The following is a 142317-nucleotide window of genomic DNA, read 5'->3' as shown; positions in this document are numbered from 1 at the left end:
TGGCCAGGCGGCCCGGTCCGGGTATTTTCTACGTTCATTTGCGCGTCTGGGATGCGGTGCCACCTCATCATGTCGTTTCTGTTCTCATTGTCATCCCCCATTATTGATCAGGATGAGCAGCATTTCATTTTCCTCCTCGACTGCCTTTTTGTGTTATACATTTCATTGTTTCATCTATGCTTCCTCTTCTGACCTGTCTGTGTATTGTATGTACGGTCAGAAAGGTCCCATTTCACTGCAGGCAACTGCAAGTGACAAACTGCAAGTGACAAATAAAAGCTTCAATCAATCAGGAGGGCTGGCCGGGCTTTCAGAGCCTGGGAGAGGTCCACCCAAATAAAGGGTGGACAGGTGGCCCTGTGTGTGTTTTTTCTGTTTTCGTTCATACGCCTGGGGGGCGGTGCCAACCCATCACGAGGGCTGGCCAGGCTTTCGGAGCCTGGGGGAGGTCCACCCAAATAAAGGGTGGCCAGGCGGCCCGGTGCCGGGTGTTTTTTTTCTTTTATAATTTATCCGCCTGGGGGGCGGTGCCAACCCATCACGAGGGCTGGCCAGGCTTTCGGAGCCTGGGGGAGGTCCACCCAAATAAAGGGCTGGCCAGGCTTTCGAAGCCTGGGGGAGGTCCACCCAAATAAAGGGTGGCCAGGCGGCCCGGTGCCGGGTGTTTTTTTTCTTTTATCATTTATCTGCCTGGGGGGCGGTGCCAACCCATCACAAGGGCTGGCCAGGCTTTCGGAGCCTTGGGGAGGTCCACCCAAATAAAGGGTGGCCAGGCGGCCCGGTCCGGGTATTTTCTACGTTCATTTGCGCGTCTGGGATGCGGTGCCACCTCATCATGTCGTTTCTGTTCTCATCCCCCATTATTGATCAGGATGAGCAGCATTTCATTTTCCTCCTCGACTGCCTTTTTGCGTTATACATTTCATTGTTTCATCTATGCTTCCTCTTCTGACCTGTCTGTGTATTGTATGTACGGTCAGAAAGGTCCCATTTCACTGCAGGCAACTGCAAGTGACAAACTGCAAGTGACAAATAAAAGCTTCAATCAATCAGGAGGGCTGGCCAGGCTTTCGGAGCCTGGGGGAGGTCCACCCAAATAAAGGGTGGCCAGGCGGCCCGGTCCGGGTATTTTCTACGTTCATTTGCGCGTCTGGGATGCGGTGCCACCTCATCATGTCGTTTCTGTTCTCATTGTCATCCCCCATTATTGATCAGGATGAGCAGCATTTCATTTTCCTCCTCGACTGCCTTTTTGCGTTATACATTTCATTGTTTCATCTATGCTTCCTCTTCTGACCTGTCTGTGTATTGTATGTACGGTCAGAAAGGTCCCATTTCACTGCAGGCAACTGCAAGTGACAAACTGCAAGTGACAAATAAAAGCTTCAATCAATCAGGAGGGCTGGCCGGGCTTTCAAAGCCTGGGAGAGGTCCACCCAAATAAAGGGTGGACAGGTGGCCCTGTGTGTGTTTTTTCTGTTTTCGTTCATACGCCTGGGGGGCGGTGCCAACCCATCACGAGGGCTGGCCAGGCTTTCGGAGCCTGGGGGAGGTCCACCCAAATAAAGGGTGGCCAGGCGGCCCGGTCCGGGTATTTTCTACGTTCATTTGCGCGTCTGGGATGCGGGGCCACCTCATCATGTCGTTTCTGTTCTCATCCCCCATTATTGATCAGGATGAGCAGCATTTCATTTTCCTCCTCGACTGCCTTTTTGTGTTATACATTTCATTGTTTCATCTATGCTTCCTCTTCTGACCTGTCTGTGTATTGTATGTACGGTCAGAAAGGTCCCATTTCACTGCAGGCAACTGCAAGTGACAAACTGCAAGTGACAAATAAAAGCTTCAATCAATCAGGAGGGCTGGCCGGGCTTTCAGAGCCTGGGGGAGGTCCACCCAAATAAAGGGTGGCCAGGCGGCCCGGTCCGGGTGTTTTTTTTCTTTTATAATTTATCCGCCTGGGGGGCGGTGCCAACCCATCACGAGGGCTGGCCAGGCTTTCAGAGCCTGGGGGAGGTCCACCCAAATAAAGGGTGGACAGGTGGCCCTGTGTGTGTTTTTTCTGTTTTCGTTCATACGCCTGGGGGGCGGTGCCAACCCATCACGAGGGCTGGCCAGGCTTTCGGAGCCTGGGGAAGGTCCACCCAAATAAAGGGTGGCCAGGCGGCCCGGTCCGGGTATTTTCTACGTTCATTTGCGCGTCTGGGATGCGGTGCCACCTCATCATGTCGTTTCTGTTCTCATTGTCATCCCCCATTATTGATCAGGATGAGCTGCATTTCATTTTCCTCCTCGACTGCCTTTTTGCGTTATACATTTCATTGTTTCATCTATGCTTCCTCTTCTGACCTGTCTGTGTATTGTATGTACGGTCAGAAAGGTCCCATTTCACTGCAGGCAACTGCAAGTGACAAACTGCAAGTGACAAATAAAAGCTTCAATCAATCAGGAGGGCTGGCCGGGCTTTCAGAGCCTGGGAGAGGTCCACCCAAATAAAGGGTGGACAGGTGGCCCTGTGTGTGTTTTTTCTGTTTTCGTTCATACGCCTGGGGGGCGGTGCCAACCCATCACGAGGGCTGGCCAGGCTTTCGGAGCCTGGGGGAGGTCCACCCAAATAAAGGGTGGCCAGGCGGCCCGGTCCGGGTGTTTTTTTTCTTTTATAATTTATCTGCCTGGGGGGCGGTGCCAACCCATCACGTGGGCTGGCCAGGCTTTCGGAGCCTGGGGGAGGTCCACCCAAATAAAGGGTGGCCAGGCGGCCCGGTCCGGGTATTTTCTACGTTCATTTGCGCGTCTGGGATGCGGTGCCACCTCATCATGTCGTTTCTGTTCTCATTGTCATCCCCCATTATTGATCAGGATGAGCAGCATTTCATTTTCCTCCTCGACTGCCTTTTTGCGTTATATATTTCATTGTTTCATCTATGCTTCCTCTTCTGACCTGTCTGTGTATTGTATGTACGGTCAGAAAGGTCCCATTTCACTGCAGGCAACTGCAAGTGACAAACTGCAAGTGACAAATAAAAGCTTTAATCAATCAGGAGGGCTGGCCGGGCTTTCAGAGCCTGGGGGAGGTCCACCCAAATAAAGGGCTGGCCAGGCTTTCGAAGCCTGGGGGAGGTCCACCCAAATAAAGGGTGGCCAGGTGGCCCGGTGCCGGGTGTTTTTTTTCTTTTATCATTTATCTGCCTGGGGGGCGGTGCCAACCCATCACAAGGGCTGGCCAGGCTTTCGGAGCCTTGGGGAGGTCCACCCAAATAAAGGGTGGCCAGGCGGCCCGGTCCGGGTATTTTCTACGTTCATTTGCGCGTCTGGGATGCGGGGCCACCTCATCATGTCGTTTCTGTTCTCATCCCCCATTATTGATCAGGATGAGCAGCATTTCATTTTCCTCCTCGACTGCCTTTTGTGTTATACATTTCATTGTTTCATCTATGCTTCCTCTTCTGACCTGTCTGTGTATTGTATGTACGGTCAGAAAGGTCCCATTTCACTGCAGGCAACTGCAAGTGACAAACTGCAAGTGACAAATAAAAGCTTCAATCAATCAGGAGGGCTGGCCAGGCTTTCAGAGCCTGGGAGAGGTCCACCCAAATAAAGGGTGGCCAGGTGGCCCTGTGTGTTTTTTCTGTTTTCGTTCATACGCCTGGGGGGCGGTGCCAACCCATCACGAGGGCTGGCCAGGCTTTCGAAGCCTGGGGGAGGTCCACCCAAATAAAGGGTGGCCAGGCGGCCCGGTGCCGGGTGTTTTTTTTCTTTTATCATTTATCTGCCTGGGGGGCGGTGCCAACCCATCACAAGGGCTGGCCAGGCTTTCGGAGCCTTGGGGAGGTCCACCCAAATAAAGGGTGGCCAGGCGGCCCGGTCCGGGTATTTTCTACGTTCATTTGCGCGTCTGGGATGCGGTGCCACCTCATCATGTCGTTTCTGTTCTCATCCCCCATTATTGATCAGGATGAGCAGCATTTCATTTTCCTCCTCGACTGCCTTTTTGTGTTATACATTTCATTGTTTCATCTATGCTTCCTCTTCTGACCTGTCTGTGTATTGTATGTACGGTCAGAAAGGTCCCATTTCACTGCAGGCAACTGCAAGTGACAAACTGCAAGTGACAAATAAAAGCTTCAATCAATCAGGAGGGCTGGCCGGGCTTTCAGAGCCTGGGAGAGGTCCACCCAAATAAAGGGTGGACAGGTGGCCCTGTGTGTGTTTTTTCTGTTTTCGTTCATACGCCTGGGGGGCGGTGCCAACCCATCACGAGGGCTGGCCAGGCTTTCGGAGCCTGGGGGAGGTCCACCCAAATAAAGGGTGGCCAGGCGGCCCGGTCCGGGTGTTTTTTTTCTTTTATAATTTATCTGCCTGGGGGGCGGTGCCAACCCATCACGTGGGCTGGCCAGGCTTTCGGAGCCTGGGGGAGGTCCACCCAAATAAAGGGTGGCCAGGCGGCCCGGTCCGGGTATTTTCTACGTTCATTTGCGCGTCTGGGATGCGGTGCCACCTCATCATGTCGTTTCTGTTCTCATCCCCCATTATTGATCAGGATGAGCAGCATTTCATTTTCCTCCTCGACTGCCTTTTTGCGTTATACATTTCATTGTTTCATCTATGCTTCCTCTTCTGACCTGTCTGTGTATTGTATGTACGGTCAGAAAGGTCCCATTTCACTGCAGGCAACTGCAAGTGACAAACTGCAAGTGACAAATAAAAGCTTTAATCAATCAGGAGGGCTGGCCGGGCTTTCAGAGCCTGGGGGAGGTCCACCCAAATAAAGGGCTGGCCAGGCTTTCGAAGCCTGGGGGAGGTCCACCCAAATAAAGGGTGGCCAGGCGGCCCGGTGCCGGGTGTTTTTTTTCTTTTATAATTTATCCGCCTGGGGGGCGGTGCCAACCCATCACGAGGGCTGGCCAGGCTTTCGGAGCCTGGGGGAGGTCCACCCAAATAAAGGGTGGCCAGGCGGCCCGGTGCCGGGTGTTTTTTTTCTTTTATAATTTATCCGCCTGGGGGGCGGTGCCAACCCATCACGAGGGCTGGCCAGGCTTTCGGAGCCTGGGGGAGGTCCACCCAAATAAAGGGTGGCCAGGTGGCCCTGTGCCGGGTGTTTTTTTTCTTTTATCATTTATCCGCCTGGGGGGCGGTGCCAACCCATCACGAGGGCTGGCCAGGCTTTCGGAGCCTGGGGGAGGTCCACCCAAATAAAGGGTGGCCAGGCGGCCCGGTCCGGGTTTTTTTTTTTCTTTTACAATTTATCCGCCTGGGGGGCGGTGCCAACCCATCACGAGGGCTGGCCAGGCTTTCGGAGCCTGGGGGAGGTCCACCCAAATAAAGGGTGGCCAGGCGGCCCGGTCCGGGTTTTTTTTTTTCTTTTACAATTTATCCGCCTGGGGGGCGGTGCCAACCCATCACGAGGGCTGGCCAGGCTTTCGGAGCCTGGGGGAGGTCCACCCAAATAAAGGGTGGCCAGGCGGCCCGGTCCGGGTGTTTTTTTTCTTTTATAATTTATCTGCCTGGGGGGCGGTGCCAACCCATCACGTGGGCTGGCCAGGCTTTCGGAGCCTGGGGGAGGTCCACCCAAATAAAGGGCTGGCCAGGCTTTCGGAGCCTGGGGGAGGTCCACCCAAATAAAGGGTGGCCAGGCGGCCCGGTGCCGGGTGTTTTTTTTCTTTTATCATTTATCTGCCTGGGGGGCGGTGCCAACCCATCACAAGGGCTGGCCAGGCTTTCGGAGCCTTGGGGAGGTCCACCCAAATAAAGGGTGGCCAGGCGGCCCGGTCCGGGTATTTTCTACGTTCATTTGCGCGTCTGGGATGCGGTGCCACCTCATCATGTCGTTTCTGTTCTCATCCCCCATTATTGATCAGGATGAGCAGCATTTCATTTTCCTCCTCGACTGCCTTTTTGTGTTATACATTTCATTGTTTCATCTATGCTTCCTCTTCTGACCTGTCTGTGTATTGTATGTACGGTCAGAAAGGTCCCATTTCACTGCAGGCAACTGCAAGTGACAAACTGCAAGTGACAAATAAAAGCTTCAATCAATCAGGAGGGCTGGCCAGGCTTTCAGAGCCTGGGAGAGGTCCACCCAAATAAAGGGTGGACAGGTGGCCCTGTGTGTTTTTTCTGTTTTCGTTCATACGCCTGGGGGGCGGTGCCAACCCATCACGAGGGCTGGCCAGGCTTTCGGAGCCTGGGGGAGGTCCACCCAAATAAAGGGTGGCCAGGCGGCCCGGTCCGGGTATTTTCTACGTTCATTTGCGCGTCTGGGATGCGGGGCCACCTCATCATGTCGTTTCTGTTCTCATCCCCCATTATTGATCAGGATGAGCAGCATTTCATTTTCCTCCTCGACTGCCTTTTTGTGTTATACATTTCATTGTTTCATCTATGCTTCCTCTTCTGACCTGTCTGTGTATTGTATGTACGGTCAGAAAGGTCCCATTTCACTGCAGGCAACTGCAAGTGACAAACTGCAAGTGACAAATAAAAGCTTCAATCAATCAGGAGGGCTGGCCGGGCTTTCAGAGCCTGGGGGAGGTCCACCCAAATAAAGGGCTGGCCAGGCTTTCGGAGCCTGGGGGAGGTCCACCCAAATAAAGGGTGGCCAGGTGGCCCGGTGCCGGGTGTTTTTTTTCTTTTATCATTTATCTGCCTGGGGGGCGGTGCCAACCCATCACAAGGGCTGGCCAGGCTTTCGGAGCCTTGGGGAGGTCCACCCAAATAAAGGGTGGCCAGGCGGCCCGGTCCGGGTATTTTCTACGTTCATTTGCGCGTCTGGGATGCGGTGCCACCTCATCATGTCGTTTCTGTTCTCATTGTCATCCCCCATTATTGATCAGGATGAGCAGCATTTCATTTTCCTCCTCGACTGCCTTTTTGCGTTATACATTTCATTGTTTCATCTATGCTTCCTCTTCTGACCTGTCTGTGTATTGTATGTACGGTCAGAAAGGTCCCATTTCACTGCAGGCAACTGCAAGTGACAAACTGCAAGTGACAAATAAAAGCTTCAATCAATCAGGAGGGCTGGCCAGGCTTTCAGAGCCTGGGAGAGGTCCACCCAAATAAAGGGTGGACAGGTGGCCCTGTGTGTTTTTTCTGTTTTCGTTCATACGCCTGGGGGGCGGTGCCAACCCATCACGAGGGCTGGCCAGGCTTTCGGAGCCTGGGGGAGGTCCACCCAAATAAAGGGTGGCCAGGCGGCCCGGTCCGGGTGTTTTTTTTCTTTTATAATTTATCTGCCTGGGGGGCGGTGCCAACCCATCACGTGGGCTGGCCAGGCTTTCAGAGCCTGGGGGAGGTCCACCCAAATAAAGGGCTGGCCAGGCTTTCAAAGCCTGGGAGAGGTCCACCCAAATAAAGGGCTGGCCAGGCTTTCGGAGCCTGGGGGAGGTCCACCCAAATAAAGGGTGGCCAGGCGGCCCGGTCCGGGTATTTTCTACGTTCATTTGCGCGTCTGGGATGCGGTGCCACCTCATCATGTCGTTTCTGTTCTCATCCCCCATTATTGATCAGGATGAGCAGCATTTCATTTTCCTCCTCGACTGCCTTTTTGTGTTATACATTTCATTGTTTCATCTATGCTTCCTCTTCTGACCTGTCTGTGTATTGTATGTACGGTCAGAAAGGTCCCATTTCACTGCAGGCAACTGCAAGTGACAAACTGCAAGTGACAAATAAAAGCTTCAATCAATCAGGAGGGCTGGCCAGGCTTTCAGAGCCTGGGAGAGGTCCACCCAAATAAAGGGTGGACAGGTGGCCCTGTGTGTTTTTTCTGTTTTCGTTCATACGCCTGGGGGGCGGTGCCAACCCATCACGAGGGCTGGCCAGGCTTTCGGAGCCTGGGGGAGGTCCACCCAAATAAAGGGTGGCCAGGCGGCCCGGTCCGGGTATTTTCTACGTTCATTTGCGCGTCTGGGATGCGGTGCCACCTCATCATGTCGTTTCTGTTCTCATCCCCCATTATTGATCAGGATGAGCAGCATTTCATTTTCCTCCTCGACTGCCTTTTTGTGTTATACATTTCATTGTTTCATCTATGCTTCCTCTTCTGACCTGTCTGTGTATTGTATGTACGGTCAGAAAGGTCCCATTTCACTGCAGGCAACTGCAAGTGACAAACTGCAAGTGACAAATAAAAGCTTCAATCAATCAGGAGGGCTGGCCAGGCTTTCGGAGCCTGGGAGAGGTCCACCCAAATAAAGGGCTGGCCAGGCTTTCGGAGCCTGGGGGAGGTCCACCCAAATAAAGGGTGGCCAGGCGGCCCGGTCCGGGTTTTTTTTTTTCTTTTACAATTTATCCGCCTGGGGGGCGGTGCCAACCCATCACGAGGGCTGGCCAGGCTTTCGGAGCCTGGGGGAGGTCCACCCAAATAAAGGGTGGCCAGGCGGCCCGGTCCGGGTGTTTTTTTTCTTTTATAATTTATCTGCCTGGGGGGCGGTGCCAACCCATCACGTGGGCTGGCCAGGCTTTCGGAGCCTGGGGGAGGTCCACCCAAATAAAGGGCTGGCCAGGCTTTCGGAGCCTGGGGGAGGTCCACCCAAATAAAGGGTGGCCAGGCGGCCCGGTGCCGGGTGTTTTTTTTCTTTTATCATTTATCTGCCTGGGGGGCGGTGCCAACCCATCACAAGGGCTGGCCAGGCTTTCGGAGCCTTGGGGAGGTCCACCCAAATAAAGGGTGGCCAGGCGGCCCGGTCCGGGTATTTTCTACGTTCATTTGCGCGTCTGGGATGCGGTGCCACCTCATCATGTCGTTTCTGTTCTCATTGTCATCCCCCATTATTGATCAGGATGAGCAGCATTTCATTTTCCTCCTCAACTGCCTTTTTGTGTTATACATTTCATTGTTTCATCTATGCTTCCTCTTCTGACCTGTCTGTGTATTGTATGTACGGTCAGAAAGGTCCCATTTCACTGCAGGCAACTGCAAGTGACAAACTGCAAGTGACAAATAAAAGCTTCAATCAATCAGGAGGGCTGGCCAGGCTTTCAGAGCCTGGGAGAGGTCCACCCAAATAAAGGGTGGACAGGTGGCCCTGTGTGTGTTTTTTCTGTTTTCGTTCATACGCCTGGGGGGCGGTGCCAACCCATCACGAGGGCTGGCCAGGCTTTCGGAGCCTGGGGGAGGTCCACCCAAATAAAGGGTGGCCAGGCGGCCCGGTGCCGGGTGTTTTTTTTCTTTTATAATTTATCCGCCTGGGGGGCGGTGCCAACCCATCACGAGGGCTGGCCAGGCTTTCGGAGCCTGGGGGAGGTCCACCCAAATAAAGGGCTGGCCAGGCTTTCGAAGCCTGGGGGAGGTCCACCCAAATAAAGGGTGGCCAGGCGGCCCGGTGCCGGGTGTTTTTTTTTATTTTATCATTTATCTGCCTGGGGGGCGGTGCCAACCCATCACAAGGGCTGGCCAGGCTTTCGGAGCCTTGGGGAGGTCCACCCAAATAAAGGGTGGCCAGGCGGCCCGGTCCGGGTATTTTCTACGTTCATTTGCGCGTCTGGGATGCGGTGCCACCTCATCATGTCGTTTCTGTTCTCATCCCCCATTATTGATCAGGATGAGCAGCATTTCATTTTCCTCCTCGACTGCCTTTTTGTGTTATACATTTCATTGTTTCATCTATGCTTCCTCTTCTGACCTGTCTGTGTATTGTATGTACGGTCAGAAAGGTCCCATTTCACTGCAGGCAACTGCAAGTGACAAACTGCAAGTGACAAATAAAAGCTTCAATCAATCAGGAGGGCTGGCCAGGCTTTCGGAGCCTAGGGGAGGTCCACCCAAATAAAGGGCTGGCCAGGCTTTCGAAGCCTGGGGGAGGTCCACCCAAATAAAGGGTGGCCAGGCGGCCCGGTGCCGGGTGTTTTTTTTCTTTTATAATTTATCCGCCTGGGGGGCGGTGCCAACCCATCACGAGGGCTGGCCAGGCTTTCGGAGCCTGGGGGAGGTCCACCCAAATAAAGGGCTGGCCAGGCTTTCGAAGCCTGGGGGAGGTCCACCCAAATAAAGGGTGGCCAGGCGGCCCGGTGCCGGGTGTTTTTTTTCTTTTATAATTTATCTGCCTGGGGGGCGGTGCCAACCCATCACGAGGGCTGGCCAGGCTTTCGGAGCCTGGGGGAGGTCCACCCAAATAAAGGGTGGCCAGGCGGCCCGGTCCGGGTATTTTCTACGTTCATTTGCGCGTCTGGGATGCGGTGCCACCTCATCATGTCGTTTCTGTTCTCATTGTCATCCCCCATTATTGATCAGGATGAGCAGCATTTCATTTTCCTCCTCGACTGCCTTTTTGCGTTATACATTTCATTGTTTCATCTATGCTTCCTCTTCTGACCTGTCTGTGTATTGTATGTACGGTCAGAAAGGTCCCATTTCACTGCAGGCAACTGCAAGTGACAAACTGCAAGTGACAAATAAAAGCTTCAATCAATCAGGAGGGCTGGCCGGGCTTTCAAAGCCTGGGAGAGGTCCACCCAAATAAAGGGTGGACAGGTGGCCCTGTGTGTGTTTTTTCTGTTTTCGTTCATACGCCTGGGGGGCGGTGCCAACCCATCACGAGGGCTGGCCAGGCTTTCGGAGCCTGGGGGAGGTCCACCCAAATAAAGGGTGGCCAGGCGGCCCGGTCCGGGTATTTTCTACGTTCATTTGCGCGTCTGGGATGCGGGGCCACCTCATCATGTCGTTTCTGTTCTCATCCCCCATTATTGATCAGGATGAGCAGCATTTCATTTTCCTCCTCGACTGCCTTTTTGCGTTATACATTTCATTGTTTCATCTATGCTTCCTCTTCTGACCTGTCTGTGTATTGTATGTACGGTCAGAAAGGTCCCATTTCACTGCAGGCAACTGCAAGTGACAAACTGCAAGTGACAAATAAAAGCTTCAATCAATCAGGAGGGCTGGCCGGGCTTTCAGAGCCTGGGGGAGGTCCACCCAAATAAAGGGCTGGCCAGGCTTTCGGAGCCTGGGGGAGGTCCACCCAAATAAAGGGCTGGCCAGGCTTTCGAAGCCTGGGGGAGGTCCACCCAAATAAAGGGTGGCCAGGCGGCCCGGTCCGGGTGTTTTTTTTCTTTTATAATTTATCCGCCTGGGGGGCGGTGCCAACCCATCACGAGGGCTGGCCAGGCTTTCAGAGCCTGGGGGAGGTCCACCCAAATAAAGGGTGGACAGGTGGCCCTGTGTGTGTTTTTTCTGTTTTCGTTCATACGCCTGGGGGGCGGTGCCAACCCATCACGAGGGCTGGCCAGGCTTTCGGAGCCTGGGGAAGGTCCACCCAAATAAAGGGTGGCCAGGCGGCCCGGTCCGGGTATTTTCTACGTTCATTTGCGCGTCTGGGATGCGGTGCCACCTCATCATGTCGTTTCTGTTCTCATTGTCATCCCCCATTATTGATCAGGATGAGCTGCATTTCATTTTCCTCCTCGACTGCCTTTTTGCGTTATACATTTCATTGTTTCATCTATGCTTCCTCTTCTGACCTGTCTGTGTATTGTATGTACGGTCAGAAAGGTCCCATTTCACTGCAGGCAACTGCAAGTGACAAACTGCAAGTGACAAATAAAAGCTTCAATCAATCAGGAGGGCTGGCCGGGCTTTCAGAGCCTGGGGGAGGTCCACCCAAATAAAGGGCTGGCCAGGCTTTCGAAGCCTGGGGGAGGTCCACCCAAATAAAGGGTGGCCAGGTGGCCCGGTGCCGGGTGTTTTTTTTCTTTTATCATTTATCTGCCTGGGGGGCGGTGCCAACCCATCACAAGGGCTGGCCAGGCTTTCGGAGCCTTGGGGAGGTCCACCCAAATAAAGGGTGGCCAGGCGGCCCGGTCCGGGTATTTTCTACGTTCATTTGCGCGTCTGGGATGCGGGGCCACCTCATCATGTCGTTTCTGTTCTCATCCCCCATTATTGATCAGGATGAGCAGCATTTCATTTTCCTCCTCGACTGCCTTTTGTGTTATACATTTCATTGTTTCATCTATGCTTCCTCTTCTGACCTGTCTGTGTATTGTATGTACGGTCAGAAAGGTCCCATTTCACTGCATGCAACTGCAAGTGACAAACTGCAAGTGACAAATAAAAGCTTCAATCAATCAGGAGGGCTGGCCGGGCTTTCAGAGCCTGGGAGAGGTCCACCCAAATAAAGGGTGGCCAGGCGGCCCGGTGCCGGGTGTTTTTTTTCTTTTATCATTTATCTGCCTGGGGGGCGGTGCCAACCCATCACAAGGGCTGGCCAGGCTTTCAAAGCCTGGGAGAGGTCCACCCAAATAAAGGGCTGGCCAGGCTTTCGGAGCCTGGGGGAGGTCCACCCAAATAAAGGGTGGCCAGGCGGCCCGGTCCGGGTATTTTCTACGTTCATTTGCGCGTCTGGGATGCGGTGCCACCTCATCATGTCGTTTCTGTTCTCATCCCCCATTATTGATCAGGATGAGCAGCATTTCATTTTCCTCCTCGACTGCCTTTTTGTGTTATACATTTCATTGTTTCATCTATGCTTCCTCTTCTGACCTGTCTGTGTATTGTATGTACGGTCAGAAAGGTCCCATTTCACTGCAGGCAACTGCAAGTGACAAACTGCAAGTGACAAATAAAAGCTTCAATCAATCAGGAGGGCTGGCCAGGCTTTCAGAGCCTGGGAGAGGTCCACCCAAATAAAGGGTGGACAGGTGGCCCTGTGTGTGTTTTTTCTGTTTTCGTTCATACGCCTGGGGGGCGGTGCCAACCCATCACGAGGGCTGGCCAGGCTTTCGGAGCCTGGGGGAGGTCCACCCAAATAAAGGGTGGCCAGGCGGCCCGGTGCCGGGTGTTTTTTTTCTTTTATAATTTATCTGCCTGGGGGGCGGTGCCAACCCATCACGTGGGCTGGCCAGGCTTTCGGAGCCTGGGGGAGGTCCACCCAAATAAAGGGTGGCCAGGCGGCCCGGTCCGGGTATTTTCTACGTTCATTTGCGCGTCTGGGATGCGGTGCCACCTCATCATGTCGTTTCTGTTCTCATCCCCCATTATTGATCAGGATGAGCAGCATTTCATTTTCCTCCTCGACTGCCTTTTTGCGTTATACATTTCATTGTTTCATCTATGCTTCCTCTTCTGACCTGTCTGTGTATTGTATGTACGGTCAGAAAGGTCCCATTTCACTGCAGGCAACTGCAAGTGACAAACTGCAAGTGACAAATAAAAGCTTTAATCAATCAGGAGGGCTGGCCGGGCTTTCAGAGCCTGGGGGAGGTCCACCCAAATAAAGGGCTGGCCAGGCTTTCGAAGCCTGGGGGAGGTCCACCCAAATAAAGGGTGGACAGGTGGCCCGGTGCCGGGTGTTTTTTTTCTTTTATAATTTATCCGCCTGGGGGGCGGTGCCAACCCATCACGAGGGCTGGCCAGGCTTTCGGAGCCTGGGGGAGGTCCACCCAAATAAAGGGTGGCCAGGCGGCCCGGTGCCGGGTGTTTTTTTTCTTTTATAATTTATCCGCCTGGGGGGCGGTGCCAACCCATCACGAGGGCTGGCCAGGCTTTCGGAGCCTTGGGGAGGTCCACCCAAATAAAGGGTGGCCAGGCGGCCCGGTCCGGGTATTTTCTACGTTCATTTGCGCGTCTGGGATGCGGTGCCACCTCATCATGTCGTTTCTGTTCTCATTGTCATCCCCCATTATTGATCAGGATGAGCAGCATTTCATTTTCCTCCTCGACTGCCTTTTTGCGTTATACATTTCATTGTTTCATCTATGCTTCCTCTTCTGACCTGTCTGTGTATTGTATGTACGGTCAGAAAGGTCCCATTTCACTGCAGGCAACTGCAAGTGACAAACTGCAAGTGACAAATAAAAGCTTCAATCAATCAGGAGGGCTGGCCAGGCTTTCAGAGCCTGGGAGAGGTCCACCCAAATAAAGGGTGGACAGGTGGCCCTGTGTGTTTTTTCTGTTTTCGTTCATACGCCTGGGGGGCGGTGCCAACCCATCACGAGGGCTGGCCAGGCTTTCGGAGCCTGGGGGAGGTCCACCCAAATAAAGGGTGGCCAGGCGGCCCGGTCCGGGTGTTTTTTTTCTTTTATAATTTATCTGCCTGGGGGGCGGTGCCAACCCATCACGTGGGCTGGCCAGGCTTTCAGAGCCTGGGGGAGGTCCACCCAAATAAAGGGCTGGCCAGGCTTTCAAAGCCTGGGAGAGGTCCACCCAAATAAAGGGCTGGCCAGGCTTTCGGAGCCTTGGGGAGGTCCACCCAAATAAAGGGTGGCCAGGCGGCCCGGTCCGGGTATTTTCTACGTTCATTTGCGCGTCTGGGATGCGGTGCCACCTCATCATGTCGTTTCTGTTCTCATCCCCCATTATTGATCAGGATGAGCAGCATTTCATTTTCCTCCTCGACTGCCTTTTTGTGTTATACATTTCATTGTTTCATCTATGCTTCCTCTTCTGACCTGTCTGTGTATTGTATGTACGGTCAGAAAGGTCCCATTTCACTGCAGGCAACTGCAAGTGACAAACTGCAAGTGACAAATAAAAGCTTCAATCAATCAGGAGGGCTGGCCGGGCTTTCAGAGCCTGGGGGAGGTCCACCCAAATAAAGGGCTGGCCAGGCTTTCGGAGCCTGGGGGAGGTCCACCCAAATAAAGGGCTGGCCAGGCTTTCGGAGCCTGGGGGAGGTCCACCCAAATAAAGGGTGGCCAGGCGGCCCGGTGCCGGGTGTTTTTTTTCTTTTATCATTTATCTGCCTGGGGGGCGGTGCCAACCCATCACAAGGGCTGGCCAGGCTTTCGGAGCCTTGGGGAGGTCCACCCAAATAAAGGGTGGCCAGGCGGCCCGGTCCGGGTATTTTCTACGTTCATTTGCGCGTCTGGGATGCGGTGCCACCTCATCATGTCGTTTCTGTTCTCATTGTCATCCCCCATTATTGATCAGGATGAGCAGCATTTCATTTTCCTCCTCGACTGCCTTTTTGTGTTATACATTTCATTGTTTCATCTATGCTTCCTCTTCTGACCTGTCTGTGTATTGTATGTACGGTCAGAAAGGTCCCATTTCACTGCAGGCAACTGCAAGTGACAAACTGCAAGTGACAAATAAAAGCTTCAATCAATCAGGAGGGCTGGCCGGGCTTTCAGAGCCTGGGAGAGGTCCACCCAAATAAAGGGTGGACAGGTGGCCCTGTGTGTGTTTTTTCTGTTTTCGTTCATACGCCTGGGGGGCGGTGCCAACCCATCACGAGGGCTGGCCAGGCTTTCGGAGCCTGGGGGAGGTCCACCCAAATAAAGGGTGGCCAGGCGGCCCGGTGCCGGGTGTTTTTTTTCTTTTATAATTTATCCGCCTGGGGGGCGGTGCCAACCCATCACGAGGGCTGGCCAGGCTTTCGGAGCCTGGGGGAGGTCCACCCAAATAAAGGGCTGGCCAGGCTTTCGAAGCCTGGGGGAGGTCCACCCAAATAAAGGGTGGCCAGGCGGCCCGGTGCCGGGTGTTTTTTTTCTTTTATCATTTATCTGCCTGGGGGGCGGTGCCAACCCATCACAAGGGCTGGCCAGGCTTTCGGAGCCTTGGGGAGGTCCACCCAAATAAAGGGTGGCCAGGCGGCCCGGTCCGGGTATTTTCTACGTTCATTTGCGCGTCTGGGATGCGGTGCCACCTCATCATGTCGTTTCTGTTCTCATCCCCCATTATTGATCAGGATGAGCAGCATTTCATTTTCCTCCTCGACTGCCTTTTTGTGTTATACATTTCATTGTTTCATCTATGCTTCCTCTTCTGACCTGTCTGTGTATTGTATGTACGGTCAGAAAGGTCCCATTTCACTGCAGGCAACTGCAAGTGACAAACTGCAAGTGACAAATAAAAGCTTCAATCAATCAGGAGGGCTGGCCAGGCTTTCGGAGCCTAGGGGAGGTCCACCCAAATAAAGGGTGGCCAGGCGGCCCGGTGCCGGGTGTTTTTTTTCTTTTATAATTTATCTGCCTGGGGGGCGGTGCCAACCCATCACGAGGGCTGGCCAGGCTTTCGGAGCCTGGGGGAGGTCCACCCAAATAAAGGGTGGCCAGGCGGCCCGGTCCGGGTATTTTCTACGTTCATTTGCGCGTCTGGGATGCGGTGCCACCTCATCATGTCGTTTCTGTTCTCATTGTCATCCCCCATTATTGATCAGGATGAGCAGCATTTCATTTTCCTCCTCGACTGCCTTTTTGCGTTATACATTTCATTGTTTCATCTATGCTTCCTCTTCTGACCTGTCTGTGTATTGTATGTACGGTCAGAAAGGTCCCATTTCACTGCAGGCAACTGCAAGTGACAAACTGCAAGTGACAAATAAAAGCTTCAATCAATCAGGAGGGCTGGCCGGGCTTTCAAAGCCTGGGAGAGGTCCACCCAAATAAAGGGTGGACAGGTGGCCCTGTGTGTGTTTTTTCTGTTTTCGTTCATACGCCTGGGGGGCGGTGCCAACCCATCACGAGGGCTGGCCAGGCTTTCGGAGCCTGGGGGAGGTCCACCCAAATAAAGGGTGGCCAGGCGGCCCGGTCCGGGTATTTTCTACGTTCATTTGCGCGTCTGGGATGCGGGGCCACCTCATCATGTCGTTTCTGTTCTCATCCCCCATTATTGATCAGGATGAGCAGCATTTCATTTTCCTCCTCGACTGCCTTTTTGCGTTATACATTTCATTGTTTCATCTATGCTTCCTCTTCTGACCTGTCTGTGTATTGTATGTACGGTCAGAAAGGTCCCATTTCACTGCAGGCAACTGCAAGTGACAAACTGCAAGTGACAAATAAAAGCTTCAATCAATCAGGAGGGCTGGCCAGGCTTTCAGAGCCTGGGAGAGGTCCACCCAAATAAAGGGCTGGCCAGGCTTTCGAAGCCTGGGGGAGGTCCACCCAAATAAAGGGTGGCCAGGCGGCCCGGTCCGGGTGTTTTTTTTCTTTTATAATTTATCCGCCTGGGGGGCGGTGCCAACCCATCACGAGGGCTGGCCAGGCTTTCAGAGCCTGGGGGAGGTCCACCCAAATAAAGGGCTGGCCAGGCTTTCGGAGCCTGGGGGAGGTCCACCCAAATAAAGGGCTGGCCAGGCTTTCGAAGCCTGGGGGAGGTCCACCCAAATAAAGGGTGGCCAGGCGGCCCGGTCCGGGTGTTTTTTTTCTTTTATAATTTATCCGCCTGGGGGGCGGTGCCAACCCATCACGAGGGCTGGCCAGGCTTTCAGAGCCTGGGGGAGGTCCACCCAAATAAAGGGTGGACAGGTGGCCCTGTGTGTGTTTTTTCTGTTTTCGTTCATACGCCTGGGGGGCGGTGCCAACCCATCACGAGGGCTGGCCAGGCTTTCGGAGCCTGGGGAAGGTCCACCCAAATAAAGGGTGGCCAGGCGGCCCGGTCCGGGTATTTTCTACGTTCATTTGCGCGTCTGGGATGCGGTGCCACCTCATCATGTCGTTTCTGTTCTCATTGTCATCCCCCATTATTGATCAGGATGAGCTGCATTTCATTTTCCTCCTCGACTGCCTTTTTGCGTTATACATTTCATTGTTTCATCTATGCTTCCTCTTCTGACCTGTCTGTGTATTGTATGTACGGTCAGAAAGGTCCCATTTCACTGCAGGCAACTGCAAGTGACAAACTGCAAGTGACAAATAAAAGCTTCAATCAATCAGGAGGGCTGGCCGGGCTTTCAGAGCCTGGGGGAGGTCCACCCAAATAAAGGGTGGCCAGGCGGCCCGGTCCGGGTATTTTCTACGTTCATTTGCGCGTCTGGGATGCGGTGCCACCTCATCATGTCGTTTCTGTTCTCATCCCCCATTATTGATCAGGATGAGCAGCATTTCATTTTCCTCCTCGACTGCCTTTTTGCGTTATACATTTCATTGTTTCATCTATGCTTCCTCTTCTGACCTGTCTGTGTATTGTATGTACGGTCAGAAAGGTCCCATTTCACTGCAGGCAACTGCAAGTGACAAACTGCAAGTGACAAATAAAAGCTTTAATCAATCAGGAGGGCTGGCCGGGCTTTCAGAGCCTGGGGGAGGTCCACCCAAATAAAGGGCTGGCCAGGCTTTCGAAGCCTGGGGGAGGTCCACCCAAATAAAGGGTGGCCAGGTGGCCCGGTGCCGGGTGTTTTTTTTCTTTTATCATTTATCTGCCTGGGGGGCGGTGCCAACCCATCACAAGGGCTGGCCAGGCTTTCGGAGCCTTGGGGAGGTCCACCCAAATAAAGGGTGGCCAGGCGGCCCGGTCCGGGTATTTTCTACGTTCATTTGCGCGTCTGGGATGCGGGGCCACCTCATCATGTCGTTTCTGTTCTCATCCCCCATTATTGATCAGGATGAGCAGCATTTCATTTTCCTCCTCGACTGCCTTTTGTGTTATACATTTCATTGTTTCATCTATGCTTCCTCTTCTGACCTGTCTGTGTATTGTATGTACGGTCAGAAAGGTCCCATTTCACTGCAGGCAACTGCAAGTGACAAACTGCAAGTGACAAATAAAAGCTTTAATCAATCAGGAGGGCTGGCCAGGCTTTCAGAGCCTGGGAGAGGTCCACCCAAATAAAGGGTGGCCAGGTGGCCCTGTGTGTTTTTTCTGTTTTCGTTCATACGCCTGGGGGGCGGTGCCAACCCATCACGAGGGCTGGCCAGGCTTTCGAAGCCTGGGGGAGGTCCACCCAAATAAAGGGTGGCCAGGCGGCCCGGTCCGGGTATTTTCTACGTTCATTTGAGCGTCTGGGATGCGGGGCCACCTCATCATGTCGTTTCTGTTCTCATTGTCATCCCCCATTTATTGATCAGGATGAGCAGCATTTCATTTTCCTCCTCGACTGCCTTTTTGTGTTATACATTTCATTGTTTCATCTATGCTTCCTCTTCTGACCTGTCTGTGTATTGTATGTACGGTCAGAAAGGTCCCATTTCACTGCAGGCAACTGCAAGTGACAAACTGCAAGTGACAAATAAAAGCTTCAATCAATCAGGAGGGCTGGCCGGGCTTTCAGAGCCTGGGAGAGGTCCACCCAAATAAAGGGTGGCCAGGCGGCCCGGTGCCGGGTGTTTTTTTTCTTTTATCATTTATCTGCCTGGGGGGCGGTGCCAACCCATCACAAGGGCTGGCCAGGCTTTCGGAGCCTTGGGGAGGTCCACCCAAATAAAGGGTGGCCAGGCGGCCCGGTCCGGGTATTTTCTACGTTCATTTGCGCGTCTGGGATGCGGTGCCACCTCATCATGTCGTTTCTGTTCTCATCCCCCATTATTGATCAGGATGAGCAGCATTTCATTTTCCTCCTCGACTGCCTTTTTGTGTTATACATTTCATTGTTTCATCTATGCTTCCTCTTCTGACCTGTCTGTGTATTGTATGTACGGTCAGAAAGGTCCCATTTCACTGCAGGCAACTGCAAGTGACAAACTGCAAGTGACAAATAAAAGCTTCAATCAATCAGGAGGGCTGGCCGGGCTTTCAGAGCCTGGGAGAGGTCCACCCAAATAAAGGGTGGACAGGTGGCCCTGTGTGTGTTTTTTCTGTTTTCGTTCATACGCCTGGGGGGCGGTGCCAACCCATCACGAGGGCTGGCCAGGCTTTCGGAGCCTGGGGGAGGTCCACCCAAATAAAGGGTGGCCAGGCGGCCCGGTCCGGGTGTTTTTTTTCTTTTATAATTTATCTGCCTGGGGGGCGGTGCCAACCCATCACGTGGGCTGGCCAGGCTTTCGGAGCCTGGGGGAGGTCCACCCAAATAAAGGGCTGGCCAGGCTTTCGGAGCCTGGGGGAGGTCCACCCAAATAAAGGGTGGCCAGGCGGCCCGGTGCCGGGTGTTTTTTTTCTTTTATCATTTATCTGCCTGGGGGGCGGTGCCAACCCATCACAAGGGCTGGCCAGGCTTTCGGAGCCTTGGGGAGGTCCACCCAAATAAAGGGTGGCCAGGCGGCCCGGTCCGGGTATTTTCTACGTTCATTTGCGCGTCTGGGATGCGGTGCCACCTCATCATGTCGTTTCTGTTCTCATTGTCATCCCCCATTATTGATCAGGATGAGCAGCATTTCATTTTCCTCCTCGACTGCCTTTTTGTGTTATACATTTCATTGTTTCATCTATGCTTCCTCTTCTGACCTGTCTGTGTATTGTATGTACGGTCAGAAAGGTCCCATTTCACTGCAGGCAACTGCAAGTGACAAACTGCAAGTGACAAATAAAAGCTTCAATCAATCAGGAGGGCTGGCCGGGCTTTCAGAGCCTGGGAGAGGTCCACCCAAATAAAGGGTGGACAGGTGGCCCTGTGTGTGTTTTTTCTGTTTTCGTTCATACGCCTGGGGGGCGGTGCCAACCCATCACGAGGGCTGGCCAGGCTTTCGGAGCCTGGGGGAGGTCCACCCAAATAAAGGGCTGGCCAGGCTTTCGAAGCCTGGGGGAGGTCCACCCAAATAAAGGGTGGCCAGGCGGCCCGGTGCCGGGTGTTTTTTTTCTTTTATCATTTATCTGCCTGGGGGGCGGTGCCAACCCATCACAAGGGCTGGCCAGGCTTTCGGAGCCTTGGGGAGGTCCACCCAAATAAAGGGTGGCCAGGCGGCCCGGTCCGGGTATTTTCTACGTTCATTTGCGCGTCTGGGATGCGGTGCCACCTCATCATGTCGTTTCTGTTCTCATCCCCCATTATTGATCAGGATGAGCAGCATTTCATTTTCCTCCTCGACTGCCTTTTTGCGTTATACATTTCATTGTTTCATCTATGCTTCCTCTTCTGACCTGTCTGTGTATTGTATGTACGGTCAGAAAGGTCCCATTTCACTGCAGGCAACTGCAAGTGACAAACTGCAAGTGACAAATAAAAGCTTCAATCAATCAGGAGGGCTGGCCAGGCTTTCGGAGCCTGGGGGAGGTCCACCCAAATAAAGGGTGGCCAGGCGGCCCGGTCCGGGTATTTTCTACGTTCATTTGCGCGTCTGGGATGCGGTGCCACCTCATCATGTCGTTTCTGTTCTCATTGTCATCCCCCATTATTGATCAGGATGAGCAGCATTTCATTTTCCTCCTCGACTGCCTTTTTGCGTTATACATTTCATTGTTTCATCTATGCTTCCTCTTCTGACCTGTCTGTGTATTGTATGTACGGTCAGAAAGGTCCCATTTCACTGCAGGCAACTGCAAGTGACAAACTGCAAGTGACAAATAAAAGCTTCAATCAATCAGGAGGGCTGGCCGGGCTTTCAAAGCCTGGGAGAGGTCCACCCAAATAAAGGGTGGACAGGTGGCCCTGTGTGTGTTTTTTCTGTTTTCGTTCATACGCCTGGGGGGCGGTGCCAACCCATCACGAGGGCTGGCCAGGCTTTCGGAGCCTGGGGGAGGTCCACCCAAATAAAGGGTGGCCAGGCGGCCCGGTCCGGGTATTTTCTACGTTCATTTGCGCGTCTGGGATGCGGGGCCACCTCATCATGTCGTTTCTGTTCTCATCCCCCATTATTGATCAGGATGAGCAGCATTTCATTTTCCTCCTCGACTGCCTTTTTGTGTTATACATTTCATTGTTTCATCTATGCTTCCTCTTCTGACCTGTCTGTGTATTGTATGTACGGTCAGAAAGGTCCCATTTCACTGCAGGCAACTGCAAGTGACAAACTGCAAGTGACAAATAAAAGCTTCAATCAATCAGGAGGGCTGGCCGGGCTTTCAGAGCCTGGGGGAGGTCCACCCAAATAAAGGGTGGCCAGGCGGCCCGGTCCGGGTGTTTTTTTTCTTTTATAATTTATCCGCCTGGGGGGCGGTGCCAACCCATCACGAGGGCTGGCCAGGCTTTCAGAGCCTGGGGGAGGTCCACCCAAATAAAGGGTGGACAGGTGGCCCTGTGTGTGTTTTTTCTGTTTTCGTTCATACGCCTGGGGGGCGGTGCCAACCCATCACGAGGGCTGGCCAGGCTTTCGGAGCCTGGGGAAGGTCCACCCAAATAAAGGGTGGCCAGGCGGCCCGGTCCGGGTATTTTCTACGTTCATTTGCGCGTCTGGGATGCGGTGCCACCTCATCATGTCGTTTCTGTTCTCATTGTCATCCCCCATTATTGATCAGGATGAGCTGCATTTCATTTTCCTCCTCGACTGCCTTTTTGCGTTATACATTTCATTGTTTCATCTATGCTTCCTCTTCTGACCTGTCTGTGTATTGTATGTACGGTCAGAAAGGTCCCATTTCACTGCAGGCAACTGCAAGTGACAAACTGCAAGTGACAAATAAAAGCTTCAATCAATCAGGAGGGCTGGCCGGGCTTTCAGAGCCTGGGAGAGGTCCACCCAAATAAAGGGTGGACAGGTGGCCCTGTGTGTGTTTTTTCTGTTTTCGTTCATACGCCTGGGGGGCGGTGCCAACCCATCACGAGGGCTGGCCAGGCTTTCGGAGCCTGGGGGAGGTCCACCCAAATAAAGGGTGGCCAGGCGGCCCGGTCCGGGTGTTTTTTTTCTTTTATAATTTATCTGCCTGGGGGGCGGTGCCAACCCATCACGTGGGCTGGCCAGGCTTTCGGAGCCTGGGGGAGGTCCACCCAAATAAAGGGTGGCCAGGCGGCCCGGTCCGGGTATTTTCTACGTTCATTTGCGCGTCTGGGATGCGGTGCCACCTCATCATGTCGTTTCTGTTCTCATTGTCATCCCCCATTATTGATCAGGATGAGCAGCATTTCATTTTCCTCCTCGACTGCCTTTTTGCGTTATATATTTCATTGTTTCATCTATGCTTCCTCTTCTGACCTGTCTGTGTATTGTATGTACGGTCAGAAAGGTCCCATTTCACTGCAGGCAACTGCAAGTGACAAACTGCAAGTGACAAATAAAAGCTTTAATCAATCAGGAGGGCTGGCCGGGCTTTCAGAGCCTGGGAGAGGTCCACCCAAATAAAGGGTGGCCAGGCGGCCCGGTGCCGGGTGTTTTTTTTCTTTTATCATTTATCTGCCTGGGGGGCGGTGCCAACCCATCACAAGGGCTGGCCAGGCTTTCGGAGCCTTGGGGAGGTCCACCCAAATAAAGGGTGGCCAGGCGGCCCGGTCCGGGTATTTTCTACGTTCATTTGCGCGTCTGGGATGCGGTGCCACCTCATCATGTCGTTTCTGTTCTCATCCCCCATTATTGATCAGGATGAGCAGCATTTCATTTTCCTCCTCGACTGCCTTTTTGTGTTATACATTTCATTGTTTCATCTATGCTTCCTCTTCTGACCTGTCTGTGTATTGTATGTACGGTCAGAAAGGTCCCATTTCACTGCAGGCAACTGCAAGTGACAAACTGCAAGTGACAAATAAAAGCTTCAATCAATCAGGAGGGCTGGCCGGGCTTTCAGAGCCTGGGAGAGGTCCACCCAAATAAAGGGTGGACAGGTGGCCCTGTGTGTGTTTTTTCTGTTTTCGTTCATACGCCTGGGGGGCGGTGCCAACCCATCACGAGGGCTGGCCAGGCTTTCGGAGCCTGGGGGAGGTCCACCCAAATAAAGGGTGGCCAGGCGGCCCGGTCCGGGTATTTTTTTTCTTTTATAATTTATCTGCCTGGGGGGCGGTGCCAACCCATCACGTGGGCTGGCCAGGCTTTCGGAGCCTGGGGGAGGTCCACCCAAATAAAGGGTGGCCAGGCGGCCCGGTCCGGGTATTTTCTACGTTCATTTGCGCGTCTGGGATGCGGTGCCACCTCATCATGTCGTTTCTGTTCTCATCCCCCATTATTGATCAGGATGAGCAGCATTTCATTTTCCTCCTCGACTGCCTTTTTGCGTTATACATTTCATTGTTTCATCTATGCTTCCTCTTCTGACCTGTCTGTGTATTGTATGTACGGTCAGAAAGGTCCCATTTCACTGCAGGCAACTGCAAGTGACAAACTGCAAGTGACAAATAAAAGCTTTAATCAATCAGGAGGGCTGGCCGGGCTTTCAGAGCCTGGGGGAGGTCCACCCAAATAAAGGGCTGGCCAGGCTTTCGAAGCCTGGGGGAGGTCCACCCAAATAAAGGGTGGACAGGTGGCCCGGTGCCGGGTGTTTTTTTTCTTTTATAATTTATCCGCCTGGGGGGCGGTGCCAACCCATCACGAGGGCTGGCCAGGCTTTCGGAGCCTGGGGGAGGTCCACCCAAATAAAGGGTGGCCAGGCGGCCCGGTGCCGGGTGTTTTTTTTCTTTTATAATTTATCCGCCTGGGGGGCGGTGCCAACCCATCACGAGGGCTGGCCAGGCTTTCGGAGCCTGGGGGAGGTCCACCCAAATAAAGGGTGGCCAGGTGGCCCTGTGCCGGGTGTTTTTTTTCTTTTATCATTTATCCGCCTGGGGGGCGGTGCCAACCCATCACGAGGGCTGGCCAGGCTTTCGGAGCCTGGGGGAGGTCCACCCAAATAAAGGGTGGCCAGGCGGCCCGGTCCGGGTTTTTTTTTTTCTTTTACAATTTATCCGCCTGGGGGGCGGTGCCAACCCATCACGAGGGCTGGCCAGGCTTTCGGAGCCTGGGGGAGGTCCACCCAAATAAAGGGTGGCCAGGCGGCCCGGTCCGGGTTTTTTTTTTTCTTTTACAATTTATCCGCCTGGGGGGCGGTGCCAACCCATCACGAGGGCTGGCCAGGCTTTCGGAGCCTGGGGGAGGTCCACCCAAATAAAGGGTGGCCAGGCGGCCCGGTCCGGGTGTTTTTTTTCTTTTATAATTTATCTGCCTGGGGGGCGGTGCCAACCCATCACGTGGGCTGGCCAGGCTTTCGGAGCCTGGGGGAGGTCCACCCAAATAAAGGGCTGGCCAGGCTTTCGGAGCCTGGGGGAGGTCCACCCAAATAAAGGGTGGCCAGGCGGCCCGGTGCCGGGTGTTTTTTTTCTTTTATCATTTATCTGCCTGGGGGGCGGTGCCAACCCATCACAAGGGCTGGCCAGGCTTTCGGAGCCTTGGGGAGGTCCACCCAAATAAAGGGTGGCCAGGCGGCCCGGTCCGGGTATTTTCTACGTTCATTTGCGCGTCTGGGATGCGGTGCCACCTCATCATGTCGTTTCTGTTCTCATCCCCCATTATTGATCAGGATGAGCAGCATTTCATTTTCCTCCTCGACTGCCTTTTTGTGTTATACATTTCATTGTTTCATCTATGCTTCCTCTTCTGACCTGTCTGTGTATTGTATGTACGGTCAGAAAGGTCCCATTTCACTGCAGGCAACTGCAAGTGACAAACTGCAAGTGACAAATAAAAGCTTCAATCAATCAGGAGGGCTGGCCAGGCTTTCAGAGCCTGGGAGAGGTCCACCCAAATAAAGGGTGGACAGGTGGCCCTGTGTGTTTTTTCTGTTTTCGTTCATACGCCTGGGGGGCGGTGCCAACCCATCACGAGGGCTGGCCAGGCTTTCGGAGCCTGGGGGAGGTCCACCCAAATAAAGGGTGGCCAGGCGGCCCGGTCCGGGTATTTTCTACGTTCATTTGCGCGTCTGGGATGCGGGGCCACCTCATCATGTCGTTTCTGTTCTCATCCCCCATTATTGATCAGGATGAGCAGCATTTCATTTTCCTCCTCGACTGCCTTTTTGTGTTATACATTTCATTGTTTCATCTATGCTTCCTCTTCTGACCTGTCTGTGTATTGTATGTACGGTCAGAAAGGTCCCATTTCACTGCAGGCAACTGCAAGTGACAAACTGCAAGTGACAAATAAAAGCTTCAATCAATCAGGAGGGCTGGCCGGGCTTTCAGAGCCTGGGGGAGGTCCACCCAAATAAAGGGCTGGCCAGGCTTTCGGAGCCTGGGGGAGGTCCACCCAAATAAAGGGTGGCCAGGTGGCCCGGTGCCGGGTGTTTTTTTTCTTTTATCATTTATCTGCCTGGGGGGCGGTGCCAACCCATCACAAGGGCTGGCCAGGCTTTCGGAGCCTTGGGGAGGTCCACCCAAATAAAGGGTGGCCAGGCGGCCCGGTCCGGGTATTTTCTACGTTCATTTGCGCGTCTGGGATGCGGTGCCACCTCATCATGTCGTTTCTGTTCTCATTGTCATCCCCCATTATTGATCAGGATGAGCAGCATTTCATTTTCCTCCTCGACTGCCTTTTTGCGTTATACATTTCATTGTTTCATCTATGCTTCCTCTTCTGACCTGTCTGTGTATTGTATGTACGGTCAGAAAGGTCCCATTTCACTGCAGGCAACTGCAAGTGACAAACTGCAAGTGACAAATAAAAGCTTCAATCAATCAGGAGGGCTGGCCAGGCTTTCAGAGCCTGGGAGAGGTCCACCCAAATAAAGGGTGGACAGGTGGCCCTGTGTGTTTTTTCTGTTTTCGTTCATACGCCTGGGGGGCGGTGCCAACCCATCACGAGGGCTGGCCAGGCTTTCGGAGCCTGGGGGAGGTCCACCCAAATAAAGGGTGGCCAGGCGGCCCGGTCCGGGTGTTTTTTTTCTTTTATAATTTATCTGCCTGGGGGGCGGTGCCAACCCATCACGTGGGCTGGCCAGGCTTTCAGAGCCTGGGGGAGGTCCACCCAAATAAAGGGCTGGCCAGGCTTTCAAAGCCTGGGAGAGGTCCACCCAAATAAAGGGCTGGCCAGGCTTTCGGAGCCTGGGGGAGGTCCACCCAAATAAAGGGTGGCCAGGCGGCCCGGTCCGGGTATTTTCTACGTTCATTTGCGCGTCTGGGATGCGGTGCCACCTCATCATGTCGTTTCTGTTCTCATCCCCCATTATTGATCAGGATGAGCAGCATTTCATTTTCCTCCTCGACTGCCTTTTTGTGTTATACATTTCATTGTTTCATCTATGCTTCCTCTTCTGACCTGTCTGTGTATTGTATGTACGGTCAGAAAGGTCCCATTTCACTGCAGGCAACTGCAAGTGACAAACTGCAAGTGACAAATAAAAGCTTCAATCAATCAGGAGGGCTGGCCAGGCTTTCGGAGCCTGGGAGAGGTCCACCCAAATAAAGGGCTGGCCAGGCTTTCGGAGCCTGGGGGAGGTCCACCCAAATAAAGGGTGGCCAGGCGGCCCGGTCCGGGTTTTTTTTTTTCTTTTACAATTTATCCGCCTGGGGGGCGGTGCCAACCCATCACGAGGGCTGGCCAGGCTTTCGGAGCCTGGGGGAGGTCCACCCAAATAAAGGGTGGCCAGGCGGCCCGGTCCGGGTGTTTTTTTTCTTTTATAATTTATCTGCCTGGGGGGCGGTGCCAACCCATCACGTGGGCTGGCCAGGCTTTCGGAGCCTGGGGGAGGTCCACCCAAATAAAGGGCTGGCCAGGCTTTCGGAGCCTGGGGGAGGTCCACCCAAATAAAGGGCTGGCCAGGCTTTCGGAGCCTGGGGGAGGTCCACCCAAATAAAGGGTGGCCAGGCGGCCCGGTGCCGGGTGTTTTTTTTCTTTTATCATTTATCTGCCTGGGGGGCGGTGCCAACCCATCACAAGGGCTGGCCAGGCTTTCGGAGCCTTGGGGAGGTCCACCCAAATAAAGGGTGGCCAGGCGGCCCGGTCCGGGTATTTTCTACGTTCATTTGCGCGTCTGGGATGCGGTGCCACCTCATCATGTCGTTTCTGTTCTCATTGTCATCCCCCATTATTGATCAGGATGAGCAGCATTTCATTTTCCTCCTCAACTGCCTTTTTGTGTTATACATTTCATTGTTTCATCTATGCTTCCTCTTCTGACCTGTCTGTGTATTGTATGTACGGTCAGAAAGGTCCCATTTCACTGCAGGCAACTGCAAGTGACAAACTGCAAGTGACAAATAAAAGCTTCAATCAATCAGGAGGGCTGGCCAGGCTTTCAGAGCCTGGGAGAGGTCCACCCAAATAAAGGGTGGACAGGTGGCCCTGTGTGTGTTTTTTCTGTTTTCGTTCATACGCCTGGGGGGCGGTGCCAACCCATCACGAGGGCTGGCCAGGCTTTCGGAGCCTGGGGGAGGTCCACCCAAATAAAGGGTGGCCAGGCGGCCCGGTCCGGGTATTTTCTACGTTCATTTGCGCGTCTGGGATGCGGGGCCACCTCATCATGTCGTTTCTGTTCTCATCCCCCATTATTGATCAGGATGAGCAGCATTTCATTTTCCTCCTCGACTGCCTTTTTGCGTTATACATTTCATTGTTTCATCTATGCTTCCTCTTCTGACCTGTCTGTGTATTGTATGTACGGTCAGAAAGGTCCCATTTCACTGCAGGCAACTGCAAGTGACAAACTGCAAGTGACAAATAAAAGCTTCAATCAATCAGGAGGGCTGGCCGGGCTTTCAGAGCCTGGGGGAGGTCCACCCAAATAAAGGGCTGGCCAGGCTTTCGGAGCCTGGGGGAGGTCCACCCAAATAAAGGGCTGGCCAGGCTTTCGAAGCCTGGGGGAGGTCCACCCAAATAAAGGGTGGCCAGGCGGCCCGGTCCGGGTGTTTTTTTTCTTTTATAATTTATCCGCCTGGGGGGCGGTGCCAACCCATCACGAGGGCTGGCCAGGCTTTCAGAGCCTGGGGGAGGTCCACCCAAATAAAGGGTGGACAGGTGGCCCTGTGTGTGTTTTTTCTGTTTTCGTTCATACGCCTGGGGGGCGGTGCCAACCCATCACGAGGGCTGGCCAGGCTTTCGGAGCCTGGGGAAGGTCCACCCAAATAAAGGGTGGCCAGGCGGCCCGGTCCGGGTATTTTCTACGTTCATTTGCGCGTCTGGGATGCGGTGCCACCTCATCATGTCGTTTCTGTTCTCATTGTCATCCCCCATTATTGATCAGGATGAGCTGCATTTCATTTTCCTCCTCGACTGCCTTTTTGCGTTATACATTTCATTGTTTCATCTATGCTTCCTCTTCTGACCTGTCTGTGTATTGTATGTACGGTCAGAAAGGTCCCATTTCACTGCAGGCAACTGCAAGTGACAAACTGCAAGTGACAAATAAAAGCTTCAATCAATCAGGAGGGCTGGCCGGGCTTTCAGAGCCTGGGGGAGGTCCACCCAAATAAAGGGCTGGCCAGGCTTTCGAAGCCTGGGGGAGGTCCACCCAAATAAAGGGTGGCCAGGTGGCCCGGTGCCGGGTGTTTTTTTTCTTTTATCATTTATCTGCCTGGGGGGCGGTGCCAACCCATCACAAGGGCTGGCCAGGCTTTCGGAGCCTTGGGGAGGTCCACCCAAATAAAGGGTGGCCAGGCGGCCCGGTCCGGGTATTTTCTACGTTCATTTGCGCGTCTGGGATGCGGGGCCACCTCATCATGTCGTTTCTGTTCTCATCCCCCATTATTGATCAGGATGAGCAGCATTTCATTTTCCTCCTCGACTGCCTTTTGTGTTATACATTTCATTGTTTCATCTATGCTTCCTCTTCTGACCTGTCTGTGTATTGTATGTACGGTCAGAAAGGTCCCATTTCACTGCATGCAACTGCAAGTGACAAACTGCAAGTGACAAATAAAAGCTTCAATCAATCAGGAGGGCTGGCCGGGCTTTCAGAGCCTGGGAGAGGTCCACCCAAATAAAGGGTGGCCAGGCGGCCCGGTGCCGGGTGTTTTTTTTCTTTTATCATTTATCTGCCTGGGGGGCGGTGCCAACCCATCACAAGGGCTGGCCAGGCTTTCAAAGCCTGGGAGAGGTCCACCCAAATAAAGGGCTGGCCAGGCTTTCGGAGCCTGGGGGAGGTCCACCCAAATAAAGGGTGGCCAGGCGGCCCGGTCCGGGTATTTTCTACGTTCATTTGCGCGTCTGGGATGCGGTGCCACCTCATCATGTCGTTTCTGTTCTCATCCCCCATTATTGATCAGGATGAGCAGCATTTCATTTTCCTCCTCGACTGCCTTTTTGTGTTATACATTTCATTGTTTCATCTATGCTTCCTCTTCTGACCTGTCTGTGTATTGTATGTACGGTCAGAAAGGTCCCATTTCACTGCAGGCAACTGCAAGTGACAAACTGCAAGTGACAAATAAAAGCTTCAATCAATCAGGAGGGCTGGCCAGGCTTTCAGAGCCTGGGAGAGGTCCACCCAAATAAAGGGTGGACAGGTGGCCCTGTGTGTGTTTTTTCTGTTTTCGTTCATACGCCTGGGGGGCGGTGCCAACCCATCACGAGGGCTGGCCAGGCTTTCGGAGCCTGGGGGAGGTCCACCCAAATAAAGGGTGGCCAGGCGGCCCGGTGCCGGGTGTTTTTTTTCTTTTATAATTTATCTGCCTGGGGGGCGGTGCCAACCCATCACGTGGGCTGGCCAGGCTTTCGGAGCCTGGGGGAGGTCCACCCAAATAAAGGGTGGCCAGGCGGCCCGGTCCGGGTATTTTCTACGTTCATTTGCGCGTCTGGGATGCGGTGCCACCTCATCATGTCGTTTCTGTTCTCATCCCCCATTATTGATCAGGATGAGCAGCATTTCATTTTCCTCCTCGACTGCCTTTTTGCGTTATACATTTCATTGTTTCATCTATGCTTCCTCTTCTGACCTGTCTGTGTATTGTATGTACGGTCAGAAAGGTCCCATTTCACTGCAGGCAACTGCAAGTGACAAACTGCAAGTGACAAATAAAAGCTTTAATCAATCAGGAGGGCTGGCCGGGCTTTCAGAGCCTGGGGGAGGTCCACCCAAATAAAGGGCTGGCCAGGCTTTCGAAGCCTGGGGGAGGTCCACCCAAATAAAGGGTGGACAGGTGGCCCGGTGCCGGGTGTTTTTTTTCTTTTATAATTTATCCGCCTGGGGGGCGGTGCCAACCCATCACGAGGGCTGGCCAGGCTTTCGGAGCCTGGGGGAGGTCCACCCAAATAAAGGGTGGCCAGGCGGCCCGGTGCCGGGTGTTTTTTTTCTTTTATAATTTATCCGCCTGGGGGGCGGTGCCAACCCATCACGAGGGCTGGCCAGGCTTTCGGAGCCTTGGGGAGGTCCACCCAAATAAAGGGTGGCCAGGCGGCCCGGTCCGGGTATTTTCTACGTTCATTTGCGCGTCTGGGATGCGGTGCCACCTCATCATGTCGTTTCTGTTCTCATTGTCATCCCCCATTATTGATCAGGATGAGCAGCATTTCATTTTCCTCCTCGACTGCCTTTTTGCGTTATACATTTCATTGTTTCATCTATGCTTCCTCTTCTGACCTGTCTGTGTATTGTATGTACGGTCAGAAAGGTCCCATTTCACTGCAGGCAACTGCAAGTGACAAACTGCAAGTGACAAATAAAAGCTTCAATCAATCAGGAGGGCTGGCCAGGCTTTCAGAGCCTGGGAGAGGTCCACCCAAATAAAGGGTGGACAGGTGGCCCTGTGTGTTTTTTCTGTTTTCGTTCATACGCCTGGGGGGCGGTGCCAACCCATCACGAGGGCTGGCCAGGCTTTCGGAGCCTGGGGGAGGTCCACCCAAATAAAGGGTGGCCAGGCGGCCCGGTCCGGGTGTTTTTTTTCTTTTATAATTTATCTGCCTGGGGGGCGGTGCCAACCCATCACGTGGGCTGGCCAGGCTTTCAGAGCCTGGGGGAGGTCCACCCAAATAAAGGGCTGGCCAGGCTTTCAAAGCCTGGGAGAGGTCCACCCAAATAAAGGGCTGGCCAGGCTTTCGGAGCCTTGGGGAGGTCCACCCAAATAAAGGGTGGCCAGGCGGCCCGGTCCGGGTATTTTCTACGTTCATTTGCGCGTCTGGGATGCGGTGCCACCTCATCATGTCGTTTCTGTTCTCATCCCCCATTATTGATCAGGATGAGCAGCATTTCATTTTCCTCCTCGACTGCCTTTTTGTGTTATACATTTCATTGTTTCATCTATGCTTCCTCTTCTGACCTGTCTGTGTATTGTATGTACGGTCAGAAAGGTCCCATTTCACTGCAGGCAACTGCAAGTGACAAACTGCAAGTGACAAATAAAAGCTTCAATCAATCAGGAGGGCTGGCCGGGCTTTCAGAGCCTGGGGGAGGTCCACCCAAATAAAGGGCTGGCCAGGCTTTCGGAGCCTGGGGGAGGTCCACCCAAATAAAGGGCTGGCCAGGCTTTCGGAGCCTGGGGGAGGTCCACCCAAATAAAGGGTGGCCAGGCGGCCCGGTGCCGGGTGTTTTTTTTCTTTTATCATTTATCTGCCTGGGGGGCGGTGCCAACCCATCACAAGGGCTGGCCAGGCTTTCGGAGCCTTGGGGAGGTCCACCCAAATAAAGGGTGGCCAGGCGGCCCGGTCCGGGTATTTTCTACGTTCATTTGCGCGTCTGGGATGCGGTGCCACCTCATCATGTCGTTTCTGTTCTCATTGTCATCCCCCATTATTGATCAGGATGAGCAGCATTTCATTTTCCTCCTCGACTGCCTTTTTGTGTTATACATTTCATTGTTTCATCTATGCTTCCTCTTCTGACCTGTCTGTGTATTGTATGTACGGTCAGAAAGGTCCCATTTCACTGCAGGCAACTGCAAGTGACAAACTGCAAGTGACAAATAAAAGCTTCAATCAATCAGGAGGGCTGGCCGGGCTTTCAGAGCCTGGGAGAGGTCCACCCAAATAAAGGGTGGACAGGTGGCCCTGTGTGTGTTTTTTCTGTTTTCGTTCATACGCCTGGGGGGCGGTGCCAACCCATCACGAGGGCTGGCCAGGCTTTCGGAGCCTGGGGGAGGTCCACCCAAATAAAGGGTGGCCAGGCGGCCCGGTGCCGGGTGTTTTTTTTCTTTTATCATTTATCTGCCTGGGGGGCGGTGCCAACCCATCACGAGGGCTGGCCAGGCTTTCGGAGCCTGGGGGAGGTCCACCCAAATAAAGGGCTGGCCAGGCTTTCGAAGCCTGGGGGAGGTCCACCCAAATAAAGGGTGGCCAGGCGGCCCGGTGCCGGGTGTTTTTTTTCTTTTATCATTTATCTGCCTGGGGGGCGGTGCCAACCCATCACAAGGGCTGGCCAGGCTTTCGGAGCCTTGGGGAGGTCCACCCAAATAAAGGGTGGCCAGGCGGCCCGGTCCGGGTATTTTCTACGTTCATTTGCGCGTCTGGGATGCGGTGCCACCTCATCATGTCGTTTCTGTTCTCATCCCCCATTATTGATCAGGATGAGCAGCATTTCATTTTCCTCCTCGACTGCCTTTTTGTGTTATACATTTCATTGTTTCATCTATGCTTCCTCTTCTGACCTGTCTGTGTATTGTATGTACGGTCAGAAAGGTCCCATTTCACTGCAGGCAACTGCAAGTGACAAACTGCAAGTGACAAATAAAAGCTTCAATCAATCAGGAGGGCTGGCCAGGCTTTCGGAGCCTAGGGGAGGTCCACCCAAATAAAGGGTGGCCAGGCGGCCCGGTGCCGGGTGTTTTTTTTCTTTTATAATTTATCTGCCTGGGGGGCGGTGCCAACCCATCACGTGGGCTGGCCAGGCTTTCGGAGCCTGGGGGAGGTCCACCCAAATAAAGGGTGGCCAGGCGGCCCGGTCCGGGTATTTTCTACGTTCATTTGCGCGTCTGGGATGCGGTGCCACCTCATCATGTCGTTTCTGTTCTCATTGTCATCCCCCATTATTGATCAGGATGAGCAGCATTTCATTTTCCTCCTCGACTGCCTTTTTGCGTTATACATTTCATTGTTTCATCTATGCTTCCTCTTCTGACCTGTCTGTGTATTGTATGTACGGTCAGAAAGGTCCCATTTCACTGCAGGCAACTGCAAGTGACAAACTGCAAGTGACAAATAAAAGCTTCAATCAATCAGGAGGGCTGGCCGGGCTTTCAAAGCCTGGGAGAGGTCCACCCAAATAAAGGGTGGACAGGTGGCCCTGTGTGTGTTTTTTCTGTTTTCGTTCATACGCCTGGGGGGCGGTGCCAACCCATCACGAGGGCTGGCCAGGCTTTCGGAGCCTGGGGGAGGTCCACCCAAATAAAGGGTGGCCAGGCGGCCCGGTCCGGGTATTTTCTACGTTCATTTGCGCGTCTGGGATGCGGGGCCACCTCATCATGTCGTTTCTGTTCTCATCCCCCATTATTGATCAGGATGAGCAGCATTTCATTTTCCTCCTCGACTGCCTTTTTGCGTTATACATTTCATTGTTTCATCTATGCTTCCTCTTCTGACCTGTCTGTGTATTGTATGTACGGTCAGAAAGGTCCCATTTCACTGCAGGCAACTGCAAGTGACAAACTGCAAGTGACAAATAAAAGCTTCAATCAATCAGGAGGGCTGGCCGGGCTTTCAGAGCCTGGGGGAGGTCCACCCAAATAAAGGGCTGGCCAGGCTTTCGGAGCCTGGGGGAGGTCCACCCAAATAAAGGGCTGGCCAGGCTTTCGAAGCCTGGGGGAGGTCCACCCAAATAAAGGGTGGCCAGGCGGCCCGGTCCGGGTGTTTTTTTTCTTTTATAATTTATCCGCCTGGGGGGCGGTGCCAACCCATCACGAGGGCTGGCCAGGCTTTCAGAGCCTGGGGGAGGTCCACCCAAATAAAGGGTGGACAGGTGGCCCTGTGTGTGTTTTTTCTGTTTTCGTTCATACGCCTGGGGGGCGGTGCCAACCCATCACGAGGGCTGGCCAGGCTTTCGGAGCCTGGGGAAGGTCCACCCAAATAAAGGGTGGCCAGGCGGCCCGGTCCGGGTATTTTCTACGTTCATTTGCGCGTCTGGGATGCGGTGCCACCTCATCATGTCGTTTCTGTTCTCATTGTCATCCCCCATTATTGATCAGGATGAGCTGCATTTCATTTTCCTCCTCGACTGCCTTTTTGCGTTATACATTTCATTGTTTCATCTATGCTTCCTCTTCTGACCTGTCTGTGTATTGTATGTACGGTCAGAAAGGTCCCATTTCACTGCAGGCAACTGCAAGTGACAAACTGCAAGTGACAAATAAAAGCTTCAATCAATCAGGAGGGCTGGCCGGGCTTTCAGAGCCTGGGGGAGGTCCACCCAAATAAAGGGTGGCCAGGCGGCCCGGTCCGGGTATTTTCTACGTTCATTTGCGCGTCTGGGATGCGGTGCCACCTCATCATGTCGTTTCTGTTCTCATCCCCCATTATTGATCAGGATGAGCAGCATTTCATTTTCCTCCTCGACTGCCTTTTTGCGTTATACATTTCATTGTTTCATCTATGCTTCCTCTTCTGACCTGTCTGTGTATTGTATGTACGGTCAGAAAGGTCCCATTTCACTGCAGGCAACTGCAAGTGACAAACTGCAAGTGACAAATAAAAGCTTTAATCAATCAGGAGGGCTGGCCGGGCTTTCAGAGCCTGGGGGAGGTCCACCCAAATAAAGGGCTGGCCAGGCTTTCGAAGCCTGGGGGAGGTCCACCCAAATAAAGGGTGGCCAGGTGGCCCGGTGCCGGGTGTTTTTTTTCTTTTATCATTTATCTGCCTGGGGGGCGGTGCCAACCCATCACAAGGGCTGGCCAGGCTTTCGGAGCCTTGGGGAGGTCCACCCAAATAAAGGGTGGCCAGGCGGCCCGGTCCGGGTATTTTCTACGTTCATTTGCGCGTCTGGGATGCGGTGCCACCTCATCATGTCGTTTCTGTTCTCATCCCCCATTATTGATCAGGATGAGCAGCATTTCATTTTCCTCCTCGACTGCCTTTTTGTGTTATACATTTCATTGTTTCATCTATGCTTCCTCTTCTGACCTGTCTGTGTATTGTATGTACGGTCAGAAAGGTCCCATTTCACTGCAGGCAACTGCAAGTGACAAACTGCAAGTGACAAATAAAAGCTTTAATCAATCAGGAGGGCTGGCCAGGCTTTCAGAGCCTGGGAGAGGTCCACCCAAATAAAGGGTGGCCAGGTGGCCCTGTGTGTTTTTTCTGTTTTCGTTCATACGCCTGGGGGGCGGTGCCAACCCATCACGAGGGCTGGCCAGGCTTTCGAAGCCTGGGGGAGGTCCACCCAAATAAAGGGTGGCCAGGCGGCCCGGTCCGGGTATTTTCTACGTTCATTTGAGCGTCTGGGATGCGGTGCCACCTCATCATGTCGTTTCTGTTCTCATTGTCATCCCCCATTTATTGATCAGGATGAGCAGCATTTCATTTTCCTCCTCGACTGCCTTTTTGTGTTATACATTTCATTGTTTCATCTATGCTTCCTCTTCTGACCTGTCTGTGTATTGTATGTACGGTCAGAAAGGTCCCATTTCACTGCAGGCAACTGCAAGTGACAAACTGCAAGTGACAAATAAAAGCTTCAATCAATCAGGAGGGCTGGCCGGGCTTTCAGAGCCTGGGAGAGGTCCACCCAAATAAAGGGTGGCCAGGCGGCCCGGTGCCGGGTGTTTTTTTTCTTTTATCATTTATCTGCCTGGGGGGCGGTGCCAACCCATCACAAGGGCTGGCCAGGCTTTCGGAGCCTTGGGGAGGTCCACCCAAATAAAGGGTGGCCAGGCGGCCCGGTCCGGGTATTTTCTACGTTCATTTGCGCGTCTGGGATGCGGTGCCACCTCATCATGTCGTTTCTGTTCTCATCCCCCATTATTGATCAGGATGAGCAGCATTTCATTTTCCTCCTCGACTGCCTTTTTGTGTTATACATTTCATTGTTTCATCTATGCTTCCTCTTCTGACCTGTCTGTGTATTGTATGTACGGTCAGAAAGGTCCCATTTCACTGCAGGCAACTGCAAGTGACAAACTGCAAGTGACAAATAAAAGCTTCAATCAATCAGGAGGGCTGGCCGGGCTTTCAGAGCCTGGGAGAGGTCCACCCAAATAAAGGGTGGACAGGTGGCCCTGTGTGTGTTTTTTCTGTTTTCGTTCATACGCCTGGGGGGCGGTGCCAACCCATCACGAGGGCTGGCCAGGCTTTCGGAGCCTGGGGGAGGTCCACCCAAATAAAGGGTGGCCAGGCGGCCCGGTCCGGGTGTTTTTTTTCTTTTATAATTTATCTGCCTGGGGGGCGGTGCCAACCCATCACGTGGGCTGGCCAGGCTTTCGGAGCCTGGGGGAGGTCCACCCAAATAAAGGGTGGCCAGGCGGCCCGGTCCGGGTATTTTCTACGTTCATTTGCGCGTCTGGGATGCGGTGCCACCTCATCATGTCGTTTCTGTTCTCATCCCCCATTATTGATCAGGATGAGCAGCATTTCATTTTCCTCCTCGACTGCCTTTTTGCGTTATACATTTCATTGTTTCATCTATGCTTCCTCTTCTGACCTGTCTGTGTATTGTATGTACGGTCAGAAAGGTCCCATTTCACTGCAGGCAACTGCAAGTGACAAACTGCAAGTGACAAATAAAAGCTTTAATCAATCAGGAGGGCTGGCCGGGCTTTCAGAGCCTGGGGGAGGTCCACCCAAATAAAGGGCTGGCCAGGCTTTCGAAGCCTGGGGGAGGTCCACCCAAATAAAGGGTGGACAGGTGGCCCGGTGCCGGGTGTTTTTTTTCTTTTATAATTTATCCGCCTGGGGGGCGGTGCCAACCCATCACGAGGGCTGGCCAGGCTTTCGGAGCCTGGGGGAGGTCCACCCAAATAAAGGGTGGCCAGGCGGCCCGGTGCCGGGTGTTTTTTTTCTTTTATAATTTATCCGCCTGGGGGGCGGTGCCAACCCATCACGAGGGCTGGCCAGGCTTTCGGAGCCTGGGGGAGGTCCACCCAAATAAAGGGTGGCCAGGTGGCCCTGTGCCGGGTGTTTTTTTTCTTTTATCATTTATCCGCCTGGGGGGCGGTGCCAACCCATCACGAGGGCTGGCCAGGCTTTCGGAGCCTGGGGGAGGTCCACCCAAATAAAGGGTGGCCAGGCGGCCCGGTCCGGGTTTTTTTTTTTCTTTTACAATTTATCCGCCTGGGGGGCGGTGCCAACCCATCACGAGGGCTGGCCAGGCTTTCGGAGCCTGGGGGAGGTCCACCCAAATAAAGGGTGGCCAGGCGGCCCGGTCCGGGTTTTTTTTTTTCTTTTACAATTTATCCGCCTGGGGGGCGGTGCCAACCCATCACGAGGGCTGGCCAGGCTTTCGGAGCCTGGGGGAGGTCCACCCAAATAAAGGGCTGGCCAGGCTTTCGGAGCCTGGGGGAGGTCCACCCAAATAAAGGGTGGCCAGGCGGCCCGGTGCCGGGTGTTTTTTTTCTTTTATCATTTATCTGCCTGGGGGGCGGTGCCAACCCATCACAAGGGCTGGCCAGGCTTTCGGAGCCTTGGGGAGGTCCACCCAAATAAAGGGTGGCCAGGCGGCCCGGTCCGGGTATTTTCTACGTTCATTTGCGCGTCTGGGATGCGGTGCCACCTCATCATGTCGTTTCTGTTCTCATCCCCCATTATTGATCAGGATGAGCAGCATTTCATTTTCCTCCTCGACTGCCTTTTTGTGTTATACATTTCATTGTTTCATCTATGCTTCCTCTTCTGACCTGTCTGTGTATTGTATGTACGGTCAGAAAGGTCCCATTTCACTGCAGGCAACTGCAAGTGACAAACTGCAAGTGACAAATAAAAGCTTCAATCAATCAGGAGGGCTGGCCAGGCTTTCAGAGCCTGGGAGAGGTCCACCCAAATAAAGGGTGGACAGGTGGCCCTGTGTGTGTTTTTTCTGTTTTCGTTCATACGCCTGGGGGGCGGTGCCAACCCATCACGAGGGCTGGCCAGGCTTTCGGAGCCTGGGGGAGGTCCACCCAAATAAAGGGTGGCCAGGCGGCCCGGTGCCGGGTGTTTTTTTTCTTTTATAATTTATCCGCCTGGGGGGCGGTGCCAACCCATCACGAGGGCTGGCCAGGCTTTCGGAGCCTGGGGGAGGTCCACCCAAATAAAGGGTGGCCAGGCGGCCCGGTCCGGGTATTTTCTACGTTCATTTGCGCGTCTGGGATGCGGGGCCACCTCATCATGTCGTTTCTGTTCTCATCCCCCATTATTGATCAGGATGAGCAGCATTTCATTTTCCTCCTCGACTGCCTTTTTGTGTTATACATTTCATTGTTTCATCTATGCTTCCTCTTCTGACCTGTCTGTGTATTGTATGTACGGTCAGAAAGGTCCCATTTCACTGCAGGCAACTGCAAGTGACAAACTGCAAGTGACAAATAAAAGCTTCAATCAATCAGGAGGGCTGGCCGGGCTTTCAGAGCCTGGGGGAGGTCCACCCAAATAAAGGGCTGGCCAGGCTTTCGGAGCCTGGGGGAGGTCCACCCAAATAAAGGGTGGCCAGGTGGCCCGGTGCCGGGTGTTTTTTTTCTTTTATCATTTATCTGCCTGGGGGGCGGTGCCAACCCATCACAAGGGCTGGCCAGGCTTTCGGAGCCTTGGGGAGGTCCACCCAAATAAAGGGTGGCCAGGCGGCCCGGTCCGGGTATTTTCTACGTTCATTTGCGCGTCTGGGATGCGGTGCCACCTCATCATGTCGTTTCTGTTCTCATTGTCATCCCCCATTATTGATCAGGATGAGCAGCATTTCATTTTCCTCCTCGACTGCCTTTTTGCGTTATACATTTCATTGTTTCATCTATGCTTCCTCTTCTGACCTGTCTGTGTATTGTATGTACGGTCAGAAAGGTCCCATTTCACTGCAGGCAACTGCAAGTGACAAACTGCAAGTGACAAATAAAAGCTTCAATCAATCAGGAGGGCTGGCCAGGCTTTCAGAGCCTGGGAGAGGTCCACCCAAATAAAGGGTGGACAGGTGGCCCTGTGTGTTTTTTCTGTTTTCGTTCATACGCCTGGGGGGCGGTGCCAACCCATCACGAGGGCTGGCCAGGCTTTCGGAGCCTGGGGGAGGTCCACCCAAATAAAGGGTGGCCAGGCGGCCCGGTCCGGGTGTTTTTTTTCTTTTATAATTTATCTGCCTGGGGGGCGGTGCCAACCCATCACGTGGGCTGGCCAGGCTTTCAGAGCCTGGGGGAGGTCCACCCAAATAAAGGGCTGGCCAGGCTTTCAAAGCCTGGGAGAGGTCCACCCAAATAAAGGGCTGGCCAGGCTTTCGGAGCCTGGGGGAGGTCCACCCAAATAAAGGGTGGCCAGGCGGCCCGGTCCGGGTATTTTCTACGTTCATTTGCGCGTCTGGGATGCGGTGCCACCTCATCATGTCGTTTCTGTTCTCATCCCCCATTATTGATCAGGATGAGCAGCATTTCATTTTCCTCCTCGACTGCCTTTTTGTGTTATACATTTCATTGTTTCATCTATGCTTCCTCTTCTGACCTGTCTGTGTATTGTATGTACGGTCAGAAAGGTCCCATTTCACTGCAGGCAACTGCAAGTGACAAACTGCAAGTGACAAATAAAAGCTTCAATCAATCAGGAGGGCTGGCCAGGCTTTCGGAGCCTAGGGGAGGTCCACCCAAATAAAGGGTGGCCAGGCGGCCCGGTCCGGGTTTTTTTTTTTCTTTTACAATTTATCCGCCTGGGGGGCGGTGCCAACCCATCACGAGGGCTGGCCAGGCTTTCGGAGCCTGGGGGAGGTCCACCCAAATAAAGGGTGGCCAGGCGGCCCGGTCCGGGTGTTTTTTTTCTTTTATAATTTATCTGCCTGGGGGGCGGTGCCAACCCATCACGTGGGCTGGCCAGGCTTTCGGAGCCTGGGGGAGGTCCACCCAAATAAAGGGCTGGCCAGGCTTTCGGAGCCTGGGGGAGGTCCACCCAAATAAAGGGTGGCCAGGCGGCCCGGTGCCGGGTGTTTTTTTTCTTTTATCATTTATCTGCCTGGGGGGCGGTGCCAACCCATCACAAGGGCTGGCCAGGCTTTCGGAGCCTTGGGGAGGTCCACCCAAATAAAGGGTGGCCAGGCGGCCCGGTCCGGGTATTTTCTACGTTCATTTGCGCGTCTGGGATGCGGTGCCACCTCATCATGTCGTTTCTGTTCTCATTGTCATCCCCCATTATTGATCAGGATGAGCAGCATTTCATTTTCCTCCTCAACTGCCTTTTTGTGTTATACATTTCATTGTTTCATCTATGCTTCCTCTTCTGACCTGTCTGTATATTGTATGTACGGTCAGAAAGGTCCCATTTCACTGCAGGCAACTGCAAGTGACAAACTGCAAGTGACAAATAAAAGCTTCAATCAATCAGGAGGGCTGGCCAGGCTTTCAGAGCCTGGGAGAGGTCCACCCAAATAAAGGGTGGACAGGTGGCTCTGTGTGTGTTTTTTCTGTTTTCGTTCATACGCCTGGGGGGCGGTGCCAACCCATCACGAGGGCTGGCCAGGCTTTCGGAGCCTGGGGGAGGTCCACCCAAATAAAGGGTGGCCAGGCGGCCCGGTGCCGGGTGTTTTTTTTCTTTTATAATTTATCCGCCTGGGGGGCGGTGCCAACCCATCACGAGGGCTGGCCAGGCTTTCGGAGCCTGGGGGAGGTCCACCCAAATAAAGGGTGGCCAGGCGGCCCGGTGCCGGGTGTTTTTTTTCTTTTATCATTTATCTGCCTGGGGGGCGGTGCCAACCCATCACAAGGGCTGGCCAGGCTTTCGGAGCCTTGGGGAGGTCCACCCAAATAAAGGGTGGCCAGGCGGCCCGGTCCGGGTATTTTCTACGTTCATTTGCGCGTCTGGGATGCGGTGCCACCTCATCATGTCGTTTCTGTTCTCATCCCCCATTATTGATCAGGATGAGCAGCATTTCATTTTCCTCCTCGACTGCCTTTTTGTGTTATACATTTCATTGTTTCATCTATGCTTCCTCTTCTGACCTGTCTGTGTATTGTATGTACGGTCAGAAAGGTCCCATTTCACTGCAGGCAACTGCAAGTGACAAACTGCAAGTGACAAATAAAAGCTTCAATCAATCAGGAGGGCTGGCCAGGCTTTCGGAGCCTAGGGGAGGTCCACCCAAATAAAGGGCTGGCCAGGCTTTCGAAGCCTGGGGGAGGTCCACCCAAATAAAGGGTGGCCAGGCTTTCGGAGCCTGGGGGAGGTCCACCCAAATAAAGGGTGGCCAGGCGGCCCGGTGCCGGGTGTTTTTTTTCTTTTATAATTTATCTGCCTGGGGGGCGGTGCCAACCCATCACGAGGGCTGGCCAGGCTTTCGGAGCCTGGGGGAGGTCCACCCAAATAAAGGGTGGCCAGGCGGCCCGGTCCGGGTATTTTCTACGTTCATTTGCGCGTCTGGGATGCGGGGCCACCTCATCATGTCGTTTCTGTTCTCATCCCCCATTATTGATCAGGATGAGCAGCATTTCATTTTCCTCCTCGACTGCCTTTTTGCGTTATACATTTCATTGTTTCATCTATGCTTCCTCTTCTGACCTGTCTGTGTATTGTATGTACGGTCAGAAAGGTCCCATTTCACTGCAGGCAACTGCAAGTGACAAACTGCAAGTGACAAATAAAAGCTTCAATCAATCAGGAGGGCTGGCCAGGCTTTCAGAGCCTGGGGGAGGTCCACCCAAATAAAGGGTGGCCAGGCGGCCCGGTCCGGGTGTTTTTTTTCTTTTATAATTTATCCGCCTGGGGGGCGGTGCCAACCCATCACGAGGGCTGGCCAGGCTTTCAGAGCCTGGGGGAGGTCCACCCAAATAAAGGGTGGACAGGTGGCCCTGTGTGTGTTTTTTCTGTTTTCGTTCATACGCCTGGGGGGCGGTGCCAACCCATCACGAGGGCTGGCCAGGCTTTCGGAGCCTGGGGAAGGTCCACCCAAATAAAGGGTGGCCAGGCGGCCCGGTCCGGGTATTTTCTACGTTCATTTGCGCGTCTGGGATGCGGTGCCACCTCATCATGTCGTTTCTGTTCTCATCCCCCATTATTGATCAGGATGAGCAGCATTTCATTTTCCTCCTCGACTGCCTTTTTGCGTTATACATTTCATTGTTTCATCTATGCTTCCTCTTCTGACCTGTCTGTGTATTGTATGTACGGTCAGAAAGGTCCCATTTCACTGCAGGCAACTGCAAGTGACAAACTGCAAGTGACAAATAAAAGCTTTAATCAATCAGGAGGGCTGGCCGGGCTTTCAGAGCCTGGGAGAGGTCCACCCAAATAAAGGGTGGCCAGGCGGCCCGGTGCCGGGTGTTTTTTTTCTTTTATCATTTATCTGCCTGGGGGGCGGTGCCAACCCATCACAAGGGCTGGCCAGGCTTTCGGAGCCTTGGGGAGGTCCACCCAAATAAAGGGTGGCCAGGCGGCCCGGTCCGGGTATTTTCTACGTTCATTTGCGCGTCTGGGATGCGGTGCCACCTCATCATGTCGTTTCTGTTCTCATCCCCCATTATTGATCAGGATGAGCAGCATTTCATTTTCCTCCTCGACTGCCTTTTTGCGTTATACATTTCATTGTTTCATCTATGCTTCCTCTTCTGACCTGTCTGTGTATTGTATGTACGGTCAGAAAGGTCCCATTTCACTGCAGGCAACTGCAAGTGACAAACTGCAAGTGACAAATAAAAGCTTCAATCAATCAGGAGGGCTGGCCAGGCTTTCAGAGCCTGGGAGAGGTCCACCCAAATAAAGGGTGGACAGGTGGCCCTGTGTGTTTTTTCTGTTTTCGTTCATACGCCTGGGGGGCGGTGCCAACCCATCACGAGGGCTGGCCAGGCTTTCGGAGCCTGGGGGAGGTCCACCCAAATAAAGGGTGGCCAGGCGGCCCGGTCCGGGTGTTTTTTTTCTTTTATAATTTATCTGCCTGGGGGGCGGTGCCAACCCATCACGTGGGCTGGCCAGGCTTTCGGAGCCTGGGGGAGGTCCACCCAAATAAAGGGCTGGCCAGGCTTTCGGAGCCTGGGGGAGGTCCACCCAAATAAAGGGTGGCCAGGCGGCCCGGTCCGGGTATTTTCTACGTTCATTTGCGCGTCTGGGATGCGGTGCCACCTCATCATGTCGTTTCTGTTCTCATCCCCCATTATTGATCAGGATGAGCAGCATTTCATTTTCCTCCTCGACTGCCTTTTTGCGTTATACATTTCATTGTTTCATCTATGCTTCCTCTTCTGACCTGTCTGTGTATTGTATGTACGGTCAGAAAGGTCCCATTTCACTGCAGGCAACTGCAAGTGACAAACTGCAAGTGACAAATAAAAGCTTTAATCAATCAGGAGGGCTGGCCGGGCTTTCAGAGCCTGGGGGAGGTCCACCCAAATAAAGGGCTGGCCAGGCTTTCGAAGCCTGGGGGAGGTCCACCCAAATAAAGGGTGGACAGGTGGCCCGGTGCCGGGTGTTTTTTTTCTTTTATAATTTATCCGCCTGGGGGGCGGTGCCAACCCATCACGAGGGCTGGCCAGGCTTTCGGAGCCTGGGGGAGGTCCACCCAAATAAAGGGTGGCCAGGCGGCCCGGTGCCGGGTGTTTTTTTTCTTTTATAATTTATCCGCCTGGGGGGCGGTGCCAACCCATCACGAGGGCTGGCCAGGCTTTCGGAGCCTTGGGGAGGTCCACCCAAATAAAGGGTGGCCAGGCGGCCCGGTCCGGGTATTTTCTACGTTCATTTGCGCGTCTGGGATGCGGTGCCACCTCATCATGTCGTTTCTGTTCTCATTGTCATCCCCCATTATTGATCAGGATGAGCAGCATTTCATTTTCCTCCTCGACTGCCTTTTTGTGTTATACATTTCATTGTTTCATCTATGCTTCCTCTTCTGACCTGTCTGTGTATTGTATGTACGGTCAGAAAGGTCCCATTTCACTGCAGGCAACTGCAAGTGACAAACTGCAAGTGACAAATAAAAGCTTCAATCAATCAGGAGGGCTGGCCAGGCTTTCAGAGCCTGGGAGAGGTCCACCCAAATAAAGGGTGGACAGGTGGCCCTGTGTGTTTTTTCTGTTTTCGTTCATACGCCTGGGGGGCGGTGCCAACCCATCACGAGGGCTGGCCAGGCTTTCGGAGCCTGGGGGAGGTCCACCCAAATAAAGGGTGGCCAGGCGGCCCGGTCCGGGTGTTTTTTTTCTTTTATAATTTATCTGCCTGGGGGGCGGTGCCAACCCATCACGTGGGCTGGCCAGGCTTTCAGAGCCTGGGGGAGGTCCACCCAAATAAAGGGCTGGCCAGGCTTTCAAAGCCTGGGAGAGGTCCACCCAAATAAAGGGCTGGCCAGGCTTTCGGAGCCTGGGGGAGGTCCACCCAAATAAAGGGTGGCCAGGCGGCCCGGTCCGGGTATTTTCTACGTTCATTTGCGCGTCTGGGATGCGGTGCCACCTCATCATGTCGTTTCTGTTCTCATCCCCCATTATTGATCAGGATGAGCAGCATTTCATTTTCCTCCTCGACTGCCTTTTTGTGTTATACATTTCATTGTTTCATCTATGCTTCCTCTTCTGACCTGTCTGTGTATTGTATGTACGGTCAGAAAGGTCCCATTTCACTGCAGGCAACTGCAAGTGACAAACTGCAAGTGACAAATAAAAGCTTCAATCAATCAGGAGGGCTGGCCAGGCTTTCGGAGCCTAGGGGAGGTCCACCCAAATAAAGGGTGGCCAGGCGGCCCGGTCCGGGTTTTTTTTTTTCTTTTACAATTTATCCGCCTGGGGGGCGGTGCCAACCCATCACGAGGGCTGGCCAGGCTTTCGGAGCCTGGGGGAGGTCCACCCAAATAAAGGGTGGCCAGGCGGCCCGGTCCGGGTGTTTTTTTTCTTTTATAATTTATCTGCCTGGGGGGCGGTGCCAACCCATCACGTGGGCTGGCCAGGCTTTCGGAGCCTGGGGGAGGTCCACCCAAATAAAGGGCTGGCCAGGCTTTCGGAGCCTGGGGGAGGTCCACCCAAATAAAGGGTGGCCAGGCGGCCCGGTGCCGGGTGTTTTTTTTCTTTTATCATTTATCTGCCTGGGGGGCGGTGCCAACCCATCACAAGGGCTGGCCAGGCTTTCGGAGCCTTGGGGAGGTCCACCCAAATAAAGGGTGGCCAGGCGGCCCGGTCCGGGTATTTTCTACGTTCATTTGCGCGTCTGGGATGCGGTGCCACCTCATCATGTCGTTTCTGTTCTCATTGTCATCCCCCATTATTGATCAGGATGAGCAGCATTTCATTTTCCTCCTCGACTGCCTTTTTGTGTTATACATTTCATTGTTTCATCTATGCTTCCTCTTCTGACCTGTCTGTGTATTGTATGTACGGTCAGAAAGGTCCCATTTCACTGCAGGCAACTGCAAGTGACAAACTGCAAGTGACAAATAAAAGCTTCAATCAATCAGGAGGGCTGGCCAGGCTTTCAGAGCCTGGGAGAGGTCCACCCAAATAAAGGGTGGACAGGTGGCCCTGTGTGTGTTTTTTCTGTTTTCGTTCATACGCCTGGGGGGCGGTGCCAACCCATCACGAGGGCTGGCCAGGCTTTCGGAGCCTGGGGGAGGTCCACCCAAATAAAGGGTGGCCAGGCGGCCCGGTGCCGGGTGTTTTTTTTCTTTTATAATTTATCCGCCTGGGGGGCGGTGCCAACCCATCACGAGGGCTGGCCAGGCTTTCGGAGCCTGGGGGAGGTCCACCCAAATAAAGGGCTGGCCAGGCTTTCGAAGCCTGGGGGAGGTCCACCCAAATAAAGGGTGGCCAGGCGGCCCGGTGCCGGGTGTTTTTTTTCTTTTATCATTTATCTGCCTGGGGGGCGGTGCCAACCCATCACAAGGGCTGGCCAGGCTTTCGGAGCCTTGGGGAGGTCCACCCAAATAAAGGGTGGCCAGGCGGCCCGGTCCGGGTATTTTCTACGTTCATTTGCGCGTCTGGGATGCGGTGCCACCTCATCATGTCGTTTCTGTTCTCATCCCCCATTATTGATCAGGATGAGCAGCATTTCATTTTCCTCCTCGACTGCCTTTTTGTGTTATACATTTCATTGTTTCATCTATGCTTCCTCTTCTGACCTGTCTGTGTATTGTATGTACGGTCAGAAAGGTCCCATTTCACTGCAGGCAACTGCAAGTGACAAACTGCAAGTGACAAATAAAAGCTTCAATCAATCAGGAGGGCTGGCCAGGCTTTCGGAGCCTAGGGGAGGTCCACCCAAATAAAGGGTGGCCAGGCGGCCCGGTGCCGGGTGTTTTTTTTCTTTTATAATTTATCTGCCTGGGGGGCGGTGCCAACCCATCACGAGGGCTGGCCAGGCTTTCGGAGCCTGGGGGAGGTCCACCCAAATAAAGGGTGGCCAGGCGGCCCGGTCCGGGTATTTTCTACGTTCATTTGCGCGTCTGGGATGCGGTGCCACCTCATCATGTCGTTTCTGTTCTCATTGTCATCCCCCATTATTGATCAGGATGAGCAGCATTTCATTTTCCTCCTCGACTGCCTTTTTGCGTTATACATTTCATTGTTTCATCTATGCTTCCTCTTCTGACCTGTCTGTGTATTGTATGTACGGTCAGAAAGGTCCCATTTCACTGCAGGCAACTGCAAGTGACAAACTGCAAGTGACAAATAAAAGCTTCAATCAATCAGGAGGGCTGGCCAGGCTTTCGGAGCCTGGGAGAGGTCCACCCAAATAAAGGGTGGACAGGTGGCCCTGTGTGTGTTTTTTCTGTTTTCGTTCATACGCCTGGGGGGCGGTGCCAACCCATCACGAGGGCTGGCCAGGCTTTCGGAGCCTGGGGGAGGTCCACCCAAATAAAGGGTGGCCAGGCGGCCCGGTCCGGGTATTTTCTACGTTCATTTGCGCGTCTGGGATGCGGGGCCACCTCATCATGTCGTTTCTGTTCTCATCCCCCATTATTGATCAGGATGAGCAGCATTTCATTTTCCTCCTCGACTGCCTTTTTGCGTTATACATTTCATTGTTTCATCTATGCTTCCTCTTCTGACCTGTCTGTGTATTGTATGTACGGTCAGAAAGGTCCCATTTCACTGCAGGCAACTGCAAGTGACAAACTGCAAGTGACAAATAAAAGCTTCAATCAATCAGGAGGGCTGGCCGGGCTTTCAGAGCCTGGGGGAGGTCCACCCAAATAAAGGGCTGGCCAGGCTTTCGGAGCCTGGGGGAGGTCCACCCAAATAAAGGGCTGGCCAGGCTTTCGAAGCCTGGGGGAGGTCCACCCAAATAAAGGGTGGCCAGGCGGCCCGGTCCGGGTGTTTTTTTTCTTTTATAATTTATCCGCCTGGGGGGCGGTGCCAACCCATCACGAGGGCTGGCCAGGCTTTCAGAGCCTGGGGGAGGTCCACCCAAATAAAGGGTGGCCAGGCGGCCCGGTCCGGGTATTTTCTACGTTCATTTGCGCGTCTGGGATGCGGGGCCACCTCATCATGTCGTTTCTGTTCTCATCCCCCATTATTGATCAGGATGAGCAGCATTTCATTTTCCTCCTCGACTGCCTTTTGTGTTATACATTTCATTGTTTCATCTATGCTTCCTCTTCTGACCTGTCTGTGTATTGTATGTACGGTCAGAAAGGTCCCATTTCACTGCAGGCAACTGCAAGTGACAAACTGCAAGTGACAAATAAAAGCTTCAATCAATCAGGAGGGCTGGCCAGGCTTTCAGAGCCTGGGAGAGGTCCACCCAAATAAAGGGTGGCCAGGTGGCCCTGTGTGTTTTTTCTGTTTTCGTTCATACGCCTGGGGGGCGGTGCCAACCCATCACGAGGGCTGGCCAGGCTTTCGAAGCCTGGGGGAGGTCCACCCAAATAAAGGGTGGCCAGGCGGCCCGGTCCGGGTATTTTCTACGTTCATTTGAGCGTCTGGGATGCGGTGCCACCTCATCATGTCGTTTCTGTTCTCATTGTCATCCCCCATTTATTGATCAGGATGAGCAGCATTTCATTTTCCTCCTCGACTGCCTTTTTGTGTTATACATTTCATTGTTTCATCTATGCTTCCTCTTCTGACCTGTCTGTGTATTGTATGTACGGTCAGAAAGGTCCCATTTCACTGCATGCAACTGCAAGTGACAAACTGCAAGTGACAAATAAAAGCTTCAATCAATCAGGAGGGCTGGCCGGGCTTTCAGAGCCTGGGAGAGGTCCACCCAAATAAAGGGTGGCCAGGCGGCCCGGTGCCGGGTGTTTTTTTTCTTTTATCATTTATCTGCCTGGGGGGCGGTGCCAACCCATCACAAGGGCTGGCCAGGCTTTCGGAGCCTTGGGGAGGTCCACCCAAATAAAGGGTGGCCAGGCGGCCCGGTCCGGGTATTTTCTACGTTCATTTGCGCGTCTGGGATGCGGTGCCACCTCATCATGTCGTTTCTGTTCTCATCCCCCATTATTGATCAGGATGAGCAGCATTTCATTTTCCTCCTCGACTGCCTTTTTGTGTTATACATTTCATTGTTTCATCTATGCTTCCTCTTCTGACCTGTCTGTGTATTGTATGTACGGTCAGAAAGGTCCCATTTCACTGCAGGCAACTGCAAGTGACAAACTGCAAGTGACAAATAAAAGCTTCAATCAATCAGGAGGGCTGGCCAGGCTTTCAGAGCCTGGGAGAGGTCCACCCAAATAAAGGGTGGACAGGTGGCCCTGTGTGTGTTTTTTCTGTTTTCGTTCATACGCCTGGGGGGCGGTGCCAACCCATCACGAGGGCTGGCCAGGCTTTCGGAGCCTTGGGGAGGTCCACCCAAATAAAGGGTGGCCAGGCGGCCCGGTCCGGGTGTTTTTTTTCTTTTATAATTTATCTGCCTGGGGGGCGGTGCCAACCCATCACGTGGGCTGGCCAGGCTTTCGGAGCCTGGGGGAGGTCCACCCAAATAAAGGGTGGCCAGGCGGCCCGGTCCGGGTATTTTCTACGTTCATTTGCGCGTCTGGGATGCGGTGCCACCTCATCATGTCGTTTCTGTTCTCATCCCCCATTATTGATCAGGATGAGCAGCATTTCATTTTCCTCCTCGACTGCCTTTTTGCGTTATACATTTCATTGTTTCATCTATGCTTCCTCTTCTGACCTGTCTGTGTATTGTATGTACGGTCAGAAAGGTCCCATTTCACTGCAGGCAACTGCAAGTGACAAACTGCAAGTGACAAATAAAAGCTTTAATCAATCAGGAGGGCTGGCCGGGCTTTCAGAGCCTGGGGGAGGTCCACCCAAATAAAGGGCTGGCCAGGCTTTCGAAGCCTGGGGGAGGTCCACCCAAATAAAGGGTGGACAGGTGGCCCGGTGCCGGGTGTTTTTTTTCTTTTATAATTTATCCGCCTGGGGGGCGGTGCCAACCCATCACGAGGGCTGGCCAGGCTTTCGGAGCCTGGGGGAGGTCCACCCAAATAAAGGGTGGCCAGGCGGCCCGGTGCCGGGTGTTTTTTTTCTTTTATAATTTATCCGCCTGGGGGGCGGTGCCAACCCATCACGAGGGCTGGCCAGGCTTTCGGAGCCTGGGGGAGGTCCACCCAAATAAAGGGTGGCCAGGTGGCCCTGTGCCGGGTGTTTTTTTTCTTTTATCATTTATCCGCCTGGGGGGCGGTGCCAACCCATCACGAGGGCTGGCCAGGCTTTCGGAGCCTGGGGGAGGTCCACCCAAATAAAGGGTGGCCAGGCGGCCCGGTCCGGGTTTTTTTTTTTCTTTTACAATTTATCCGCCTGGGGGGCGGTGCCAACCCATCACGAGGGCTGGCCAGGCTTTCGGAGCCTGGGGGAGGTCCACCCAAATAAAGGGTGGCCAGGCGGCCCGGTCCGGGTTTTTTTTTTTCTTTTACAATTTATCCGCCTGGGGGGCGGTGCCAACCCATCACGAGGGCTGGCCAGGCTTTCGGAGCCTGGGGGAGGTCCACCCAAATAAAGGGTGGCCAGGCGGCCCGGTCCGGGTATTTTCTACGTTCATTTGCGCGTCTGGGATGCGGGGCCACCTCATCATGTCGTTTCTGTTCTCATCCCCCATTATTGATCAGGATGAGCAGCATTTCATTTTCCTCCTCGACTGCCTTTTTGTGTTATACATTTCATTGTTTCATCTATGCTTCCTCTTCTGACCTGTCTGTGTATTGTATGTACGGTCAGAAAGGTCCCATTTCACTGCAGGCAACTGCAAGTGACAAACTGCAAGTGACAAATAAAAGCTTCAATCAATCAGGAGGGCTGGCCGGGCTTTCAGAGCCTGGGGGAGGTCCACCCAAATAAAGGGCTGGCCAGGCTTTCGGAGCCTGGGGGAGGTCCACCCAAATAAAGGGTGGCCAGGTGGCCCGGTGCCGGGTGTTTTTTTTCTTTTATCATTTATCTGCCTGGGGGGCGGTGCCAACCCATCACAAGGGCTGGCCAGGCTTTCGGAGCCTTGGGGAGGTCCACCCAAATAAAGGGTGGCCAGGCGGCCCGGTCCGGGTATTTTCTACGTTCATTTGCGCGTCTGGGATGCGGTGCCACCTCATCATGTCGTTTCTGTTCTCATTGTCATCCCCCATTATTGATCAGGATGAGCAGCATTTCATTTTCCTCCTCGACTGCCTTTTTGCGTTATACATTTCATTGTTTCATCTATGCTTCCTCTTCTGACCTGTCTGTGTATTGTATGTACGGTCAGAAAGGTCCCATTTCACTGCAGGCAACTGCAAGTGACAAACTGCAAGTGACAAATAAAAGCTTCAATCAATCAGGAGGGCTGGCCAGGCTTTCAGAGCCTGGGAGAGGTCCACCCAAATAAAGGGTGGACAGGTGGCCCTGTGTGTTTTTTCTGTTTTCGTTCATACGCCTGGGGGGCGGTGCCAACCCATCACGAGGGCTGGCCAGGCTTTCGGAGCCTGGGGGAGGTCCACCCAAATAAAGGGTGGCCAGGCGGCCCGGTCCGGGTGTTTTTTTTCTTTTATAATTTATCTGCCTGGGGGGCGGTGCCAACCCATCACGTGGGCTGGCCAGGCTTTCAGAGCCTGGGGGAGGTCCACCCAAATAAAGGGCTGGCCAGGCTTTCAAAGCCTGGGAGAGGTCCACCCAAATAAAGGGCTGGCCAGGCTTTCGGAGCCTGGGGGAGGTCCACCCAAATAAAGGGTGGCCAGGCGGCCCGGTGCCGGGTGTTTTTTTTCTTTTATAATTTATCCGCCTGGGGGGCGGTGCCAACCCATCACGAGGGCTGGCCAGGCTTTCGGAGCCTGGGGGAGGTCCACCCAAATAAAGGGTGGCCAGGCGGCCCGGTCCGGGTATTTTCTACGTTCATTTGCGCGTCTGGGATGCGGTGCCACCTCATCATGTCGTTTCTGTTCTCATTGTCATCCCCCATTATTGATCAGGATGAGCAGCATTTCATTTTCCTCCTCGACTGCCTTTTTGCGTTATACATTTCATTGTTTCATCTATGCTTCCTCTTCTGACCTGTCTGTGTATTGTATGTACGGTCAGAAAGGTCCCATTTCACTGCAGGCAACTGCAAGTGACAAACTGCAAGTGACAAATAAAAGCTTCAATCAATCAGGAGGGCTGGCCGGGCTTTCAAAGCCTGGGAGAGGTCCACCCAAATAAAGGGTGGACAGGTGGCCCTGTGTGTGTTTTTTCTGTTTTCGTTCATACGCCTGGGGGGCGGTGCTAACCCATCACGAGGGCTGGCCAGGCTTTCGGAGCCTGGGGGAGGTCCACCCAAATAAAGGGTGGCCAGGCGGCCCGGTCCGGGTATTTTCTACGTTCATTTGCGCGTCTGGGATGCGGTGCCACCTCATCATGTCGTTTCTGTTCTCATTGTCATCCCCCATTATTGATCAGGATGAGCAGCATTTCACAAATAAAAGCTTCAATCAATCAGGAGGGCTGGCCAGGCTTTCAGAGCCTGGGGGAGGTCCACCCAAATAAAGGGTGGCCAGGCGGCCCGGTCCGGGTATTTTCTACGTTCATTTGAGCGTCTGGGATGCGGTGCCACCTCATCATGTCGTTTCTGTTCTCATTGTCATCCCCCATTTATTGATCAGGATGAGCAGCATTTCATTTTCCTCCTCGACTGCCTTTTTGTGTTATACATTTCATTGTTTCATCTATGCTTCCTCTTCTGACCTGTCTGTGTATTGTATGTACGGTCAGAAAGGTCCCATTTCACTGCAGGCAACTGCAAGTGACAAACTGCAAGTGACAAATAAAAGCTTCAATCAATCAGGAGGGCTGGCCGGGCTTTCAGAGCCTGGGGGAGGTCCACCCAAATAAAGGGTGGCCAGGCGGCCCAGTCCGGGGTTTTTTTTTTCTTTTATTTTTTCTTATTAACGTGTTGGCTGTCCAGCCCCACGCATGAGGCGATCCGCGGTAGCTCGTTAACGGGGATTTGCAGTGTTGTGGCGTTAACGTCATTTCAGATTAACGCTGACAGCACTAGTGGGACAACAATGAATATGACTGCACATTTACTCCGACAGCATCCTAGTGCAAAGACAAGTGGAAGCAGACAAAAACAACAAGCACGCATGCTACAAACTTTACCCGAGTCATTTAGACAGCCGTTAGCACAGGATTCTCCTTATGGGGACCTGATATGTTTAATATGCTGCTGAGAATATAGCCCAGAAGAAGCGTAGAGTATAGCTTTTATTTTGGAAAGAGCCATTTCTCTGTAATAAACTCTCTTTTCCAAGGATAAGTGATTTCTCCATCAAATAGATTTATTTTTTTATTACTTTGTTGTTTCAGCAACATTAAATTTAAAAACTGTACTTTTGAGTTAAAATATATATTTATAATTTTAATAAATGACAAATTAAAAAGGCATGAACATTTTTTTTGTATCGAAAAATATCGAACCGTGACACCAAAGTATCGAACCGAACCGTGAATTTTGTGTATCGTTGCACCCCTAATATATATATAAATACACACACACACACACACACACACACACACACGACTGCGCTCTTCTGGACAGAGATCTCCGCTGTTATTCCCGGGATCTGCTGGAGCCACTCGCCTAGCTTGGGAGTCACCGCACCTAGTGCTCCGATTACCACGGGGACCACCGTTACCTTCACCCTCCACATCCTCTCGAGCTCTTCTCTGAGCCCTTGGTATTTCTCCAGCTTCTCGTGTTTCTTCTTCCTGATATTGCTGTCATTCGGAACCGCTACATCGATCACTACGGCCGTCTTCTTCTGTTTGTCTACCACCACTATGTCCGGTTGGTTAGCCACCACCATTTTGTCCGTCTGTATCTGGAAGTCCCACAGGATCTTAGCTCGGTCATTCTCCACCACCCTTGGGGGCATCTCCCATTTTGACCTCAGGACTTCCAGGTTATACTCGACACAGATGTTCCTGTACACTATGCCGGCCACTTGTTTATGGCGTTCCATGTATGCCTTGCCTGCTAGCATCTTGCACCCTGCTGTTATGTGCTGGATTGTCTCTGGGGCATGTTTACACAGCCTGCACCTGGGGTCTTGCCTGGTGTGATAGACCCCAGCCTCTATGGATCTTGTACTCAGAGCTTGTTCTTGTGCTGCCATGATTAGTGCCTCTGTGCTGTCTTTCAGTCCAGCTTTGTCCAGCCACTGGTAGGATTTCTGGATATCAGCCACCTCCTCTATCTGCCGGTGGTACATACCGTGCAGGGCTCTGTCCTTCCATGATGGTTCCTCGTCTCCCTCCTCTTTCTTGGGTTTCTGCTGCCTGAGGTATTCACTGAGCACTCGGTCAGTTGGGGCCATCTTCCTAATGTATTCTTGGATGTTTGTTGTCTCATCCTGGACTGTGGTGCTGACACTCACCAGTCCCCGGCCCCCTTCCTTCCGCTTAGCGTACAGCCTCAGGGTGCTGGACTTGGGGTGAAACCCTCCATGCATGGTAAGGAGCTTTCTTGTCTTGATGTAAGTGGCTTCTATCTCCTCCTTTGGCCAGCCTATTACCCCAGCAGGGTACCTGATCACGGGCAGGGCGTACGTGTTGATGGCCCGGATCTTGTTCTTACCATTCTGCTGACTCCTCAGGACTTGCCTGACCCTCTGCAGGTACTTGGTGGTTGCAGCTTTTCTAGCGGCCTCTTCATGGCACAAGGAAGCACAAGGTCAGAAATATGAAGACCCTTAGCTATAATAGTGGGATGCCTTGCCTTTACAGGCATAGCTGCTCTACTAAGCCTACCTCCCAGCAGTGTTGCCAATTTAGCGACTTTTTTTCTAAAAAGCGACTAGCGACAAATCTGGCGACTTTTTCTGGTATTACTGGAGACTTATTTATGACGACTGTTTGACGTGAAAACGCATATCGCTCTTACTCTCAACAAGCAGCGGTGCTGCCTTGGGCACCTCACCCGTGCCAAAGCGCTCACTGGCAGAGGATAGTCCTCCCCCAGCTGCTATCAGGACTGTAACACAGTCAGTTCTTCTTTTACTGTTATGCTGTTTTGTGGATCACAAGGTTTAAAACTACTTATAAACACACACACAAAGTAACTCCACCAGAGCGCCAATTTCGGGTCACTCGGATCAAGGAGCAGGGTTGGAATTGTGACATTAAAAAACAGTAATTGCTAAAAGAAATTTAATTTGTAGTTCTAAATAACACAACACTGACTCATACTGAGAGGAGACTGTCAAAGTAAAACAGGAGGTACACAGGGGCCCAGACAGGAGGGGAGGAGAGAACAGGGGGAGAGCACAGACATAACAGACTGGGGGAAACATGAGATAAAACACAAGGAGGAGAAACGAGGCATGGGGACTCACAGATGTGTGGAAACACATGGGGTAAGGTCACGAGGGGAAATCTCATAAACATTACTGAACAACCTATGAATCATAGAATAAATAAAGAACAAAATACGAAAACACAAGATAACTAAGAACGGTGGGTCAAAATGACCCCAGAGATCTGTCTTGGGGCCCCTTCTTTTCATTATCTACCTTCTGCTTGGACACATTTTCCGTAAATACAATATCCTGTTTCAGTGTTATGCCAATGACACCCAGCTTTATCTGTCCACTAAAACTGATTCTGCTCTTCCCCCATCCTCCCTCACCCTCTGCTTAGCCGAACTAAATTCATGGTTCTCTTCTAATTTTCTCAAACTGAATAGTAATAAATCCGAGCTCCTCTTGGTAGGCACTAAATCAACATTATCCAGAACCAACAGTTTCTCTGTTACTATCAATAACTCGCCGGTCTTCGTTTCTTCCTCTGTGAAAAGCTTGGCTGTCATCCTCGACAGTACTCTATCTTTCGATTCACACTTTAATAATGTCACTTGGTCTGCAAATTTTCAATTGTGCAACATTAATCGTCTCCGTCCTTTTCTCACCCCACATGCCACAGCCATTATTGTCCATAGCCTTGTTACTTTCCCGGATTTCACTTCTTACTCAAAAATCGATCCACAAGCTCCAACGCATCCAGAACTCTGCTGCCTGTATCATCACCAGGACCCCTTCTATCCACCACATCACTCCTGTCCTGCAGCAGCTTCATTGGCTTGACAGTCTGCAACTCTCTTTTAAGCTTTTCCTCAATATTTTCTTTGGTCACACTAGACTTAAAGCTCTCTTTCAGCTGTTTCTCCTTATTACTAAGTTCTAGCAGCAAACTCTTGAATCTAAGAATCCATGCAACCATCCTTTTCAGACGATGCCAAGAAGAAAAATAAGTGATGAACTTCATTGCACCATCTTTGTATTCATTTGCATCAACAGCATTAACTAAAGTGGCCATTTTAATCTCTGGATCATTTGAAGAGATCTTTCCAAAATCAAGGTTCACTGGACAATTAATTTCTAGTTCAGCAAGAAACTTTGGCCCTGTTAACCAGGAATCATCCTTCAAAAAGGATTGCACCTTGACTCCCCTAGAAGCCAGATCAGCTGGATTTCATGATGTATTAACATATCTCCACTGAGAAGGTTTGGACACTTTAAGTATCTCGGTCACCCGGTTTGGGACAAATACTTTAAACCTTGAGGTTTCATTTCTAATATACTGCTACATCGAGGTACTATCAGTCCAAAATACTGACTCCTGCAAATGCATTTGCAGCTCTTTTCTCCACATCTTATCCATTCTACTCGCAACCAATGCAGCTGTCAACTCCATGCGAGGAATGGAAGTTTGTTTCAGTGGAGCCACTCTTGCTTTACGCATTATAAACGCACAATGGACTTGATTCTGGGTGCTGGGCAACAACAGGTAAGTGACTGTGCTAGGGCTGTGCGATATTACCAAAATCTCATATCCCGATATAAGAATTCTATCGTCCCGATAACGATATAAATCACAACAATGTAACATTTTCTGTAAATTCTGTGAATCTCGACTTGTGTGAAGTGTTTCCAGCTGCGTGTCATGTAGCTGGAGTCGAGTGTTTTAACCGATGCATGAAACGATACATTTTTAGACATAAGTTGTAACGGCGCCGTTTTCTTTGTGAGTATTTATTACACGGCGTGCTGCGGGGAAAAGCCTGTTCTAACGTTTGAGTCTAAGGTTTATTTATTAGCACCTGGCGGCTCTTTTCTACTTCTCACCCGTAAATAATCTGCTCTTTCACGTGATTCAGTTTATTTTGAAAAGTCTCAACAGGATCTTGAGCTTTATTGTGAAAGGTTTATGTGGAACATAAACAAGCGGACACGCAATGGTTTTACCGTCATTATTGCTAACCACAACTCATAAAAACAGGCGCTTGTCTGTCCGTAGTGTGGCTATATAAAATATAAGAGAAAGAGAGAACTTTAAGAAATTAATATAGCTGCTACAGTAACCATCAAAACGATGAAAAAATATTGCTGTAAACAGTTTATTTTGCGACACCACGAAACAAACAATAGCGTAAAATGAAACGATAGATGTTTTTATATCGTCATCCGATATATATCGTTATATCGAACAGCCCTAGACTGTGCCATAACCCTCCTCTCTTGCATCTGCGAAGTGATGTAACCGAGCAGAAGCAACATCTCCAAAGTTAGGTTTAAAGCACCGGTTAACCTTAAAATCTGCAAGAAGGCAAAGATCATTCCGCCAAACTGTCCATTCTTTTCCGACAGTAACTGGCAACACATCATCCCAACCTGTTACGTGTCTGCAGGCTGCATGTTTTCTTTCCCTCCCCTTTTGTTTGCCATTCCCTTAGGTCGCAGACTGCAGGCTGATGTCAATCTGTGTGACGTCCAACTAATTAGAGGAGGGAGGCCCTGATTGGACAACCCAGGAGTGAAACCCTTGATAAGGAGACTCACCTGTGGCTGGGTGTGGCTCTCTTCCCTCCTTGAATTGTTTGACACATGTGTGACGGTTTCCTGCTGTCTTGCTTTTGTTTGATGCTTGTGGTGGGAGTAAAGTGGACTAGGTAAGTTTGGGGACCCCATACACTTACTCATGTAGAGTCTTTGTGTTAGAAACACTAGGTAAGTAGGTTGGTGCCACCCATGTAATTTTGAGCTTGTTTTAAGTTGAGGTTTAGGGTTTTTCTCTCCTGTTTGTTGCTTTTCTAGGATAATAGCTCAGCTCAGCTAAGTTTTGGTTTTGTCTTTTTGGTGTTTTTTTTTTTTGGCACAACCTAACTGTCCCTTTTTCCCCCACATTTGTTGTTTGAGTCTGGGTTGTTTATTTTGTGAGAGCGCTGCCATTAAACCTTCTTTTCATAACACCTGTACTGAGTTTCCGGAGTTGTTGTGTTATCCCCTCTTGCCCTCGGGGAGACGTAACACAAGTGGGGGCTCGTCCGGGATATTTGGACATTTTAGTGGAGACTGAATGTCAGTTTGTTTTACTTTTAAGTGGGTGAGTGATGGTGGTCACTGTAATTGAGAAAACTCCCTTTAGTAAGTGTGTTTCAGCTGGGTGGCTGTGCTGCCCTTCCATCGAAGCACTTGTTTGTTGTTTTGCTTTATTGTTTTAGTTTATTGTGTTTGGTGGCTATCCTGGGTGGGGGTACGCTTCAGAGTTTGGTAGGAGACTATATCTCTGGTCTGCTGCCTGCTCTCGAGTTCGCGTTTAAAGTTGCCTCGAGCCTGGTACACCACTGAAGACAAGGGTAGGAAAAGTAAGGGTTTTGTTGTTTTTAGTGTTTTAGGCTGGGAGTTGCACATAGTAAATCAGTGGCACCAAACTTGGTAGGAGGTTTGAGACCATTCATGATTATGGTCTGTAGCTGAGGCAGGTAGGCTGTCTTTAAGTTGGCATTGTGTGTACGCCATGTGTGTGCATATGTCAGTGTTGATGGATGCTAATGAGATCCTTGTGAGGTGAGTGTTTTGTGATGTGACCTTTTAGTGTTGTGGGGAATATGGCTATTTTGTTGGATCACTTGTGAGTGTTGTTGGCCAGGTGATGGCAATAACACTGTGGGGTGCTGAGCCACCCTTGATGTGATCATTGTGTGGCCATAGCTCTCCATTTTGTGGTTGGTCACTAGTACGCTTGATTTACTGAACTTTTTGTATTAAAGTAACTTGTTGTGGTATAGGGCCACTTGTATGTGACTGTTTGTGTGGTGGAGACAACAGATCACTTAGTTGTGATTATTTGTTGCTACTTTTGGTTTTGTGTTGTAGCAGATCAGGTAATCATTTTGGGTTTGTGACTGTTGTGCTCCTTTGTGTTGGTCACATGTTACTTTTTGTCTGTTCAGTGTGGCAACTTCAAATCTTCATGCCCATCCATGCTTAGAGATGCCAACTATAACGTGAACACTGTGCTTCTGTTAGCTTTAACTTTTATTCCAGGTTTGTGGGTCAAGGAACTGAAGGCTTCAGAGGGGCTTTTAATAAATTTAAGGGTCCTAGAGGAACCCTTTTAAGGGAGGAGGTGTTACGTCCCTCTGCAGCTTCTAATCGTCTCAGTGTTTTCAGCTAGTGCTAATTGGCCACACCTAGTCAGGTGTGGATAAAAGCATACCTGAGGCAAGCTTTCGGGCAGTGCACTAGTCTTTGCCTTGGTGGCACCAGCCATTTTAGCCAACCTGGTTTTCCATTTTAAGATAAAACTTCTTTTCACCCACACGCTGGTATTCGTCTCCTTTGTTATGTTGCGGCTTTTGAGCCGGGTTGTAACACAACCCCAATGATTTCTGCACAGTTTCTGAATGATTAACTTAGCAGACAACACAACAGGTGCCAAAAACCCCAATGGGTCATTGATCGAGCTCACAAGAGACAATATCCCTCTCCTTGAGAGAGGTTTTTTTTTTTTTTTAAGTGTGATCTCAAACTTGAATGTATCCGATTGGATACTCCACTGTACACCTAGTGCTCTCTCTACTGGCAAAACGTCACTATCCAAACCCAAGGCCTTAACGTCCTTGAATTGTTCCTGCTGAGGTATGGCAGCAAGTACTGCTCGTCTGTTTCTAATCAATTTGGTGAGCTTAAAGCCTCCCTTAGCACAAAGAGCAATAAGTTCTTAATGGAGCAACGCTGCCTCCTCTTCAGACCCAATAGAGGTAAGGCAATCATCCACATAAACATTATGTAGAACATTGTTGACAACTTCTAGTCTGAACTGATCTGTTATCCTCTGCACATTTCCTCGAGGCACAACTTGTACAACTAGGGGATCAGGTGGCTCCGAACAGGTGTATTTTCGTTCTGTATTCCACCAGATCCTGACTATGATCTCCGACTGGCCACCACAGAAACCTTAACAGATCTGAGTCTTCTCTTTGTACTCTTACCTGATAAAACATGGATTCATTATCTGCCATGAGCACAACAGGCTCTTTACGGAACCTAGGTATGACCCCAACTAGCAAGCTAGTAAGAACTGGGCCTTGCAAAAGCTGTCCATTCAGAGACACTCCCTGCAATGAAGCACCACAATCAAAGACAACTTGCAACTTCTTCTTCTGTGGGTGATGCACCCCATGATGTGGAATGTACCACAACCCTCCATCACAGCGATCCAATTCTTCAGCAGGCACATTCTCTGCATACCCTTTGGAAATATTATCCAAAGGATATGACATGAAATGAACCATAGTTCGCTGTTCGATAGCCTTCCTATTATTTGGCATTTTTACCTGATTGCACCTAAAAGGTAAATCAATGGTATAATGACCATCAACCAACTTAACAGAGTCTACCACTGACTTCATAAACTGCTGATCTTCTCTAGACAAAGCAAACTGCTCATCCTGAATACATTCTGGAAAATCAGCCTTCATTTGACGTTCCCACAGTTCATCCAGTCTTGCCACAGAAGTCCTATTGACACTCTCATCAAAAATGTCAGTCTTACAATCTTCTCTGACAGGACCATTCACCGTCCAACCCAGCATAGTTTTTACTGCATAGGGACCCCCATCCTGACTTCTAACAACATCCCATGGCTCTAAAGCCTTTGGCACATTGGTCCCAATCAACAGCTCTACCCTTGAATTTATCTCCAGTATCTTAATATGGCGCAAATGTGGCCATCTGTCAAGATCTTTCTGTCGGGGAATACTGCATTGATGAACAGGCATGTTTTTCTGTGTAAATAAGTCAGGCAAGTCACAGTAGTGATCCAAATCCAAACCAGTTACTTCCAAATCTGAAACAACGTAACTGACCATTTTCTCCTGACTCATTGTCTGCAACAGAATGCCAGTTTTCCTTCCTGAAAGTTTCAGCCTATTCATGAGCCCTTCAGTACAAAATGAAACTCAACTCCCAGGATCTAGAAAAGCACAGGATATCAGTGACTGATTGCCTTTCTTGGACTTCACTCTAACTGGTATTATGGAGAGAGCACCGTTTTGTTCACTGGCCCCAGTAACACCACTGCTTTGCACAGCACACGAAGGTCCTTCATCTGGTGGTTCTCCCTCTCCTTTAGTTTGCACTGAAACACTTTCCCTCTGCTTGGAGTGGATATGTAAGAGTGTGGGGTGTTTCTGATTACAGACTTCACACAAGAGACGTTTCCTGCAGTCCCTGCTTCTGTGCCCAATGCGCAGACAACTAAAACACACACCATTCTCTTTCAAAAAATATAATCTTTCAGTGTAACTTTCTTTCAAATGAAGGACACAAATCCAACATATGCCCTGCTCCACAAAACAAGCAAACTTTGGTCACAACTGAACCACTCTCTCACCTCAACACTGGCTCAATCTTCCCTTCCACCTTGGCCACCGTAGTAGCAAAATTACTCCTCTTAGCCTTAGGGTAAAACTAAGACTTAACATTCCTCGCCTCTTTTCTGATGGCTGTTGGAGGATCCTGTATGTCTCCAAACAATGGGTCACTTACGATCTTCACTTGCCTTTTGACAAACTCAACAATATCGCTAAAAACCACTTTGTGTTGAAACCTCTCCTGCAGATCGCACACCGCATTCCTTCATTTATCCCTGAGCTTATAAGGCAACTTTTTTATAACTGCTTGCATGTTAGCAGAGACATCCAACTCATGCAAGGACTCAACGTCTCCCATTGCATTACAACATTGCCTTAATAAAAACCCATATTCCTGCAAAGCCTTCACATCATCAGATTTTATAGGTGGCCATTTATTGACCCTTTCAATGTAGGCAGCAGCAATTTTCAACGAATTGCCAAAGTTTTCATGGAGCAAAGATTTAGCTTTAGCATATCCATACTCAGCAGGCATATACTGACAGCTTCTGACCACTTCTCTGGATGGCCTCTGGTGTATTGCTCGAGAAAATATAAACAATCCTTAGCACTCCAAGCTTGACTCTCTACCATGTGCTCAAAAATTCTCATAAAGGGTTGATATTGCAAAAGATCACCATCAAAGAACTGAATGTCACGCCTTGGTAGCAAAAACAGAGACTGCTGCTCAGCCAATAAAGTTGTAATTTCATTTTGTTTCTTCAAACCAGTAACTAGATGATCATGACCCTCACTACCTTGTGCTGTAGGTGTAAGATGTTTTGATGGTGCCTTCAACTGCGACATTATCTGAGTAGTCGAAACTGCACCTGGAAATACTTGATGTAACTTCGTCTCTGACTGTTCCAACAAAACGACCTTGGGCTGAGAAATATTTTTAACCTGCGCTTGATGATCACTTTCATCAACACCCTGACAGGGTCGCTCTGGTAACACAGGTTTGAATGTCTGAGCATTAGGATTTAAAACACCTAAACTCCCCTGTTCTTGTTCTAAATATGAGTTCATTCCATCGGATTTACTGTTAACAGAACTTGAGACTCGGGACATTTCAGAAGCTTTTAAAACCGAGGTTCTTAACCTGGGTTCGACCGAACCCTAGGGGCCGCCCCATTTGGCCATCACTGGCTGCAGATGATCATGCTACACTGCTTGGCCAATCAGTGCTGTGGGGAATTTAGCGCGCTCAGTAGTCAACATGTGACTGTCATGGTAGTACTTCGTGTGATTTTTTTTTTTTTTTTTTTTTTTTTTTTGTTAATGTTTTAATCCATACTAACCATGTCGGGCAAAAGAAGAAAGTGGTTGAACAAATATGTACAATATAGATTCACATCCATCACGGAACGTGATGGGAGTGAGCGTCCTATCTGCACGTTTTGCAACGCCAAGTTAGATTAGATTAGATGAAACTTTATTAATCCCTCGGGTGGGTTCCTCCGGGAAATTCAGTTTCCAGTTGCAAAGCACCGTAAGAAGTTGCATGTTACAGATATATTAAGGGGAATGAGAGTAAGGATATAAGCATAAATACACCATATATACAAATATACACATATATAGATATACAATATGGATAAATAGGATTGCTCATTTGAGTGAGTATATTGCACAGTGATTATTGCACAGTCAAATATAAGAAAAAAGACAAAACAAAAAACAAATATTGCAAATATTGCACAGTGTAGAAAAGCTCCTACAACTCAGTTGTTCCCCCCTCCTATGTCCTCCTGTTTCTCCTCCCTCTCCCCTCCAGTGAGGAGTTAAACAGTCTGATGGCGTGTGGGACAAAGGAGTTTTTAAGTCTGGTGGTTTTTGACTTTGGGAGAAGCAGCCTGTCGCTGAATAGGGTCCTCTGATTGTTTACGATCGTGTGCAGAGGATGCCCAGCATTGTCCATAATGTCCATCAGTTTCTTTAATGTCCTTTTCTCTGCCACTGTCACCAGAGTGTCCAGCTTCATGCCGACCACAGAGCCCACCTTCATGATTAGTTTCTCCAGTCTGGATGAGTCCCTCTTTGCTGTGCTGCTCCCCCAGCACACCACGCCATAGAAAAGGACTCCTGCGACCACTGACTGGTAAAACATCCTCAGGAGCTTCCTGCAGATGTTGAAAGACCTCAGCCTCCTGAGGAAGTAGTCGGCTTTGGCCTTTTTTATACAGGTGCTGCGTTTTGCATGACCAGTCCAGTTTGTTGTCCACCTACAGCCCGAGGTACTTGTATGTGTTGACCACCTCCACCTCCTCTCCCTCTATCTGAACTGGCAGTGGACCTGGTCTGGACCTCCTGAAATTCAGAGTTGGAGTAGCCACTGCTTGTCCCACTGTTTACAGTGTGCTCTTCCACCTTCGCCTGTCTGCTCGTCTAAGCTGGCGCCCGAGGAGGTGGATCTTTCGTCTGTACCTGAACAATATCATGATCTGGGAGTGGTTTTCAGTAAACGCTGTGCGCTCTCGCTTCCCCCCCATCGTCCTTATGATTGTGGCATTGAACTGTTACCGGGAGCTCCTTTGCCCACCAGCCGGCTGTATAACCTCTCTGGTCCGGAGAAGGCGGCCATGGAGAGGTATATCATGGAGTCACTGGAGGCGGGCTTGATTCGTCCGTCGTCTTCGCCGTTGGCGGCGGGTTTTTTCTTTGTGGATAAGAAAGATGGATCTCTCCGACCCTGCATTGATTTTCGGGGTCTTAATGACATTACTGTGAAGAACAAATACCCTCTTCCCCTGATCTCTTCTGCTTTTGAACCTTTACAGGACGCGGTCATTTTTACGAAGCTGGACCTTCACAATGCGCACCTCATCTGGTGCGCATGCGCCAGGGAGATGAGTGGAAAACGGCCTTTAACACTCATCGTGGACATTACGAATATCTGGTAATGCCTTTTGAGCTGACGAATGCGCCGGCGGTGTTTCAAGCATTGATTAATGATGTGCTTCGGGACTTTTTGAATCGGTGTGTGTTCGTTTATTTGGATGACATCCTTGTTTTTTCACGGTCTTTTGAGGACCATGTTCAGCAGGTTTTGCAGCGGCTTCTGGAAAACAAACTTTTTGTGAAAGCGGAGAAGTGTGAGTTTCATGCTCGTTCTGTGTCGTTCCTGGGCTATGTCCTTGCTAAGGGGCAGGTGGGGCCTGATCCTGGTAAAATCAGAGCGATCGCGGATTGGCCGACTCCTTCCTCGCGCAAACACCTGCAGAGGTTTTTGGGGTTTGCTAATTTTTATCGCCGATTTATTAAGAACTTCAGTCAGATCACCCTTCCGCTCACCCGGCTTACGTCCCCGGCTCGAGTTTTCAGTTGGTCTCCTGAGGCCGAGCAGGCGTTTGCTCGGTTGAAGGAGTTGTTTTGTTCCGCGCCCATTCTCGCCCACCCAGATGGTGCCAGACAGTTTGTTGTGGAGGTGGATGCTTCTGATGTGGGTGCGGGGGCGGTGTTGTCGCAGCGCTCGCCCGATGATGGCCGTCTCCATCCGTGTGCGGTTTTTTTCGCGGCGGTTTTCTCCGGCTGAGCGGAACTATGACGTGGGTAATCGTGAGCTGCTGGCGGTTAAGCTGGCTTTGGAAGAGTGGCGTCACTGGTTGGAGGGGGCGGAACAGCAGTTTGTGGTTTGGACGGACCATAAGAATCTCTCTTACATTCGGAGTGCGAAGCGGCTTAACTCCAGGCAGGCCAGGTGGCAGCTGTTTTTTAGCCGGTTTCATTTTACTATATCGTTTCGCCCGGGTTCTTGCAATGTTAAGCCGGACGCCTTGTCCCGTCAATTTTCCCCCGCGTCTGAGTCTACGGGGGTGGTTCCGATCATCCCCTCGTCTTGCGTGGTGGGGGCCGTGACATGGGAGATCGAGAGCCTGGTGCGCCAGGCGCAGCGGCAGGATCCGGACCCGGGTTCGGGCCCGCCGGGTAAACTGTTTGTTCCGGCGGCCGTGCGTGCGCGTGTCTTGCACTGGGTGCACGCGTCTCGTTTTGCTTGTCATCCTGGCGTGCGTTGTACGGTTTCCCTGTTACGGCGCTTCTTTTGGTGGCCTGCTTTGGAGAGTGATGCCCGCGAGTATGTGCTGGCCTGTGACACCTGTGCGCGCAATAAGAGCCGTCATCTGGCCCCTCCCAGGCTGCTGCATCCCCTGCCTGTCCCTGGTCGACCTTGGTCGCATATTGCAGTTGACTTTGTTACCGGGTTGCCGCGTTCCGCTGGTCACTCGGTGATCCTCACCATTGTGGACAGGTTCTCCAAGGCGGCGCATTTTGTCCCTTTGTCTAAGCTCCCTTTTGCCCTGGAAACTGCTCACTTGCTCGTGGATCACGTTTTTCGGTTACATGGGATTCCTTTGGACATTGTGTCTGACAGGGGGCCTCAGTTTGTTTCTCGGGTGTGGAAGGCTTTTTGTACTGCGTTGGGGGTGGGGGTGAGCCTTTCCTCGGGCTATCACCCACAGTCTAATGGACAGACTGAAAGGGCCAATCAGCAGCTGGAGTCCGCCTTGCGCTGTGTGGCCTCCTCTGACCCCGCTTCCTGGAGTGGTCATCTTGCTTGGATTGAGTATGCTTATAACTCTCTCACCTCGGCAGCTACTGGTTTTTCTCCGTTTGAGGTCTGTCTGGGATATCAGCCGCCGTTGTTTCCTTCTCAGGAGGCGGAGATTGCGGTTCCGGCCGTGCAGGATCATTTACGTCGCAGTCAGAGGATTTGGCTAAGGCAGCGCTGCTCCGGACTGTGTCTCAGACTCGCCGGGCTGCTGATCGGAGGAGAACGCCTGCGCCTCAATACACCGTGGGCAAATGTTCCTTTGAAGTGCGTGTCCAGGAAGCTTGCCCCTCGCTTCCTGGGTCCTTTCACCATCCAACGCATCATCAATCCTGTTTCCGTGAGGCTGCAACTACCGGCCTCCATGAGGGTTCATCCTACGTTCCACGTTTCTCAACTGCAGCCAGTCTCTCGCAGCCCGCTGTGCCCACCCGTGGAACCTCCTCCGCGTGGCCCGGGTGGTGGACGGCGGTCCTGTCTATTCGGTCCGGCAGCTGCTGGATGTGCGCCGTCGTGGCCGTGGTTTCCAGTTTCTGGTGGACTGGGAGGGGTATGGCCCGGAGGAGCGCTCCTGGGTCTCTAGGACCTTTATTGTGGACCCGGCGCTTATTGTGGATTTTTACAGGAGGCATCCTGACAAGCCTGGAGGACCGCCGGGTGGCGTTCCTTGAGGGGGGGATACTGTTAGGAGGTGGTGGGTAGGTGTATTGTTGTTGTTTGGGTTTTGTTTTCCTTTTCGTTATAGGTAGGCGAGGCGGGGCTTGATGGCATTCCGACACACCTGCGACGCATCGGACGTCATCAGTGAGCGCTTTTAGGGAGCAGAGTCACGGACGTCTGGTGTCGGAGTATTGTCGCTGTCACAAGTGGTAACGAGTTAGCACAGGCTGAATCTGTTGATTCTACGCTGTGGAGCTGTATGTTTTAAGGACCCATATTTTGACTGCTTCTCTTTTGTCTTAGCCTGTTCCATTGCCTGCCTGCCTACCTAGGATTTTGTGTTGGCTATTGTGGATCCGCGACGGAGTGCTACGTTCCATCAGGCTGCGGTCACTGCAGCAGCTGTGGTTTGTGTGTCAAGTAAGCTCTCCAACTCTCTCCGTCCACTTGTGTTTAACGTTCGGCTATCAACGGTACGCCGTAAACTCTGTTTTGTTCCTTGTTGTCAGGTAGCTCCGGTGCGTCACCTGCCTACCTGCATACCTCGGCTCCGTCTGATCTCCTCGGTGTTAATCTTCTGGCACATTTTTATCTATCACTGTATATAGCCCCTTCCCTTGTAAATATTCCCTACTCGTGTATATAAACTTGCATCACAAACTATTTGGTGTCCGTGTGTGTTTCTGCCACGTAATCCATCCGTGTCAGTTTACCTAACAGAAATCCACAACCAGTTCCTTGGTCTTTGAAGTGTTGAGTTGCAGGTGGTTTGTGTGACTCCATGTGACAAAGTTCCTCACCGGACTCCTGGACTCCTCTTCCTGGTCATCCCAGATACACCCCATGATGGCCGTGTCATCTGCAAACTTCTGAATGTGGCATAATTCAGAGTTATAGCAGAAGTCAGAGGTGTACAGGGTGAAGAGAAGTGGGGACAGCACAGTTCCCTGTAGTGCTGACCACAGTGTCCGACGTGATGTCCTTCAGCCTGACTTACTGTGGCCTGTCGGTGAGGTAGTCGGAGATCCAAGCGACCAGGCAGGGGTCCACCTGCATCCTGTTTAGTTTCTCCTGAAGCAGACAGGGCCGGATGGTATTAAAGGCACTGGAAAAGTCAAGAAACAGGATCCTGACCGTGCCTTTTCCCTTGTCCAGGTGTGAGTGGGCTCTATGCAGGAGGTACAGGATGGCATCCTCACTCTGACATCCGCCTTGTATGCAAACTGTAGTGGGTCCTGGGCATGTTGTACCTGTGGTCGGAGGAGGATGAGGAAGAGCCGCTCTAGAGTCTTCATAAGATGTGACGTCAGTGCCACCGGTCGGAAGTCATTCAGCTCATTGGGCCGGTTCTTTTTGGGGACCGGGACGATGCAGGATGTCTTCCATAGGGCGGGCACTCTCCCCAGTCGCAGACTGAGGTTGAAGACTCGTTGTAGCGGCTCCCCAAGTTCAGCAGCACATGCCTTTAGCATCCTAGGACACACCTTGTCTGGGCCTGCTGCCTTTCTGGGGCGAAGCTTCCTCAGTTGTCTCCTGACCTGATCCACTATGACACTGGGAGATGATTGGAAGGGGGGGAGAGAGGCTGTCGTGCTGTTTAGAGAGGGGTTGGAGAAGGAGGAGGGGGGGGGGGGTGTCATAGTGTCAGGGAGGGGGGGAAGCGAGGGAGGTAGGAGAGTAGGGAGAGGGCTCTGTAGTAAAGGTGGGGGTGAGGGTGGGGGGGTTGTGGGCTGGTCAAACCTGTTGAAGAAGTTGTTGAGTTCGTTTGCCTTCTCCACAGTCCCCCCCACTGTGCTTTTCTTGGTGTTGTGGCCTGTGATGGTTTTCACACCATTCCAGACCTCCCTCATATTGTTCCTCTCCAACTTCTGCTCCACCTTCCTCCTGTAGGTGTCCTTTGCTTCCCTCAGGCAGCGTTTCACCTCCCGCTGTGCTGCCTTCATCTCCTCCTTCACTTTGCTCCTGAAAGCCTTCTTCTTCATGTTGAGGACAGCTTTGACTTCCTGTGTTACCCACGGTTTGTTATTAGGATAACACCGTACCGTCTTAGCAGGGGCGACCGTGTCCACACAAAAGTTGAGGTAGTCCGTCAGACAGTGTGTCGCCCCCTCTATGTCCTCACCATGTGGGCTCAGGAGCACATCCCAGTCTGTGGTGTCATAGCAGTCTCTCAGAGCATCCTCCTTTTCTGGGGTCCATCTCCTGATGGAGCGTGTTGTGACCGGCTGCCTTTGGACGAGGGGTGTGTATTGTGGCTGTAGGTAAACCAGGTTGTGGTCTGACTTCCCTAGTGGGGGGAGGGAGGTGGCTCTGGATGCATCTTTCACATTAGCCTACAGTAGGTCAATTGTCCTGTTGCTCCGTGTGGGACAATTCACAAACTGGTGAAAAGCAGCCAGAGTAGAGTCCAGTGTGGCATGATTAAAGTCTCCAGATATAATAATGAAAGCCTCAGGGTGTTGTGTCTGTAGTCTTGCTGTAACTGTGTGTATTTTCTCACAGGCAGCTGTTGCGTCGGCCCTCGGAGGGATGTAAACACACACACAGATCACATGACTAAACTCCTAGGTAGATAATATGGCCGCAAGCTAACAGCTAGCAGCTCCAGGTCCGAACGACATACAGATACTTTAACGGAGACGTGTCCAGGGTTACAATATCTGTTGTTAACGTAGACAATGAGTCCCCCACCTCTGCTTTTTCCGCTGGCCTGCGTGTCCCTATCGGCTCTCATGGATGTGAATCCACATAGGTCTACGTTAGCCTGCGGCATTAGCTCGGTTAGCCACGTCTCTGTGAAGATAAACAAACTGCACTCACGGTAGAGTCGGTGGTTGTTCAGAGCGCACAGTTCATCAATCTTATTCTGTAACGAGTTCACGTTGCCCATGATCACTGTCGGATTGATGGTTTGAATCACCTCCGGTGATCCGCTTCCTCGCTCCAGCCTTGCAGCCTCTGTAGCTCCTCTTTAGCTCGACCGGGATATTGTATCTCATGCCGGTCTGTGCCTTTGTGTTAAGTGCCAGCAGCTCCGCTCTTGAGTAGATGAAGGAGCTGGTTCCAGAAGTTTTAAAAAGTGTGTTATCCATAGTATATCTAAGAGGTAGAAAGTAAAGTGACTAAAGGAAGTTTAAAAAAAAAAAGGTTGAAAGACTAGTCTAAAACAGTTGAAAGTTAAGAAACAAGTTTGGTGTTGCAGAGCTACTTGGAAAGGCTGCCGTCACTCCAGCGCCATCTTGCCATAAGTTGAGCAACTCTAGTCTCGCACTGGCAAAACTAAAGGAACACTTCTTGAAGCTGCATGGAGACGGGGGATACAAGAGCACAACACTTGCTGAATTCAAGGTGAAGAGAGACAGATTCGATGAAAGGCCCACTCTGCCTGCTCTTGGATTTGTACCCGTTAACAACCGATCCTCACAGCATCGTACGAAGTTGCTTACCTGAACGCAAAGTAGGGCAAGCCATACACCATTGGTGAAACACTCGTGAAACCAGCTGCGTTAAAGATGGCGAATCTGATACTCGGAACAGCGGCCGAAGGTAAATTATCCCAAATTCCTCTTTCAAATGACACCATCAGCGAAAGAATAGAAGACATGAGTAAAGACATCTTGGCTCAAGTAGTCGCCGATCTGATTTCAAGCCCGGCAAAATTCAGCCTTCAACCTGATGAGAGCACAGACGCTGCTAATCTAAGCCAGCTTGCTGTTTTTGTGCACTATGTGAAAGATGACGTGATAAAAGAAGATTTTATTTTGCAAGCCTCTTACAACAACAACTAAGGCAGCCGATGTGAAGAAGCTTGTGGATGACTTCTTCAGAGACAACAATCTTTCATTGGATATGGTTGCAGTTTGTACAGATGGAGCTCCAGTCATGCTGGGAAGAAACTCTGGTTTTGGTGTGCTAGTAAAAGCCGATGCACCACACATCATGGTGACGCATTGTATTTTGCACAGGCATGCGTTGGCAACAAAAACCTTGCCTCCAAAAATGGCAGAAGCGTTAAAAACTGTGGTGGAATGTGTGAACTATGTGCGAAATAGTGCTCTGAGGCACCGCATCTTCAGTGAGCTGTGTAAAGAAATGGGCTCTGAATTCAAGGTACTTCTGTACCATTCTAATGTTCTGTGGTTATCCCGGGGACAGGTGCTGAATCGTGTTTTTGCCATGCGTGTGGAATTAGCCCTGTTTTTGCAAGAGCACCAACACTGTCATGCAGATTGCTTCAAAGATCTTGAGTTCATTTTACGGTACATGGCTGATATATTCGCAGCTCTCAATCATCTCAATCAGCAGATGCAGGGTGGTAGAGTCAATGTCATAGAAGCAGAAGAACACCTGAAGGCTTTTCAAAAAAAGCTAGCGTTATGGAAACGACAAACAGAGAACAACTACTTCGCAAACTTCCCCCTTCTGGACAACTGTGTAAGTAAGATCGAAGATGTGTCTGGAATCGGAAATATTTCTGTATCCACATAACTGAAGCAAACAATTGCAACGCACTTAGATGAGCTTGTAAGCAAAGTCTCTCGACAAATATTTTCCTACAAGAGTCATATCCAGCATGGGTGAGACAACTGTTCACGTTTGCTGTTGAAACAGCAGATGTCAATGATGAATACCATGGCAAAATCATTGAAATTCAGCAAAGCTAGGTTCAACAGCAACTCTTCAGAACAACAATGCTCTCAGCGTTTTGGTGTCGACAAATGGACGAGTATCCAGTTATTGCTAAGAAAGCCCTGGATTTTTTTTTTATACCCTTTGTTACAACATATCTTTGTGAGCAATCCTTTTCGAGGATGCTGGACATAAAAACGAAGAAAAGGAACAGACTTTGCTGTGAAAATGACATGAGAGTGGCACTTGCCAAGGTGAAGCCATGATAGACATTGCACAGCTGGCCATCTTCATCCGTGGAGAAGAAATATGGGCATTAAATCGATGCACGGGACAACGACAGGAAAAGACATTTTTTAAAACCTATGTCAAAGTGTAACCGACATGAAACTGCCCTGGGACAAACTTGTTGAACTTAAAAAAAAAAAGTGGACTAGCTTAAGGAGAACTGCACCGGTGAGTTAACAGCATATCAAAGCATCATAATACACCAGGAAACACTGCGTGGTAAAGTCCTAAAAATGGAGCGTGTAATGAGCACCGTAACGCAAACTGTAAATTTTATCCGAGCAATTTCAGTCTTTTATGTGGGAAATAGATTCAGCGTTTGCCGACATTCCTTATCATACAGAGGTCCATTGGCTGTGTTGGGGAAAAGTTCTCAATTAACTTTTTGAGCTCAGCAAGGAAACCTGTCAGTTCATGGACATGGCATGTATGATGCGGTGAAGACATTTCAAGTGAAGCTGCTCTTATGGGAGTCACAAATGAACCAGTGCAACTTGCCTCACTTTCCCTTTTGCCAAGTAATGTTGAACCAAGTCAGCGCAACAATTTTCCCAAATGCGCACCTTGCTGATAAGCTGAGTGCACTGCGCACTGAGTTCGCACGGCGCTTTGGTGACTTTGAAGCGCAAAAAGAGAATTTCGAGCTGCTTCGCAACCCATTTACGGGCGACCGTGGCTCAGGGGGTTGGGAATCGCATCTGTAACCGGAAGGTCGCCGGTTCGATCCCTGGGCTCTCTGTCCTGGTCGTTGTGTCCGTGGGCAAGACACTTTACCCTACTTGCCTACTGGTGATGGCCAGAGGGGCCGATGGCGCGATATGGCAGCCTCGCTTCTGTCAGTCTGCCCCAGGGCAGCTGTGGCTACAACTGTATTTTGCCTCCACCAGTGAATGAATAGTGGTATTGTAAAGCGCTTTGGGTGCCTTGAAAAGCGCTATATAAATCCAGTCCATTATTACAGTTGACATGGAAACTGCACCCGTGCAGATTCAGATGGAGCTGACTGAGCTGCAGTGTAATGGGACACTCAAGGCAAAGTACGACACTGAAGGGCACAGTTTATTCGTTCCATTCCTGAAGTAATGCCCCAGCTCCGTCTACATGCGGCTCAAACCTTGTGTATGTTTGGTAGCACATACCTGTGTGAGAAGCTGTTTTTAGTGTTGAAGATTAACAAAACAGCACACAGGAGTTGTCTGACCGATGAACACCTGCAGTCCATCCTGAGAATCTCTACAACAAAGACCTCACACCAAACTTAAATGAACTTGTTGCCAAAAAAAGATGCCAAGCATCCAGCTCTGACAAAGTGGCATGAGAGCCAAGAAAACTGATTGTTATGATTTGTTGTTGTTGTTTGTTTGTTTTTTCACTTTTGCGGAAAAGCAGAAATTTTATTTATATTTCTAGTTTGTTTTTTTGCATCATGTTTATATTTTCAATTTGTATCAGGAGATATTTTTATGAAGAGCAAAATATTTTAAGTTTATTTTATTTTTTATAAACTATCATAATAGCAACAAAATTTCATTGTTTTGATTTGTTGTTATTTTAGCGTTTACTTACACGCACAATTTTCATGTATTTTTTCTGGGGGTTTTGGCAGCATTTTCACATTTCTAACTTGTATAATTTTGACAGGATATATTTTATGGAGAGAAAAATATTTAAAGTTAAAGTTTATTTTTTCTAAGTTTATTTATTCTGGAATAATATTCATGTCCGTTTTTCATATTTATATATATTTTTTTAAGAAAAACATTGTTTTAGTTTGTTCAGTGAATGTTTATCTTGTTTGGCCAACGACCTAAAGTGTGCCTTGAGTTTTGGCCCCCTGTGCAAATGAGTTTGACACCCCTGGTTTAAAGTAACAGAGCTGCAGTCATATCATATTTCGGTTTGTGACGACTTTGAAATGACGTTAGAGGAAAACACTCCTCCCGAGTGTTGCAGGAAGTGACGTATATAACTGTCTGGGTACAATGGCGCCTCTAGATTTGGATAAATATGCAGAGATTGCAAAGCAGTGTAAATACCTCCCAGAAAACGATCTGAAGGTAAATGTCACTTTCTTGACGTGTTTCTGCTGAATCCGTGTTGTGGGCTGATAATAACGGCGCTCTCACTCCTGCTGTCTGTTGGAATAGCAGAATTAGCTATAGCTAGCTAGTGATGCTAGTCTGTTGATTTCAATCTCTCAGACAGTAAAATAATAATGTATCTTAGCTGTCATGGCACAGTTAAAGTTTAGTAACATCCTCTGAGATGGTATGGGAGCAGGAGCGACAGTGGCTTGAGGGATTGTTATTTTTCTGAAGGTACCACAATGTCAGCAGTGAGCCGATGCTGCTAGCTGTTATCATGTGGGCTGACCGCTGGGTTTTTCTCACCGGTGTAAAGCTGTACTCAGTCTTGGTTGGTTTCAAACGATTTTAAGAGTAGTTGCAGTGACCAAGAGTACCGTTCCTTCCCATCCTTTCAAACTCAGTTACACTCCCCCGTAGTAGCCAGTGACAGTTTCATGGTTGTTGTAGTCATTGTGAAACCGGGAGACTAGTCAAGCTGATCAGCGGTTTGTGAAAGGAAACAATAATTAATGTGCACTCAAAGTTATTGTCAAGATCTGAATTTAAAGGAGACAGTCTTTCAGTTACTGTAAGTGACTGGCTACAAATACGTTTTTGGTGACACGTCACCTACGGGCAGAGGAAAAATCGATCCAGCGTAGTGTCACGATACTTTACATGATGATACTTAAAAGGTTACGGGGACACAAATTATAAATATTTTATTAAATACACAATTATACTCTGGCAATACTGTGAACAATACGGCTTATCTCATGTCACACCAACCGAAGATGTAGCTGCACGATTTGTAATACTGTACAGATTTTGATATATCGTTCACTTTTCTTCTGTTTTTTCACAGCCGTACTTTGCAGTAATGTTTTCTTTAAACTCAGATTGGCTGAACTGAAAAACAGGAACAGGTGTCTCTTGTAAATGAGACAACACTGGAAGAATTTAGCTTGACAAGCTACCTTCTAATTTAGAGCAAGCTAAAGGCTCAGTCGTACAAGTACAATCAGAACCCGGATACTTTCTTAATCCTTAAGGAAATTCTTTGGTTAAATTTGCTCCTCTACAGGGAGATTCAGCGAGTACAAGAATGATCTCCTGTGCTGTTTTTTATTTTATTTTATTTTTTAGTCTTTGTAATTTTAAGTGGTCTTGAGCAATAGTTGTCCAAGCTTTCTGAAGGTCTTTCAGAGTTTGTATTTTGACATTGGTTACTTTTTTTTGAACAAATTACACATTTGATTAGCACGTCTCATTAGATGTAAACATGTAAATGGCAACAACTTTATTTTTCAGTGTGAACAGTTCCCAGCGCGTTGCTACACTTAGTGTTTCACTGTGGATTTTCCATCTATCAGTTATGACTGGCCTGGGTGGCTGTAGGTCAGGTGGTAGGGCAGGTCATCTACTGATCGGAAGGTTGGTGGTTCGATCCCTGGCTGCTCCTAATCTGCAAATATCCTTGGACAAGATATTAACCCCCAGTTTCATCCACCGGCGTATGATCGTGTGTAAATAGTAGCTAGAAAGTGCTTGTGTGAATGTGGCATGTTGTATAGAGCACTTTGAGTCCTCCAGGAGAGAAGAAAAGCACTATAAAAGAATCAGACCATTTACAATTTACCTCCTCAGAGGCCAGATGTCAACATTATTAAAGCAGTGACTGAAACAGTAACAAAAGGCAGCAAATATCCACGGAAGAGCATTAGCACGCGCCAAAAAGCTTGGTGAACTATTCTTGAACACCACTTGGTTAACAGAGCTCAGGCAGAGTGAAAGTAGTTGAACTTCCCAAATCAAATCAAATCACTTTTATTGTCACATCACATGTGCAGGCACACTGGCACAGCACATGCGAGTGAAATTCTTGTGTGCGAGCCCCACAAGCAACAGAGATGTGCAAACACAACAACACAAACGAGCAAAATACAAGAATGGCCAACCTGAAACTAATAAATATATGTACAATATATAATAGTGTATGCATTTCTGGATGTGTATACTAAATATTTTCCTGTGTGTGTGTGTGTGTGTGTGTGTGTGTGTGTGTGTGTATACACATTTTTACAAATTAAATAGTTAAAAAAATAAAAATAATAATAATAATAATTATTATTATTATTATTTGCTTAGGAAATGCTTTAGATTCATACTTCTATTATGAAATTGGTCTTATTTACAAACAGTGAGTGGCTTATGTTTTCTGTCTGTTATGCTGTGATCTGTACAGAGGTTATGTGACTACGTGTGTGATCTTCTGCTGGAGGAGTCCAACGTGCAGCCCGTCTCCACTCCTGTAACAGTGTGTGGGGACATACATGGACAGGTAAAAATGGAGTCTCAAAACACCCTGATCACTGATGTTTCTAAGCAACATGTTTACACTGACTCTTAACATAGTTTTCACCTTTTTTAATGTTGGTCTGGGTTTTAAATAAATACCCGAGTGTCTGTCTGTGTTCTAGTTTTATGATCTTTGTGAACTCTTCCGAACTGGTGGCCAGGTTCCAGACACAAATTACATCTTCATGGTTTGTTTCTTTTATTAAGTTTGGAACACATTTTTAGAAGCAGCTTTCTTAACTGGTTCTGTTTAACAGGTATGTTGGCACAGTGTCTGTAATATACCTCCGTCATCTGTAGGGTGACTTCGTCGACCGAGGGTATTACAGCTTGGAGACGTTCACCTATCTGCTAGTGCTGAAGGCCAAATGGCCTGACCGCATCACTCTTCTACGTGGAAACCATGAGAGCAGGCAGATCACCCAAGTTTACGGCTTTTATGGTGAGTTTTGATTCACAGAGCTGATGAGGAGCAGCCCCTTTTTTTACTTTGGAAAACAACAAATGAAATAATAATAATATAGAACTAACAAATACATTGTGTTGAAATAGGACCAAAAAAATCAAACCAAAAACAAAATATTTTTTAAAGCTGTTTTTCACAATATTTCGTTTATATGACATGCACAGTACTTTTCATTCAGCATTTTTCTCTTTTCCTGATATAATATTTTTGCATATTTGTCACACTAAAGTGTTTAAGATCAAGCTAATGTTTATATTAGACAAAGACAACCCAATTGTTAAACTGGTTTTATTTATTGACAATCCAAACGTACCTGTCCCTGTGTGAAAAAGTCATTGCTCTCTCTTATTATCCACCTTTATGGAAAGGTGAGTACAGTCACACCCAGGCCTGATTCCAGGCTGACATCAGACTGGAAATGGTTACAAAGCAAACTAAGGCAAACCACGAGCACTATTATCCACGAATTGAGAAAACGTCAGTGGTGAACAGTGGCAGGCCTCCCAAAATTACTCCGAGAGCACATCAATGACCAGAAGGTCACAAAAGAACCCACAGCATCATCTACAGAACTGCAGGCCTCACTCGCCTCAGTTTAGCTCAGTGTGCATGATACAACAGTAATAAAATTCTGCAGTGAAAAGAGATTTTGCAGAAATGGCATCCAAGGCACAAACCATTGCTGACCAGAAAGAACACAACAGCTTGTCTCACATTTGCCCTGATCTTGGTGCTTCTCAGGACTTTTGGGAAAAATTCAGTTCAATTTTATTTATGTAGCACATTGAGGCAACCATTGTTGTGATTTGGTGCTGTATAAATACAGTGGCTTGCAAAAGTATTCGGCCCCCTTTAACTTTCCCACATTTTGTCACATTACAGCCACAAACATGAATCAATTTTATTGGAATTCCAGGTGAAAGACCAACACAAAGTGGTGCACACGTGAGAAGTGGAATGAAAATCATACATGATTCCAAACATTTTTTACAAATAAATGACTGCAAAGTGGGGTGTGCATAATTATTCAGCCCCTGAGTCAATACTTTGTAGAACCAGCTTTTGCTGCAGTTCCAGCTGCCAGTCTTTTAGGGTCTGTCTCTACCAGCTTTGCACTGGACTGAAATCTTTGCCCATTCTTCTTTGAAACAGCTCCAGCTCAGTCAGATTAGATGGGCAGCGTTTGTGAACAGCAGTTTTCAGATCTTGCCACAGATTCTGGATTGGATTTAGATCTGGACTTTGACTGGGCCAGTCTAACACATGGATATGTTTTGTTTTAAACCATCCCATTGTTTCCTGGCTTTATGTTTAGGGTCGTTGTCCTGCTGGAAGGTGAAGCTCCGCCCCAGTCTCAAGTCTTTCGCAGACTCCAAGAGGTTTTCTTCCAAGCTTGCCCTGTGTTTGGCTCCATCCATCTTCCATCAACTCTGACCAGCTTCCCTGTCCCTGCTGAAGAGAAGCCCCCCCAGAGCATGATGCTGCCACCACCATATCTGACAGTGGGGATGGCGTGTTCAGAGTGATGTGCAGTGTTAGTTTTCCACACATAGCGTTTTGCATTTTGGTCTCATCTGACCAGAGCAGCTTCTTCCACATGTTTGCTGTGTCCCCCACATGGCTTGTGGCAAACTGCAAACGGGACTTCTTCTGGTTTTCTGTTAACAATGGCTTTCTTCTTGCCACTCTTCCATAAAGGCCAACTTTGTGCAGTGCACGACTAATAGTTGTCCTATGGACAGATTCCCCACCTGAGCTGTAGATCTCTGCAGCTCGTCCAGAGTCACCATGGGCCTCTTGGCTGCATTTCTGATCAGCGCTCTCCTTGTTCGGCCTGTGAGTTTAGGTGGACGGCCTTGTCTTGGTAGGTTTACAGTTGTGCCATACTCCTTCCATTTCTGAATGATGGCTTGAACAGTGCTCCGTGGGATGTTCAAGGCTTGGGAAATCTTTTTGTAGCCTAAACCTGCATTAAATGTCTCAATAACTTTATCCCTGACCTGTCTGCTGTGTTCTTTGGGCTTCATGGTGTTGTTGCTCCCAATATTCTCTTAGACAACCTCTGAGGCCGTCACAGAGCAGCTGTATTTGTACTGACATTAGATTACACACAGGTGCTCTCTGTTTAGTCATTAGCACTCATCAGGCAACGTCTATGTGCAACTGACTGCACTCAGACCAAAGGGGCTGAATAATTATGCACATCCCACTTTGCAGTTGTTTATTTGTAACAAATGTTTGGAGTCATGTATGATTTTCGTTCCACTTCTCACGTGTACACCACTTTGTGTTGGTCTTTCACCTGGAATTCCAATAAGATTGATTCATGTTTGTGGCTGTAATGTGACAAAATGTGGGAAAGTTCAAGGGGGCCCAATACTTTTGCAAGCCACTGTAAAACTGAATTGAAAATGGTCTGTGGACTGACGAGACAAAAGCTGAACTTTCTGGAAGGTTTTCATCTTGTTGTTTAATCTGATGTAAAACTAACAGCATTTTATAAAAGACAACATCACACCAACAGTCCAATGTGGTGGTAGTGGTAGTGTGATGGTCTTGGGCTGCTTTGCTGCTTCAGGGGCCGGACGACTTGCCGTACTTGAATGAACCTTGAATTCTGCTCTTCACCAAAATCTGAAAAACAAACAAACAAAACAAAAACAAGAAAAAAAACCTGAAGGAGAAAGTCTGCTATCACTTCGTGGCCTTAAGCTGTCTCATGGCTCAGAAATAACAAATAAGGTTTTGGAGAGGCTTACTGAGACTTTACTGGAGTCAGACTGAGGTGCTTCTGCGTAACCTTGGGCAGGATGTTCATTACGGCTTGATGAAAAAACAACTATGCAGAGAATGGTGGGCCAGAATTCCCGACTTTAAGGTCTCATTGCTAGTTATATCTCTCTCTGTCTCACACACACACACACACACACACACACACACACACACACACACACACACACACACACACACACACACACAGCTTTTTCTCTTAATAAATGAAATTGTTATTTAAAAACTCTTTGTCTAATATAAAAACATGTTTAAACAAAACGAAGTAAAAACAGTAGAAAAAGAAGCAGAAGAAGAATGAAATCAACAGATGACTTTGCTTCTGTACCACTCAGCTCTCTTTTTTATTCTTACAGATGAGTGCCAGACCAAGTATGGGAATGCTAATGCCTGGCGTTATTGCACCAAAGTCTTTGACATGTTAACAGTTGCAGCTGTGAGTATTACACTGTTAATGTAATTTGTACTGTTATTACATCTTTCCAGGTACATGACAGCTGCTTATGCTTTCAAAGTGATTGTATGTAGGGAATGACAGCTCTCCAGAAGTGAAGCCAAAAAGTCTGCATCAGCAGCTGTGCACACTAAAATGATGTGCACCAGCAGTTATCACAAGATACCAAAGGGAGAGGTTAGAGGTGCAGACAAGATGCGAAACAAAAAATGAAACCAGGGGTGAAAACTGAGAGCACTTGGTCAAAGACAAAGAAGCATGATAGCGTGAGGCCATCTCATCTTTTACAGCATCGACAGGAAGGGAAGGGGCTAACAACCCAACTTTAGAAAAAGATCAAACAGCAAATGTTTGCGAATGTTCTGCTGAGAACGTTTTTCTTAGCCAACAGTGTCACCTTCCTGATGACGTGGTAGTTCATACTTTGCTGTCGTTAACCACCAAGGAGTCTTTTAAACTCTGAAAAGCACCCATCCCTCAGTCACTGTGAGACCTAAGTAACCAGGTTTAGTATTTCACAACTTTTTAAAAAATGTCCTTATCTTTGATGTCTGTGTTAAGTGCAGCCATGCACAGCACTCTGGTCGCTCTCGAAGCACTGGATGGAAGTCGGCCTGTCACACACGGTTGCTCTCTATGTCAGAAATGCAACTCTTCAACTTGAGTGGTTGAAATGTTAAATTCTTGTGTTTGGGTGCCTGCTTGCGCCACATGGCTCGCACGTTATTCTGTGCTCGTGTAAAGTCTCAGAAGTATGACCCTATAATGCATCTGTGATTCCAAACTGTTCTTCTTGGCTTGTTTTCTTTCAGCTGATGGACGAGCAAATCCTGTGTGTCCATGGAGGCCTCTCTCCAGACATAAAGACCCTGGACCAAATTCGAACCATTGAGCGGAACCAGGAAATCCCTCACAAAGGAGCTTTTTGTGATTTGGTGTGGTCAGACCCTGAAGATGTGGATACCTGGGCCATCAGCCCCAGAGGAGCTGGTTGGCTTTTTGGTGCCAAGGTCACAAATGAGGTTGGTTTGTTATACTTGATTACTTTTGATGATATTGATGTAATAAATGTCCTGCTACATGAAAATGTGTTTTTAGGTGTAAAATGATAGCTGTGCAGTCGATTACTATTGCCACAGCTGGAGTCAGATTCCCATCTGTATGAACTCATTACAATTTTATCCTCTTGCTACATTCAAACTGTAGCAGGCCCCAAGCTACGCGTTACCTATACTCCCTTCCCCTTACAAATGGCAGCGATCAAGCTGATCCACAGCAGTATGGTCAGCTGCTAAACTTTATTCATAATGAGCTGTCACCCTTGGCCTCTTCAAAGCCACGGGACTCTGCTGACACAAACTGTGGCCAGTCTGAGGTTAACTGGGATCCAGACTTGGTGTATTCAGCAGGCCACCGTAGCTGGATGAACATGTACTCCTGTATTTGAAGTACTTGTAAAACTAACAGCGTGCCAGAGACGCGTTAAATTCAACTTTATGTAAATGATGTAGTGAACATGAGGAGAGCGATATCATGTGAACAGCTGAAGTGAAACACTGTTTACCTGTTTGTATAGGTGTAAAAACAGTTTGTGGCAGAGAAGTAGATTTTTCTTATGTTTGGAGAAATTTCCCTTCAAAGTCAACTTCTCACTCGAATTAGTTCATGGCAGCAGCACAGGATTACTGCAGCCTTGTTTTGGGATTGTAATCATTTTTTTCCTCCTTTTCTTCTCTCATTTCTTTCTTTAAAAAAACTGCAGTTCGTCCACATCAACAACCTGAAGCTGATCTGCAGGGCTCATCAACTCGTCCATGAGGGCTACAAGTTCATGTTCGATGAGAAGCTGGTAACTGTGTGGTCAGCTCCCAACTACTGCTACCGCTGTGGCAACATAGCCTCCATCATGGTCTTCAAAGACGCTAACACGAGAGAGCCCAAACTGTTCAGAGCAGTGCCCGACTCTGAAAGAGTCATCCCGCCCCGAACAACAACACCTTATTTCCTGTAAGCAGGTCAAAGCTCAAACACAGGCATTTGTGCAGTGCACAGTGCTGACGGGGACAGCTGCATCAGCACTTGAGAGCCCATATACATTTAATACATTTAGAGTATCTACAGTGCATTTTTGGTGCCAACTGTCAATTGCTACTCCCACTCTGTGCATTCAATACCATTATTCTGCAGCTTAAATCAGTACAGCAAAGGAGGCTTGCTGAGCAGTGTCACACTGCTGGTGTGTAACAGAAAAGAAGAAAGTTGGCTAACCCCTGTAAAATATTCATATTTATAAATCAACATACGTTGTCACTGCTAAGCAAACTGTGCGCAGTGTCCTAAAGACTCTTCTATTGTAGCTTCTTATGTAAATACAGCTGCGTGTCAGAGGAGAACGCACTGCACAAACGGAAACGTATCTGTCCAACCAAGTTTCAAAAGAGGTGTCCTCCTCATGTGATATCATAAATGAATAAATATGTAAACCAGAGAGTTGATGTATTAAATAAAATGTATTCTTTCCTATCTTGTTGGAAATATCAGTATTGTTAAATCCATGGTACCCAAACTTTCAACAATCTGCTCTTGTAATTATATTTTTTCTGTGTGTTGCTTTAAATAAAGAAGTCCAAAAAATTCTGATTTCACGTTGCTGCTTGAAAGAAGAGCCAAGAATGACCCCTCGGTTCATCTGTACTCATGAGCTTAACATCTTTGGTATTAGTGCTATTTATGGTATATCCTGGATATTGTGAAATGCAAGTGTCATTTATTTAAGTAAAAGAAAAACCAAAACTCAGGCACTGTGTTACAATTCATTTTATACTGAGTGCCTGAACACACAGGTGTTGTAAAAGTTACAGCATTTTGAGTTTCATGCTTTTAAATGACACCAACTCCATAAAAAATACACAGAAGACTGTTTTTATGCACATTCATGTCTTACAATTAAACCCAAAAGTTGAGCTGACGGATTTCTTCCTTTAGTAAAGCAGTTTCTTTATCATCTGGAAAAACTGAGACATACTGTTGAAACTGCGCTGTGAGGTTAAACTTCTTTACACAGACAGGAGAGTTTCACAGGTCCGGCACACTTAAGGTAAAGTGGACTGTATGTGGCCCATCATGTTAAATAACTTTGCCTGAGCTTCCAATATATTTAGCTGTATGAAAAGTTGCATTTAAAATCTGCCAGAAATGTTACTTAATTTATGCTTGCTAATTTTATGCAGTGCTAACTAAAGGGCTGCAGCCTTTATATATATATGTGTGTGTGTGTGTATATATATGTGTGTGTATATATATGTGTGTGTGTGTATGTATATGTGTGTATGTATATGTGTGTATATATATGTATATGTGTGTATGTATATGTATATGTGTGTATATATATGTGTATATATATGTGTGTATGTATATGTGTGTATGTATATGTGTGTATGTATATGTATATGTGTGTATGTATATGTATATGTGTGTATATATATGTGTATATGTATATGTGTGTATATATATGTGTGTATGTATATGTGTGTGTATATATATGTGTGTGTATATATATGTGTGTGTATATATATGTGTGTGTGTGTATGTATATGTGTGTATATATATGTATATGTGTGTATGTATATGTATATGTGTGTATATATATGTGTATATATATGTGTGTATGTATATGTGTGTATATATATGTATATGTGTGTATGTATATGTATATGTGTGTATGTATATGTGTATATGTATATGTGTGTATATATATGTGTGTATATGTATATACACATATATATATATATATGTGTGTGTGTATATACATATATATGTGTATATACATATATATGTGTGTATGTATATGTATATATATGTGTGTATGTATATGTATATGTGTGTATGTATATGTGTGTATGTATATGTGTATATGTATATGTGTGTATATATATGTGTGTATATGTATATACACATATATATATATATATGTGTGTGTGTATATACATATATATGTATGTATGTATATGTATATATATGTGTGTATGTATGTATTTTTTTATTGAGCGTCTGTCTCAAAGCCACCGGGAATCCCCCGCTTCTGATTGTGTGTGCTCTTAGTGCCTACAGGGAGCGCTACATTTCCCCACCTCTAACTCCCTCTATCCAATGAGCAGAGGGCTAATCGTGACGTCTTCAGTCATCTGGGTGATTACGTGTAAAGTCTCCTGTATGAGCTGTAGCTCGCTGACTAGCACTGGCTAGCATCCCGTTGGAAACACAAAGTCTATAGGTCATATTACGGACTGCCACGGCTCCAGCTTTGCTTTCAGTGTTTGTAGAGAGCAAAAAGCATTTCACCCTCGAGAACCACACGAAGTGACTTTCAATCGAAGTGAAAATGGTAAGAGGAAGGCGACTTCAGTGTACGGGCAGTGTAACGTCAGCTAGCACCACCGGTGGTGATGTTAACTCTTATTGTTATGGTTAGAAGAGTTAGATGGCTAGCTGTCTGTCAGAATAGACTCTCATGTCGTACTTTGTTTTTCCCCTTAATTAATTCAACCCCAGGTTTGTCTTTGCTGCAGTTTGCGACTAAGCTCGTTCTTTAGCTGTTGGGTTGAGTAGGGTAGGATACTCTGGAGCCAGGCCAGGGGAACTGATTTAGTTAGGAACTGCCCAGAGTCAGGGACAGTTGTTGTGATGAGTAACTGTAAGGTTTTCAGAGCTGCAAGAAAAGCCACATCAATGACAAACGTTCAAAGGGCTGGTGCACTTGCAACAGGAACCACACAGAAACCTGTGGTCTCCTCGGAGTAACCAAAATGATTGGACTACTGTTGGAACCATGCTGGCTTCCCCGTGCCATGTCTGATGGACAAACGGTCTGTTTTACTGCCAGTAAAAGTTTGTCAAATAGCGCTGTTAGTGGGCTGTAGTGTAGCCAAATGAAACCGCCAGGAGATATGCGAGTCCAGCACGTCTACCACATGATGCCAAAAACTGTGGATCTTGTTCTGGACGCATTACAGCAATGTGACAGTTGTCAAGCTTGGGCTTCTGAAGAATGTATAGTCTCCATGTTAAACACACAGATAACACATTACATATCCTTCCCTGTTGTGATTTCCTAACATCTCATACCACAGTCACATGTTGTGCACTAAGCTTCTTCCTGGATATTTAATAACTTTATTTTCTCATTTTGTAGATGTAGCAGTATGGAAGTACTATCAGGAACCTCTTTCAGGTGTTACTGCATAAGGAAGTGGTGCTGTCTGAGGCGACACAGCAGGGAGCCTTAAACTCTGAGCACTGGGTGAAGAAACTGAACTGCACCCAAGAAGAGAAACTGAAAGAAGAATATGTTTGCTAAACTGAAAAAGAAGATTGCAGAGGAGGCCGCCACAGCACCTCGGAGTGGTGTTCGCATACCCCGTACCATCAGCAAGGAATCCATCACCTCAGTGGGAGCAGACTCCGGGGATGACTTTGTAAGTTCTTTAGAATTTTGACAGTTTGGTTACTAACATAGACCAAGTTTATTAATAGAAAAAAGGAGGAGTAGACTTCAGACTTGTCCTTGTTCTTTTTGCTTTAACATGACAGAAAACATTCATCTCTGGGTGGTCACTCAGTAACAGTTTGCAATATGTTTTCCTATATTACTTTAACATGTTCACAGGTCCTTGGAGTGCTGCTTTGCTTATTTTTTAGTTTCATATTGTATTTCACGTATTTATTGTTCCTGTTTTTGCATTCTGCAGTTGTGGATCTACTAGTGGGATTGCGTATGTGTGTAAATTGTCAGTGTCAAAGCTCATATATGAAGGCCTTACTGTGCTTCTCTGGCAGCTCCTGTTGATGCTAAACACTGTGGCCCTGGTAAATTAGTTATCCTCTGGCTGTCAGCAGAGCCATTCCTGGGTAGCAGCCCTTAGTTTTGATGGACATCGATCAATCAATCAATCAGACCTTTATTTGTCACATGCAAGTTGCCCTGCAGTGAAATGGGACATCACATGGGGAGACAGGTCGGGGATTGGTAGTATTACACTACAATGGGAAAGTCCAAGAGTGAAAAATATAGACCTCTACTCATGCTGGGCTCCTGGGAGGACAGCATGAGAACAGAAAACAAAAAAAACTCCTCTGCACAGAAAGCACATAGATGTCCACAGCACAACATTATGGAGCACGTGACAAGCAACTGGATTGGGTAGGGGGTGAGGAGTAAGCAAACACAGCAGCCATCCTGCCCTGCAGCTATTTTTCCAGCGCTGGGCCCAAACCCGCCGTGTGTGTGTGTGTGTGTGTGTGTGTGTGTGTGTGTGTGTGTGTGTGTGTGTGTGTCCAGAGTTCAGCTGAGACCGTGTCCTTCGCCCTGCCAGGCTAAGTAAACAGTCTTCCAGCATGCCTATAGTAAAGGTGATGGTAGAGTGGAGATTGGCTCTTTTGTACTGATTGTGTGTCTTCATGATCATATTTGAGTCCAGTCTTAAGATCAACACATTTATTGCAATGCTGTGTATATTATGTTATTGTACTTGACTGTTTTCCTTATTTAAGAACAATTTTCCAATTGCTTCCATTATAGTTTGTTAATCAGATCCATCTCAGTGTTAGTAGCTCTAATAAGTAGCTCTCGAGAGAGGAAGCCAGACTCCTGAGGCTCCGTTACAGCTGACTAAATAATTTAGTGAAGTTGCTTAGTCGTGTTACAGCCGGCTGATATATTACTTTGTGTTTTTGATTTGTAGTATAACAAACATAGTAGCATAGCTGCACACCCTGGCCAGCTTGTCTGCACAACTCTTACTGCTGGCACATGTATTTTTCTGTCATCCAATTTATTTTGTTGGAGCTTTCTTGCAGCTGACCAGCATTTGTCATGTGACCCAGCAGAACATCTTTCCATGATTTAAAACACTGGTTCTCAGATGGCATGCTGAGTCAAGTCCAGCCACCGCCATATTTTATGACAATACATCATTACTACAATCTACAACTACACAAAAGGTAGGATAAACTGTGCTGTCGGGAGTTGGCTAATGCTATCTTGGTGCCACAGGCTAAAGAGGGACTTGGAAACCAATCAGACCTTCTGTTAGAAATCTAGCCTACTTTGAAAGGCACTGGGCCCGACCTATAGACGTCAAGACTCGAGGAGTCTGCGATGGTCTGACCATTGTGGCAAAGTCTATGTTAATAAAACACTGAATTGATGGCAAAACAGTAAAATAAAACTAGAAACACATTAGGGCTGCCACGATTTGTCGACTAGTCACGATTACGTCGACTATCAAAATCGTCGACGACTGATTTAATAGTCGACGCGTCGTTTGAAGCTTTGTAAGATCACAAAAGACGCAGGAATAAGTGGCAGGATTTAAGAGTGTAATAACGGACTGAAACAGAAGATGGCAGCACTGCATGTACAAGGATGCCAGCTGCCGTTAAACCCCGAAGAAGAAGAAGCAGCTGTGTCCCAGAATTCATAGCGCGGCCCAGCGCAGTTTCCAACAATGGCAGCAGCTAGTTAGTTTTAATGTTACTCTTATTATTCTTTCTGGGTCACAAAATAAACGTTTAACATATTTTCAGGCGAGAATGTAGCTGTGTAAACCTCAAATATCTGCTCAGTTTATCAGGACACCACATTTTCAAAAGCGCTCTGACGTTTTCGGAGACATCTGTTACCCACTGGCTCGTTAGCGAGCCGGGGGCTAGGCTCACTAGCGCCGTGAGAACCCCGGACTCCCCGCAAATCGTTTTCAAACCCACCGCCTTCTGTCACTACTCAGGTTAAATATATATGAGTCACTTAGATAACTTAAAATGTTATTGTTTGGCTTTTTTTTTTTGTATTTTATTTGTTCCTGAGTAAATCGGTTTGGCTGAGATTAAAGTTTTTACACAGCTGAATAAACGTCAAGCAGACAGCTGATTATCAGAAGTGTGAGATGCTCAGAATATACTCCGGTGTCCTGTTATATTTTAGATAGCAAGGAGTTCATTAAACTTCACCGAAACAATCTGCAAATTTCATTAAAATTTAATAAACTATCATCTTGTCTTTATTTTTAGTTAGCACAGACCTTAAACACTTAAAGCTGTAAGCTAATGATAGTTATATGAGCAGATGCTGCTGGTGCAATAAGCTGTAGTTTTACGTCCAATGGATGATGATCTGATTAGTCGACTAATCGCAAAAATAATCGGTGACTAGTCGACTATCAAAATGATCGTTTGTGGCAGCCCTAAAACACAATAACGGCAACACTCTCCAATAACAGTGTAGATGTCCTGGTACACTGAGATGCTAGAAAGGCTGTCAGTGTTGTCTTTGTTTGAAAATACAGTTACAAGAAGAATTGATGACATGTCAGATAGCATAGAGGCCTTTTCGTGCGGACATGGATGCAGGTGTGCTTTGGTATATTTTGGACAAAATCTCAAATGACTGCATCATCCCTGCAGTAGAGCTCCAGAGGCTTGGAGAGTTTATGTCAGGACACACTCCAGAGCATATGCAGAGCTTTGCAGACCGTCATCTACATGTTGTAGCTGTTAACTGACACCAGCGGGCCGTGTCAAAAATATGTGGACTGTCCTGCACGCTAATCTTGTTTGTTTGTTTTTACATCACTACAAAGAAGACAGAGTATGAAACCATTAAAGTCGTGCCATGCTTCTCAGGGTGTTTGTCACCTTTGGTGCTTTATCCTGTTTCTCTCCCTCATGGTGAGCCCACGTTTCAGCCAGTTAGCATTTGTTCAGTACCTGTTGTAGTCAGATACTACACACAGACTTCCAGTGTGATGGCACCGGCTTTGCTGCTGCTTCAAAGTACATGTCCTCTTCCACTTGCCTGTGGTGTATCATGTAATGTTTCTAGATATAACTACTATGTAGTTATATCTGTTTTAAGCCTCGAGTTTCAAATCCTGCATAGTGCTTACATTCTATTAAGTTAGACAACTGACCATGTTTTAAACTTAATGAAGACTAAGCAGTCCATATCTGTCCCACTGTGAGATTTGTGTTGAAGGTCATGGAAACTCGCTGCTCTTTGTTAAAACTTCTATCAGGATTGTTGGTGTTACTTTTAACTTTGGATACTGATGCTAACAATCTGGTTTGTTCTCGCCTCTATCATTTAAGAAATATTACCAAGTTATGCTTGGCAATATTGGTGTCACACTCTGACCTTGTCATTCATGCTTTTACTTTATTTTGTCCAGATAATTATTAGTTAGCTGTCTCAGCAAAACCTCCTGGGAACCTCTTTTACTGGATGTTCAGAGCGTTACTGTGAGACTTCTGACAAAGTTGTCCAATTCCACTGCTGGTTTACTTATACTGGTTCCCTGTTAACTTTAAGATTCTGGTTTTGACTTCTAGAGCTCTGCATGGACACACCAGTGTGCATAAGAAAACCCTCACATCCATACGTCTCCGGCAGGTCACTGAGGTCATGTGATCAGAACCAGTTGACCGTCCATCACACTAGGCTGGGACCTAAAGGAGACGGAGCTTTTGCAACAGGGTCCAGGCCTCTGCACACTCTCCCTCTGAGCCTGGCATCTGTAGACTCGCTGATCACATTAAAGGAACAGCTAAAACTCATCTTTTTAAACTTGTATTTGTGTAACTTTTTGTTTTTATGTTCTAACATTATTTTGTTGTGAAGCACCTGATGAATGGACCAATGGATTGACCAGTTCCACTTCTATAAACGTCTGTATGTCTGATTTTTTTATTTTTATTTTTTATTTATTTTCAGGCATCTGATGGCAGCAGCTCCAGGGATGACCTTCCTGCCCAGCTCCTCAGAAGAAATGATCAGATCCGGAGGCTGGAGGCCAAGCTGTCAGGTATGATGTACAACAGTAGTGTAAGCAGCTGAAGTGATGCAGTTTTTAGGAGCAATCTGAGTTCAATTTAAATGCAAGTGCACCCTGTCTTAACTGATAATAATTATAATAATCTGAGAACATCTAAAGGATTTTAGTTTTATCTCACACAAGTTAAAGATGCATATGTTAAATATAGAATTATAATGAGTAGAGGTAATTTGAGGATTAGCTGCATGAGACTGAGGCCTTTCAGCCAGGAGAAACCATGGAAACCAACAAGAAAATCATATATACAAACATGCATTTAGACTTTTTATGGTCTTGGTAATAGAGTGTGAATGCTTCATGTTTATGAGCCCCACAGCACGACTGTTACTGCACAGTGTCAAAGCTGGGCAGCATGAATACTGGAGTTATTGTGAGCGTGTAAAGTATATGGCTAAGGCAAAAGTCTGTGCTTAATCCCATTTCAATCAAATGGCAAACAGGTTTGAGTAGCAGGTGGGCGGGGCTGAAACAGATTTTTCAAAGCTGTTTGGCTCTCAGGGATTACGTGCACATGCATTGACCTTAATATGTGACACATATGACAGAAGATGAGGAAGAGCCTAATAGGCCAGTTTAAAGCAGGGCAGCTGATTTCTCTGCTCTCCATGCTGCAGTGCACAGACTGATGGCCATGAAGTGATTGTGTTAATGTCTCAGTGTGAATATTATTTTTAGTATTTAACTGTGTGTGGCTTGTTTTTCTGTTGTAAATAAATATTGAACTACTTTTTTTTTCTGTGAAGGTTCTCAGTCATCCAGGTCATCGTAGTCAAAGGAGCTTGCAAAGAAAAGCGTCTGGACTTCTTTAAGTTGCTTCAAGACGTTTCACCTCTCATCCGAGAAGCTTCTTCAGTTCTAAGGTCAAATGGTGGAGAGTCCCAGATATAAACCTAGTGGGAGTGACCCCCCACAGAGGGACAAAAGGACCCCCTGATGATCCTCTAATCACCTGAGCCAAGGTGTGAAACTGGGCGTGGGTCCCAATCAGCCAGAGTTTCGGGTGTGTTCATTGTGAAACCTGGCCCCACCTTATCATGCAAATTCCTGAGGTCAGATGACCCAGGATGTGAGTGGGTGTTAAGGCGTCTGGGAAGGGATCTCAAAACTGGATTATAGATGGCAGACAGTTGGTGTCGTAAACCCCGCCTCTGTTCAAAGATGGTCGCTCACAGTGGACATAGATGCTTCTTTCACTCCTCTTTCAAACCATCTGTCCTCTCTGTCCAAAATGTGAACATTGGCATCCTCGAACGAGTGACCTTTGACCTTTAGATGCAGATGGAGTGCTGAGTCTTGTCCTGTGGAGGTGGCTCTTCTGTGTTGTGCCATGCGCTTGTGAAGTAGCTGTTTGGTCTCTCCAATGTAGAGGTCTGAGCATTCCTCGCTGCACTGTACAGCATACACCACATTGTTAAGTTTGTGTTTTGGAGTTTTGTCTTTCGGGTGAACCAGTTTCTGTCTGAGTGTGTTGCTGGGTCTGAAATACACTGGGATGTCATGCTTGGAGAAAACTCTCCTGAGTTTTTCTGATACACCGGCTACATAGGGGATGACAATGTTGTTGCGTCTGTCCTTCTTATCCTCCCTCGCTGGTGTCTGGTCTTCTTTTCTGTGCCTCTTTGCTGACTTTAAGAACGCCCAATTAGGATAGCCGCAGGTTTTGAGTGCTTCCTTTACATGTGTGTGTTCCTTCTTTTTCCCTTCAGGCTTAGAGGGAACACGTTCTGCCCGGTGGTGTAGGGTCCTGATTACTCCAAGTTTGTGTTCCAAAGGGTGATGGGAATCAAAGAGGAGGTACTGGTCCGTGTGTGTGGGCTTCCGGTAAACTTCGATGTTGAGGTTGCCGTTCTCTTCAATGTGCACAGCACAGTCCAGGAAAGGCAAACAGTTGTCCTTTGTGTCTTCCCTGGTGAACTTGATGTTTTTATCCCCAGCGTTAATGTGCGCAGTGAAGGATTCCACTTCTTGTGTCTTGATTTTGACCCAGATGTCGTCTACATACAGTGGGGCAAAAAAGTATTTAGTCAGCCACCGATTGTGCAAGTTCCCCCACCTAAAATGATGACAGAGGTCAGTAATTTGCACCAGAGGTACACTTCAACTGTGAGAGACAGAATGTGAAAAAAAAATCCATGAATCCACATGGTAGGATTTGTAAAGAATTTATTCGTAAATCAGGGTGGAAAATAAGTATTTGGTCAATAACAAAAATACAACTCAATACTTTGTAACATAACCTTTGTTGGCAATAACAGAGGTCAAACGTTTACTATAGGTCTTTACCAGGTTTGCACACACAGTAGCTGGTATTTTGGCCCATTCCTCCATGCAGATCTTCTCGAGAGCAGTGATGTTTTGGGGCTGTCGCCGAGCAACACGGACTTTCAACTCCCGCCACAGATTTTCTATGGGGTTGAGGTCTGGAGACTGGCTAGGCCACTCCAGGACTTTCAAATGCTTCTTACGGAGCCACTCCTTTGTTGCCCGGGCGGTGTGTTTTGGATCATTGTCATGTTGGAAGACCCAGCCTCGTTTCATCTTCAAAGTTCTCACTGATGGAAGGAGGTTTTGGCTCAAAATCTCACGATACATGGCCCCATTCATTCTGTCCTTAACACGGATCAGTCGTCCTGTCCCCTTGGCAGAAAAACAGCCCCATAGCATGATGTTTCCACCCCCATGCTTCACAGTAGGTATGGTGTTCTTGGGATGCAACTCAGTATTCTTCTTCCTCCAAACACGACGAGTTGAGTTTATACCAAAAAGTTCTACTTTGGTTTCATCTGACCACATGACATTCTCCCAATCCTCTGCTGTATCATCCATGTGCTCTCTGGCAAACTTCAGACGGGCCTGGACATGCACTGGCTTCAGCAGCGGAACACGTCTGGCACTGCGGGATTTGATTCCCTGCCGTTGTAGTGTGTTACTGATGGTGACCTTTGTTACTTTGGTCCCAGCTCTCTGCAGGTCATTCACCAGGTCCCCCCGTGTGGTTCTGGGATCTTTGCTCACCGTTCTCATGATCATTTTGACCCCACGGGATGAGATCTTGCGTGGAGCCCCAGATCGAGGGAGATTATCAGTGGTCTTGTATGTCTTCCATTTTCTGATGATTGCTCCCACAGTTGATTTTTTCACACCAAGCTGCTTGCCTATTGTAGATTCACTCTTCCCAGTCTGGTGCAGGTCTACAATACTTTTCCTGGTGTCCTTCGAAAGCTCTTTGGTCTTGGCCATGGCGGAGTTTGGAGTCTGACTGTTTGAGGCTGTGGACAGGTGTCTTTTATACAGATGATGAGTTCAAACAGGTGCCATTCATACAGGTAACGAGTGGGGGACAGAAAAGCTTCTTAAAGAAGACGTTACAGGTCTGTGAGAGCCAGAGATTTTCCTTGTTTGAGGTGACCAAATACTTATTTTCCACCCTGATTTACGAATAAATTCTTTACAAATCCTACCATGTGGATTCATGGATTTTTTTTTTTCACATTCTGTCTCTCACAGTTGAAGTGTACCTCTGGTGCAAATTACTGACCTCTGTCATCATTTTAGGTGGGGGAACTTGCACAATTGGTGGCTGACTAAATACTTTTTTGCCCCACTGTATCTGTACCAGTGGCTGGGTACTCTTCCTTTGAAAGAGCCAAGAGCCTTCCTTTCCACTTCCTCCATGTAAAGGTTGGCTACAATAGTTGACACGGGGGAGCCCATGGCACAGCCATGTTTTTGTCTGTAGAAGCCTTCGTTGTATTTGAAGTATGTAGTGGTGAGGCAGAGGTCTAACAGTGTGCAGGTCTGATTGGGTGTGAAGTTGGTCCTGTCCTCCAAGGAGCTGTCTTCTTGTAGTCATTTTCTGACAGTCTCCACGGCCTCCGTGGTGGGTATGCAGGTGAAGAGAGAGACTACATCAAAGGACACCATGGTTTCATCTGGATCCAGGGGAAGTTTCTGGACCTTGTCGGTGGAGTTCTTGATGTGGTGTGGGGTGTTCCCCACGAGAGGAGCAAGGATGGTAGCAAGGTGTTTAGCAATGTTATAAGTGGCTGAGTTTATGCTACTGACTATGGGTCTGAGTGGGACAGCTTCCTTGTGGATCTTAGGAAGTCCATAGATGCAGGGTATGGCATCCCCTGGGTAAAGGCGGTGATATGTAAGGCGGTCAATGATTTTGTCCTTTTCAAAGTCTTGAAGGCAAGCTATAACTTTCTTTTTGTAGCTGCTTGTGGGGTTTCGCTTCAAATCTTCGTAGGTATTGTTGTCACTGAGGAGAGTAGTGATCTTTGTGTGGTAATCTGTAGTGTTTAGGACCACGGTGCATCCTCCCTTATCAGCTGGTAAAACAGTGATGTTGTGGTCTTTGCTCAGGGAAGCGACGGCCTTCTTGTATTGTGAGGTTGGACGGAGGGACTTTGGCACTGGAGAGGGTGGCATCATGATTTGCTCTGCTTCTGTGATAATTTATTAATCCGTATGGCGGTTTCTGTGGCTGTGATGAGGTCCACTATGGGCAACTGTTGTGGAGAAATGGCAAAATTGAGTCCTTTGGCTAATACTCTCTTTTCAGGTTCAGTGAGATTCCTGTCTGAAAAGTTCTTTACCCATTTCTCCTGACTGTCTTCAGGTGTGTTTTCTTCTCTGAGTTGTGTAGGTTCAGACTGAGGAGTGTGTGTTTTTGAAAGCAAGGTGTGGAATTTCCTGCGTTGTCTTTCTTTTCCTTTAGAGTGTTGGGCCCGCTGAGCCTTGTCCACAAACTTGTAAACCTCTTCTAAGATTGGAGAGGGTAGAAGGGTTTCCAGTTCCTGCAGGGTCTGGCTGTTCTTGCTCTGGAGGGCATCTATAGTGAAATGGACCTGTCTTATCCTTTCACTTAGAAGCTGATTTTGTGCTCTGTGTAGAATCAAGTCTGCTCTGTATCCCCTGACAGTGGATCCAAGGCGCAGGCTCTTAGGAACAACTCTGCTTTGTCTGCATCTTAGGTTGAAACGGAGATGGTTCCTATAATCCGCTAGTTTCCTTGATTCCCTTTCATACTCCCGCACCAGTTGAAGGGTGTTCCTCCCAAAATGTACGGCCTTAACGCCCACTCACATCCTGGGCCATCTGACCTCAGGAAATCGCATGATAAGGTGGGGCCAGGTTTCACAATGAGCTCACCTGAAGCTCTGGCTGATTGGGACCCACACCCAGTTTCACACCTTGGCTCATGTGATTAGAGGATCATCAGGGGGTCCTTTTGTCCCTCTGTGGGGGGAAACTCCCACTAGGTTTATATCTGGGACTCTCCACCATTTGACCTTAGAACTGAAGAAGCTTCTCGGATGAGAGGTGAAACGTCTTCAAGCAACCTAAAGAAGTCCAGACGCTTTTCTTTGCAAGCTCCTTTGACTACTTCTTTTTTTCTTCTCAGAATAATGGCACATTTTTCCTTTAGTAGCTTTAATGACTTTCAATCCCTAGAAAAAGGTTAAAGGTGGCAGATTCTCACGCAGCCTTTAAACCATTATGGTTTTCTCAGATAAGCAAATCATCAGTATTTTTACCTTCCATTATTTCTCAACCATGTTCTCCCTTTTGTTTCCCCCCACTCCTTCTGTTCACCTTCTCTCCTGCTTCTCTCTTAACTGTCATCTGCCTCTTTCTCCTTGTTTGTGTGTGTATTGTTGGTACCCCACCCCATCACCCTACTTCCCAACACTAGACTACGCTGAGCAGCTGCGAATTATGCAGAAGACCAAGGAGAAGCTTGAAATTGCATTAGAAAGGCATCAGGATTGTACGTACCTCTACTCTCCTCCCAATTAGCTTCCTTTCTGTTTCCTGTCTGTCAGCTGTACTAAACATTACCTGACACATTATCGCTCACAGAGATGGTTCAGGGTTCCAGATGCTAATATCTTCAGAGGGTTGCTGTGGAAGTGCTTTTTCTTTTCTTTTAATCCAAAGTAGGATTGGGCTTTTTTTCAAACCACTGGTATGCAGTGTTCAGAGCACTGATTCCAGAGCCATGCTTTGTCTGTCACTTTGCTCTCAGTTTGTTCGCTTTTGCTAAGTGGTTTCTCAAACCATTCTCATTCTGGTCTATTAAACCTGGTACAGCCACCTATATATTTATATACTCATTTGTTGGGCTGTGTCTCTCACATTGTTTTAAGTTACTGTATTCACTGTGATGAACTAAATATCAAAACCCAATGCACGGTTTGAACAACAAGACCAACTTGCTTGTGACTCATTAAGTGTAGCAATAGAATTTTTCCACTTTGTTTAGAGAGGAAGATTTGGGAACCTGGTCTGTGTGTAGCTGCTGCGTGTGGCAGATGCTGATGCAAACAAAGTTTTTATACCTGCTGTAATACAAGCAAAGCTAAATATATTGGAGTATGCAAATGTTATATGTTCACACTAAAAGCCTCGAGCATTAAACACACTGGCTGAACCTCCTTTTTTAAGTTTAGTAACAGGTGATTTGCAAAATCTTTAAATGTTAAACTTGACTTTTTGGCCATCTGTTTTAGCAAACTGACTCAGTTAATCTGAAACACTTCAGTTTGTCCCGTCTCTACCTTTGAATACACTCCAACCTCAGCATCTTGGATTGCAGCTGCTGATTTTATTCCTTGTTCTGCTCTGCAGCCTTCATGAGGGTCGTGCAGATTCAGGTAAAGCGACCCTCGTGCTCACAGCAGAGCTCAAGACTAGAACAGAATCCACTGACCCCAGCTGCTATCAAGGGTGGTAGATTTGGAGAATCCTCTGACATGATATTGAGGACAACCACAACAGCAACATGGCCACCAACCAGTTGGTAGGAAAACACGAGATGCAAAGCAATGGAGCTGGCTTGCAGCAACTAACCATTCAAATTAAAAGCAAAGTGAATGGATAAAATAAAATACATTTAATATATACTACTATAATATTGACTAATTTGCCTAAACGTTAGGTAAACATCTTTTTTGAAAACAAGGATATCTGTCCCTCACAAAAATAATGGACTAGTTCAGGGAGATAAGTGATGTAAACCTTCTGACAGTAGCACCAGGGGTCGTGTGGCAAATGAGGAACTGGTTAGATGAGAGCTTATTGGAACATCCAGTCAACAACATCCTTAATGAGTGAATCTTGGAAGAGTTAAACATTTCATCTTTAGCACTGAAACTATCAGCTATTCTCTCAAAGTTCTCCCTGAAACCTCTCGATTTAAAGCCCCACTGCGGCCTCTCTGCCGTCCCTCCCTGCTTGCTGCATAGTTTTCCTTCATAGTAAGATGGACTTGCTGCTCTAAGATTATTTGTCTTGTGTTGTAGTAATGTGAGTTGAACTCTGCAGTTTCTGGGGGTTCTAAGCTTTTAGTCTAGACGACGTCATTTCTTCAGGGTGGCTTTGTTGTGTTAGGATCTTTACTACCTTTCTGTTTCTTCCACGTGTCGCACGTTGCTCGTCTCTGCCTGTTTTTGCTTCTGGGATGAAAACACTTGTTAAACTGACTCCAACTTTTCACAGCTACTAACGGCGCCGCTCTCTGTGCTGTTTAACATTTCTGTTCTGCTTGGTACATACAAACCTTTCTGTGTCCTGTCTGTCTCTTTCTCCCTCTCTCACTGCTCAGCATCCATAAAGAAACTTCAGGAACAGAATGACTCTCATCAGGTCAGCAGAGCCAAAATGGCAGAGGGGATGGCTTTAGCGCTGGAGAAAAAAGATCAGGTAAAGATGCGTTCTGTCTCACTTATTATAGAGGTCTGATTTGTTCTGAACACTTTCTATCCTCCTCCTGCAGGAGTGGATGGAGAAAATGGCCAATTCAGACAAAGTAAGTTACATTTCTTTTAAAACATGTAGAACAAATATAATTCTTTAATTCGAAGATTGCAAAATCACCCCACAAAAATATAAAAGATGGACGTGGTCTGTAGGTTTAAAGGTTGGACCCAGTGCAGGATTACCTTAGCCTGCATTCTTTCTCGTGGCTTGACGGCGGTAACGTCTTCGCTCTAGTAGAGGGAAAAAGTCCAGTTGTAAAGCTCTATGGCAAACTGGACCTTGGCTTCTTGTCCGTTTGACCTCAGTAAACACTTCTCTGGTGGGTTTATGGGAGCAGTTGTTTCAGGTCAAGAATGATAAAGCCCAGCAGTTTGTTTGGGGGGGAGGAGCTGATATTTCTGTGCTGTTCACTGATTGGAATGAACGTTAAACTGGTCACAAAATAAGAAGAGTGAAAAATACATTACACCAGCAGTTGGGCAAATTATCATTCTTTAACACTCAGTTTCAGTCATTACATTCCTACTAGAATACCATTACTTTGTAATATGCTGAGTTATTGCTAACAATGTGCAGCGTTTGGTGTATATCCCATCACAAAGAAGATAAAGGAGAAATTTTCCTTGTGGGGGGAAAAGAAGCTGCATAGTAATACTAGAGACTCTTACAACTGGTTCTTTCATGGTATTTGTCTTGTGTTTCACTGTGGGGGACGCCGGCTGCGTGACCTCAACAAAATCTCAAATACCGTCATACCGGCTCCTTTACACTTGCTCAGTGACACTCGTGTCAGGAGTGGCCAGAGCAGTGTTATATAATAGTGTCATAGCCTCAGATGTTATTCAAACACCTCTTGGTGACTAGTATACTATTGGGCTAAAGACTCTGCCACTGCTTCTTTGTTCCCAGTATTTCAGTTGTAAATTGGCTCACCAGAGGTAGCAGTGCTGTCCTGTAGCTGATGCTAAGGTGCCACTGGCATTTCTATCAGGAAGAAATACATCTTTAAAAAAAAAAGTACAATTACTTTTTACTCCAAGTTAACTGAAAAACACTAATATTCTTCTCAGTGCTTTAACCTGGTGGTTTAACTGTTTGTAACACTCAGCCTAAACGCTAATCATGGCTATAGCTTCTGTGTGCTAGAGCGTGGTCTTACAGGACTCTGTATGAGCATAACGTATTTGAATCATAGGCCATCCCATTTCAGTGCTTCATGGCCGTGATCCCATCATTTCTTCAGGTAGAAGAGAGTAAGGCATTCTACACCTTCCAGGTGTATTCGGCCACTATTACAGCCTGCCATGTTGGTTTTATGTTGCATACCTTGTGTCCAGTCCATGCATTGTAGGTTTACCTGGACAGGACTCGGGGGTTTTAGACGAGGACCAGTTACCTGTGTCCTGGACTAAACCACACGAGGCCTGTGTCTAAACATCGTCTTTCCCTTGGATAGCAGGAGCAGCTGCTTTTACTAGCAGGTGTCTGGCAGCCTCATGGTTTCTCTTAAAGGGAGTTTCTGAGAGGTTTCTGCATAACTGTCTTACCCCACACATTTGCTAGGTTTTACCAGTTGGGTGTGTCTACAGCATCTACAGAGCAGGTGAAAGTCCCTCTAATGTTTGAATTACTGCAGCAGGAAATCTGCATTGTGACTTATGATGTAACCAGAAGTCACTCGTAACCCTACACCATATCCTCACATGTAACCTAAGAAATGAAACCACGACTGGATGGCTTGGAAGGTTACTACGCAGTGCAGGCTTCCTGCAGGAGCTTGTTGTGACTCTGTCTGCCAGTTATCGAGGTGGGCCCTGTCCTGACAGGAGTGTAGCCAGCCAGGGGGGGCGGTAGTGTATTGGTATTTGAGCTCTTGGTGAGGCCATCAGTGAACCGGGGTCATATCCATAGTCTTAAGATTCTGTACACCTGCATGAATCCAATAAATGGTGCATGTGAGAAACGATGTTTACCTCAAAGGTGTGTTTGTTTAGGAGAAGGCTGCCCTGTCAGCTCGGCTAGAGGAGATGATGGAACAAAGCTTAGCACTCTTTCAAAAACGGGACGACCTGGATGAACTGGAGGGCTTTCAGCAGCAGGAGCTCGCTAAAGTTAAACACATGGTGCGTACATGTGGTGTGCCAGCTTCTTCCTGACATTTTGCGATTAAGGAAAAATGGCAGTCAGTTATGTAGTCGTACACTGATTGTACCTTAGTGCAGGACTGGCGAGTCTGTACATTAGTTTGAAAACACTTTACGATGTGGTATGATGGTTGGATTCTGTTTATCAGTTGCTGAGGAAGGAAGAACTGCTGAGCCAGCAAGAGCGGGAACTTCAGCATAAGGAGGCTGATATTCAGTCGGCAAAGCGAGGGCTGGCCGAGGCTCGGGGGAAGCTCCAGACTCTGGAACGGCAGCACGAGGAGAGCTGCAGACTCAACTCTGAGCTGGAGATAGAGCGGTATGGAAAATGCAACATTCGGTTTTTGTGGAGGGAGTCAGCATTTTCAACATTTAGTTGCTTGTTCTAGAAGTGAGCTTGGATTTGTTGTGGGACTGTGATTTATTTTGTGACATGACGCTGTAATTCAAAGAGCATTTATTGGCTCCATCTAGAGAAGAGCTGCTGCTGCTCAGAGAGGAGGCTGACAAGAAGGTCGGCGAGCTAGAGGGACGATGCCAGGAGCTGCAGTCAGTCATCCAGCAGGTCTCTGAAGACTTCCAGAAGGTCAGCACTGAGCACACTACCACTACCATCCTCTCCAAAACTGCTTATTCACTTGTTGTTGGTTGCCTTTGTTTTTCAGTCACAGAGTATGGTTTCCACGTTGGAGAAGTCCCTCCATGAATTACAGACAGAACATGATGCTCTGAAGCTGCAGCAGCAAAAGGTCAGAACGTGAGGGCAGTAAAGCTGTAACGCCCTGCAGCTAAACATCGACAGCCTGTGTCTAACTGGGCTTAAATAATGTGTTATTATTTTTCGAACCCTCTGCATTTTGGCTCATAGCTCATACTCGTTTTTTACGTCATCATTTTACAGTGGAAAAGCAAAAACAGGACTAGTTTTTATTTGCTAAAAATAATATAAACCTGGACTATCCATCTAAATAAACAGCAGCACAGCTGTTAGTGCGTCACTCCGCCAATCGGACATTTACAGTGAAGAAACCAGAAAAACCTTTTCTTCACTAAGAGTTTCAGCACAGTTTGTCAAAAGGTGCCAACGTCCATCTATGAGAGCGACCGGACTTCTTCAAGTTCCCTGAAGACGTTTCACCGCTCGTCTGAGAAGCTTCTGTAGTATCTATGAGATGCACAGTCTTCTGGTGCGATGAAAGAGTTTCAACCAGTATGTGTGGCATAAAGTAAACGCTCAGCACAACCTAGTAGTGGCAACATGATGCTGCGGGGTTGTGTACATGTGACACAAACTGGGACACCAGTTGGAGCGGAGGGAAACATGGATGCAACAACATCCTGCAGGAAAAGCTCTGCTCAGTGTTTAAGGCAATGACCTGAAGCACAATCAACTGCGTGACTCAGGGAAAATTCTGGAGCGGCTCAGTTGGAGTCCAAGAAGACTTCAGGCTATTCGTTCCTGCAAAAAATGCTTCGACAAACTTTTTTTATTTTGAACTAAATTCACAAAACACCCAAAAACCTGTTATTGTTCCACGTTTACGTTGTTGTTGACGTGTAAACAAATTGAATCTTCTTTTATAATGGGTCACATTAGTTTGTTCCACTTGTTTCAGTCTTTTAAACCAAATGTTCTTTACCTGTCATTGGCTTGTTGCTCCATCATCAGGCGGCTGTGACGGTGGAGGACAAGGAGCGCTTGTTGGTGGAGCTTCAGAAGAAGGTAACATCGTTGGAGAGACGACTGCAGGGGAACCTGAGCCAGGATGAGCACCTACAGGAGCTGCTGCAGGAGGTTAAGAACAAGTCTTGGGTCTACTTTATGACAGTAGCGCATGGCTGGCAGTTGACATGCTCACTGAGGTGTTGTTGTGTTTCATGGGCCCACAGATGTCTTTATAGTCAGGCTTCCTAATGAGAAAAAGAAATTAGAAGCACAAATATAAGTTTATTCATTTTTTTGTTGTCTTTCCAGAAGTCTAGTCTGGAGCAAAGTCTGGACGGGACGAGAGCAGAGCTGCTGGCTGTCCGAACAGACCACGCTGATGCCGTCAGCTCTCTGGAGGCTCAGGTAAAACAGCACATTCATACGCGATGGAGAACATTGTATGGGGCCAAATACACATACCCTGTGTAAATCAATGTAATGTAATAGTCTGATGTAGTCAGCAGTGTGTCACTTTAGAGGGGACATAAGATCGAAGTGGGCCTAACAGTGTAAGCTGTGTTTTTTAAAATGTTCAACTTCTTACTTTAGTTATGAAGTTGTTGTTTTCATTTCTGTTGCTTTCTGTGGCATTTTCCTCTTTTTAAAACAGCTGCATGTTTATTTACTCCTGTTTTCTGGTTTTCATTCCTCGCGTTACTTTGAACAAAAGAAGATATAAAAAAAAAAACTTAAGCGTTGTGTTTCTTGTGGCCTTAGGTGTCGAGGATGAGTGTCACCATTACTGAGCTGCAGACTCTTCTGCGACACAAAGACGACTCGTCCAGGGCCTACAGAGAGAGGACAGACACACAAGTAAGCGATGAGACAACAAACACCCGGCTCCGAGGAATAATACGTGATAAAAGGATTCTAACCTGAGATTGCAAAGTGAAATCGAAAAGACTTTACATGGTGACATTTGGTATGCTGAAGCCTCGATGAGTATTCATTCATATCATATTGATTGAATTGTGGTTTTCAGATTGCTCAGCTGGAGCAGCAGGTTGTAGAGAGCAGTGAGAGGCTGAGCAGTGCACAGCAGCAGATCGCAGAGAAGCAGCAGAACATGGAGAAACTGGTGAGTGCCACTCCAAGCACAGTTTGAGCCTTTAGAAAGGAGCCTGATATTATTTACTGAAGGCTACAGAGTGCTCTTTCAAAGTCTGATCATGTTTGTGCTCAGTTTTTTGTTTCTTGGAGGGAAAACATGGACTTTCAGCATGATTGCAGTGAAGGTAAAGAGTGCATGTCCAAACATACTTTTGTCCGTGTGCTCAGGAGGGAGAGCGGAGTGCAGAGAAGGCCTTTCTGGACCAGCAGCTGTCTTTGTTAGAGCAGCAGAGTCGGGAGAAGATGAGCCGACTGGAGGACTGTGTCGCCTCTTTACAGAAGGACAAACAGACACTACAGACCCGGCTGGTATGTTTCCTCCTGGCATTTGTTTTTATTCTGTTTGATAAACCAGTGTCTGATCTGTACCTGCAGACCCCAGACTGAACATGATGTTTTTCATATGGAATTTCCAAAAGAGGGATTAATCTGTAATGAGGTTTCCAGCCGGCAGTCCAATAACTGACGACGTGGGATATACTCACTCAGGCGCAGACTTTGGATGGGCGGAGCAACGATAATCATTTGATTTGAGCGTTTAGAATTTATACGTTTTGTCTGGAGGGAATATTTTATTTTATTCTTTGTTTTAGTGTTGCTATAGCTACTTTCTGGATGAATCATTTATTGAGATGAAAGACTTGATTTTGAACTTACTTTTTGACGTTTTTAGAGTGGAGAAAAGAAGCCCGTTTCTCTTTGTTTCCCTTCCCACCATTGTGTGACATTTTGAAATGCATCGCTGCGTTTGGGCGCACTCTGAGGAGGCTGCAGTTGAAACAGCTGTTTTTCTGTTGACTGCCTCTCTTAGATTCAACCAACATTATTAGCAAACTTATTCATGGGCAAATAAATAAATCACTCTCGTAAAAACGATATATTCGTCCAACCGCCAACCTTAATCAGTGCTTGTTCTGATGTGCACATGTGGCAGGCTGATCTGGACAAGCAGATGAATGAGGTGGACTCTGTTCTGAAGCAGCGGACAGAAGAACTGGAGCAGTGCAGGGTAAGAACCACAACACACTGCTGGGTTGTTTTATTCAAGAATATGAACATGTATTTGATTTAAACAGGGATAATTGGGGTGGTGGGGGAAATGAAAACTACTGGGACAAAGAGAAGCTGAACAACCACAGAAACGGTCCAGTCCAGAAAATGGAGCACAAGAGAAACAATCAGAAAATTCCAACACAGTAAAAAGTTGTTTTACAACAAACAGCTTATTTCTGTTGGTTCGAAACCTCCATATTCTTCATGATGGAGCCGTTCACATTATTTGTCATCTCCGCTGAATAAATGTGAGGGTTTTTTTACCCCTCAGCAGTAAGAGGCCGCCGTGCAGGCTCACAGGCTGCTGGCTGGTTTGGACACCTGAGCCTGTCGATCTACCAAAACTCTGAGCCTAGTCTGAATGTTCATCTGCTCACCCTGTTGCTGTTGTCGCTGTTTATTACTCACTAATATTACCAGTGTTCACATTCTTCGGCACATTTGCCTCGTTAGTGCGTCTTGAGTCATAAGTTGTAATCATTTGTTTAATGGCGCAGGTTTTTCACTCCGTCAGACGAAAAATACAACTTTAAAGTTTATTTTATTGAATGATTTTTGAAGTGAGCAGAGGTTATTTGTAGCCCACATTTTTGGTCTGTCTGTGTTTCCCAGGTGGAGCTAAACAGCCGACAGACGCTGAGCACAGAAATCGCCAAAGCTCTGGAAGAAACCAGACGACAGAAGGAGGGCCTGCAAACACAGGTCAGTGGATAAACTCAAACCTCTGCTGAAATAATGTAGTAACTCTGTGTGCACATCACCTCACTGTTTGTGTGCGTGTTGTGCTTGATGTCAGGTTGCAGAGCTGAGTGCGGCTCTACAGAGCTCACAGCAGGAAGTGACCGCTGTCACTGAGAAGCTAGCACTCAGAGAGGAGGACATCAGATCCCTGCAGAATGGTACACGCGTGTGCACTAAAGATCTTTAAAGAGATGGCGCTTAATAAAGAGCTTTAGAACAATAAGAGTTTAAAGCTCTTTATGTCTCCAAAATATTGTGTTTGCGTTGCAGAGGTGCAGGGGCGACAGGCATCCCTGGTGGAGGTGCAGGAGGAGGCTGAGCGGCTGAGAGCCCAGCTGGAGCAGGTGGAGCTGGACAAAGACTCCCAGGTCACCAGCCTGAAGGAGGAGCTGCTCACACAGACTCAGCAGCTGGACAGCTGCCAGGCTCGGGTCAGCACCTGCACACGCTCAGACATCTTTGAACATACTTGTGCTGTATTTTATAATGTGATCGGTGTGCAGGTGACTTCCAGGCATTCACACTCATGAACTATTTTATCTTGATGGGGTTTCTTGTTAAACTGAGACGGACTGAGTACTTTAATCAGACTGAATTAACAGTGCATGCTTGGTGTGAACTGTCTAGATCTCCTACCTGGAAGTGGAGGTGGAAACCCTGACCGAGCAGCTCCACAGTCATAGTGTAGTCTGTGAGGAGGATCAGAACGGCAGCGTGACCGTGGATGACCTGGATCACATCCAGAAAGTCAACAGAGAGCTGGAGCAAGAGCTCAGCGACAAGAACAGGGTCAGAGGCTTTTTGGCAATTCACATTTGGTCCTCTAGCTATGAATGAAAAAAAACTACATGCATGAAGGCAGGTAAACTCACCCCACACATAAAACTCTCTGATGATGTTTGCAGACCATAAAGCAGCTGCAGCAGAGACTGGCAGAACTGAAGAGGACTTTGCAGAAAGAACTGGTAAGACAATGAATGTTCAGTGCTGATCTTTCCTATTGTCATAAGATTGCCATTAATGTAAAGTCAGTTGTAGCCATAAAAAGTATGAAATATGTCTGGTGCTGAATGCCCAGAAGACAGTGGAGATTATTGTGGACTTCAGGAAGCACACAGCCCCACTCCCCCCCATCATCCTGACTGACACCCCCATCACCTCTGTGGACTCATTCCGCTTCCTGGGTACCACCATCACCCAGGACCTGAAGTGGGAGCCCACCATCACCTCCGTCATCAAGAAAGCCCAGCAGAGGATGTACTTCCTGAGGCAGCTGAAGAAATTCAACCTGCCAACACGGACGATGATGCAATTCTACACTGCAATCATCGAGTCCATCCTCACCTCCTCCATCACCGTGTGGTACGCTGGAGCCACTATCAGGGACAAACAGAGACTGCAGCGTGTTGTGCGCTCTGCTGAGAAGGTGATTGGCTGCAGACTCCCATCTCTGCAGGACCTGTACACCTCCAGGACACTGAGGCGTGCAGCTCGGATCTCAGCTGACCCTTCTCACCCTGGACACAGTCTGTTTGACCTGCTCCCCTCAGGCAGGAGGCTCCGGTCCATTCGCACCAGAACCTCTCGCCATAAGAACAGTTTCTTCCCCTCTGCTGTTGGACTCATGAACAATAACCGTATGACTGTTCCCACCACTAACACATGACCCTACGCTGTGTTCACTGCATCATTCCATGTTTGCACTGATCACCACCTGCACTCATGTATATATCATGTATATATCTATCTACTTAGCACTTTTAATTCTTATTCTCATTTTTATTTTCATGTCTATTTAAGCTTAATTTATAACAGTATGTTTGCACTGAAGCACCGCAGCAATTTCCTAATGTTGTAAACCTGCTCAACATTTGGCAATAAAACCCTTTCTGATTCTGATTCTGAAGTGAAGTGTGGCATTAAAGCTTACTGTCCCACAGCAGCAGATCAGAATGAATTATAACATTTTATACATTTTCCAAATCACTGGAGTAAAACACGTACGGTCATGTGACATTGCTTCATTCAGAGCACACAGGCTGTGCACACAGGTCGTAGCCCAGCAGAGGATCGTGAAACATTCTGTAAACAAACGACGTCCAGATGATTTTTAATACAGAACTCTGAACATAACCTGCTCCAGCCTGTTTTAGGTTTCAGAGTAAAGAATGACTTCTCCAGAGCGCGTTAGCTTCACAGAACAAGTTATTACGGCAAATTAGAAAGGCGTGAACCCTGAAGGTGCTTGGATAAGCCAGAATCCTGTGTCATACAGGCCTCAGGTTCCAAAGAAACACAAACCTGTACTGTTGCTGTAACCTAAAACAATCAAGTTCTTTCTTAATCGTCAGATTTGTTATTGATTGGATTCTGCCTGCTTATCGGGTGTAAATGCAGAATGATTTGATTCTTTGAGTGCTTTTCTCTCTTCGTGCTCTGTAGAAATTAAAACCTGAGTCAGAAGCTGAAGGGAGGGAGAAGCTACCTGAAAGCAGAGCAGAAAAACCGGAGAGGGTTTGTCCTGACCCTGCACCTGCATCCACCCCGAGTCCCCCAACCTCCAACACCACAGTGACCAACACCTCGGACCTCAATGACTCAAGAGAAATTAATTTTGAGTATCTCAAGCACGTCGTCCTCAAGTTCATGTCATCCAGAGAGGCAGAGGTAACGTGTGACTCTGCAAGAGTCTGGTTTGTGTTGACTGCATGTCAGAGCCCAGCTGTGCTCCACACTCAGACTGAAGGTGCGCTGCTTGTTTTGCTCTGACAGGCATACCAGCTGATAAGAGCTGTATCTGTGCTGCTGAACTTCACTCGAGAAGAAGAGGACATGCTGAAGCAAACTCTGGAGTACAAGGTGGGCGGATTCTTTGCAAAAAGACATCTGTACAAATCTCTGTGGGAAAACCTTTCCGGACTCAGTCACTGGACTGAGGGACTGGAGACATGGCAGCTACCTCCATGTCCTCTATACAGTCTGTGGTAGTCACTGTGCTTTGCCTTTATAGAGCAGACCAACCTCCCGACACAGCCAAATGTCATCACGTGTATTATCATGTCTTCACCTTTGCTGCCTTATACTCGCTCTGTGCTAATGATTACTGTCCCGTTTGTGTTGTAGATGTCCTGGTTTGGATCGAAGCCTTCTCCAAAGGGAATCATCCGCCCTTCTATCTCAGGATCAGCTCATTGGAGCTGATTTTACAGCAGAAAGAGCTGAAGTGATGGAGAGACTGAGAAAAAGACAGAGCACCTCCTTCCTGTCTAGCTCCCATCACTGAGCAGGACTCCAGCCTCCCAGTTTTTCCCTGGCTCTGTGGGAGGTACTGATGTGAGGACAGAGGAGGGGCTGCGCATCATCATTTAGGGACGAAGGCTTACTCATAATCAGTGGTGATTTTTAAAATGACGTTTTTGATTTTTCTTCAATCATATGACACTAATCTGATGGTTTTTTGTCAGCAAAAAGTGAGTTACTATGTGAGACATCACACAGGAGTAACGCTCTGTTGTTTTTGGGGTTAACTTGTTGTTTATCACTTCATTTTAAATCAGAGGGCTTATTTAATGAAAACGGGTCACTTTACTGACCCGTACAGTTGGCTTTAGTATCAATGAGTCTATTTAATGGTATATAAATGGTTCACACTGGTGTCAGAGGACCAGCTGTTCTCACATTGAAGAATGCTGCATTGGAAACTGAAAGTCTTCTGTGGGTCACACAAACCTTTGATTACATCTTTAATCAACACAGTGTCTTTCGCCCCCGAGCAGAGCAAACCTGGGACCAGGTGTTTGGGTTCAATGGATTCATTTTGCTTCTCCTGCTGTTGATCCTCCATTAATAGTTTTTCTTCCATTTCTCTGCCACTGATGAGGTTTTCGGTCAACTGAGTCACCCAGAGACCGAGAGGAATAAAACACAACCAGTTCAAAAATTGGTCAATATAGAAATCTCTCTAATTAATCAATACTTTTATTTTATTTATTTTTAATTTGATTTTAATAATTTGTTGTACATTTTAATGACAAACTTTAAAGGTGAATTAAATGACCTGTGGTCCACCTGCAGTACCTGCTTTGCTGTCTAGGCTGCAACTAACCACACTCTGGGACGCAACAATCAAAGAAATCAAGGCTGTGATTAATGTCCAATATGATCATCATAATCCAACATTTTCCTAATAGATGGCAATGCTGACCTTGCTCCAGCTTCCATGCATGTTGAACTGTAGTTGCTCTCTGTACTGTGGTGGATTAAAGATGTAAGATCACCCGTGTAATACCAATATGTGCCACAGTGTGGTGCAGTCACATTCTGATTCGCAGAGGCAGCCCGGGAAAGAAGACTGATGTGAAAGCTGTTTGATACTCTGAGTCTGATCTCCACGCGCTGTTTTTCTTTTTCTCTCTCCTTTAACACCAGTGTGAAAAATATAGGCTGTATATAAATTCAACTGAAATAATACAACTGTGGTCAAAGTTTTCATACATTCATCGTGTACATGAATGTGAAGTAATTTATGGTTTGTATTTCTTTGAACTAGTTTTTTTTCCCAGGGTTGAATCATTGTAAACATTGAAACATCGTACATGTTGACAAGGATACAGTCAGGCACACACACACACACACACACACACACACACACACACACACTCCCTCCCTCCCTCCCTCTTGGTGATTGTTATTGGCTAAAATTGTTAGTTTCTCTCTGTCAGCATAAAGTTTTTGTTTGACAGCACTCACTGCATCATCCATTACTAAGAACAGTGGGAAGTCCAAGGACCTCAGTGAAGGTCGCAGAAGGAGAACTGTGAATTTACACAAGTTGTGAATGTCCATTGGACCCATTCCTAAACAACTACACTTTTCAAGATCATCAGTTCAACTATTGTACATAAGTACAAGTTATTCCAGTGTCTCACCACCTCACCAGTGTCTGGAAGAAGAGTCGAGCTGTCATTCTGAAATGAGACACTGGTTAGGATGTTCAGGAGCAACCCAGAAACCACCAAGGGTCAGGTCTGCTATGAACTGCTAACAGCTGCTACTAACAGCATCCACAATGAAGTGAGTTTTACATCAACATGGACTGAGAGAGTGCTGACCGAGAAACAAGGCCCCGCTCCGAAATAGACGTCTGCAAACTTGACATGAAGCCAACTGCCCTTTGGAGACAATTCAAAATAAAAAATAATACCCAGTTCTTCTTGTTTTTTTTTTAAGTTGTTAAAGACACATACTGTATAACCAGTCCACCCTGGAAAAAGAACGGCTGAAAGAAATCACTGAAGTCCAAAATGCGAGTTTGTAAACTGACCACAGCTGTATATGATAAAAAAGGTGAATGCTCTGTAAATGATGAAGGAAAGGCTCTGCCTTCACCTGCCTTTGCTGATGTAAATCAAAGTACATTCCACTTGGCTGTTTATAAAGAGAAATCTGTACATACTGTATGCATTGAAAACTTTATAAATCAGTGAATGTCAACAGTGATCCGTTTATAATATTTATCGTTATCATAGACCTGAGCCCACACATGTTTCTGCCCCAGCTCGTCACACTGTCCATAACGGTGTCTTGTCCTGAGTGTCAGTCGTGTGATTTGAAGTTTTATCTGTTTGTATATAGAGAAAGCAAGAGCACATCTTTGACTGCAGATTTGCCATCATGTTTATTATTACAGGTAGCAGACTGACGTGGTTATGGACACTCCGTCAGCTTTTATACTCTGAGAATCAAAGAAATGACGAATGCACTTTTGAACCTGGTTGATTCTGCTGTGTTAAACACTCAAAGAGCTTTTCTGCCTTTTGTTTTTAATGACTCAGTGATGTTTCTATGACTGTTTTATTCTGTGACTCTGGGAGGCACCACTGGTACAGAGTAGCTCAAAGTCATTCAGAAAGACGTGTTTGTTGTGCGTTGGTCTGGTTATTCACATCGGCTTTTCAACAGCTGTGAATGTCCACTTTATTTAGATCATAAAACACTCTTAATTATGTGTTGCAAACTGTGGCCACCAAGATATCACCCATTGGTTTATTATTATTATTATGAGGCCTCACCATTTTTTTTATAGACACATGAACACTAAACAAGTAAAACGATAATGAAATACAAAAACTTTCCTTACCAAAACTGAAGAAAAAGCTGATCTGTACCAGACCAGATAAAATCCAACAGATAATCCATTAAAATATCTCCAGTTCTGTGATCCTTGTAGTTCAGTTGGTAGAGTGCCACCAGCTACAGTTGTTAGCATGCTGCTAACTGTTATGTCTGTATTCCAATAACCAGAAAACGAAAACTATGTGTTATGGGGGTGTTAATCCAAAGGCTTTCCAGTGCTGTAAAACTGGCATTTTAAAATGGGACACTTCATGGTCTGACTTCCTTTTAGCGGCAGCAGAAGTGGACCCTAGAGGAACTGCAGTGATGGTTTGAACTTATAAAGCTTCAGTGTTTTTTCTGCTTGTTTGTTACCCCTTTAAAGAAAATGGAAATTGGAAAAGAAAAATGCAAACCCACACAGATTAGAAGTGTGTGTCCACAATTTATAAACTAAGGTGGATTCACAGTGCCTAGTTTTGGTCATCTAAAATTATTCAGACCCCATTCAGATTGACACCCCCATTGACCCCAATCTTTCTCCCTTTTTTGCCGTATTTTTCAAATAACCTATATTTGACTACAGTGTAATAAAACTGGAAATTCTGTTTTTGGCGTGACACACCACTATTTTAGTGGCCCCCATATGGCCAGCCTTATGAAAAAGGTCTGGAGGTGCCCCTGATGACCATGCAGGTAATGGTTTTGGAGTTATAACGGGGAAGGCTGATATGTTTTGGTCGATGTGTCAGGGTTTTTTTCCTAGCAGTAAACAAGAAAGATAAACGTAAAGGTAAATTACAGGATCACGTAGTCTAGAGCCGTCTGTGTGAAGTAGTTTGGCTGTTTAGTTGGGTTTGAAAAACAGCACCTGCCTACATTTGTTTCAAATTCTGCACATTTGGTTAGAAAATCAACGTTACCTGATTTTTCCCCACACTTCTGACACTACTGTGGCAATATAACTCTGATATGCAAAGATTTTGCACACGTCCCATGTCCTGAGATCAGGAAATGACAATAATACAGTTGTACTTTTTTTGTTTAGCGGCTTCATTTGGTCTGTGATTATATCAAAGTTATATAAAAGTGTCTCTTTTCATTTGTTTGTACCCGTTTTTCTTCCGGGGGGTGTTCCACTGGAAGCGATCGTACTGCGTGGGTGGGTGTGTTGTTCAGTCCTCCGCGCCACGGTGGCGCTGTTTGCACGGTGAGAAACTGAAATGACGAAGAAAAAAATCTCCGGAAACTGCTTTTTGTGAGCACGCGGTGCGTCCGGCCTTTCCGACGGAGCAGCGAAAAGGAACATGGTGGGGGACTCTCACTCTTCGACTAACTGCCAATTTTTGGTCTTTAAGAGCCGCAGAAACCCGTCTGTTTCGTGCTATATGCGTTCATAAACTTCTTGGGTACTTGTTAGTGCGTATGTTGACAGGCAGGCTGCTACCAGAATAGAATAAAATGATTTATTACGGAGCGCTCGTACCGACCAGCGCCGCTCAGCTGAGTTGCTAACCTGAAGCTAGTGGAAAAAATAGCGACAAGTATCTACTGCTGCTGGGTAGTTGAACCGAAGCATTTGGTACAAATAACGTGTCCTTGTTAATACTGGTAGCAAGTAGCTTGAATATTTCCCCTAAGTAATGCGAATGTGTAACGTACGGATGATAATGTTAGATAGTGTTGCGTTGTGCGTGTTAGCCGAACCGATGGCGTGTTAATGCCCATGCTCTCCTTACAACGTGTTTGCTTGTTTTCTGTCATTCAGGCCAAAATCAAGGCAAGAGATCTGCGGGGCAAGAAGAAGGAGGAGCTGCTGAAGCAGCTCGACGACCTAAAAAATGAGTTGTCCCAGCTGCGAGTGGCCAAGGTTACTGGTGGAGCTGCTTCCAAACTCTCCAAGATGTGAGTACTGAACATAAATCCTACTGAACCAAACCAACCCAGATGATCCTTAACCGGTCAGATAGATACTTGTAGTCAGGGATGCATGGGATGTCATTCACTTAGCATCTGATAGCACTTGAGTAAATACTTTCCCAACCACAGTTGTAATGAGAAATGTTTAGTTTTGCTGTTGTTTCGCTGGGTTAATCTAGCTAATAGGTTTGGATTCCATGGCTCACTGCTGTCACTTGAAGAAGTACAGAATAAGTATTGACCATAAAGTCAGCAAGTTCAGAGTTGGCACACTATGAAAGAGTTGTCCTGGGGATACATTTCTTTGCTATAGGTAACCCCATCTAAAGAGAAACTTGCATGTAGTTTAACAGAAGTTTACATGGATGTTGAGTCATTTGAGTAACATGTGACTGCTCAGACTTCTAGCTCTGGCTGATTTGTTGGCCGTGTCCCTTTTAATGTGTTTAGGAAGCAATATTCTATTAAAATGTGTAATTGAAATACCTGAGAGTGAATATGAACAATGACTTAAAAGCTAAGAAGAGCAAATGAAGAAACAATATAACCAAAAATGATTGTTTAAAGACCCACGGATTTGTCTTTAAGTCTTCATTTTTGCCTTAACATTGACTTTGGTCCAGTATTTTAAAAGCGTGTTTGTATATTGATGTGTGGTTCACTCTGTTTTTGTTGCCTGACCTGAAATACATGCACAACAAGACATTTGTTAGAATCATTGCAGTGTTTTTAAGTACATTAAAACAGCTAATGTGCTCTTGTCTTGGACACTTTCCTAAGTGGTTGCACGGCTGACTTTGCTGTTTATTCTTCACAGCCGTGTTGTTCGCAAGTCCATCGCCAGAGTCCTGACTGTAATCAACCAGACACAGAAGGAGAATCTGAGGAAGTTCTACAAGGTGAGCCCCTCCAGCTGTTCCCATGTTAAAACACACACATCTGCCTGCTTCAAACTCCTTCGGTTCTTGCTGATGCATCGCAGCTGATTACCAAAATTACTTGTGACTGTATTTGATATTAAGAAGTAAGAATTCTAAATAAGGCACGGCTGTGATTAGCCTGCTCTTCGTACCAGTAAGAAGTTAATTAAATGTTTTTGTTACTTCAATTTGATAAAATAAAGTTTGTTTCCACCAACATCAATTAAATTCATAACAGCCAATCGGTTGTTTGACTAAAACAAGTAATCACTGTTATTAACAACAAGATTACATAAGCACAGGGTATAAAAGCTGTGATGCTTTGACATGAGCCAGAATAACATTTAGAAACTTCTCCTGTGTCACTCTTTGTTCAGTTACATGTTGTAAGGTTTTAGTCAGTGTAATCACAGTGTGATGCTCTGATGCATTAATGCATCCGGATGCAGCCATGCTGAGTTCTTGTGTTTGCAGTGAACCCTCACGCAAAACATTTTGCTCTCTAAAACATGACACATCCGTGCTTGCAGATGGATTTTTTATTGTGATTTATGCTTTTTAGCTTGACTGAAACATAACTGTTTTTGCAGGGCAAGAAGTACAAGCCCCTGGATCTGAGACCCAAGAAGACCAGAGCTCTGCGCCGCCGGCTCAACAAGCACGAAGAGAGCCTGCGCACCAAGAAACAGCAGAAGAAAGACCTCCTCTACTCGGTCCGCAAATATGCCGTCAAAGCTTAGAGGCATTTTCTAGTAACAAAATAAAATCTTTGGAACGTACTGTTTGTGTTGTTTCTCCATAAACACTTAAATACATACATGAACCAGACCATGTTTCTATGTCATAGTAACGTTGCTCTTTAGTGTCTCTGTTACAGTCAGAGGGATTGTATTTTGTCTGGAGCCTCTTAAAAAAAATAAAAGTAGGCTCTGCTCCTCATTTGAACACAGTCTCTGCTGTGGAGCTATAATCACTTTTTTCTGATCTATCCTAACTATACAGGATTTCTAAGGACTTGCATCGTGGGCTTGTTTAAATGGGGGAAAAATCTCACTTTTGAACCTAATGGGGTTTTTTTGGGTGGGGGCCTTCAAAAAGGAGATGCCTGAAGTTAATTTCAGCAGCAATTCAAAGGGACATTCTGTGTTTATCAATCTAATGACCTGTGTATAGCCAAAAACACCACTAGAGGGCAGCACAGTCAGGGCAGTAACATCCCAAATACTGAATGACTCGTGCTGTGAATTTGTGAAGTCTTTATTTCAAAGGCACTGTGGCAACTACGAACAACTTAGTCGTAGCATCTGCTTAATATCAGATCTGTCATGTCTACCAACAGCAGCTCAGTGATGGTGCTGGGTTAACTGGCACAACGCTGGAAGTCTCACTGCAGCCAATAACATGTTTTTCACAACAGGAGCTGGTACACGGTGTTTGGGGACATACATTTATACCATTAGTCAGCAAACAGTGCCTCACGATATATGAACTTAAACTATTTAAAGTTATACAACCATTAACTTTGTGTTTTTTAGGGCAACATGATGATTTCTGCCACAAACAAACACGCACATTTAAATAGATCTGAAAAGACAATCAATTCATATCAGACTGAAGTGGTTTAGAATTAATACAAAAGGCAAAAATTGATGACATGCAGCTCCCGCACCGCCTGCTTCATGTACTTTGGGTTCTGTCTTTCATGCTGATGCGACTTTACACGTACAGCTTATCTAAACAACTATCTAACCCTTGATGGCAGTGATGTTCCCTGTTGCAAGCAGCCTCTTTCAGGAGGATAACACACCCTGCTGTACTGAAAACATTATTCGGGAAGGGTTTGAGGAACATGAAGACGAGCTCTCCATATTATCTAGATTCCATCGATCTCAGCATCTGTTGGATGTGTTTGATTGACAGATCCAAACTCTATAGAAGCTCTACCTTGTTCACAGGCTCAGTTAAATCTTATGTATATAGAACCAAATCACAGCCACAGTTGCCTCAAGGCGTTTCATACTGTAAAGAGCCTACAATATTAATAATTAGCACCTGTAATAGTACTAATTGGTGCTAATCTCCTGAAGCCAGAGCACCTTCACAGGTCCTGTAAAGTATGCGCTGTATCAGTGCTGGTCTACTGTGTACATCAAGTTAGGAAAATGGTTTTAATGTGTGATGATGGAGTTCTTCCATGAGGACGCCGGGCTTGTCTGTGTGTATTTCTGTGTATGCAGGGGCATTAATCTGAGCTTAGAGAGTCTTAGGAATGTGAGGAATGGTAATCACCTTTACTCTAATTACTTTTCTACCCTCACCATACTGTCAGCTACACTTGAGGTACCTCACAGCACATAACTCGCCCCTGTCCATTGCTGCGGCTCACACCGCCAGTATGATCCCTAACGCTGTCTTCCTCACACTATCTGTTTGTTTGGGCCTGTTTTGCCCGACTGCCTCCTCTCATGGGAGATCTGCTAAGAAGGCAGGCTGCTTCAGAGTCAACAGCTGCAAATGCATCATGGAGAATGGCAGCGGAGTTATAAACCTGAAGGCTATGGAAGATGCAGACGGCTTCCTGGGTCGTTTGAAGCCCGTGGCAGCAGGCAGTGTGGTCCCGGTGGACACAGAGGTCCTCCTGTCCTTCAGCCCCTGCCAGCATTTCTCCCTGCCGGATGACTTCACAGGAAGTGACTGCACCGATGTCGCAGCATGCCTCATTGTCAGGTAGAACAGACGCATTACTCTAACGAGCATGTAGATTTATGTCACACCAACTGTAGAGACTATTCGCCTCAGCACGTCTCTCTCTGTGAATTTGAGCTGTGAACAGTTCCCACCTGACTGTTTTAACCTCTGGTAAACATTTCGATAAACTCCAGTGGTTTCCACCATTGATTAAGGCTTCCTTTGTACTCTGTGTTGGCATCCAATCCCAGGAAATGTTGAACTGTAGACACTTTGTTTCCTTCACCCTGCAGTCATTTTTGAAGGAAACGTCTTGATTTATGTAAAGGAAACACAAACACAAGGCCGTGGCTCACAGCTTATTGAGTTTTCAGAAAACATTAAACGTTAAACATCTTTCTTCCGTAGTTGTAGACCTGCTTTGTGAATGTGAGCATAGGTTTTCTCTGGAGCACTCACGGATGCCTTACACGTCTCGCACGGGATATTTTAACTGTAAGACAGCAAGTTTCCCACATTCTAGTTGTTAATGCACCACTTGACCTTTTCCAACATCAGTATCGATGTCTTTAAAGGAACGCATGCTCAAACAAAATTAGCACTGGCTGACATAAACTGGAAAAAACTGCTGTGAGGTTTCTGTTCTGGATTGCTTTAAAAATTCTCTGCAGGTTTCTCAGGTAATTTTATCCTGATTGTCCTATTTTGTAAACATGTTTGACTCTGTTGTGCTGTGTTGTGTTTTCATCCTTCCAGAGATGGTTACGCATTGAGCTGACTGGTCTAACATCAGGCTTGTCTCGTGTCTTCATGAATGTGCATGTTCAGCTATAGTAAATGTGTTTTAATAGCTGAAAGAACCTTGAAAAACTCTCCAAACGCTGCTCATCACACTCTCCTGTTCCTCACTGAGGACTGTTGTCGTAGTTCATCTGTTGTAAATGTATGTGTTCTAAATATTGGGGGAGTGTGTCCCCAGCGCTCCCGCCTGAAATCTACACCATGTCGTGACTCAAGAGGCTGTGCAGCTGCTGACTGAGATCACAGCGCTGTGTGTGTTCTTGGTGTTTGGGAGTAAAAAAGGCCCGTGGCTGAAGAACCAGCCCAGTTAAAGGAATTTACTGAGAGACGTTATAGTCTTATAGAAGTCATCTCTTTCCTTCAGTCTTACTCGGGGATGAATGTACAATATTGTGCAAAATTCTCAACCCACCCCTCGTTTCTTTATATTTTACCCCCTTTAATGGGATGTGTTTTTCTTGCCATTGAAAATATGCAGTTGTAGACTAATTGTTGCCTCTTTGGGTTTGATGTGACAGGTGTTCTTTGGTCATTTTCTTTTTTTACTGAATTCACAAAAGTCTCCATCTGATAATTTAAACAACCTGTTTCCTCTAAATCCTCTTAAAGTGATGTTTGGTCATTTGTGATGAAGGTCAGTGGGTTTTTCCCCATAAATGTTGTCAGGGTAGACTTGAAGTCTTTCAGTCGATTGCTGTGTGTGTGTGTGTGTGTGTGTGTGTGTGTGTGTGTGTGTGTGTGTATCGACACTGTAGCATTATTTCAGTACAGGTAAACTGAAAAGTTGTGAAGTGCAGTAGTTCAAAGTACTAACAATGAGAGGTGAAAGTAGTTCTTTACCTTACTCACTAACATGTGATATGACAAGCAGTTAAAGTTAGTACCTAAAACTGGTCAGATCTTTGCAAACACTAATAAAGAATGAAAGCCACTGTGAAATCTCCATCCATCTTCTTCCTCCTATGCAGAGCAGGGTCGCAGAGAAGCCCAGACCTCCCTCTCCCCACACACCTCCCCACCACGGCGTTCCCGGCCAGTCGAGAAATATCATCTCTGCAGCGCTACCACTACATTGGACACTGATGTGTCACTCCATACACATCAGTTGTCCAACTGAGTGGACATGTAGTAAACTCTTTGAAAAGTACATGTTTAAAAAAATGAAGTTTTAAAATCATAATTCATACACGACACGTTTAAACTCCTCCAACTGAATTCGTACTTAAAAAAAAACACCAGCAAAGAGGTGTGAGGATGCTTAGAATTTGAAACTGTGATCCTGAAAACATTCACCGCTACAGGGTTTATTTTGTATTTTATTAAATATGCTTTTAAAACAGAGAATTTGAGATTATTTTATCACTAGAAGAAAAGAAGTTTTTCTGCTTTACAAATGTGGCAGTTGGCTCAATCCCTCTGCTGTTCGTCTTCTTCTCCTGTCTCAGCTCACAACAAGCTCCCAATGACAGTCGTGCATTACCACTGTAATCCAAATCAGTCCACGTCTGTCAACCAAGAGCAGAGCCTGAGCAGCAGGTCTGGGTGGAGAGCCTCTGTGCTTGTCCTGTGCCGTGGGAGACCTGGGTGTAGGCACCATCTTCCTCATCATCCTCTCCTTCAGTGCAGCTGCATACTTCCTCCTTGGTAATGGTTTGAGTCCAATAAGTAATCCAAACCTAACAACTTATAAAATGTTGTTCCATTTTATCATCATGTTCACTCCTCAGCAGGAGCATGAAAGTGTTGCTTGGATTCCAAACAACATCATTTAGTGATGATGTTTATTGTAGATCAGATGTCACAAAGTCCACGACTGTTCAAGATGAAAGTGATACAAAGCAAATAGTGAGACTGTATACAAGTAACAGAGTCCAAACATCAGGTCGTGCTCATTTAATTTTCATTTAATGTGCAAAGTTTTGTTTAAAAAAAGTTTATAGTTTCTTCCCATCTTCTGTCGGCGAGAGGGGAACGTAGATGCTCATATAAACAAGTTTCCAGTAATGGCATCAGTTGATGGACTGGTCATGCAACACAGAGCACCTGTATAAAAAAGCCCAAAGCCGACTGTACTTCCTCAGGAGGCTGAGGTCTTTTAACATCTGCAGGAAGCTCCTGAGGATGTTTTACCAGTCGGTGGTTGCTGGAGTACTTTTCTATGCTGTGGTGTGCTGGGGGAGCAGCACAGCAAAGAAGGACTCATCCAGGCTGGAGAAACTGATCAGGAAGGCTAGCTCTGTGGTCGGCATGAAGCTGGACACTCTGGTGACAGTGGCAGAGAAAAGGACATTAAAGAAACTGATGGACATTATGGACAATGCTGGGCATCCTCTGCACACGGCCATAAACAACCAGAAGAGTCTGTTCAGTGACAGGTTGCTTCTCCCCAAGACAAGAACTAACAGACTTAAAAACTCCTTTGTCCCACACGCCATCAGACTGTTTAACTCCTCTCTGGAGGGGAGAGGGAGGGGAAACAGGAGGACAAAGGAGGGGGGAACAACTAAGCTGTAGTGCCTCTTCACCTCACTGTGCAATACCTTTTGTGCAATACTTTTGTAAATAGTCAACAGTGCAATAGACTCAATACTTGAAATGTGCAATTCACTTGTATTTTTATTTTTATTCCTATTTATTCTATTTATCCCCTTTGTATATTTTATTTATATTGTCTCTGTATTTATATATATGTGTGTGTGTATAACTCTGTAACTTCTGTCGGTGCTGTGCTTTTTGGAAATCGAATTTCCCAGAGGAACCCACCCGAGGGATTAATAAAGTTCTATCTTATCTTATCTTATGTAGAAGTAATCCCTGTGAGCCCAAAGCTCAGGCTCTCGTCTGCTCTAAATCCTTGTTTCTGCTTGTGTGTCAGTGAGCGTCGCTCCCAGCTGTTCTTCTTCCTGCTGACAGGCTCCTGTGCACTGAGACCCTTTCGCAGCAGCAGTGGTGCCCAGATCTCTCCAGAGCACAGCGTGTGGTGCATGATCTGCTACCTGTTTGCCGACAGGAGGCCAGCAAGAAGACGCGACACAGATGCGACAGATTGCACGCAGGACGCCGAACACTGCAGCTCGCCTCGGCCTGGCTCTATTCTACAGTGTGCTTAAAGCACAATGAGAAGAATCACACACCTCTTACAGAACAAGTCAGACCCTACAGCTGATTTGTTGAATGCTTAATAAAAGACACTTTAACACTAACAACCAGCAGTGACGATAGCAATAACATACTGTCACCTTAAAAGGAGAACTTTAACTTGAGCCAAGAAGTTTTTCTTTGTACAATTAACAAATCAAAGGAAAAAGAAATGTAACTCCAGCTCATTCATTTTCCACTGCTGCTGGAATAATTGGGACTTTAAACTGTGAATATTCAGTCAATCAAGAGCTTTGATGTGAAAATGCATGTTTGGGTTGCCTTTTTTATTGAGCCACGAGATGGCAGTAATTTACAGGATGGATGCAAACAGTCATGAGAGAAACTTGGCAGACGCTGTTTTAGCTGTAATGAAAGAAAGGACTGACGGTACGTGAGTAATGAATGATCGAACACTGCTCATCCTGCTTGTCCTGACAGAAGGCTGCTGCTTTAGAGAGGAGAGTGACTGAAAAACAGGCTTTTTCATTGTTTTCTGACACATCACTGAGTCCCTATTGACTCTCATGTTAAAAGACTAAAGTACAGCAATAACCTGTAACTTGGCCACTTGGGTTTATAAAGCCTTAAAGTTAGAACAGTGACTACAATAACCACCAGGTGCACCAACAGCAGCAGCTGTAGCTGATAGCGGACTGCCTGTCAGCAGACAACCATGGACTGTGTACTTTGGATCATTTGTTTCCAGAAGGACCGCTGACGCAGAAAAATCACACATAGTTATTATAAATACAAGTAAAACAAATGAGTTCTTTGTTTTATATACTAAGAAACAAACGTCTTTAACGAGACAAAATAATACACAAATTCTTCTTTCTATTCATTGATGGCTTCTCAGTTATTACAACACAAAACACATAATCAGGTAAACTGAATAATCATGAATCCTAAATCAGTCCAACATCCGTGTGGATGGAAGAAAAGCTGAATGTGGAGCATAACAAAATAAAATGTACAAAGTCATTGACAAACCTATGTAGCTGTAGTTACAGGTGAACACACCTGAGTAACACGGCCTTCAAACGGACTGTTTGCAGTCTGGAAGTGCTTGATCAGCTGGTCACAGGACTTCAGTGAACTCTGTGGTTTCTATCGCTCTAATAAACTCTTTGGTTGTTTGTTAGCCGTGTCCTGTTCTCTTCATCCTCACGTTTTTCTAGTTTGTCGCTACAGCTGTCATTTGTCCAGGTTTTATTTTGAAACAACACTCCTGCTCCACTAACAGTATATGTTGGCATGTCAGTTGTCCACAGAGATCTCATTAGTTTGACATTTTCTCAGGTGTCCCTGCAGTGCATAAACACCGTCGTCCCTCAGAGGTCACCCAGCTCTCTGAGCAGAGCGTTGATATATATCTGAGGAGAAACGACACCACCTCATTAGGTGTGTTTGTGTGCGCTGGTCATGTGGTGATTCTTTTGGGGTTAAACTGACTCAGAAGGTTGTGATCAGCTGGTGATGTGCTGTGGTCTGCTGAGTCCTGGATTAGGCTCGTCTTCACTGGTGTGTGACACGTGTGAGATGGTTAGTTTGACCTCACGTTCTTCACCGCTGGTCTCCTCTGATAAATTCCTGCAAGGAAACACAATGAATATGTCCCAGTTTGAACCAGTATGATAAGTGTGCGTGGTACATAGTGTATAGTATATGTTTTTGTGCGTATGCAGGAGTACCTTAGCTGTTCCTACGAGATGTTTTCGACTATTTTTAAAAGCTAACTAATGTTTTGTTTTCTAGTTTGTCACTGATCTTCACCACATCGGGAATAAAACGTCTCTAGCTAGGATGTAATGGTACAATAATTCCATCGTTCCTTTCAGAAGTTTTTGTTTTTTACTGATGATCCTTTGAGAAATGTAATAAAAACACTCACAGCAGCAGGGGGCAGCATGTTACCAGCGACTGGGTTGAGATATTCTGTCCTCAAGAACAAGAATATAAATAAGAAGAAACTGAAATAAATAAGAAGATGTTCTTAATGGTTAAATTCTGCGCACACCCTCTTGTGATACAGTTTCATGTTATATAAGCACAGCTCTGTCGTGGTCCAATATCAGCTCCTATCTCCTGAACACACTGATGGGAATAATATGCAGTCATTCTGCTTACACCCGGCTGTGTGGGATTACTGCTCTTGGCTCTGAGAAACAAGACAATGTTGTACATGCTTGATGAACACCCAGTTCCAGTGAATCCCAGGGTCTCCCCCTGTCACTGCACTGGTATTTTACAGAGTTTCTTTTTATAAAACATCCTGTAACTTTATCCTTTTTCCTTCTTTGTTGCATGGAATAATGCCATGGATATAACAAATCCCATTTAGGCCCAGCGGACATGACTTTCCATGCACTGCAGTTGCTCTAATTGCTTGGGAAAATAGTTTTTGTCTCCCCACCCTCGTGCTGACATCACTTCTGAGACCTGTTTGGGAAAGGAGGGTGAAAACTACAAATGTTTATCCCAAACAAAGCTGAAAGTGATGCAGATTCATCGTTTCCTGACTTAGAACAGCCTCTGTGCTCATACCTCATCTCCCGTCCGTCTGTGTCCTGCTTCTCATCTTCACACAGTGATGACGGCAGATATAGATGGAGCTCTGAAACCTTTGTGGAAGCAGGATGTGTGTGTCGAGCCGGCCTCTCGCTGTCGCAGGGGGTTCTCGAGGTCTCTGTGCAGAGTATGTGTTTCAAAGAGTTTATCACTCTAAGACACGCAGCTTTGAACTTAGACACATCTACACTGCAGATGTCATTTACCGCTTGATCTGGGTGATAGATTGGGCATGACTACATCTGAACAACTGTGTCTGCTTATCACTAGAGGATATCCAAAAGGCAATTACCCAAACTGCAGCAAAAACATCCATTAATCCAAATACAGCAAAGCCAATAGAAAAATAGAGAAAGAATGCAAAACAGAGACTTTCATGTCAGTTGACAATGAAATGAGATTATTTGCTAAAGTCACCACAAACATCTGTTTCTCTCCAAAGCCAGAAGAAGAATTCATATACGCATGTTGTCTGGATATGATTATAGAGATTTACAGGCAGATGGAAGCTGTTGTGTTTGTGTGCATGTGTGTTGATCAAAAGCTCTTTTAAGTGGTTAGCAGTGTGAAAAAACAGCAGCTTTAGCCATCATTGCTAAACGTACACATGAATACCACCAGATAGTTCTCAATAATAAAGACGATATTGTGTTTGTTTGATCAAATCCCCAAATCACATCTGGTTTATTTTCATCAATCAAACTGTAGAATTTCTCAAAGCTGAACATCAAAGACGTTTCTTAAATACCTATACATGAATCTGAATGACATCTACGTCTTACTTCAGTTCAGTTCAGTTCATTTTTATTTCAAACATTTCAAATATGTGCCTTCACAATCATTACAAAATATCATTCCATTATTTGTTTGAAAAGGAGTAGGCTGAAGTATTTACTTATTTGTCCCTACCCCCTCAAGTTTTACCTCTCATTCATTTAATTTTTTTTTGTCTTAAATTAAACAAACAACATATGAAACATATAAACATATGAAGTAAAACAAAACATAACATACATAAATCAAAAACAAGAAATTAGCAAGCCCCACCACAGTATAGTTTCTTTCATATGAAAAATACAGAATGTGTATATTTGCAGATACACAAGTTATGGAAAAACAACAAACCAAAACAAAACAAAAAAACAAAAAAACAAACAAAAAAGAACCGCAACACCATTACCAGCAACATTACCGTCCTGGGTTAACCCCGTTTTCTTCATTCTTATACTTATTTAAAATTAGGTTTTTATATTTTACTTTAAACTGTTTTATGTTTTGACTGTCTTTTATTTCTTCTGTTAGACTGTTCCATAATTTAACTCCTGAAATTGAGATAGACATAGTTCTTAAAGTTGTTCTAGCACTTTGTATTTTTAAATTCCATCTCCCTCTTAAGTTATACCCACCTTCTCTTTCTATGAACAATTTACAGATTTCTTTGGGGAGCAATTTATTTCTGACTTTATACATTATTTGCGCTGTTTTAAGCTTCACCAAGTCTTGGAATTTAATAGCTTGCATTTTGACAAAGAGTGCATTTGTATGGTCCCTGTACCCTACATTATTTATTAATCTAATGGCCCTTTTCTGTATTATAGTTATTGTTTGTGTGTTACTTTTGTATGTGTTTCCCCAGACCTCTACACAGTAGCTCATATATGGCAGTAGTAAAGCACAGTATAAAATGTGCAGTGCTTTCTGATCCAACATATGCTTTGCTTTCCCCAGGACGGCAATGCCCCGTGCCAATTTCCCCCGAACATAAGTAATGTGTGGCTTCCAACAGAGCTTGTGGTCAATGATCACCCCAAGAAATTTTATTTCATTTACTCTTTCTAAATATACATTGTCAACACATATTTCTACTTCGATGTTTTTCTTTTGGTTTCCAAACAACATAAATTTGGTTTTATCGAGATTCAATGATAATTTATTTATATCAAACCACTTCTTTAATATCGTTAATTCCTGTGTGATCATTTCCAAAACCTGTGGCAATTCCCCACCTGCACACAGTATATTTGTGTCATCTGCAAATATTACAAACTTTAAAATCTCCGATACTCTGCAGATATCATTTAAGTACATAATAAACATTTTTGGACCCAGTACTGAACCTTGAGGTACTCCACAAGCTATATCCATCAAATTAGATTTATATTCATTTATTTGTACATATTGTTGCCTATTCCCTACATAGCTTTTTAACCATTCCAAAACCACTCCCCTAAACCCGTACTTTTCCAGTTTTTTTAATAGAATTTCATGATTAACAGTATCAAACGCCTTCTTTAGATCTAAGAAAACTCCGAGCGCATACCTCTTATTATCCATACATTCCGTTATCTTTTCCATTAAATCTATCAGTGCCAAAGCTGTTGATCTGTTGTTTCTGAACCCATACTGACTATCTGTCATTAATTCATATTTTTCCACAAAACTGTCAAATCTTTTTATGAAGAGTTTTTCCAGTATCTTAGAGAACTGGGAGAGTATTGACACTGGTCTATAGTTTGTAAAATGATGTCTTTCACCGGTTTTGTAAATGGGAATAACTTTAGCAACTTTCATTTTTTGTGGAAAAACTCCTTTTTGAAACGACAAGTTGAATATATATTTTAATGGTTTTACGATACCATCAATAACTGTCTTTACCGTTACCATATCAATATCATTCCAGTCTGTACTGGTTTTGTTCTTAAGTCCTCTAACTATGTCATAAATCTCTTTCTCTTCCACTGCTCTTAAAAACATTGAGCTACTATTCCTTTCAATATTTTCACCAGTGTCCCTTTCTATTCCATCAACCTTTATTTCTTCTGCCAGTTTTGGCCCTATGTTTACGAAGAATTCATTAAAGCCATTTACTATCTCCTCCATGTTATTAATACTTCAAAGAGCATTTACTGGGGTCAGGGTTGAGTTTGCTTAAAAATCATAGTTTTAAAACCATGAGGTTACATTTCAAAGGATTCATTTTGACATTTTCGTTTAAGAACTTTTATAATTGATTGATCCAAATGGTAACATTGTTATGAACAGAGGGACGTTAACTGAAGCCTAAGCCTGTGGGGTGGATGAATTTGAAGAGGCTGTGATTCTGTCTTGATTGGTATCAATAAGACAGAATCAGTCTGCTGTTAATGTGGGACTGAATGGGCTCAAGCTGTGAATGAGATGTTTCTAATAATGTTTTTAATGATATGGAAAAAAACTGTAAACATATCTTATTTTTATTTCTGCAAACACAGAACTACTTAAATTCAGTTCAGCATAAGTTGAAACAGAACTTTTTAGCATCAATAGCGAGGCAGTTGATGCAGGACAGCGATCGCCTTCTGACTGTGGTGGTCACTGCACTGAAATACTGAATATGAACACTTGAATGTATCACACATTTTTCCTGGTTGCAATCCTATTTGTACTTTAGTGTGACTGAACTATAGGACTGCGCTTTGTAATATGTCACATGACCAAATGATACAAACTCCCCTAGAACTTAATGGGATTTTAATGTGTTTTGTTTGAAACAACAGTGAAATCATAGAAAGAAGAAATAACTGTAATATAAGTCATTTTAAATAGTGTGATGTTAAGCTGTGCATGCATGTCTGCATTTAAAAGGAAAGTACACACAAATAAGACTGCAAGTCATTTCAAGCAGTGTGTAACTTCCAAGCAATTCAGTGGAAAAACAACATTTTCCCATCTTTATATTCACTGTGCTTTTAGTGCCAATGACTATGTTGTACATGTGGCTTAACCTTGGCTTTCTCTATTTGGATTATGCATTGTATTGGTTTGCATCACAGATGTTTAATTAGTCAGTTGTCCTTTTGTACTAAAAACATAAGAACTGATTCCACTTTTCATATTAGAAAAATAAATAAACAGCAGCAAATACTGCAGGACATAGGCCCATGTTATCTTATAATGATGGAGCCAAGGCAAAATGAAAGAAACAATAACTTTTCAAAAATATTTATATTCAAACCAAAGTGTAAGTGAGAATAAATGGAGTTGTGTGGAGCATTTTTCATCGTTTTGGCCTGTTAAACAAACATATTTGTGGATCTAGTGTAGAGTAATCACTAGAATTAAACAAATGTAACATGTAATGAAGGCTGTGTGCCTGCTGTGGAGTGAAAACTGAAAACACATTGTGAACGTCATTAGCACTGGACGTGCTTTTGGATTCACTCACCTGTTCTTTCATCGACTGGATCTTTGCTTTGGCCCACAGTGGGAGCTCCACTTTGTGAGGTCGTCTCAGGTCTGCTCCCAGTTTTGGACCTTGATGCTGGTTTTGCTCTGCTTTCCAGCCTCAGCCTGATGCTGCTGAGCAGTTTCTCATCTCCTCCCCCTCTGCTCTGTGGGATCACCCTTCCACTGCTGGGCCGCTGCAGGAGGGGGCAGCAGTACCCCTGCACTGTCACAGAAAATTGGAAAATTAATCTTCATCATATTATATACAATATTTAGCAAAACAAATGGGAATAACTCCATACATCACAAAACAAGACAGGTTTTATTCTCCTGACATTTACACTTGTCTTTTCCTTTGGGTTATGGTTACTTATCAATGTGCCACTGCCAAAGAACCTTTATAGGTATGTTAAGGAAAAGGGAGACCCTGGAGATGGCGGCATCATATTCCACATTGAGATAAATATCTTGTGAGTGCCTTCTTAAGTGGAAGCTCAAACTTTTATAAAGTAAACTAACGTGAAAAGAAAGAAAACTTTACTGTTAATCACAACTGAAGGTGTGCTGTGGTATCAGGCAGCAACAATGTTGCCAGTTCAGTCTTGGATCACATTTGTTCCTTGAAGTCAAATAAAACACTGTGATAAAACATTACAACATGTGACGTATGGAAAACCATTTCACAGGAATATTTATCTTTCCACTGGAACTGGTCTGTGAAACACTGACTGCAATCACAGCATGTTGTCAAGACTGGACCAAGGTCCTGCACCATGAGTAAAATAAAATAAAAACAAAAAAACAATATAAATAATTTACAAAGAAAAGGGAATAAAAAGAAAAATTGAGTAAAAATATAGTAACTAATATAATATATAAATGATAGTCAATAATAACAAAATAATAGAAGTGAAAGATAAGCACTGCAGAAAACGACACGTTACGTTAAAGCTAGTCTGAAGCTGAACAACCTCATGAAAAGAAGTATGTTTTCAGTTGGGAACTGAAGACTGATAGTGAGGTAGAGGAGCTAATCTGAAGAGGGAGAAGCTTCCAGAGTTTTGGGGCTGTGACTGAGAATGTACAAGCCAAGCAGGAATTTATAATTACTGGAAGGTACTGAGAAATAAAGTTAGCAGCATGGGACGCAGAACTGCTAGATACCAGGGAGTGAGGCCATGTGAGCACTCACAATATTTTAAAACTGATACTACACACCTTGGAGGCCCAAACGCTCAGAGTCTCTGGACGAAAGCCACGTGCCAGTAGACGTCCTCAGTCTTGGTGGAAGGAGGTGGAGTCCTGTACCCGCTTGAAAGGATTTGGACTGAACGTTCCTTCTTTGCTCACTGTGGTCATTCATGCTTTCACCTCTATCACAGTGCTGCTGTCATTCATCTGTCAGCAAACATGCAAAGACAGACAGGACACAGGCAGTGAGCATCAAATGTACTTTCACTAGGTTTGTTTTTGAACGCTATTACACTAAGCACTTTTATGGGCCTTGCAATTCTCATGAAATTAAGGAGTTACATGAAAAAAATACTTCTAAGAATCTGAACTTAGTAGGAGCTGAAACATATGTATATATCTCTATATAATATATAGAGATATATATATATAAAATCTGCATTCTCAGAGTAAAACCATGGTTTACATGTTACAACATAATGTGTCAACCACATGGCCTGAATATTTCTTACTCTGCATACAGGAAGTCTGTAGGCGGTGCACAGGGCCTGGGACATCTGTACCACATTAATTACATTTTTTTAATTATTCATCTAAAGTCTCAGTGATGCAAAAAGTCATAAATAATAAAAACCCCCATTTTATTTTGGTTTCCTGTGCACGCTAAACAACTCGTTTTTGTGTTTGCTTCTTCATTTGGTGGTGAGTACTAGTATAAAATAGAGACTGCAACATTACTGCTGCATCTGCACATTATTTTCAAATAAACTTAATCTTTTGGTAACAAAGCATTTGTGTAAAATTCCCACAAAACTGTACAAATTTCCAAAATCAGCCAAGATGACATGTTGATATATGAAATTCAACAGTCTGTGAACCAAAATATGAAATGTATTATAACGCATGACTGACAACACAACAGCAAATTCAGCAGTTTTTATGCTCACTAAAGGATCTAAATGGAAAATACGAATAGATACTGATTTATTTTCTAATGGCTGATTATCAGTTTAGTTACTCTTATGCTTCTTTTAAAGAATGCAAAGCCTTTTACTCCTTCACTAATTCACAGTGTTGCTTTTTGTCATGATATCCATTTGCTTGCATATGGATATATGCGCCTGGTATGTTTTCTTAGACTGAAGAAAGAATTAAAATTAAAACCTTTAGCTAGCGTGGTAGTTAATCAGAGGTCTGTTCTCCTAGAGTCAACCTACATCCATTCAAACCTCCTGACTGAGAGGAGCGAAAACAAAAATACACTCAGGAGTGTGCATCACCTCAGGGTCAACCCACAACCTCTGGGATAAAAATAATTCTAAACAGGGAGGGCTGGATGGATGTATCTGTCTTTGTTTGGCTGTTTGTTGGATGCCGCCTCCACCACGATGCCGCCCTGGGCAACTGCCCATGTCGCCCGTATCAGAAACAGCTACTGGCTCTGGCCATTGTGGTTCTCTGTGTTATTGCACGGTCTTTACCTTCCAATATAAACCACCTTTAGGCAACAGTTGTGATTTGGCACTGCATAAATCACAATGAATTGAACTGAATTAAACTGAGTCTTTAAATCACATTTGGACTGTTCTTGTAATTTAAAATCCAATGTGCTCTTTAGTTCATTTTGTGCATGTTTGTTTGTTTCAGATCAGCTTGCCACACTTAATGCCTGATGTCAAAGCAATGGACAAGACAAGTGAAAGACCGTGCAGGGATGGTGGAGTGGGTGAAAACAAGCGTTAGGGATGATTTGTGGCAGCAAAAGCAGCAGAAGTGAAAGAAAAAGGAATGAAAGTAAGCTTTACAAGGCTGCAGTGACAGGAGAGAGCTGGAGGCTGCAGATTTAAAGATGTCAAGGTCAAGTTAGAGAGGTAAGGTTGAGATGGTTTGGACATGTGCAGAAGAGGGATGGAGGATAAAGTAGACAATACTCCATATACATGTTGAATATGGAGCAGCTAGGCAGGAGGAAAAGAGGAAGACCTCAGCAAAGGTTCATAAATGAAGGAGGACATTCAGAGAGTTGGTGTGACAGAGGAGGATGCCAGGCTTAGATGGAAGAAGTCGAGACGAAGACATAAACCTTCAGTACTTTCTGTCCTCTTTGTCATGTTGTTCAGTGTGTAACCCTTCTGTTCCTGTATCTAACTCAGTATGGTCCTAAGAGAAATAAAATATTACTAATCACAACCACATGTAACAGTTGGGTGCCCCTCCCTCACCCTAGGTCATGCAGACGGCCTCTTCCTGTTCTCCCTCCCCACTTTTCCCAGGTGCTTGCTAATAGCAGATGATCTCTTTAATAATGTGGGGTCTTTATCTCGCAAAATAAAGAATCTTGAAAAGACTGCTGCTGTGAACTGACACTATCTAGATAACGCTGCGTTTTGTGGCCAGCAGCAGACTGATTAGAGAATAACCATTTGTATAGTATAAGAAGACCTGACAGACGTTTGTTTCTAACCTGGGACAATCCTGGCCAGCTGTTCACGCAGGTTTTACAAGCCTGCTTCAACAGCCTCATGGATTTTAAAATAAAACAGACGCCATGCACCTCTGGAACGGATTTGGCCCTTTGGTTTCAGTCACTTGGACTTGCGGGGTTATCTACAGCGTTTTAACAAGAAGCATGTGTGTGTGGTTAGAGTTACAGTTCATTAGACTGTCTTTCAGCAACTTTCTAACTATGATAAAAGTTCTGCTCTTACCTGCTCTAGTTCAAGTCTTTCAGCACGTCTCCCTGAGGAACCACATAGTGCAGTGTTGAATGAAATCCCATTTTGTAATGTTCCTCTGAGTATGGATCCACACCCAAACGCTGATTTTAGGAGCAGGCGTGTTACTGTAGTCCTACTCCACTGTTGCTAAGGAGCCGAGCGCTGCTCTCTGGGTCTGTTTGTGGTTGGTAGGGGTGCTGGAGAGGTGGGGTGACGTGTTTTTCTTCTGTCATAGTTACAAGCCTTGGTTTGTATGTTACAATGGCATTATAGTCGATATGACTGCTTTCTGGTTACCATGTTGAAGGTCTTAAGCTGAACAATGGGCTGAAAACAGCTGATGGAGTTTATATGATCACGCGCAGCATGTTCATGATTTGACCCTGTGGTGTTTTTCCTCCTTTCCACTGGGTTAATTGGTGGGAACAGTGCTGCTGGAACATTGAGAGGCCTGTTCGTCCTGCGCCAACAGAGCTGTGGCTCAAGCTGTTAAAGCGTGAAAATAAAATCCAAACCAAGTGTTGTAAACTATCCCAAAGTACAAGGGTTTATGGGTAACATAGACATAACAAAAATCTGAAATGATGCTCATTATTATCTGATGTGAACACCTTGAATCAGGACTGTCTGAAATCGCTGCAGGATACCAACATTATTCCACGTTAGAGCTTGTAACGACACATTTACAAATTAAATGAACCTTTTGTGCTTCTCCTTATTTTCTGGAGTAAACTCTTACATACATACTGTTGTGAATATTCATATTGTGGCGTGTTGGGGGAGCAGCTAGCTCTCTCCCATCATGCCTTGGGACACGTGCTGCTGTTTAGATGTTCTTGGTTTATTGTTTATGATTACGTTACTTTTAATTATTTTTAATTATTAACTATTACTGTGCAGAATTATTAGGCAACTTAACAGAAAACAAATATATACCCATTTCAATTATTTATTTTTACCAGTCAAACCAATATAACATCTCCACATTCACAAATATACATTTCTGACATTCAAAAACAAAAACAAATCAGTGACCAATATAGCCACCTTTCTTTGCAAGGACACTCAAAAGCCTGCCATCCATGGATTCTGTCAGTGTTTTGATCTGTTCACCATCAACATTGCGTGCAGCAGCAACCACAGCCTCCCAGACACTGTTCAGAGAGGTGTACTGTTTTCCCTCCTTGTAAATCTCACATTTGATGATGGACCACAGGTTCTCAATGGGGTTCAGATCAGGTGAACAAGGAGGCCATGTCATTAGTTTTTCTTCTTTTATAGCCTTTCTTGCAGCCACGCTGTGGAGTACTTGGACGCGTGTGATGGAGCATTGTCCTGCATGAAAATCATGTTTTTCTTGAAGGATGCAGACTTCTTCCTGTACCACTGCTTGAAGAAGGTGTCTTCCAGAAACTGGCAGTAGGACTGGGAGTTGAGCTTGACTCCATCCTCAACCCGAAAAGGCCCCACAAGCTCATCTTTGATGATACCAGCCCAAACCAGTACTCCACCTCCACCTTGCTGGCGTCTGAGTGGGACTGGAGCTCTCTGCCCTTTACCAATCCAGCCACGGGCCCATCCATCTGGCCCATCAAGACTCACTCTCATTTCATCAGTCCATAAAACCTTAGAAAAACCAGTCTTGAGATATTTCTTGGCCCAGTCTTGACGTTTCAGCTTGTGTGTCTTGTTCAGTGGTGGTCGTCTTTCAGCCTTTCTTACCTTGGCCATGTCTCTGAGTATTGCACACCTTGTGCTTTTGGGCACTCCAGTGATGTTGCAGCTCTGAAATATGGCCAAACTGGTGGCAAGTGGCATCTTGGCAGCTGCACGCTTGACTTTTCTCAGTTCATGGGCAGTTATTTTGCGCCTTGGTTTTTCCACACGCTTCTTGCGACCCTGTTGACTATTTTGAATGAAACGCTTGATTGTTCGATGATCACGCTTCAGAAGCTTTGCAATTTTGAGACTGCTGCATCCCTCTGCAAGATATCTCACTATTTTTGACTTTTCTGAGCCTGTCAAGTCCTTCTTTTGACCCATTTTGCCAAAGGAAAGGACGTTGCCTAATAATTATGCACACCTGATATAGGGTGTTGATGTCATTAGACCACACCCCTTCTCATTACAGAGATGCACATCACCTAATATGCTTAATTGGTAGTAGGCTTTCCAGCCTATACAGCTTGGAGTAAGACAACATGCATGAAGAGGATGATGTGGACAAAATACTCATTTGCCTAATAATTCTGCACTCCCTGTAAAGTAAACGTAGGCAGAGAGACACATATATCCTCCAGTATGTGGTTATGGTTGTTTTGGGAGTGTCTACTTTTCTCTGTAGTTTAGAACTTATATTTTAGTTTTACTTGAAGTATTTTTTTGTCTGTGAGCTGTTTTTACTGCAGCAAAAAGGTAAAACAGCAGTTGGAGATTAATGGACGACCAAAATTACTGTGATCATGCGAAATAAAGATGAAATCTTATTGCCTTTGGTTGCTGGAAGATGGGGAGAGGACCAGGTGGGCAGCTACTCACAGGCAGGTAACATCTTCAGAGCAACTTTGGTCAATCAAGATGGCAATAAAATGACGGTTGGCTATCACTCATATTAGCATGGGACTGAGCTGACAGTTACAGTAATACAGCAATTAACTTTGATAAACTGGCAAAAACCTCAAATGTGCCACTGTCACATACACAGAAATCCACAGTAACTATTTACATTAAGCATCCAGCAAGACCCTCATAGATTTGAAATTCAGAAATCCTCCACAAATAGTGACGTACTTTCTCTGCAAGATAGTGATTTATGTGCAAAACATCACCAAAATGTGAGCAGCTGCTGAGCATTTGAGCCATTATTTGAGAAATTTTGCTAATCTGTCTGAGAGACTAGCACATGTTTTGCTAGTCACCAAGCGGTTGCTTCCTTTTACTCTAATATGAGTGAAGCACTCAGACACAATATTAAAACCACTGAGAGCGAATGATACAGATCAACTTGTTGAAATGCTCTGCTTGGAAACATTGTTTCCTAGCAATCATGTGGACACATATCACACACCTAGAAAGAACAAACAAACCTTCCTCTATGGAAACAGCACTCCCTGAAATCCCCCCCTGCAGGATAATGCACCACAAAACCTACTCAGAGTTGACTTGTACAAAAGAGACTATGGCATCCAAATGCATGCAGAGGTCTTGTGTTAATCCTGTAGTGACTCACAGTTCTTTTGATAGCATGAGGTGGACCTACACAAGATTATACCAAAGATTCAGAGACTTTATCTAGAGCACCCTTTTATGTGAGCACTGCAGAGACAAGAGGAAGTGCATGCAAAGATGCCTGGCTGGGTAGTGAGCTGTGTTATGGTAAGGTGGCACATGCTTTAAAATGCCTCATTGACAGGATTTCAAGCAGGATTTCATTTTTATTATTTTATTTTATAATGGTGCAATCAGAGATGTCCTGCAGGCAGCAGCATGAGGCAGTATACCCCTAGCTGTTATCAGCTAAGATAATGATTCAAAAGGTAAGTTACTAAAACTAAAGTCATGCGTAAGAAGTCAGCTCGACATTACTCAGTGGATTTAAGGTGCTTTTATCACCACATCATACTGATTTAACCTGAACAGAGTGCAGGTGGAGAAGGAATTCATAAAGTCTGCACTGCATCTGTCTTCACTTTCACCTTCGCTTGGGACCTGATAGAGCAGAGGAGAGTTTGTGGCCCTCAGGAGCGCATGTTACTTTTCAGAATCAGAGGCGCGAATAGCAGCAGGAAGATTGTTCCAGAGTCTCGAGGCTGCCGGGGCAAAAGCACGGTCACCTCTGGTCTTTACCGGGATCCAGGCTGCACTAACAGTAATTGTCCTGATGATCTTAGGGCTCTCCCAGGGGTATATGGACTAAGGAGTTCAGTGAGGTAGCACGGCGCAGTATTGTTTATGATTTTAAAGGTAAGCAACAAAATTTAAACTCAATTCGGTATTTGACAGGGAGGCAGTGCAGGTCAGCAAGGACTGGGCTGATAGAGGCAAACCTTGTGGTTCCAGTCAGACAGTGTGCCACAGTGTTGTGGACAAGCTGCGATCTATAAGAAGGGCGGAGTGGAGACCAAAGTAAAGGGAATTACAGTAGTCTAATCTAGAGGTCACAAAAGCATGAATCAGAATCAGAATCAGAATCAGAATGGGTTTATTGCCAGATGTTGAGGTTTACAACATTAGGAAATTGCTGCGGTGCTTCAGTGCAGACAATAAGAATTAAAGTGCTATGTAGAAAGAAAGATATGTGCATGAGATATACATGAGATATATACATGAGAATAAGAATTATGAGTGCTACGTAGAAAGATATATACATGAGTGCAGGTGGTGATCAGTGCCAGACATGGAATGATGCAGTGACACAGCGTAGGGTCATGTGTTAGTGGCGGGAACAGTCATGTGGTTATTGTTCATGTGTCCAACAGCAGAGGGGAAGAAACTGTTCTTGTGGCGAGAGGTTCTGGTGCGAATGGACCGGAGCCTCCTGCCTGAGGGGAGCAGGTCAAACAGACTGTGTCCAGGGTGAGAAGGGTCAGCTGAGATCCGGGCTGCACGCCGCAGTGTCCTGGAGGTGTACAGGTCCTGCAGAGATGGGAGTCTGCAGCCAATCACCTTCTCAGCAGAGCGCACAACACGCTGCAGTCTCTGTTTGTCCCTGATAGTGGCTCCAGCGTACCACACGGTGATGGAGGAGGTGAGGATGGACTCGATGATTGCAGTGTAGAACTGCATCATCGTCCGTGTTGGCAGGTTGAATTTCTTCAGCTGCCTCAGGAAGTACATCCTCTGCTGGGCTTTCTTAATGACGGAGGTGATGGTGGGCTGCCACTTCAGGTCCTGGGTGATGGTGGTACCCAGGAAGCGGAATGAGTCCACAGAGGTGATGGGGGTGTCAGTCAGGATGATGGGGGGGAGTGGGGCTGTGTGCTTCCTGAAGTCCACAATAATCTCCACTGTCTTCTGGGCATTCAGCACCAGGTTGTTGTGGCTGCACCAGGACACCAGACGTTCAACCTCCCTCCTGTAGGCAGACTCATCCCCGTCAGAGATGAGCCCAATAACGGTGGTGTCATCTGCGAACTTGATTAGCTTGACAGACTGGTGGGTGGAGGTGCAGCAGTTGGTGTACAGGGAGAAGAGTAGAGGAGAAAGAACACAGCCCTGAGGGGAGCCGGTGCTGATGGTCCGGGGAGTCCGAGACATTCTTCCCCAGCCTCACGTGCTGCTTCCTGTCCGTCAGGAAGTCAGTGATCCACCGGCAGATGGGATCAGGCACATTCATCTGGGAAAGCTTGCCTCGGAGATGGTCTGGAAGGATGGTGTTGAAGGCAGAGCTGAAGTCCACAAACAGGATCCTGGCGTAGGTTCCTGGGGAGTCCAGATGCTGCAGGATGAAGTGTAGGGCCATGTTGATGGCGTCGTCTACAGACCTGTTGGCTCTGTATGCAAACTGCAGGGGGTCCAGGAGGGGGGCCGTGAGGGTCCTGAGATGGGAGAGAACTAGGCGCTCAAAAGACTTCATGACCACAGATGTCAGAGCCACGGGTCTGTAGTCATTTAGTCCAGTGATCCTAGGTTTCTTGGGGACAGGGATTATGGTGGAGGACTTGAAGCAGGCAGGCACATGACATGCCTGCAGTGAGGAGTTGAAGATGCCAGAAAACACTGGGGCCAGCTCGTTTGCACAGTGTCTGAGGGTGGCAGGAGACACACCGTCTGGGCCGGGAGCTTTCCGAGCATTCAGACTCCTAAACTGCTTCCTCACACCTGCTTCATGAATATGAAGAGTTGTGGTCGGAGGAGGTGGTGTGAAATCCTCTTTTGTGTGGGGTGAGGGGGCGGGTGTTGTAGGTGAAGTGATTGAAGGTGGTGATGGCTCTATGGAGGGGGGTGTTGCAGGTGAACAGTTTGAAGGTGGTGATGGCTCTATGGAGGGGGGAGAGGTGGGGGAATGAGTGTCCAAAGTGCCTCTATTGTTGGGGTCGTTGGAGGTGTTTCTCAAGGTCCTTGTGTGGTATGTAGTGCTTGGCCTTGGAGATTTAACGCAGTTGGTAGAAACTAGATTTAACTACAGAGGATACTTGCTTGTCAAACTTAAAGGAGCTGTCAAAGAGAACACCTAAGTGCCAGAAAGAAAGGCGGCAAGGGGTCCAAGAGTGTCAGCAAATTGGCCCCGTGAAGCATGGTTGTCGAACATCACAATTTCTACTCGTTCAATATAAGAGAGTTATCGGAGAGCCAATCTTTGACCTCTCTCAAGCACTCTAATAGACAGTGTAATGACGACGAAATGCCATTAGTCATCCGAAAGTAAATCTGAATATCATCAGCATAAAAGTGATAAGAGATATTACACTTCTCAAAGATAGAGCCTAAGGGCAGCATACACAATGAAAACAACATAGGGCCCAACACAGATCCCTGGGGGACACCACACCAGAGGGGAGCAACAGAGGAAGAGCAGCCACCGATGGTGACGGGGTAAGACCTATCCAATAGATACGATCTAAACCAGTTAAGGGCACTACCCCTTATGCCTACTGTACGTCCAAGCCTCGATAGGAGGATATTATGGTCCACCATATCAAACGCAGAAGTCAAGTCCAGTAAAACTAAGACTGTAGACCACCCTGAGTCAGCAAATAAGAGAAGGTCATTTAGGACTGTCAGCAGCACAGTTTCAGTGCTATGGCGCGGTTTAAAGCCAGACTGGAATTTGTTGCTGATATTATTTGGATCCAAGTAGGCCTGCATCTGTGAGAGGACTATTTTCTCCAATGCTTTAGACAAGAATGGAAGTTTGGAAATCGGCCTGTAATTTGGAAGGTCGTTATGATCAAGATTACTTTTTTTAGAACAGGCTGTATTACCGCATGTTTAAAGACTGTCGGGACGCAGCCGGAGGACAGTGATAAATTCATTCCTTGACAAAGCGAGATGGGAGGATATCATGGACAGAGTTAGTATTTCTCAGTTGATCGATTATACGCTTAAGTGTGGGAAGTGACACCAGCTCAAACTGATGAAAAGTCGATGGGCATCCTAAGGTAGGGGCAGGGCTCCTCACTAAGGCGTGTAAGGCTTTTAAAGATCAAATTTTATCTGTGAAGTAATTTAAAAATTGTTCACAGAGAACATAAACTTTAAGTTTATGTTTAATAACCGAGGCTAGACCTCCACCTTTACCAGTGGGTCTGGGTGAACTAAAAAAAGACAGTCAGGAGGGAGTAGCTCAGAGAAGGAGAGGGCGCATCCAGGTGTCCGTCAGAAACAATGCGTCCAGCCCAGAGGTGAGGAAAAAATCATTCAGAACAAAAGTCTTATTCACCAGCGACCTCATGTTTAGTTGGCCATCCAGATCAAGGGCGCCGTGTTTTTACTTGGAGCACGGCTCAATCAGCTTAGGTTGCTGCAGTGTACGCCACCCCGAAAAGTCCTTATCCAGGTCCGGATAGGCAGACAGGCCACAGGGAAGGCAGAGTTAACCTGTTGTCCGACGGGGCGGATCCATCGATGGGTGACCAATCTAACAAAGAATCGGCCCCGGGAAGTGGGAGGATGTTGCAGGATTTCCATGGTAGCATGTAGATTAGCCACGGCCCATGCTTTAAGGTAAGCCTTAAAACGTACACGAATACCACTCTGTTTACCCCACTTCCTGAAGCGTTTCTTGTACGGGAAGGGTAGAGGCAAGACGTGTGTGCTGGTGGAAAAATCCATCCGGGGCGAAGTGGCATCTCCTATATTCCAACATGGATCCGGTCCATAGTGGTGAAAAGATCGAAGATTCAAAAGCGTTTGCCGATCGTAGGTAATTAGTACATTGCCACTTGGAGAGCAGATCAGGAGGATAAGGAAAATTAAACAGAGATCAAAAAGGAGGGGTCGAAAGCAGAGTCGAAGACGGCCAGTCATGCACACCGGCGCCATCTTGGTAACTTGTTCACATTATATAAAGCATAAATGAACACAAATCTAATCCAATTGTAAATAGTATCTCTGCCCTGTGAACTCAGATTGTTTCATACATCCTAGATATTTTCTTAAATTAAATAATAAATAAATAAATAAAGCTCACAAGGAAAATCAAAACTGTAAATCAAGAACGAGCCTTAGCTGTGAGAATAACCAGGAAACAAGAACACAACCTCTGACAGCAACAAAGGGACAACATGTTTTTACATGGAAGACTTTTGGGGGTGAAAAACAAGACAGGAGGGAAAACCAGCTATCAGAAAAGATTCATACTAAACATGATACAGAGGCAGTGGGACACAGCTGCTCATAAGATAAGAGATTTTAAGGAGGAAAATACAAATCAATAACACCTTGTGAAGCTAAAATAATGAAATAAAAGCAGGTACAAAACCGAAACGTAACAAGAACTACAAACCCAGTAACATGACACACAGAGCCGTGACTGCAATACGTGTAAGGTCTTTACATTACTGTATAAATACAATATAAAGCACCTTGAGACAACTGTAGTGAGTTGGTGCTACATGAATACAACTGAATTGAAACACACTGTCTGGCTTGGTTTTTGTAAGTTTTCACTTGTCTTTGTCCAAAAAACGTTGTCCATACACAGAACTTATTACACAGTATAGTAAACAATGTAATTTCATGGCCTTGAATATGTCATCAGACTTCAAAAAACCGAGTGTGTTGGAATCCATTCAACGAGGATGTTTATGTTTAGCACATTGGAAGATCCGCCTCATCTACAAGATTATATTAGAAAACATGTGAGTGCTTCCCACAGGTCCTGGGGACAGTGTTTCACATGACCTCTCACCACCACAGGAAAAAGGCGCTGCAGTGTTTTTCACCTGCCTTTAGCTATTTAAGGCAGTTGGATGTTGAGCAGCTCTACTGATCTGCGGTAAAGACAGCTCAAGAACACTGAGCAATGAAAGGACATCAATCATCTGCTGCTTTCTGGGACCACAGTTTAATCTGTTGCTGCAAGAGGAAACAAACGATCCCTGTGGGGAAATTGGGTTGCAGCAATAATAAACTGTATGAAATAGTTTTCCTTCTTTCGTCTCCCTCCTTCCAGCTCGCCCCTTCAGTTTCCACAACTCATTAAATGCTTCACATCTTTATCCACTTTATCAGTTTCCCCATTGAAGCAATTAAATTGACCCGTCCTTTGGAAGTCCTGCCTCCTCAAGCTATCGCCTTACTCAAATGTCACCGCTACAACCACAGTGCATTATATTCTTAACTGTGATTTCTTCTTATGCACCCTTTTGGTCACTTGGTCTAACACATGAAGACACATGTTCATTTAAACATCCAACACCAATTTAGAGTCACAAAAGAGCAGTCACACAGAAAGACTAGAATATACTTCATAACTGGAATATCCAATAAAATGAATGCGGGTTTTATCACGGGGTAGTAAACAGTACTCCAAGTCATTTATACAAAATATACAAGGGAAGCTGCCAACACGCCAGCATGTGACAAACTGAGAACATAGACTGTATAAAGGTGTACTAGCACAGCGGTGCTATTACCTGACTGCTGCTAATATTTGGGTACTTTTACATTTGAATACAAAGTACAGCTGATTGCATTATCAGTAGACATTAGAACAGCAGATATAAAAATGTATCTGTGACCACATTAAATAACTCTAGCCTTGTTTGTATATTTGTATGTATGAATATATGTATATATGTATATATTTTAAATGTGTTAACTGTCTCTTTCCAGCACATTGTAAAGCACCTTGATCTGAATAGTGCTATGCAGATAAATGGGACCTGACATGACATTCATGCATTTAGTTGTAAACCAAAGTTAACCATAGGTTTAGCTCCCAAAGTGTCACGGCTGGGGCAGCAGTCATGTTGTGGAATGAAAGGAGGACCCAAAATGCAGGCAGCCGACTGATGATATGAGTGAGAGTTTATTTACAGGTGACAGTGGCAGGAACAGACAACGAATCATGAGACATACTAACGGAAACCTAAACTGGGAAACTAAAGAGCAACTAGAAATCCTCAGGACACGGGGTGAAAGGCAGAGAGACGCATACTGACGGAGGATACCAAAAACGCAGAGATACACAGATGAACACAGACCGACACCCACTAAATATACACACACGAGGTAATCGGGTAATCACACACAGGAGGGAAGAACAGCTGAACCCAATACACATGAGGACCGGAGGAGACAAGCTGAACACAATGACAACAGACACAGACCTTCAGAACAAAACAGGAAATCTAGAACCCGAACCGGACACAAGGGGGGAGGACACAGAATAACTAGAACAGAGGGACATAATCATAAAACACAAAACGCTGGGCCAACGACCCAGCACCGTGACACAAAGTTACTATGATTCATCCTAAAGGAAGCATGAGCATCCTTCTAATAGTTGCCTACAAATGTTATTAACTTCTTCACATCTACCCGGTTCTGTGGCACTTTGATTTCAAATTGGGTTACAGTTAGGTGCTTTGTATGCCCAAACGCAAACCTAAGAGAAGACCAAATTCTGTTTAATTTATATCAAGTCAATTCACAGCAACAAGGTGCTTGATACTGTGACCTAAAAGTATAACCCAGAGAAAACCCCGACCATCAAACCGTTCTGTGCACACGTTCTTCCCTGTGTGTGGGTTTCCTCTTACAGTCCAACATGCTTGTCAGGTTAATGAATAAATCTAAACTGACTATAGATGTAAGGATGCGGACGTGTGAATGGCTGTCTCCTGCGGTGGGAAAGAAATGGAGGCATCTTGACCACAGTGCTAATACTGTAGGGCTGCTTTGAGCATGTCAGAACTGCAGATAAATCTACAGTAAATGCACTGACACATGATGCTATTGAGATTTAATCCACATGTTAACTCTGGCAACACTCTCTGATGTCCAAAACAATGTGTGTTTACACCCTGGTTGTTAATACCAAAGAAGCACGTCTGTCCACAGCCATCAGGCTTCTACGCTTCCAGTTCTACAGTGGAGTAAAAGTTGGCAGTGAGTACATGTTGCTGTAAAACCTGCCGTACATCCACCCATTGTCCGTCTGCCAAAGGGTTGGCTGGTAATTCATATGAAGCTGATTTTACTGTTGTTAGAGCACAGAGGGGCTGCAAACACTTTGGTGTAGTTCTTATGATGCACTATTAGAACATGTTAATTACAATAGTCTCTTGTTAGAAATGAAAATAACTTGTGGGATTTTTTGGGAAGTGTTTACTAGAAAATTAAACAACTGCTGTTATTTTTCTGAATATTTTCCTTGCTCTCTCACTGGACTGATTTCTTTGGTTTGGGAAGGCTCAATAGAGTAGTAATAATTTTACTGTCCAAAACTGAAGCACAAATTTACAAGATCACCAAGCACACACGGGGTCATATGATCTGTCATTTACGTCAATAAAATCGTCTAAAAGGCGCCAAAACGCACACATGGTTTATGCTGCCCCTGAATTTGGCACTTAAATGCCGTCACAGACACTGTTTGGTCAATCACACACCCCGAGGGCTCGTCTAGACTTGTCACCAAACACGCACTCCCACAAAAAGTTTTGACACCAAAATTCCAGGTCCGTGATGCAACTCTGGGCCTATGCAGCTGTAATACAGGAGACGTTTCCAGGAACCTTTTCCTCTCAGCTGTTTCAAATATTTAAATTAGACGAATGTTTCTGAAACCATTTTGCTTTTGATTCACTTTGTATGGTCTGTGGTTCCGCAAAACGTCTGCATTTGTTGCATAACTGGAACAGATTAGATCTGGAAAAGCTAAGAGAGTCCACAATTGCTTACTGTTTGATATGGGCCTGTGTGACATTTTCTCCCCCTCTGCCTG

The 142317-nt window shown here is 46.9% G+C and overlaps 4 protein-coding genes across 6 annotated transcripts; 3 read left to right on the top strand and 1 right to left on the bottom strand.

Moving 5' to 3' along the window:
• The first annotated feature begins 73539 nt into the window (after positions 1 to 73539).
• LOC309718700 (serine/threonine-protein phosphatase 6 catalytic subunit-like) lies at positions 73540 to 82388 on the top strand. The gene is made up of 7 exons (XM_082554190.1): positions 73540 to 73671; positions 75926 to 76021; positions 76161 to 76226; positions 76339 to 76480; positions 79651 to 79730; positions 80561 to 80770; positions 81511 to 82388. Exons 1-7 carry the CDS (start codon positions 73597 to 73599, stop codon positions 81757 to 81759), a joined length of 918 nt encoding a protein of 305 aa, XP_082410316.1. The 5' UTR covers positions 73540 to 73596; the 3' UTR covers positions 81760 to 82388.
• Positions 82389 to 83929: 1541 nt separating this feature from the next.
• Positions 83930 to 109364, top strand: golga1 (golgin A1). 3 transcript variants are annotated; one of them, XM_082553896.1, is made up of 24 exons: positions 83930 to 84132; positions 84940 to 85222; positions 89515 to 89605; positions 95337 to 95411; positions 97248 to 97345; positions 97419 to 97451; positions 99397 to 99525; positions 99696 to 99865; positions 100021 to 100132; positions 100212 to 100295; positions 101216 to 101341; positions 101522 to 101617; positions 101972 to 102067; positions 102237 to 102332; positions 102533 to 102673; positions 103299 to 103373; positions 104030 to 104119; positions 104214 to 104316; positions 104429 to 104589; positions 104786 to 104947; positions 105064 to 105123; positions 106601 to 106825; positions 106931 to 107017; positions 107282 to 109364. In XM_082553896.1, exons 2-24 carry the CDS (start codon positions 85094 to 85096, stop codon positions 107357 to 107359), a joined length of 2517 nt encoding a protein of 838 aa, XP_082410022.1. In that variant the 5' UTR covers positions 83930 to 84132; positions 84940 to 85093; the 3' UTR covers positions 107360 to 109364. The 3 variants fall into 3 exon arrangements, with proteins under 3 accessions (XP_082410022.1, XP_082410023.1, XP_082410024.1); XM_082553897.1 differs by lacking the exon at positions 95337 to 95411; XM_082553898.1 differs by lacking the exon at positions 99397 to 99525.
• A 2111-nt stretch (positions 109365 to 111475) lies between these two features.
• On the top strand, positions 111476 to 113891 carry rpl35 (ribosomal protein L35). The gene is made up of 4 exons (XM_082553899.1): positions 111476 to 111582; positions 112041 to 112177; positions 113010 to 113091; positions 113703 to 113891. The coding sequence occupies exons 1-4, from the start codon at positions 111580 to 111582 to the stop codon at positions 113850 to 113852; spliced, it is 372 nt and encodes a 123-aa protein (XP_082410025.1). The 5' UTR covers positions 111476 to 111579; the 3' UTR covers positions 113853 to 113891.
• A 6096-nt stretch (positions 113892 to 119987) lies between these two features.
• On the bottom strand, positions 119988 to 130502 carry LOC309719341 (uncharacterized protein). The gene is made up of 5 exons (XM_082555390.1): positions 130416 to 130502; positions 127735 to 127914; positions 126515 to 126739; positions 122287 to 122428; positions 119988 to 121332 (listed from the first exon to the last, which is right to left on the bottom strand). Exons 2-5 carry the CDS (start codon positions 127877 to 127879, stop codon positions 121209 to 121211), a joined length of 636 nt encoding a protein of 211 aa, XP_082411516.1. The 5' UTR covers positions 127880 to 127914; positions 130416 to 130502; the 3' UTR covers positions 119988 to 121208.
• Between the last annotated feature and the right edge of the window lie 11815 nt (positions 130503 to 142317).

This window comes from Aulonocara stuartgranti, assembly GCF_965226115.1.
Source record: "Aulonocara stuartgranti genome assembly, chromosome: 12".
NCBI classification, from domain to species: Eukaryota; Metazoa; Chordata; class Actinopteri; order Cichliformes; family Cichlidae; genus Aulonocara; species Aulonocara stuartgranti.
This window is presented reverse-complemented; position numbering and strand designations above follow the sequence as displayed.

Excerpts from the sequence above, each read along its gene's own strand:
- golga1 (XM_082553896.1), top strand. The coding sequence starts at position 85,094 with ATGTTTGCTAAACTGAAAAAGAAGATTGCAGAGGAGGCCGCCACAGCA. Across the intron at positions 97,452-99,396 it reads AAATGGCCAATTCAGACAAA|GAGAAGGCTGCCCTGTCAGC; the intron begins GTAAGTTACATT and ends GTGTTTGTTTAG. Across the intron at positions 104,948-105,063 it reads AGCTCAGCGACAAGAACAGG|ACCATAAAGCAGCTGCAGCA; the intron begins GTCAGAGGCTTT and ends TGATGTTTGCAG.
- LOC309719341 (XM_082555390.1), bottom strand. The coding sequence starts at position 127,879 with ATGAATGACCACAGTGAGCAAAGAAGGAACGTTCAGTCCAAATCCTTT. Across the intron at positions 126,740-127,734 it reads TGAGCGTTTGGGCCTCCAAG|TGCAGGGGTACTGCTGCCCC; the intron begins GTGTGTAGTATC and ends TTTCTGTGACAG. Across the intron at positions 122,429-126,514 it reads TCCAGTCGATGAAAGAACAG|AGACCTCGAGAACCCCCTGC; the intron begins GTGAGTGAATCC and ends TACTCTGCACAG.
- LOC309718700 (XM_082554190.1), top strand. The coding sequence starts at position 73,597 with ATGGCGCCTCTAGATTTGGATAAATATGCAGAGATTGCAAAGCAGTGT. Across the intron at positions 76,022-76,160 it reads GTGGGGACATACATGGACAG|TTTTATGATCTTTGTGAACT; the intron begins GTAAAAATGGAG and ends TCTGTGTTCTAG. Across the intron at positions 76,227-76,338 it reads ACACAAATTACATCTTCATG|GGTGACTTCGTCGACCGAGG; the intron begins GTTTGTTTCTTT and ends CGTCATCTGTAG.
- rpl35 (XM_082553899.1), top strand. Across the intron at positions 112,178-113,009 it reads GCTTCCAAACTCTCCAAGAT|CCGTGTTGTTCGCAAGTCCA; the intron begins GTGAGTACTGAA and ends TATTCTTCACAG. Across the intron at positions 113,092-113,702 it reads ATCTGAGGAAGTTCTACAAG|GGCAAGAAGTACAAGCCCCT; the intron begins GTGAGCCCCTCC and ends CTGTTTTTGCAG.